General features: G+C 42.3%; 2 protein-coding genes and 1 non-coding gene across 8 annotated transcripts in view; 1 reads left to right on the top strand and 2 right to left on the bottom strand.

Moving 5' to 3' along the window:
* The window catches only part of Grid1 (glutamate ionotropic receptor delta type subunit 1), a 775,861-nt gene extending 760,546 nt beyond the window's left edge, over positions 1-15,315 (bottom strand). For 2 of the 3 annotated variants that reach the window (XM_057770778.1, XM_057770779.1), the window contains exons 1-2: positions 14,861-15,314; positions 12,501-12,656 (exon numbers count right to left, since the gene is read on the bottom strand). In XM_057770778.1, the coding sequence (XP_057626761.1) occupies positions 12,501-12,656; positions 14,861-14,939 (235 nt within the window). In that variant the 5' untranslated portion in view covers positions 14,940-15,314. Of the gene's footprint in view, positions 1-12,500; positions 12,657-14,860 lie in introns of all 3 variants that reach the window. The other variant, XM_057770780.1, reaches the window with a different exon arrangement.
* A 49,460-nt stretch (positions 15,316-64,775) lies between these two features.
* On the bottom strand, positions 64,776-137,898 carry Wapl (WAPL cohesin release factor). 4 transcript variants are annotated; one of them, XM_057769374.1, is made up of 19 exons: positions 137,420-137,898; positions 133,731-134,251; positions 117,174-118,217; positions 113,615-113,715; positions 93,193-93,288; positions 91,293-91,445; positions 90,879-91,015; positions 90,100-90,211; positions 87,676-87,903; positions 82,671-82,782; positions 81,915-82,012; positions 79,563-79,639; positions 76,512-76,687; positions 75,785-75,900; positions 74,695-74,859; positions 73,430-73,637; positions 71,721-71,809; positions 67,302-67,397; positions 64,776-67,104 (listed from the first exon to the last, which is right to left on the bottom strand). In XM_057769374.1, exons 2-19 carry the CDS (start codon positions 134,227-134,229, stop codon positions 67,039-67,041), a joined length of 3,573 nt encoding a protein of 1,190 aa, XP_057625357.1. In that variant the 5' UTR covers positions 134,230-134,251; positions 137,420-137,898; the 3' UTR covers positions 64,776-67,038. The 4 variants fall into 4 exon arrangements, with proteins under 4 accessions (XP_057625357.1, XP_057625356.1, XP_057625360.1 ...); XM_057769373.1 differs by having other exon boundaries at positions 113,615-113,733; positions 137,420-137,897; XM_057769377.1 differs by having other exon boundaries at positions 113,615-113,733; positions 133,956-134,251; positions 137,420-137,897.
* Positions 85,912-86,015, top strand: LOC130875272 (U6 spliceosomal RNA). Its single transcript, XR_009057203.1, has one exon. It is a non-coding gene; the product is annotated as a U6 spliceosomal RNA (small nuclear RNA).
* Positions 137,899-144,179: the final 6,281 nt, after the last annotated feature.

Genomic DNA, 144,179 nt, shown 5'->3' with positions numbered 1-144,179 from the left:
CCAAGAGGAGCCTCTTCAGAGAGATAAGAGTTAATGCATAGCTAAAGTCTGATGAAGTATCTGTCATTGAAGATGTTGTAATCACTGCATATGCAAAGATCCTGGATAGATGCATGCTTGGCCTGTTGGATGGACAGGAAAAGGTCAATGTGGTCACAGTCAAGAAGTGTGACAAGGGAGAAAACAGCAAAGTCAGCCTTGGCCAGGGTATTTAAAGGCACGCCGGCCCCAGGAAAGGGTCTGTATTTTATTCCTATGATAGTGAGAAACCCTTGAAAGGTTTCTGTGGGAGAGGTGAGCAGACTGATTTTTCAGATAGTGTAGCTGCTACATGGACACTGGGCTAAAGGGAAGGGCAGAGAGTGTGAGCACTGAGGAGATGAGCTCAGGAATCCAGGCTAGGGGGAAAACTGATGAGAGAGAGTGGGGCAAAAGCAGGGGCTGGGGAGGGACAGCGGGAGATGGGGAGGGACAGCAGAGATGGGGAGGGACAGTGGGAGATGGGGAGGGACAGCAGGAGATGGGGAGGGACAGTGGAGATGGGGAGGGACAGCAGGAGATAGGGAGGGACAGCAGGAGATGGGGAGGGACAGTGGGAGATAGGGAGGGACAGCAGGAGATGGGGAGGGACAGCAGAGATGGGGAGGGACAGCAGGAGATGGGGAGGGACAGTGGAGATGGGGAGGGACAGCAGGAGATGGGGAGGGACAGTGGAGATGGGGAGGGACAGCAGGAGATAGGGAGGGACAGCAGGAGATGGGGAGGGACAGTGGGAGATGGGGAGGGACAGCAGGAGATGGGGAGGGACAGTGGAGATGGGGAGGGACAGTGGGAGATGGGGAGGGACAGCAGGAGATGGGGAGGGACAGTGGAGATGGGGAGGGACAGCAGGAGATGGGGAGGGACAGTGGAGATGGGGAGGGACAGCAGGAGATAGGGAGGGACAGCAGGAGATGGGGAGGGACAGTGGGAGATGGGGAGGGACAGTGGGAGATGGGGAGGGACAGCAGGAGGACAGCGGGAGATGGGGAGGGACAGCGGGAGATGGGGAGGGACAACCCAGAAGGAGATGCTAACAGGGACAAGGCCTGCTAGGTCAGGCCATGGCTCCAAGCCTTTGTTCTCTTTGCAATGCTCTGTGCTACCTGCAGTTGTCCAGAGACATTCACTGCACATGCAGTTCTGAGCATGATATGTAAAAAGACAACTCCACCCTTCAATAGCACATTTCAAGAGCCCGTGGTAGAGCGAGTGCCACCCAGCTGTCTAAGTTGCTTTTCTACTGCTATGATAAATATCATGACCAAGGTGACTCAGGAAAAAAAAGACATTTAATTTGGGGCTCACAGCTCCAGAGGGTTAGAGTCCATGACCCATTGTGGCAGGCAGCAAGGCATCAGGCCAGGAAGTAGGGTGCTGAAGCTGTAGCTGAGAGCTTATATCTTGATCCAAAAGCAGGGGGCAGAGAGAGCTAAGTAGGAAGAGCATGTGCTTGGAAACCACAAAGTCCCTCTATCCCAGTGGCATGCCTCCTCCAACAACACCACACCTCCTAATCCTTCCCAAACAGTTCCACCAACTGGGGACCAAGTATTCAAATATATGAGCCTGTGGGTACCATTCCCATTCCAACCACACTAGTCCACTGCCCACCACATCCTTTTCCATGGTAAGATTTTGGATAAGTGCCAAGTGCTACTTGGAATTGCCCATGAGGTTCTGCAATGAAGAAAAGTGTTTGAAGTCCCAGGCTCTGCATAACTGTACCGTGTGATTCCATGGGATACACCTGAGAGCATAAAGGAACAGACACAGTGCACAGACTCCACTGGGTGCAACATCATTCCTGCTGTGTCTCAAACTCTTACTGGTGCAACCCTGTAGTCTATGGTGCTATGGTCAGTGGCCCAGTGTCAAACCACAGGGGCAGGGCCTGGACACAGCCTTCAGGGCATTCCCATTCCCTTGGCCAGTGAAGGCAACAGAGGCTCCCTTGTGGGGTGAGCTGGAAGTTGGAAGGAGAGCCAGTGCTCTGAAGGTAAGGGTGAGGTTGGCCAATGTTGAAACTAACTGGGCTCTAACACAGTCAGCGTACAATCCACACTTAGAGCTAAGGGAGCAACTGCAAACACCCCAGGTGGGGGTGTTCAGCACAACCCCCCTTTTTAAAAAGTCCCAGGACCTGAAAACTAGAGACTCAGCCACAGTTGCAGCAGGAGGTGGCAACGGGAACCAGCACCCATTTAGGCTTCATCATTGTCACTAGAGTGTCCCAAAAACCAGGGATCATCTCATCCCTCTGCAGAGGTCAGGTGACTTTAGGAGGACAGTAACTATGGCTGGTCATTCCTTGCTGACAGAAATAGACCAGTTCTCTGTTCATTTGGTTCTTAAGACAACCTATTGGCCAAGGTACCACCATCCCCATTTTTTTTAAAGATTTATTTATTTATTATGTATACAATATTCTGTCTGCATGTGTGCCTATACGCTAGAAGAGGGCACCAGATCTCATTACAGATGGTTGTGAGCCACCATGTGGTTGCTGGGAATTGAACTCAGGACCTCTGGAAGGAAAGTCAGTGCTCTTAACCTCTGAGCCATCTCTCCAGCCTCCACCATCCCCATTTCATAGGCAAAAGCTGCGGCTCAGCAAATTAAGTCCCTCAACGAGTCACTTCAGGACTACTGTGCTCTAAGAGGGACATTGACAAATAGCACGTCAGCAAAAGATACGCAGGTAGTACCTGCCAGGTTCCAGGGTCTGAGGCAGGAAAACCTGAAAAGATCATAGTGACAGCCATTAGATGCTCATAGTGACAGCCATTAAATGCTCAAAAGCTGTGGCAAAAAGACAACCTCAGCATAAACCTGGGTGGGAAATGAGCATTACCCATCCCTGGGGGCTACAGACCATCCACTCCAAAGACGTTCTGCGCCCAACGTCTCATTTGAGAGATTCAGGCACCAAGGCCCTGGGAGGGCAGGGATGGCTGTGGTGGCTGTCACGACATGCCACAGACTGCATGTTTCAAGCAGAGCAAATGTTCCCTCACAACTCTGGAGGCTCAAAGCCCAAGATCGTGCCAGCATAATGTGTTCTGAGAGGGCCCTTCTCCTGGGTGGTCAATAGGCACCTCTCACCAGATCCATACAAAACTCTTGTCTCAAGCGCCTCTTCTTGCAAGGCACCACGAGACACACCCAGCCCAGAGCCCAGGCCTGTCTCAGAGCTGGGCTCAGGGCTCAGAGAGGCACCAGCATACAACTTTGTTCAGCTAGACAGAAGAAAGTGTGTGACCCCAGGCCAAGAAGAGCCTAAGGGTCGGCCTCTGCAATGAGCAGGAGTCCACCACAGGAACCAGGCCAGGAAGAAAGAGCACTCTTCCCAGATGCTGACAGTGAAGCCCAGAGAGGGAAGTGGCCTTTACAAGGCCAGCAAGTTGACTGGTCCAAGTTGGTGTTTCGGGCTTATATTGCTCTGACAAAACACCTGGCATAGTGAGCTGAGAGAGGAAAGACTCTTTTTTTTCTTTTTTGGTCTATTATTTTCAAGATCTCAGTCTATGGTCACTTGGCTCTGTCTCTCCTGGGGCCATGCAGGAGAGACATGCTGAAAGCATGCTAGAAGGTACTGTGTGGAAGAGCTGAGTGGCTCATCTCTAAGCAGGCAGGAGGCAGAAAAACAGAGTTGGAACAAAACCTGCATCCGCAATGGCTCATCTCTCCTTCTCACCCCCTCCCATGGACACCATGCTACTGTGGCTTCATCCATACTTAATATCACAGTTCTTAGGATTCAGTCATTCCCAAAAGATCATACACTGACAACCAAGCACCACATATGAGCCTGACAGGGGTGGGGGAAGTTCAGATACAAGGTTTAACATTCAAGATTCAGATTCAGACCCACCAAAGCCCACCAAACAGACATGTATCTGCCTATAGTCAGCTGTTACGGAGCTGGGACAGCCAGGCCCACACCAGCCACTCTGCACTCTGAGCAAGCGTGGCTACAGTAAGATTAAAATATCAAGCAAAGATATCCCACAAGAGCCCAGAGCCCAGGCCTGCACAGATGGCTCCAAACTGCCTCTGTATGAACCCTGTTGTCAGCACCAACCTCCTTCCCTATTCTCCTGGGACACCCAAGCCACAAGCCTCAGCCACCAGATATGGGGCAGAGGCTACGGCCCACAAAGACAGCACAGTGTAAGGGCTAGAGCTGATCTGGGGACAGCTACAGCAGTCTTCCTTTCTCTACCCAGTGTCTGGCCCCTAGCATAGGTTTTGAGTACATTTCCTACCACCCTATAGCTGGCCTCTGCACCATCACCCCATCGGCCATGTGGAAAACACATAGCCATGGCTGAGCATGGATGCCAGCCCCAGTTCACCTGAAGGAGTGCTACCTGTCAGCTTCCAGGCTGCTATCTATTCTGGGATGACGTAGAAGAGCCAGGCAGAGCACAGATGTGAACAGGCACAGGGCAGGTGGCGCTGCCTCTGCAGGTGCTGGCTGCCAGGGTGGGCTCTGGCAAAGACAATATGAAGGCAGCACACTGGAAAGGCAGGATGGCCATGGCCAGTGTCCCTGATGCCAGAAACCATTTAGAGATGGAAGAGAGAGTCCCAGAGAATGGGACACTGACAAGCTGTCAGAGAGGCCAGCATCCCCAGAGAAAGGGCTGTCACGGGCAGCAGCAGGTTAATGTTAGAAGCCAACTTGACAGAATCTAGAATCACTTGGGAGATGGGCCTCTGGGCATGCCTGAGAGGGACTGATTTGATTTTGTTAATTGATGTGGGGAAATCCTTTTTAGTCATTGGTGGGACTGTGCTACATAAGCGAGCGAGCCAGCCAGCATGCATTTGCTGCTTTCTTCTGACACACAGCCACGGTGACTTCGCCACCATGACGGACTGTAAAGTGTAAGACAGAACAACCCTTTCCCCATACGCTGACTTTGTCAATATTATATCACAGCACAGGAAAAGAGGGGACAGGCCCAAAAGCTGAGATTGTAGAAAGTCCAGTACAGGCGTGTTACTGATGGTGGCCCCATCGGTGGCCAGGCCTGAAGCAGGATCGTTTTTTCGTGTGTGTTTTGTTTTGTTTTATTGTTATATAAAACTCTGCAGTTATCGTATTCATATGCCTTGAGGAATGATTCAATATAGCTAATCACAAAGGCATTACCCAAACATGTTTGTACGAGAACACTTAGCCTTCCGTGAGAATACAATGGGCCTCTGTTAACTATACTCCCTGCCCTGGACGCCAGAGCTCTTGAACCTACTCTTCTTATTCAGCTGGATTTATGTCTCTGCATCAGCATCTCTGCATCTCTTCCAACAACCTCTCACAAGCATGACCCTGGGTAGAAAATTCAAAAGAAGTAGCATCTAGGTATTGGATTAAATTGGACTAGAAATGTTTTAGAAGCAACGCAGACCCAACATTCTAACTTTTGAGTCAACTATTTTCTAGAGAGCTGAGTTGACCAGCTTTGTGATGTGACAAAGAGCCTGGTGTAAACATTCTAGAAGGAGTAGGGTTGGCTAGGGTCTGCAGTTGACATAAACAGTATAGAAGGAGTAGGATTTGCTAGGGTCCGCAGTTGGCCTGTTGCTTTCCGGGCTGGGGTGAGGCAGCGTCTCAGGCTAAGAGCACATGGTGAAGTTGCTCTGCTCACCTTCTGGACATAAAGTGAAAAAGGGAGAAAGAACGGAGAAACCAGTTTTCTCTTTGAGAGCACACTCTCAAGCACTGAAGATATCCCACTTGACCCCACTTCTTACAGGTTCCACGGGCCCCCAGAAGCACTGGGCCTATGGAGGGCATTTCCTACGCAAACTGTGAACTGGGTGAATGACTAAAAGGAAAGACAACAGCGCTGAAGGAACAAAGTCTGGGTCCTAACCTGGCAACTACAAGATATTAACTGTCTCTCTGCCCTTGCCTGCTCCTGCAGGATGTGGCTTCGAGTACCGAGGGACAGTCATAAAGGCCTCCAAGAAAATCCTGGAGAAATGGCCCCAGTGTCATGGTGTGAACCGGAGGATGTCCACGCACATGTGGACTCAACAGTTCAGAGGCATCATGGAGAGCCTCGCTAGACTGTGGCCTCCGACTCCATTCCGGCCATAACCCCCTCTGACTAGCTGTTGGGTAAGATCCATATGGCAATCTGGAGAGCAGGGCAGGGAAAGGGAGAAAACATGGGGAGATGGTTGGGGCACACACATAGCCTGTAAGATTAGAAAGGGTATGGACTCACGTGCATGCCCTTAGATATGCGTGCTCACATGTATGCTGGCATGTATGTATGTGCCCACGCAGTGAAATGTTCCCAGTGAACATCGGAGAATAACCCTAAAGCCTGGGAGAAAAGCCTTGGAGGAATCCAGGGAGGGGATTACACGGTTTCTGGTACCTAGCCAGACTCTAACGAGGAATCTTGTGCACCTGCCGTCTTGGCATACATTTTCAGGGTTGAAGCATCACTGGAAACACTGCTGAGGGGACAGAAAAAGCATCTCTCTCTCTCTCTCTCTCTCTCTCTCTCTCTCTCTCTCTCTCTCTCTCTCTCTCTCTCTCTCTCTCTCTCGGCCCAGGGCACCAAAGCAAGACTGAGCACAGCAAGGGCTTTAAGTAGGCATAGTGGAAGATGGGAGCTGGAGGGTGAGCCTCTGAGAAAGAGACTCCCTGGGTAGAAAGGGGGCGGGACCTACAGCATGGCTAGTCCAATAGAAGTTTCCCTTCATGCACTTCCTTAAGTACAAGCAGCTTCTTCAGGTCTGAAGGGGAGCCACATGTCATCCCAGAGCACGGGTGAGTACGGAGAGGCCCCATAGGCCCACACTGTGATAACTGCAGAACACCTCTGTGGAATGAAAATCCAGCCACACATCCCAAGCCAGGCGAGCCAGTCTGGGTGACGCTAGAGACAGGCAGCAAGCACTGCGGAAACCCGACGAGATGGAAAGAAAGCAGAGAGCCACAACACGCCCGGGACACAACAGGCACACAGAGACATCCGTGTCCTTGTCACCAGAACTGGAACTGTGCTGGCTATATGGCACAGGAGAATATAAACTACCGATAGAGTTAAGTTTTCAAATCAGCTAACCTTAAAATAGGGAGGTCACTCTTGATTGTCCCTGGAAGAGAGATGGGGTCAGACGATGTTACGTGAAAAGGATCTGGCTCACTATTGTGAGCTTTGGAGAAGGATCTTGGGGCCCAGAGCTAAGAATGAAACAGCACCTGGGACACGGAAAAGGCAGGAACACAATTCCACCCCAGGGTAACCAAAAGGTACCATCCTTGCCAACACCTGGTCCTTAGCCCGATGAGTTCATGTCAGTCTCGGGACCTGCAGAGTTATGAAATGATAAATGTGTGCTGTTTTAACCAACTAAACATGGGGTGAAAATGGGTTCTGCTCCAAGAGAAACGAATACAGCTGAGTAGTGCAATGGTGGCAGACGCCCTAGACACACCTCTCTGACGGCATGAATGTCACTCTCACTCAGAACCCCTGGCAAAGTCTTCAGTATTTTGAAGAAGATGCCCTCAGAGATGCCAGGATGTGGCCTCAGTGAAGCCTGCAATTCTGAGCAGAAGTAAGAGAGGAAGCAGCGGTCAGCGAAGAGACCCACTAGCAGAACACACCACCAGTGTGGCAAAGTGAGTGCCAGGGCACCCAGGAGGAAGGAGAAAGGGTAAGCATGCCAGACCTTCAGAAATGGCTGCCTACAAATTTCTGTATCTTTTTAAATCACATTCTCTCATTCTGTCAACAGTAATCTATACTTAGAACATTTTAGCTTTTTTGGTTTTCTTTAATGTGGTATTAAGCGTTGCGCTCAGGGCCTCACACGTAGGTGAACATCCCACCACATCCCCACTCTTACTTTGTCTTCCCCCACCACCCCCTCTTCTCTTTTGAAACAAGCAAGGTCTCATGTAGCCCAGGCTGGCATTAAAGTCGCTTTGTAGCTGAGAATAAACTTGAACTTCTGATCCTCCTGCCCCTACCTCCCAAGTGCTCGTAGTAAGGGTGTACATCACCATACCTGGTTTGTGTGGTGCTGAGGGTCAAACCCAGGGCTCTGGGCCTGCGCGACAAGCACTCTAGCAACTGGGCTGCGCCCCCACCCCTTTACCTTGTCTTTTTCTTGTGCTTCTGGTAACTAAGAATATTGTCTCACATAGTTTCCTCTACCTCTCCCTTAAACTGTTATCTTTCCTTGATGTGACAGATACAGCTACAGCGTATCCAACGTCTCGCATCTTTTCCTCACAGTAAAAGATAATTCTGTAGAAGAAGACTCGGGTGCAGCCCGTTCTTTTATGCATTTACATAATCTTCTGCTTGAGCAGGCACTGAAAAACAGTATGACTTTTTCAACAAATTAGTATCTTTTCTCCTATTTGTCTTGTAGAGCGGGTTAATGCAAACTTCAACAACCAAAGACGCAACATTTTAGAGCCTTAACTGCCCCACACTGATGTTTATTAATTTTAGAGCTTCATAAAGCACATATCCTACATGCTATCCTAAGACAGTGCTCGTAAGGGGTTTGTAGGATCATTCCGATGAGATCATAGGTATAAATCTTACGGTCAGCACATCCATCCAAGGAGAGTTTCTTGTTTTCTTCAGAAATACTTAAAGATGGATATCTTTGCATAAATAGTACCATTTCATTTTTTTTTTTAAAAAGTGCATGTCAGCACATGCAGGCACTAGAAGGAATGTTTACAATTAGTTCACGGAGGTTTCAGAAAAAGCCAATAGTATGGAGCATGAAACACAATGAGAGTCCTCATCATTCATAAATACAAAGGAAGAGAAAAGATAGAAGAAAATAATGCAGTGGGGTTCAGGAGGATTCCGCTCTGTTTCTTGCTGTTCTCCACACCTTCCACGTTTTATATAATGAGCATGCACTGGCCTCTTTCTTTCTCACGTTTTAAAAGTAATCCATGTTCATTGTGGCCATGCATTCCTTTTATAACTGGGGGGTTAGTAAAATCTGGAAATGGAAAGGTCATTCAGGGTCCTCTCTCAAGGAATTCGCTAGCTTAGAAAACTATGTAGTTGAAAATATCAACAGCCTGAAGAGATGCTGAGGAAAAGCCAGCCATAGCTGGGTCAGAGAACAGGAAGGGAATTAGTGTTTACTAAACACCAACCTCGGGCCTTATACAGGCAATTTATACATGTCTCATCTCATTTAATCCTCCCAATAATCCCAGGAGGCAGAGACTACAATTATTCCCTTTTAACAGATCTAGAAACAGAAGCTCGGCACAGGGCCAAGACTCCCCCAGGTCATGCGGTGAGCGAGGCAAGCTCTCATCTTTGGGCTCCAGCAATCAGGCCCCCATCTCTGGGTCGGAGTGCTGCCTCTCAAATTAAAACAAGGCAACATTGCTCCAATCCCAGATCCCTTGGGACACACTGGGCACCTGTACTCTCTGTGATAAAGTCTGAGACCCAGCATGCCCTTGTTCTCCTTGCAGTAAGTGTCCAAGCTATGGAGAAAAACTTGGAGCAAGATCCGGCAATTACCCCCATAGAAAAGCAAGAAAGGAGACCCAATGAACTGAATGCTTGCTCCACAAGCATTAGGCAAAGGGAAAAAGGCTGCTAAGCAATGCTCAGCTTTTCCCAAGGCCTCCACCGATAGCTCCTTCCTTTCCTTGTAGGTACCCAGGGGCTATCCAAGGCCATGAGATGGATAACAAGATAGATTTCAGCCCATGCCACTCCCAAGATTGAAAGTGCATGCCAGCTGTAACCAGCATGTACCAGCCCAGCAACAGCACCTGTCCAGTGTTTCTATACAGAGAAACCAGGGACCCTCATCATCTCACTCCCTCATTCCAGATGTGCAGAAATACTCCCATACCCTTCTGAGACTGCCAACTTGCCATCCTTGGAAACAGAGACATTCTTCCAATTACACAAAGTAAGTAACAACCATTAAAAGGGGGCGGTCTGAACCAGTAAAAGGCCCTGGCTAGAGCCTTTATTGACAGAACAAAGTTGTTTTGGGGGTTTGAAGGTCAAATGGCACATAGCTGTGTTTTGTTTATTCTTCAAATTGTTCCGTTGGTTAACAAGTTAAAAACCAAATGTGACAGTCAAGTGTGGTGATGGAGTAGGGCTCACCTATAGGCCCAGCATTCAAGAGGCTGAAACAGGAGGGCAGCCTGAGCTACACAGCAAAGCCCTGCCCCAAGAGCATCCAGTTCTACACTGAAGTGCAGACTGGAGGCTTCTCTTTACAAAATAGATACATGCAGAAATCTAGAACTTTTCCCGCCAACAGGGCACTAATCAACCAAAGCTGTGTTACAGCTGCTCCTTGACATGAAGATGACCTCTCCTGGGGGCGGTTCACCCATGTGTGTGCATCCTGCCTCAGGGTAGAACCCTATGTAAAACCAGCACCTTCACTAAGGGGCACAGTGAAAGAGCAAAGGATGCCTTACACTTTTGTTTACAGCAGACAGAGAGCTGTCAGAAGCAACAGCCTTAATAGGGGTACTCCTGTCCTATAAGGGCCACAGGCAGGGGCCCTGAGGAACCATGAGGACAGCACACAAAAAGAAGTCTGAGGTCAGAGGGCATCTGGAGACAGATGGTGGGATGAGGTCACACAAGAAGGACAGGGACTCCCCCATGCCTCTACTTCAGAGGACTTAAGACAACAGACATCTGCCAGTACCAGAAGCAGCAGCTCTCACTGTTACGTGTGTGCTGGTGTTTTGCTTGCACATATGTAAGTGCAGGAACCAGCAGAGGCCAGAAGGGGGCATCGGATGCCCCTGGAACTGAAGTTACAGGCAGTTGTGAGCTACTACATGGGTGTGGGGAATCAAATCAGGGTCCTCTTCAAGAGCAGGAAGTGTTACTGACCACGGAACCACGTCACCAGCCCCAGCAGTTTTCAGAATAAACAGCACCAGTCACCACCACCACCATGGATCAGCACTTAGGACTGGAGATGTGAACAATTAAAACGTCCTTCATCCTTTGAGCCTTACAGTCAGGCAGTCCCTCCCCAAGGGCTGGCCACCTTTCCATCCTTTGCTGCACCTACAGCCAGGAGGCCCTCAGAGCCCTCCATGCTACAGGAAGATCCCAGCACTAGCTATAGCCTTCATCCATCACCGACTCACCTCATTTTTAAAGGTACCTGGAGACTGGCAGACAGTATGCAACCCCAAGGTGACAGGAAGACCCTAGGCCCAGCAAGTCCAAGGAGAGACCAAAAGCAGAGTTCTCAGTCACCCCACCCTCTCCCTACCCCACAACCCTGCCAGTTCTGGGAAGAAGTCCCTGCATGCTGAGCTTCCAGCTGTACCCTTGTGTCCTCAGCACTTCAGGGCACTGGCGCCACAGCGGAGCCCTGCTTGTGGTAAACGAGACAAAGAGGAAGGGAAAAGAGCATGGCTGAGCAGCAGTAAGGTCCTTGACCAGGAATCGATAGCATGAGAGAAGGGGCACTTCCAGAGCAGCCAGCCAAGGAGGAGTGGAGGGGGTGCACAAGGAGGAAAAGGCAGAGGAAGCTGCTGCCACTAATGCACCCTAAGAAATCAGACAAGAGTCGCCTGCCAATGCTGAAAGCAGCGGCCCCCATTGATTTAGGTGTATGTGTGTTTTGCCTGCACGGAGCTAAGAACACTCCACGAGTGCAGGTACCAGAGAAAGCCGGCAAAGGGTGATGGTCTCACTGGCTGCCCACCTGTTGCCCCTGCCTCGGAGTCTCAGCAAGACGACTGCAGGGAAATACAGCTGCCGCGGCCAGCCTGCTAAGATTTTTCCTGTCATCAGACCTAGTCCAGCTCCTCTCTTTTCCTGAGCAAACAGCGCCCACCTCCGGTCCAGGCAGCAACGCCTCCCTAGGCCCGCAACGCGGCCCGGCAAAGAAACCGGCTGCTTCACACACAGTGGAGCAAGGCAGAGAGGAGGGAAGCCGAAGGCCCGCAGGGCAGAAGCTCCGAGGCCCCACAGGCTGTGCAGCCGCACCAGCCAGGCTGTTCGACTGACAGGGCTTACAGGACAAGCTCCGTGAGCCGAGCTCCTGTAGGCTGCAGGCCACAAGAGGCTTCTGGGGAGGTGCACGCGACACAGGCACGAAGACACACCCACCCACAAACACGCGAGAAACAAAGCTGACCCTGAGCCACCGCGCCTGATAAGCGGCTCACACACGCGCCCATGCACCCGCACAGTTCTGCCAGGAGACCCGCTTGCAGTAAGTACATAGAGGTTTTTCGCTTGCCCTGACAGTACGGAGCGGCCCTATCTTGCTAGGCCTGGGAGGACACGCCACCACGCCTGGCATAGCAGCAGGCAGGCCAGGCGCCTAGGAGATTCTGCACAACCGACTGGGTAGCAACTCTGCCTGGACCCGTTGCTACTCGGCCTCACTGGCTGCAGCCCAGTGACTAATGCATGGGCTCAGTGGCCACTCACCTTCCTGCACTGCCTGGAACGGGTTATTGGCCTCGATGACCTTGATGGAGTAAGTGATCTTCTCACTCTGCAGGATGTCATCATTGAGGCTCAGGTCTGATACAGCCAACTGGAACACCCTGTCGTCCTTGGCTGCATTCTCCTCGAAGATGGCACCTGAGGGAGAAGAGGGGTCAAGACCAAGCCTGGAGAGGAAGGAACCCTTCCCACCTTACTTCCGCCCTGAGATGGGGGTAATGCCTGGACCACTGGGTACCAAGTGGTGAGAGGATTGAGCTAGAATGTTTATAATGTTTTTTTGAGACAGGTTCTCCTTCCGTAGCCCTAACTGGACTTGAGTTCACGGTGATCCTCCTGCCTCAGCCTTCCCAAGTAGTGTGATTACAGTCATGCACCATCAGTCTCAGTTCAGGATTCTGTTTTGATTGGGTAATTTAAAGACCTCCCTATGTAACCCAAACAGGATATGCTCCCCTCCCCACATCGAACACGTGCACACAGTTAACATGAGTTACACCTGCATATCCTTCACGCTACCATCAGGTCACATGTGCTTCATAACCAAAGCATCACATGTCCCAGTCATGCCCCACACAAGATGTGGCATGCTGAGGTAGCCTCCCGCTCAAATGCACCTGACATGGTCCCATAAATCCCATCCCAGGAGCCAAAGTGAATTCTCCAAGAGGAAACATCCCCAGACCAATCCCAGTAATGAAGTGGTGCTCCTTTTTTCTTTGCATTCCCTGATGAATGCAGAAGTGAGACTGTGGTCCACAGTTTGCTCTCCTGCATCAAGGGTTTTTCCTTTAGGCATATACAAGGAATTGATAACCAGTATCTTGAACGATCGAGATGTTGCATGTGTCTCTGCTCTGGTCTCTCACTTCCACTTCCTGTATGTCTGGAGGGGTGGGGCTGTATCCTATACCCCTAAACCTTCTGATCTAGCAGTGTTGAGAGTCCCAGAAGAAACCACTCTTAAACAGTCGGTCATTCTAGAAGCAAGGACGCCTCCTTCAGAGATCCGGCTGACCTGACGCTTTCACTGACCCTGCCCTTACAATGGAGATCAGTTGGATCTGATCTGGGATCCCCACCCCAGCCCTTTTGCCAAGTGCCAAGGGTCGCCAAGGTCCTATTGCTTAGCTAATTGCTCTGGAGCTGAGAGCTGGGTAGAAGGGCTCAGCTCCTGGATTCCTCACTACACCGGAGCCGCAATGCTGACCGCAAGACCCACGCCGACTCCTGGGCGGGAAGCAGGTTTGGATCCTGGCCCGGCCCCGGAGGGAAGCGCTGCAGCCCTTGGAGTAGGGACTTGGTCCCTCATCACCTCTTTCTGCCCCGCGGGTAATATCAGCCACGCTTTCTCACACCTCCCAACCCCCAGTTTGTCCCTGTTCGCTGGTCTTTCCCAACTTCCGGAAAGGCGACTGCGGAGGGGCTCCCCCAAAGCGACCGCTGTCAGTCCCCCAACCGTGCCCAACTTCTCGAGACCCCAGTCATTCTGCTCCTAACTCCCACCACTACCCCTCCTCTGATCGCCCCTTCCTTTGCTTTTCATCTCCTTCCTCTCCATCTATCTCTTCTTGCTCAGCGCCCTCAACCCCACGGCCCACGCTCCTTCCCTCCACCCCATCACCCAGACTGTATGCTGGCCCCAAGACTTAAACCAGGCAGAAACTCTCTGAAACTGTCCAGGATTGAGCTGCAGTTGTCACAACCAGAAACACACACACACACACAACCCGAGAGCTACAACAGACACACACCGGGGAAACAGGCAAGCACGGTGTCCGCTCTAACAGGCTGGCAGAACGCGGTAGTCGCACTAACACACTCTCGGATGGCCCCACACACCCCAACGCCCTCTCACAGTGACACCAGCGACCGTGCCAGGTGCACACACACTGGCACGTTGACAGCACCCATCCACAGTCACACATGGTTCCGCTTTGGCCTCTTTGATCTTGCCCTGCCAACTTAGCTAGCCCCCAGCTCTGTCTGCCCCTGGTCCCAATGCTCAGGCTGTGCATCAGGGCCCAGCCTGCCGACGGTCCCGCTAGGGGCACGCATCTCAACAAGCGTCTATCCCCGGGTTCCCCGCTGCCGCGGCCCTAAGTGTCGGCGGAGGCCGCGGGGCCCCGCGCACTGGCAGGAGCCCCAGGGAACAGCGAGGTGCCCGCAGGAGCGCCGAGCGGCAGGAGCACAGCTCCTCCGCGGGGCGGCGCGGGCCTTCAGGGGACCACCGCCTGCCGATCCCTTCGGCCCGGGGAACAGACAAGTTTGGACGCCGCGCATCAACGTCTCTATTGGGGGGGTCTCCGCCCAGCCTCGGCCCGTCCGTCCTCCGAGCTCACCGATGTGGATGATGGAGTCGGCCCGCACCGTAACGCACTGGCATATCCAGGGAAGAAGCCACAGCGTCAGCGCTTCCATGTCCCCCGGGCGCGCGGCTCATCCGCCCGGGCCCGGGGCGAGGCCGAGGGCAGCGCGGAGCGGGGAGGCGCGGGTCCCGGTGCAGTCCCGGGCCGCTCCCCGGGAGAGCCGAGCCCGCCCGTGCGTCTTCCCCCGCGCTCCCGCCCCTGCGCCCTGCGCCCGCCCCAGCCCAGCCCAGCCCAGTGCTCTCGGGCTCCCGCGCCGGCTCCGGTTGCGGTTGCGGCGGCGCTCGCAGCCCGAGCCCAGGCCGGCGCGGCGGGGGCGGCCCGCGGCTGTGGCGGCGACGCTTCCAGAGGCTCGAGCGGCTCTGGGGGAGGCAGAGGCAGAGGCGGCGGCGGTGGCCCGGCCCGAGCGGCGGCTCCGGGCTGGCTGTGTGTCTGAGCCCAGGCAAGGAGCGAACTGCGGAGGACGCCCCCTCCCCTCCCCCTCCCCCTCGGCGGCGCTCCCCCTCCCCTCCCGCCCGCCTCTCTCCCCTCCGCCCTCCTCTCCACCACGTGACTGCGGAGCCTTAGCCTCGCCGCGCGCGGCTTGCTCGCTCGTTGCTTGGAGGGGGCGCCCGGTGCTCTGTGCTCTCCGCCGGGGGATGCTCCGAGGCCGGTACCGCGGTGGGGACCTGGCCCGTCTGCGGCGAGAAGAGGCTTGGCCGTGCGGGCCTGGTCTCAGGGTTCGCGGGAGAAACGGAGGAGGCACGGCCACTGATTGCCCTCGGGGAGGTGGGGGTCTCAGAGCTCTCTGGCGATGGGGGACTTCAGCCGAGTCTGCAGTGGCCGGAACAGACAGGCTCTCTCGGAAACGGACCCTCGACTTTGACAGCCTGCAGATAGACCACAAGGCCCGGGGCACTGAGCCAGGCACCAGGATGTTATGAGGCTGGTGGCGGGCTCGAACCCTAGCTGTCCGTGCAGACTTCGGCGGACATCCATCCCCCGCCCCCAGGGCGGTGCACTGCGCCGGGAGTCGGGCAGGAGGCTCGGACTCTGAAGCCCAATTCATGGCCGGAAACCGGCGCAGCCGTGACCGCGGCGCCTGGACGTGAGGAGCCTTCCAAACGGACGGCGCACTCAGACAAGCGACCCTGCACGGAGCCTTCTAGGGCGAGCCCGGGCGGAGAGCCCGCTGCCAGCCGCGGAAGCAAAGCCGGACTCCCGCCGCCTCTGGGTGCCCTGCCTCTGGGCTAACCTCCATATAAAGGGTGAAATTGCTGAGGGATCGAGCCAGGGAGGGGATCGAGCTAACCAGGATCAAAACCCTCTCCCCAAGTTCTAGTTGGACTGAGCTCCACTTAACATACCCAAGATTTCAGGGAGACAGTTGAGCCCTTCGGGATTCTGAGTCCCTCGGAAACTGGGTGCAGCCGAGCCTGGCAGAACTGGGCGCCAAGATAAGCGCTGGTTTCGAGGGACCAAAAGAGACTGGGCTGCAGCCTTGTCTAGAGCTCCCAGCACCATGGGAAAGATTGACACCCACATAGGCCATAAAAAGATTTGGAGAGGACTGTAGAGGAGCTTCAGGCCTGGGCCCTGACCTAGCTTAAAAGTAAAGGTAGCTGTGGCTTCCGGGAGGAGACGACAGTTCGGAAAGGCTACCAAGGGAGGAGAGGCTTGCAGGCATTCCGTGCTGCTAGTGAGCCAAAACAGGAAGAGAAGAAAGAATTGTGTGGGGAGTGTACATTTGTGTGAGTGTCGAGCTGCCAGCCACTGAGTTGTGCCGACAAATTCTGCTTTAAAGGGGTTGGGCATGGATGCTGTTCAGAAGGGCCAGGAGGGTGCTGGACGCTGGTAGGCAATACCTCCAGAACAGAGGGGAAATGGGGCTGCAGGAACAGCAAGGAACACTGTTCTGTGCTGAGGGGTCCTGGTGGGCAAGAAGAGAGAAATGACCACCACAGCTGCAGGTGGGAGTGTGGGATGCAGGGCCGAGTGTGGTTCCACATAACTGAGTTCTTCAGGCAACAAGCCTTAGGACCCTGAGGTGGGAGAGGGGATGCCCATTCCACTGGTCCAAAATCCCCTTGTCTCCAGTTTCCAGCCCTGCGAAGTATCAGCATTCCCTGGCTGAAGAGCTGTAGGAAAGTGGGGATTAAAGTCACATCGGCTTTAGTATTTAGCAGTTTAGTTCCTGTGGGGACCGACTCCATGGTGGTGAGTGTGGTATAGTCACCGCTTAGAGTCTTCAAAGGTCAAAAGCCACCAGGACAGGAATAGCCCCAGTCCTCTCCATGTTCCAGTCACGGCAGTGTGCAAGCAGGGTGAGCAGGTGTTATCTAGGTCTTCTTGAGTTATTCCTCACTACACAACGGTGTATTCATGGAAATCAAGAGTGAGTGGATCAGTCCTTCCTTGTAGCTCAGGACTTGCCTTCAGGAACATGTTCTTCAATGATGCTGATTCTAACTACATTTTTATAGCACGTGTCCCGTGAAGACCTGTGCTCAGCCCTCCTTTCCTTCCTAGGAGGTAGAATTTTACACACTTGGAGACTGAAGAAGATGGTAGCCATCAGGTCTGTCCACTAAAGTACTGCTGGGAGCCCCGCAGTTGGCCACCAGAGCTGCGGGTGAAATGCGCAGGCAAAGAGAGAGGCCACAGGTGTCTACTTGGAAGCCACAACCATTGTGATGGTCACTATAGAAACATAAATTTCTCCTTTGTCCTTTACCACTCTCATTCCAGCCCATAGCTGGACTAAGAAAAGGAAACCTGAAATCCTGGCCCTCCCTGTGGCCTGTCACCCTGGCATAGGCCTGAGGAGCAGCCTGCCCAAGTGGAGCCACCACTGACCAGACCCAGCCCAGGTGGCTTCCTAACCATGCTCTCTCTCAGGGAGCTGCCCAGGCTGCCAGTGATCCTGCATCTCTCTCCTAGCACAGCACAGCTGGCTGGAGCTTGCTGGAGCATGCCAGCCAGACTTGCTGGAAGGGTGCAGCTGGCAGAGACCCCTGCCAGCCCAAGGAACCTACCAATTTAGATATGGGCACCCAGCTCCCTTGTGTGTACAGGAAAGAGGCGAGGAAGAGCCCCAGGTCAAGCCATGTTGGGGTCAGCTGGCATCCAGGAAAGACTGCTACCCCACAGGCTCCAAGGAACCTGCTCACCCATAGGACCTGAGCCCAGGAGATCAAGTCCTCCATACCCAGTTTTCTACTGTTGCTTTGTTTTTGTTTATGTTTGTTTGTTTGTTTGTTTGTTGAGGCAAGGTTTCACCATTACAGCTTACACCACCCTTGAATTTGAGATCCTCCTGCTTCAGCCCCCAAGATGGGATTCTAGGTGTATGCAGGATACTGGGGTATACCCCAGACTTTTTTTTTTAAGACACTTATTGCTTATTTCCTCCATTGCCTCTGTGGCCGCCTGGCACATCTGTTGAATGACAATGATCCAACAATGCTTTGTCTCCTTTACCCTTCTTGCCAACCTCTTTCATCTCAATTTTAGTGCTTATGTTTATTGGATCTTCTTTTATAAGTCTGTAATTTTTTGTTTGTTTTCCCTCTCAGTCGTTCTCTTGAGTTTTTGCTTTCAAATTTCCCAGGCCAGCAATCTCTGGTCTTGCTTACTCCATGGTTCGAAGCTTCACTGATTTAGTCTTTGCCTTTATGGAGGAAAAGAATTTGGGTGAAGGAAGTGCAGCTGAGGATAACCTCCTCATCGCAGGATTCTGAGCCACCAGGGCTGGCTTCTGCCTGCACCTCTGATGCCCTTTAGGAGGCTCTGTCAATAATACAGGCTTCACCGCAGCTGGCAGACCAGGTGGGGAAGGGCTTCATCTTGTTGGAGTCACGTGCCATGGGCCAATGAGGAGAAAGAAGATCATACTATGTGTGAGCAAACCCAGACGGGAGCACCTCTTCTTTGTAAGGAAAATACCTCCCTCTGGCCCATTACACAGCCACCAACCTGGAGCACAGGACAAGAGACTGCGATTAGAACCAACCAGTCCAAAAGGTTACCTGGGGGTGGGAGGGAAAAGCAGGCTAGATCGCTAACCAGAAAGGGTGCACTGGACAGAAAGGTGGCAGGGTCACACCACCACTCAGGCTATCTAGGGTTCCCACAAAAACACTCTGGGGCCCCCTCATCCTCTGGACCCCAGGGAGATCCTTCCCTTCCTTGAGGCCTTCCAAAAGTTTGATGAAGAAAAGTGGAGTTTGCACAGTGCTGTGTCGAGTTAGAAGGAACAATTATAAGGCAGTAAGGCTTGGGCCCCCAGACATGCCCTTCCAAGCTGTCATCTCAGCCTGAGCACTCTGGAACAACAGCATTTGCTTCCTTCCAAATCAGAGGTTCTGCAGTCTATAGGCTTGGGTCATCTCCAGAGCAGGCTCAGGCTCCTGGGGTCTCCTGCTGCCATTCAGACCTTTGAGGTCACAGTCCCAGAGCCTAAACACTGGCGTATCCCCTCCCCTCCTAATTATTTTGCTGGCTCTCCAGCTTCCCAGTCACAATGCCTAACACAGCTTCCCTGCTCTTCCTTCAGCCCTGAATCTGAAACTCTGCCCTTTTGTAAACTTTGGGGCCACCTCCCACCCAGGTGGTTGGCAGAACTACCTGGCAAGGAACCTGAACCCTAGCCTGTCAGTCTACTTCAGATCTCAAGTCAGACCCCAACACCCGCATCAGGCATGGCCAGGCCAACCCAAAACAGAGAATGCCCCAGAACTCAGCCCTTCCCACTGCTGCCCAGGCCTCCTCTTTCGACTCTAAGGATCTGTAGACTCTAACCAGACCGTGACTCAAGTCCAGAATGTCAATGTGTGTTCTAGACAGGAAGGGAATGGAAGAGGGGTTAGGAAAAGAAGAGCAAGGGATGGAGTCCAAATTGGAGGGCAGTAGGATGGAAATTGCCAGAATGGTGGTGGTGGGAGATGGAGAAGCCAGACACACTCCCTCCTAGAAACACTTCTACAGAGCAGACACCCTGGGTGGCCTGGTAGCTGCAAAGACCCATAGCTTGGTATCTTCAGTGGGCATCTTAGGAAAGGCAAGGGCTACTGGTTGCCAAAAGAGTCCAAACAGGGTCCAGAGAGACGGCTCAGTGACAAGAATGCCCACTGTTCATCCCGAAGCCCCAAGGTCATGTTCAGCTGCTTACAACTAGGTAAACTGAACTCTAAGCCATCTGGTGCCCTCTTCTGACCTCCATGTGCATCTGCATACATGTAGTACACACACATTAAGTAAAAAATACAAACTTTTTTTCAAAAAGTCCTGGGGCAGAGGGAGGGGAGGGGGCCTTTATCACCCTGGCTACCAGGAATCTCATGATAATCCTGACTCTGTACAGGATGCTGTCTGTCAATCATATGCCCTCTTCTGTCCCCAGAGATGGGCTGCCTGTGTCCACACATGAAATAGGACCTTAGTCCGGTCACAGTGCAAATCCCAGATACAGCTAACAATTACAGGAGTGCACCTACCTCCCACAACCTGTCAGTTGTAGCCCAGCAAATGCCCCCAGCCTAAGCCTAAGATCTGTGCCACAGAGATTTATAGCTCGCCCCGCATATCATCAGGCCCTCCAGCTGGACGCAGCCCTCAACAAATCTGAGGCAATGATAGTGGACATACCCATTTCCAGGAGCAAGCTCTGTCCTATGAAACTGAGAACTGTGGTTGATTTTCTCTGTCTTGATATCAAGGTGCATTTAGTACTCTATAAACCCGAGGAGACGGGGATGAAGCCTCCAGGGATTACCCCTGGAGCCTCAGCTTGAAACAAGAGCTCCTTCAGATAAAGCATGAAGATAGCACCTGTGTTGAGCCACCACTCATGTCCTGGGCAACCTCAGGCAAAAATAGAAATGATCCCAGGGTTTGGGGGTGGGGTCAAGGAGAAGCGGTAAAGGGGTCTGGGTGGGGGCAGAGAATCTTCTATGTGCCTGCACTTGATAAGTCAGGCCTGCTCATTGAGGTCCTCATGCCTCTCAATGTAGGATGGAGGGAGGGTAGGGTCAGAGACCCTCAGGCTGCATACTTGGTGGCCAGCTTCTTGTTTTGTTTGTTTACTTTGAGAGACAGGCGTCTTCCTTTGTAGTCCTAGCTGACCCCAAACTCCCCAGCCTTGGGATCATAGTGAACACCATATGCCCCAGGCCCAGGGCCCATTAAACAGCTTCAGGGTCAGGATATGTTAGGATAAAGGGAAACAAGGAAAAGCATCCCTCAGAGGTTGGGTGTAGGGCTTACCACTAAAGGCACCCACAGCACAGATACTGGATCGATTCCTACCAGAGATCCACGTGAGACCTTGTCAGAACAGGGCTCCTGTGCCCACTCTACAGATGAGATCACTGTAGCTGACCGCAGTAAAGTTCCTGGATGGTGCAAGCTGAAATCTGCCTTACCCTAACCCTTGGGATGTGTGTCTACATCCTGATTTGGGGGAAAAGAAATGTTTGTGGGTTTAAGTTAAGTATCTCAACATAAGGAGATTGTCCTGGATTGTCCAAATGTCCCCTACACACAATCATAAGTGTCTTTTTAAGGCAGAGGGAGGATATGCAGACAGAAGCCAGTGTCACTATGGAGACAAATATCGGAATGATGCACCCACAAGCCAAAGAATTCTAGTAGCCACCAGAAGCAAGAACAAAACCTGATTGCCCAGGGCGTCTGCAGGGGAGGAGAGGTGATCCTGCTGACTTCGCCCAGCTTCCCAACCAACAAAGGGGAAAAAAAACGTCTCAAGTTTGGATATTTAACAACAAAATGAAGCTACTAAGGCCCAAACCTTGAGCAGCTTAGTGTGGTACATAGGGGCCAAGCCTGGGAACAAACGCTAGCTCCTGGGAAAGTTCACCCCATTAGTCCCGACTGCAGAAGCCACAAGTAACAACCACACGAACAGACTTACGGAGATCAGAAAACAGATCTCAAGGCAGGGAGCATCTCCTGACAGGTATTAGATCCCTGGTTGCTGGGTTCTCCCACCACTGCCAATGCAATAGACCAACTCAGACCGAATTGATAAATCCAGGTTTGATGATCTGAGCAAGGCAACTCAGGCAGGAGAGGAATCACAAGGCAAATATGGCTTCCAGGTCTTCTATAGCCTGTAGGCGTGGTCTGGAGCAGTCCCAGGGAGGGGCTGACTTTTGGCAGGCTTGCTCAGGGGTGGGGTTTGGAGTGGGAGGGGTGAAACCAGAGCGTGGAATGGAGCCCCTAGCTGGAGATCCCCAACATCCCAACCTTTTTAGGTGTATATGGACTATGGTAGGGCTTCCACCTAAACATCTCTCAGGGAGGAACCCCATTGGACCTACACCACTTGCCCTTAGCCTTGGGGGTGGGGGACAAGGACAAGAGAGACAGGAGTCAGAAGAAGAAACCCCTGGGCCTGGCCACCAGGTGACAAGTGTGTCTGAGATCAGCTATAGACCATTTACCCTGTTTCCCAAAGCCATGTAAGCAAGCCACCCCACCCTACTTCTCTCAAGACAGAAAAACCTTTTCATTTTCTATTCAGAAAAAGCCTGTTCCGGTGTTGGCTTTGGTTTAGAACATGTGGAAAAGAACACCCCTGTAGCCCATAACACCATAGCCAGGGTCTTATTTCATCCAGGGGTGGCCCTCTGGGTCTTTCTGAGCCAGGACTTTGATAGCCAATTCTCCACCCATGAGGGATGAATGTCTGTACATTGGTTTCTCTCTTCTCCCTACCTGGAATGTAGACAGGATCTTGGAAGGCATTGGTCAAGTCCAGACCTGAAGAAGCCACACATGGAGGACCCTGAGCTAGCCCAGCCGCTCGCTGCTACAGAGTCCCAGCTCCGGAGTCCCGTTGAGCTTCTGCATGCATTAGCTACCATGCAGGCATTTCAGCTGTAAATGACCACTGACCTTCACTGATGCCACCAACCGGTAACTTCATGATTCTTCTATCCTGATTTTGTTGTTGTAGTTGCTGTTGTTAGTGCTGTTTCATTGAGGGTTGGCTGGTTTAGATTTTGGGTTTTGTTTTTTGTTTGTTTGTTTGTTTGTTGGTTGGTTGGTTGGTTGGTTAGTTTGTTTTACTTTTATTATGTATCCCAAGATGGTTTCAATCTCAGGATCCTCCTGTCTCAGCCTTGCGTATGCTGGCCTTACAGGACTGCCCCACCATGGCAAGCGACCTGTCCTTTCTTGTGTTCATGGATAGAAACACTAGTGTTACGTCCTGAACTTCAGGATGCTTAACTTTTTCCCACTTTTTTATTGCTCAACCTCCCATTTACAGGAACTCCAAGGGCAGAGCACTCATCTAGCACAGACAAGACCCAGCACCACAACAGACAGTAAACCCTTCCCTTGTTTCTAGTACCCGGAGCAGTAGCTCCGTGGAATGTGCTAAATCAATCAATTAGCTTTTTAATACAGTTTTCCTGGAAGCACAGTTTTTAATAGCTGATCATATTATGTCCCATGGGATTGAGCATTCGTGATCCAATTGATCACTTGTCATTGAACATTTTTTTCACAATTTTCAGAATTATAAAGAACACAACTGTAAGATACTTATATATGTATATAAGTATTTTCTGCTCTTATGCAATTGTTTTCTTGGGATAAATGCCCGGAATTGGAATTATTAAATATATACATATTTAAACATTTATTATGAAATATTTAAATATTTTAACATATGATTTCAAAAGTGCCCTTCAAAGCTGTTTCTTAAGCCAATGTATACCCCCGCACACAGTTATGAAAGCAGCGTCTCCACACCGTCTCCACCCTGTCCCCAAACCTAGGTATTATTCTTTTTTTTTTTCATTCCGGCTAAGTGAACATGTATATCTCAGAAGTGACGTGAAGCACCTTTTCCGCTCAGTCGGAACACGAAGGATTCTGCCAGTCTGTGGGTCTGTGGCAGGTCCTCTTGAGGAAGTTCCCCGTGCCTGTCTTCTGCTACAGGAAGGGGTGTACCACAGGTGGCAATCGGGAAGTCCCTTGGCCAACGTTCTGTCCCCTCAGGAAGTCAGTTCCCCGCAGAAAAGACAGTGTGTGGGTCCAAGGCTGCCTAGGACAAGAACCCTGAGGGTCCAGAAGATTCAGAACACTAATCGCTAATAAAGGCATCCTTCAAGAAAGCTGCGCCCCCCCCCCAAAAAAAAAAAGAAAAAAGAAAGCTGCGCCATTCCCTGGTCACCTTGTAACAGTCGTACTGGGTGGAACAGATGCACATCTTAGTGTTAGGTCCAGAGCTTAGAGGTGGGAGGGACTTTGGGTAGGTACAACGCGAAAGAGGACCCTTGCTGGAAGCAGGCAGGGTGGAGGGCAGCTGATGCCAAACTCTAAGAGACCTAGAAGACTAAGACATACTTCTGGGATGCCCCAGCGGAGATGAATAAAAAGATCAGGGGAGACTTCCAGGAGAAAGACACCACACAAGCATAGGATGCGCCCTGCCGAGATGAGCTGTTCTTTAGGACTGCAAGCCAGACTTGACCTCAAATGGAAATGAGCATCCTATGCGGACAGCCTTAGCGGAGACTCGGTAGCCCGTAGGGGAGAACGTGGCGGAGCATCAGACACCGAAAAGGCCCAGTCAGAATGGAGACAGTGGTCTCCGGCTTCCAAGCCCTCCAGATCCTCCATGACCACAGTACAGGGAACACACTGAAGCAGTCGCCTGCTCGAGCCCAAGCTGGACCAACTGGGCCGCCCAGAGGCAGCCGTGATACAATGCTGCCCTCTGCTGTCCACTGCTGGAAATGCAGGCCTCTGAGGTACACGAGAAAGACGACTCATCTTGGCGACACTGGACCGTTGTTCTTAATGAAAATAATCCCACTAAGCTGTAAAACCTGAGAACTACAACAGTGGTGGGCAGCCACGATATCCCCAGTGATGAAATAGTGGCACTCAAAACCATCAACTGTAGTTGAAGGTCCTCTCTATAGGAAGCAACGCATGCTGTCAACGTGACCAAATAGCCACGGGTGGAGAAGTCATAGCCCTTGGAGGAGAAGCTACTACTGCCATTGTCCTAACTCAATATAGCTTTTAACTGTATTCTAAATATTTACCCTTACACCCACAGATAAGAGTAACTCTCCTCATCAAAGAGGCTAGCACAGAGATCCACGGCTTGTCCAAATGCAGGGAACTAAGCATGGTGGAGTACAGCTGTACCATGTTATGGCTCAGTACCATTCGTCACTGTGGGTTACCTAAAATGAGCTGGGCGCATTGGCCAATGTCTGTAACCCGAGCACTCAGGAGGCTGAAGCAGAAGAATCGTGAGTTCAAAGACGGTCCATAGATTAAAACTGTGTTGTATTTAGTGCCTGTGTTGCAGACTAGAAGTCAAACTATTCAGCGCATGCTCAAAGGCCATCATTCCTTTATGTGGCCCTAACCCAACCCACCTCCAGAGACCCATTAACTGTGGCCCTGGAACTCCTGGTCAGTGGGAAGTTCATAACTGGACACACCAAAGTGAAACCGACGAAAACCAAAGACTTGAAGAAAGAGCCTAAAATCAGATGAAGAAGAAAGGGTGTCTTGGAGAGACAGCTGACATCTGCAGCACGAACACACACAGAGGCAGGAGAGTGAAATGTCAGCTTCAGGAAACCAAACGAACTCCAGATGGAGGGGGAAATACCTTCCAAGAATGAGAAAGAAACAAAAGCTTGGAGAGTTGATTTAGAAGTAAATATTCACTAAGGGAAATGCTAAAGGAGGTATTTCAAGCAGAAAGAACGTGATCCCAGATGAAGGGACCAATGCACAAGGGAGCATCTGTGGAGGGAGAAAAAACTTGGAATGGAAAAGGAGGTAATACATATCGTTGGTCAGCAGTGTGGGGAGAACACTGGTTAACTGCAGAGGTTGGGGAACTGGGTGTGCAAAGGTTTATTGGGGAGAGGGGTTAAAATAGGATCTCAATATTGATGTGGCCTCAAACTTGAGATCATCCTGTACCTGTCTGTTGAATACAGGCACAGACTACCATGTCTGGCTAATATACAGATTCTAACTTTAAGGGAATTAAGACAGATACAAAGGATGGCAGAATAACTTCTGAGAGAGATTGTATGGTAAAACACTATATAGTTAAATCCAAGGAATTGAGACAAAAAGATACCTAGGCCAAACTGGAAAATGGACAAACAAAAATAGTATTTTTTTAATACAGGTGTGTGATTAGGGCTGGAGAGCTGGTTCTGCAGTTAAGGGCACTTGCTACTCTTACAGAGGACCCATGTTTGTTTCTCAGCCCCCACACAGTGGCTCACAACCAACTGCAACTCTGATTCCAGTCTATCTGATACACTCTTCTGACCTCCAGGGACAGCAGACACCCATGTGGTACACACACAAACATGTAGGCAAAACACTCATAAAATCGGGAGCTGGAAAGATGGCTCAGGGGTTAAGAGTACTTACTGATCTTACAGAGAACTAGGTTTAGATCTCAGCACTCACATGGTGGGTCACAACCACCTATAAGTCCAGTTTCACGGTATCGGATGCCCTCTTCTGACCTCTACAGGCTCCTATACACACATGGTGCCTATGCACACACTCAGATGCAATCACACTTGTACATAAAGTAAATAAATATTTAAAATCAATAAATCTAAAAAGGTTTTAGAATACCAGAGCATGAATGAGCATTTGAAATATCAGAGAAGTAAAAAAATGCTTAAGTGACCAGCAATAGTGATTAAGACAGTTTCTTAATACAACTACAGGTTGCTTTCCAAAACTAAATCTCTATTTAAGATAAAGATGGAAAGGCCCCCAGCCTGGTCTACAAGAGGTAGTTCCAGGACAGGAACTAAAAAAGCTACGGAGAAACCCTGTCTCGAAAAATAAAATAAAAAAAATAATAAATAAATAAATAAATAAAGATGGAAAGGCCCTTTCTGCTTCCTCAGACTTCCATGGTAGACTGTAATCTCTTCACACTCAATCTATAAATATGTCTTCCCACCTGGTGCTTCTTGTGAAGTTTTTGTTCACAATGACAAGGTAAGTCACCAAGACATAAGATAGGTAATGAGAAGCGGTGTCCTTCTGACGTCCTAGCCACGTGACCCCTCATGGCCCCTAATGGTGACTCACACCAGGAATGTAGAAGAATTGAAAGCTTCAGGTTAGAAAAATCCTTAAGACACCACGAGCCGGATGGACTGTCTGGTGGAAGCTTGGAAGACCAGAAGGCTGTCAAAACTATACAAGCAAAGACCATGATCATGAGGTTCAGGGGAGAGCAAGACTTCAATGGAAACAGACTGGAGTCCATCCATACTAATCTAGCTGTATTCTGTTCCTCTCCTGAGGACTGAGAGAGACTGAATAGTTTTAAATTTTAATTATGGATATGTATTCATATCTGAGTGCGGGTCCATGCCTACAGAGACCAGGTCCCTTGGAGCTGAAGTTAGCCACTCAACATGGGTCCTCTGCAAGAGAAGTTCATACTCTTTACTGTAGAATCCATCACTCTGGTCCCAAATTCTAAAGCAATGGAGTCATTTTTTTGTAAAAAAAAAAAAAAAAAATTCAGGACAGAATAACATTCATGTTATGTTGTGGTGTGGTTACTGTCTTTACCCAGATGTATAGTAAGAGAGAACAGAAAGTAGGGCAGAAAGTCATGAGAGTGTGCAGTTTGCTTAGATGCTGGAGGGTTTAAGACGACCATGGACCCTGAGGAGCAGGAGTGCAATGCTATGGTTTTAAAGTAATGTTTGCAAAACTCAAGTCCAAGTGTATCAAAGACTTCACTATAAAGCCAGATATACTGAATCTGATAGAAAAGAAAGTGGGAACAGCCTTGAAGGCATTGGCATAGGAGATGGTTTTCTGAACAGAACAATCAAGAGTGCAAGCACTAAGATCTACAATTAATAAACAGGTCCTCATGAAACTGAAAAGCTTCTATGAGGAAAAGGACATCATCAATAGGACAAAGTGGCAGCCTATAGAATGGGAAAATAATTTTACCAACTCCATATCTAAGAGATGGCTAATATCCAAAATATGATTTTTAAAAACTCTAAAAACTAGATACCAAAAAAAATACCTGATTTTAAAATGGAGACAGATCTAAACAGATAATTCTTAACAGAGGAATCTCAAATGGCTGAGAAACACTTAAAGAAATGTTCAACATCCTTAGCCATCGGGGAAATGCAAATTAAAACGACTCTGAGATTCCATCTTACACATGTCAGAATGGCTAAGATCAATAAAACAAATGACAGCTCATCCTGGTGAATGTGGAGTAAGGGGAACGCTCCTCCACTGCTTTTTGGGAGTGCAAACTTGTACAGACATTTGAAACTCATTGTGGTGTTTTCTCAGAAAATTGGGAATCGATCTCCCTCAAGACCCAACTATACAACACTTGGACATATGCCCAAAGGATGTTCCATCCTACCACAAGGACACTTGCTCAATTATGTTTATTGCAGCTTTATTAACAATAGCTAGAAACTGGAAGCAGCCTAGATGCCCCTCAACCAAAAAATGGATTAAGAAAACATGGTACATTTACACAATGGAGTACTACTCAAGTTTTTTAAAGTGATATCATGAAATTTGCAGATTAATTCAACTAGAAAAACTCATCCTGAGTGAGGTAACCTAGACCCAGAAAGACAAATATATATACATATATATATATATATATATTCACTTATAAGTGTATATTAGCTGTTAAGAAAATGATAACCAAGTTACAATCCACAGACCTGGAGAGGTTAGTTTAATGGAAGGCTCTAAGGGGGATGCATAGATCGCCTTGCCAAAGGGAAATAGAACAGCTTTTCTTAATATAATAAACGGTTAGTTATTTAGCAGTAGACTCACAAATCCCAGTCCTCTGCTCGAATGGGGAACAGTAACCAAATCCAGCAGCCAGGAGAGAGAGCAAGCACATGCTTACATCAGCATTTACAGTATAAGAGGCCAGACCCAATGGGCTGTTAACTTAAAGGCTACTGCCGGAAGGATTTCCCACAGCAGTGGCCTAAATGACATAAGCAAAAGAATGCCATTGCCTTTACAAGGACTATGCACAGTCATTCACTTAGGCTGGTTAGTGGAAAATGCTCACATTCTGTTTTCACAAAAAACACTGAGTATTTGATGGTACTGGATTATGTGAGTGGTCTGGACATCTCTTTGCAAAAATGATATACTTTATAAACAGATTGTGTATACAAAATGTCTATACCTCTTCTTGCTTTTTCTGTAGGCTCAGCGGTATGAAGCAGCATCTACAATTTATGGATCACACACTCTGTCTGCATACATCCAGCTCTCCAGTGACCTTACTAAAGCAATTGCTACATGTGTGTAGCAAATCATGTGTGTGTATGTGTGTTTGTATGAACAGAACAGCTTTTGCAGGCAGACTGAGGACAGGAACAGGAGGGATCGGCTGTGAAATGAAGGGATGAAGGGGAAGAGTGTAAGGAGAGATGGTTCAAATTGGGAGGCCTTTGGGGTGTGGTATGAAAACCTAGTGCAACAGAGACTTCCTGGAATGTATGAGGATGACCCTAGTGAGGGCTCCTAATAATGGAGGATATGGAGTCTGAACTGGCTGCCTTTTGTAGCCAGGCAAGTCCTCCTTGGTGGGACTGGACTGCATTCTGTTGAGTTGTTAGCCAAGGGGATTCCATGGAGATCCCTCAAACAACTCAGGCTGATGCTAGAACAGAAAGTTATTCTCCAAAAGCTGACATGGGGACCCATTGCTGAGGACAACATCCTCATTGAACATAAGGAAACCAAGCAGGTACCCCTACATTCCAGTCTCTTTGGTGTGGGAAGGTACTCTGCAGGCTAGTGAAAGAGAAACCTTTGACCTACTGTCTGTCCTGCTTGGGCAATGGTGATGCAGAACTTGGAGTGGCCAGTCAATGATTGTTTTAAATTGAGGCCCACTCCACAAGAGGGATCCCATACCTTACACTGGCTGCATGGCCAGGAACCAGAGACTGGATAGCCAAGAGATCCAGAGTAGAATCAAACATGACTGCTCAAAAAAAATCAATAAAATTATTTCTAATGATATTCTGCTAAACTCATAGATCGGTGCCCTGTCCGGTCATCATCAGAAAGGTGTCCTCTGGCAGCAGATGGGAGCGGGTACAGAGACCCACAGCCAGACACTATGCCAGAGAAAGAGTCTACATTGAAGCTCTCCATTGAGTCCTTCTCCTCAGAGATCTGGGAACTCTGACAAGAGGGTAGAAGTCAGAGGGGAGGGAGGACACCAGGAAAACCTGACCCACTGAATCAACTAAAAACAGGGTCACAAGGGCTTGCAGAGGTCTACACCAGGTCCGCTGCATATATGTGATTGCTGTTAGATTGTTGTTTTTGTGGAACTCCTAACAGTGAGAGCAGGTATATCTCTGACTCTTGCCTGCTCATGGGACTCTTTTCCTCTGACTGGGTTGCCTTGTCCAACCTCGCTATGAAGATGTCTCCATTGTCTTAGTGTATCCTGTTTTGTTCTGTTTGGCTGTCTCTTGGAGGCGTGCTGTCTTCTGAAGGGAAACAGAGGGAGAGTGGATCTGGGGGAGAGGGGTTGTCAGGAGAAGAGTGAAAGGAAGGGAAACTGTGGTTGGTATGTATTGTATGAGAGAATAATCTATTTTCATTTAAAAAAAAAGCGATGTGTTTTGGGATTGCAATGATGTAGTGGTCCAAATGAGAAATGTTTCCTACGGGCTAGCGTTTGTGATCACTTGGTGTCCTCTTATAGGTGTTATTTGGGTGGTTATGGAACATTTAAGACTTGCAGGAGGTTTGTCTTTGAGAGTCACATCCTTGAGCCACTTTCAGTTTGCTCTCTCTGCTCTCTAGATGTCCTTGAAGACATATTCTCTCAGCTTCCCGGCCACCACAGCAGAACACTATGCAGCCATGAAGTGAACAAGTTAAAACTGCAGAAAACACAGTGCTGAAATAAGACAGAAAACAGAACTTAGAATGTGGCTCAAAAGAAAGTTATTTTTTTTCTCTTGTACCCAGGGCTGGACTAAACCCATGGTTTGGAGTATGCTTGGTGTAACTGTAGACTAAGCTATTCCCCAGCCCTCGAGAACAGTTAAACAGCAGCCCAAACAGCTTAGGAATGGATTTAGGGGGTAAAACTGTATAATATGGGTTTTGCTGTGGTTATTGTTTGCGTTTGCTTTTTGAAACAGTCTGAAAAAACAAATCAGAGCCAGGCAATGGTGGCACATGCCTATAATCCCAGCACTCAGGAAACAGACAGGTGGATATCTGAGGTCAAGGCCAGTCTAGACTACAGAGAGAGTTCCAGGATAGCCAGAGCTGTATAGAGAGACCCTGACCCCAAGAAAACACAAGAAAAATACAACCATTCTCACTGTGTGCCCCAAATTGGTCTTGAATTGTCACACCCATGAGCTGGGACTCTAGGTACAGGCTGTCACAACAGAGTCTTATAAAATATGGATGGGTTTTGGTGCTGAGTGTGATAGTAGTAGAGCTTTGGTTTGGTTTGTGAGATAGTCTTGCTATGTAACCCAGGCAGTCCCTTAAACATTCTGTGTAGCTAAGGCTGGCCTCAGATTCCAAAATCTACTACTGCAGCCTGCCAAGTACTGAGAGCATAGGCACCACACCCTAGAGGCTAAAGTTCTTTTTATTTTTTTAATTAATTAATTTATTTATTTATTAAAGATTTCTACCTCCTCCCCGCCCCCGCCTCCCATTTCCCTCCCCCTCCCCCAATCAAGTCCTCCTCCCTCATCAGCCCGAAGAGCAGTCAGGGTTCCCTGCCCTATGGGAAGTCCAAGGACTTCCCACCTCCTTCCAGGTCTAGTAAGGTGAGCATCCAAACAGCCTAGGCTCCCACAAAGCCAGTACGTGCAGTAGGATCAAAACCCAGTGCCATTGTTCTTGACTTCTCAGCAGTCCTCATTGTCCGCTATGTTCAGCGAGTCCGGTTTTATCCCATGATTTTTCAGACCCAGACCAGCTGGCCTTGGTGACTTCCCGATAAATCATTCCCATTGTCTCAGTATGTGGGTGCACCCCTCGCGGTCCTGAGTTCCTTGCTCATGCTCTCTCTCCTTCTGCTCCTGATTTGGACCTTGGGATTTATGCTCAACTATGTTCATAGCAGCATTGTTTGTAATAGCCAGAACCTGGAAACAACCTAGATGCCCTTCAATGGAAGAATGGATGAAGAAAGTATGGAATATATACATATTAGAGTACTACTCATCAGTAAAAAAACAATGACTTCTTGAATTTTGCATGCAAATGGACGGAAATAGAAAACACTATCCTGAGTGAGGTAAGCCAGACCCAAAAAGAGGAACATGGGATGTACTCACTCATAATTGGTTTCTAGCCATAAATAAAGGACATTGAGCCTATAATTCGTGATCCTAGAGAAGCTAAATAAGAAGGTGAACCCAAAGAAAAACATATAGTTATCCTCCTGGATATTAACCTTCATCAGGCGATGAAAGGAGACAGAGACCCACATTGGAGCACCAGACTAAAGTTCTTTTTAAATGACGTCAAAGCAAGCTGGTACAACCGCTTTGGATGTCAGTGTGGTGATTTCTCAGAAAATTAGGAAACAACCTTCCTCAAAACCCAATAATACCACTTTTAGGTATATATCCAAAGGATGCTCAATCGTGTCACAAGGACATGTGCTCAACTATGTTCATAGCAGCTTTGTTTGTCATAGCCAGAACCTGGAAACAACCTAAATGCCCCTTGACCAAAGAATGGATAAGGAAAATTTGGTACACGTACACAATGGAGTACTACACAGCAGAGAAAAATAAAGACATTTTGAATTTTGCAGGAAAATGGATGGAGCTAGAAAACATTATTTTGAGTGAGGTAACCCAGTCACAGAAAGACAATTATCACATGTACTCACTCATAGGTAGTTTTTAAACATAAAGCAAAGAAAACCAGCCTACAAACCACAATCCCAGAGAATTTAGACAACAATGAGGACACTGAGAGAGACTTACATAGATCTAATCTACATAGGAAGTAGAAAAAGACAAGATCTCCTGAATTAATTGGGAACATGAGGACCTTGGAAAAGGGCTGAAGGGGGAGGGGAAAGGCAGGGAGGGGAACAGAGAAAAACGTAGAGCTCAATAAAAAATAAATAAATAAAAATAAATGTTGTCAAAGAAGTCAGAAGAGACATCCATCGCAGGCAGGCAGGCAGGCAGGCAGGCAAGATCGGGACTGAAGGGAGTGCTACGTTGGTACTGTCCTCTTTGAGGGTGAACCTGGGTGATGGCTGCAGAAGTACCTAGTATACATCTTCATAACATTGTATGTATGCTTCACATGGTCTTGACAAAAGCATGATAGTTCAAGAAAGGGAACCTTGCCAGGCAGTAGTGGCACACACCTTTAATCCCAGCACTTGAGACGCAGAGGCAGGCGGATCTCTGTAAATTCTAGGCTAACCTAGTCTACAAAGCGAGCTAGGATTGTTACACAGAGAAACCCTTGTAGTGGCATTTCATTTGTATTTTAATAAATAAAGCTTGCCTGAAGATCAGAGAGTAAAACAGCCACACTGGTCAGCCCTACAGCCCAGGCAGTGGTGACACACACCTTTAATCCCGGTAGTCACACTGGTGGCCATAGAAACTGGGCAGTACATGCTTTTAATCCCAGTCCTAGAGAAGATTATAAAATGGGAGGAGGCAGATCTCAGACTCTCATTCTGAAATTCCTGGAGGCAGGATCGCCCTTTTGGACTGTGGTAGAGGTAGGAGCCAGTGGTTGGCTGTTTTTGCTTTTCGGACCTTCAGGTTGAACCCCAGTTTCTACCTGTGAGTTTTTATTAACCGTGCTTCAAACCCTGTCTTGAAAAAAACTTTCTAAAAAAAGGAAAAAGGAAAAAAGAAGCACTTCCTTTAGCTCCTATCTCGATGCACCTGCATGCCCCCAGCCTGCCTCTACCTCGGTTTCCATGGGCAGCATACACATGCTCCTGGAAAGGGATGCTCCTCCCCATTGGACCCTCCTCCTGCAGTTCTCAGCTTCTGTATCAATTGAATCTGCACCCCCACCTCCCTCCAACTACTGCACATGCTCCCTCTCTGACGGGAGTGTCCAACCTGAGCCTGTCCAACCATGAATGTGGCCTAACACAGCAGTTGTAAACTTATGTAAGATGTGTATCTTTGTTTCTCTTTACACTCAGTTGTACAGTTCTCGAGGGTGACTTCCATAGATGACAAAGCTGTGACACAGCATCAAAAGGTTAGACATGCCTGCAAGTGTTTAGCAGCTAACGGTTTGTCCAGACCTACTACATACAAGCATTCCCTTTCTAGTGAGGAATTCATGCCCCCTTTATTGTTCTATCAGGGTCCCCAACAACCTCCACATGACTAAATCCAAGGCTATCTGTTCATCCTTCTCTGACCCTGGAGGGCAGCTGACCACCCACTCCTCTCTGCTAGCCTGGTGTGAAGTGCAGTCCCATAATGCCAGCACTGAGTAGACAGAGTCAGGAGGATCACAGTGGAATACAGCCTAGACTACAAAGAGACCCTACCTCAAAAACAAAGCAAAAACCCTCTGTGGTTGACTTTGGGGACGCAACCTAAACTGACCCCCTCTGACTGCCCAGGCTTAGTCCCCACCACACACACTTTCCCGAACACCACTCCTCTGCCAACTTCCGTCACAGTTAAGATGCCATCACAGCCTCCAGTCCTGACATCCAGCCCAGGCCTCAGCAAACATTGGTCTCCTGTGTTAAACAATGCCTGCCCAACATCACCAACAGGGAGGTCAGACAATTGCAAACCTGCTTCTCTGCCTTCTCCAATTCAGGCAACTGCATCCTTTCTGGGGTGTCAAACAGCTGAGAGCTGCACAGCTATACTGCCTGGTGGTCCATGCCCGTACCCTAGTAACACGTGCGTTTGTCTGACCCCCCCACACACACACCACCTTCCCTATTTGCAGTGTTCCACTCAGAGGAGACACCCCCGCCTGTCGCTGTCCCCTATGAAAGCTGCAGGTCTTGCTGAAGCTAGCATTGTGGTTGAGACTTCGGATTCCAGTTTGTACTCTCAGCTCTGCCGCCAGATATGGCCCCTTTCGACACACTTCCTCTTCTGTAAAATGGGAATACTACGACAGAATTATATGCCATCTTCAGCGATTCGTGATCTGACTAGGAAAAGCTGACAAGCACCCAAGGCTTATTTCATAAACTAGTTTTTATGATGTTTACTTTTTTAGGTGCTAGGCACTAACGTTTGGATATTCTAGACAAATACTCCACCGCGGAGCTACAAAGCCCGCCCTCGGATTTTGGAGACCACTTTGTAACCGGGCTGGTCTCCGCTTAGGATCCTCCTCCTGCCTTCGCCTGCCCCTTGAACCGCCCTAGTCTCTTTTAGAGTAGCTCCCTTTTCACACGCCAGGTGGAGCCATCGCACTGACGACAGAGGCGCATCTCTGTAGGAGGGAGATGCTCCTCTCTGACAGGCAAAGTCATCGCTTTGAGGTCTGGCTCAGTCAGATCGACTAAAACCACCGGGAACTTGCGAACCTACTATTGAGCCCCGGATACAGGACCTGATGGACCTCTGCACGCGCAGTTCCAGCTTCTCTAATGGTTCCGGATACAAACGGTTAGACTTTCTGGACCAGTAGAGAGCCGTGTAAGAGCTAGGCCATGGGGAAAAGGATAGGGTTGTAATTTTAGAGGTCAGGCTCAGGACGAGGAGGGCACAGAAACAGTGGAACCAAACACTAAGCGGGTCCCAAGCTGTGGAAAAAGGGCGATACCCGGTGAAACTACCGAGTCAGGGCCTGGGGTGCCTATTCGGGTCCCTGCTGGCCTCAGCGCACTGGACGCCAGGTGGAGAAGACCAAATCTACACTGTAAAGCCACCCAGCAAGATTAGAAGGACAGCTACAGCAGGTGACTTAGGCAGGAGGTGGTTTGGGGGCGGGGGGAGTTCGATTTTGTCCTCTTTGCGGGGACTAAGCTTCAAGGATATGTTGGGATCCTGGGAAAGCTTCGAGAAGAGGGAAAGGAGAGGCCCGGGAACAGGTCCCTGAGGATCGAGAATGCCCTGAACAGGAAGGAGAAGTGGCTTCCCGTGGCCTTGGGCCCTCCTTATACCAGTGTGGCGTGCAGGAGTCAGGGAGTCAGGGCCTCAAAGATGGGCATCATCTGGGAGGGGAAAAATAAATGCATCAAAGGGACAAACTCCACTGGCCATGGGCCCAGGTTGAGGGCAGAGGCAGAGGGAATGGCTCACTGAGGGCTGGAGAAGGGGACCAGACCCATGCCAGTGAATCAGCAGGGAGTGAATGAGCCAGACCTGATCTCTCTACTTTCTCTCTCCAATAGAAGATTTTTGGAACCGCATATCAAACCTGGTGTGAGGAATTTTTGCCTTAAAGCATCTCTACCTGGGGCTGAAGAGATGGCTTTGCAGTTAAGAGCCCTTGCCTGTTCCACCAGAGGACCCAGGTTCAATTCCTAACACCCACATGGCCGCTAACTCCAGGTCCAGGGAATCTGATGCCCTCTTCTGGCTTCCATGGACACAGCTTGCACATGGTACACAGACATGGTGCACATGAAGGCAAAACACCATCAAATAAAAATACACATAACAGGAAAATAAAGGCGCTTTACCCGAGTTTTACAAGAGAAGAGGTGGTTTGCTTAACTACCTTTACTAACCCGGAATAGCATTCACATCCATAATCAGCTGGTATTGCTCTTACCACATGTTGCTTTTGACATTCATCACAGGTGATAAGTGACTTTCAACTTAGCTGTTTTAGCCCACACACAGCCCACATGCACACATACACACACCCACACACAAACCCCACATATGCACACACATCTAACACAAACATTACTCTGGATTAGGGACATGAAAGGGTCATGAAGAAATAGGACAGCTGTTTAAACTTGTGTCTTGTAAAATGTCGACTACGTGGGGAACCCAAAGCATAATAAGATTGATTACTTTGTTTTCTTAAAGGCAAGTTAAATTTAAACGAGCTGCTGAGAACACAGTGTGTAAACAGATTGAACACATAGTTTCAAATGATCTCAAAGCATATAATTAACTTGGGTACAAGCTCGGGTAAAAGTTCAATGCTAAAGGCAGGTTCCAAGAGGCATTTACCAGAAGTCATTTCTACACACTTCCTGATATTTTCCTAATAAATATTTTACGGCTTTGCTTCCCATCTGGAAACTGCTCTTTAATCCTCCGGAAAATGTCCTCAGAGTCACTGCTCGGGCCACATGCTAAAGGCTTTGAGTTGGAGCATTACCCTCAAGTTTAGTGTTATGTACTTTTTGATACCCACCGGTATTTCTTTCTTGATGCCAATGTTAATTTGAAATATGCATTTTAGCTTTTATTAGCAGCTACATGGGTGCCACGCTACCAACTCTTTGGGTGGGGTTTGTTGTGTAGTTTGTGATGAATCTTTGTGTTTCATGTGACTTACAAATCACATTTCTATTTGTAAATCATACTTAAATTTTTAATATGCTCACTTAGCAAAATTAAATTTTAACCAGAATTTCTTCCTGCCACATGGTAGAAAGATTCAAGAGGAACTTAACTCCAGGCCCCATGGTCATCTCCCACACTTACACACTAGCGTGTTCCCTTCCCTTTACACCTCCCCAGTCCATTGCTGTCGTTTGTATCACAGCTCTTATTGTTTGGCAACAAGATGACTGTTTGGTCTTATCGGGATGCTTGCTCATTTCTGCCCATCTCACTTGCTTTTCCTTTCTGATTTTAACTGGCTTCTCTATCTTGAGTCTACCCTTCTGTGTTCTCAGGAAGACCCTTGGAGGAGCCAACTCTCAGCCATCATTCCTTAGGAGACAATATTTTCCCTTCATCTGTACTCCTGGGCAGTGGTTTAGGATGATGTTAAGCTGGGTCACTTCCAGGTTTAAGCCTAGGCACTCTGAAGGCATACCTGCCCTTCTCCATCTCTGTCTCCCAGAATAGCCTCTAACTCTCCTTCATTTGCTTCATTTGTCTGTCTGAGACAGAGGCTCAGGTAACTAGGCTGACCCCAAACTCCTGAGCTACTTCCTGAGAGGCTCCTGTTCGTCACAGGCCACCACAGAGGTACTTCCTGAGAGGTGCTCCAGAGACAGTGAATGGTTAAGCCAGGTTAGCTGCTAAACTCTCCCTGCTTCCTGTCTCACCCGTGACCTCTTCATGCACTGCTGCTACCGTGACACCGTCTGCCATGAGCCCTTCAGCAGAACCCAGCAGAGTGTAGAATATGACAGCGATCTCTTGAGCCTCCAGAACAGCGAACTAAGCAAACCCTTTCTCTTTAAATATCACTCAACCTTGGGTATTTTGTTATAGCTACACAGACTGAACTACATCATCTTTGTAACCCATTGAATATCCGTATGGGAACCAATTTTAAAGATTTCCTCTTGGCTATAACTTCAATTAGAATCTTTTTCTATTCTATATATAGGCTTCTCATTGATGTTATTCAATTTCTTATTTTCTATCTCTCTCTATGGGATCTAATTCACAAATGTTCTCTTCTCTCTTTGGAGGGAGGGGGCAGAGTGGGGCTTGAGACAGGGTCTCACTCTGGAACCTTAGTTGGCCTAGAACGTGCTATGTTGAGCAGGCTGGCCTGGAACTCACAGAGCTCTACCTCCCACATGTTGGTATTACAGGTATTACTGCTTGACTTTAAAAATACTATACTAATCAACTATGTAATCATATGTTGAAGTTCTAATTTCAATGGCATAATATTTTAGTTTCACTATTTTTTATTCTCTTGGTTTGTTTTCTAATTTTCCTGGGTTTGTTTTTGTTCTTGAGAGAGTCTTATATATCCAAGGCTGGCTTCAAAGTTGATATATAACCAAATGACCTTGTACTCCTGATCCATCTGCCTCCAGCTCCTAGGCGCTAAGATTACAGGCCTGGGCCATTCTCTTGGGTTTATCTGGTGCTGTTGCAAAGTAAGTCCACCAGAGAACACACGGATACTCTCAAAGCCAGTTAGAAAGTCTGCATTGCCAGCCAGCAGCTAAGGAAGCTTGGCCAAATCAAGCAGCCTCAAGTCTCACTGTTTCTGTCTTTTGTGTACAAAACCGTATCCTTTGGTCGGCTCACTTCAGTCAGCAAGAGCAGTTAGTGAGAAGCAAAACTACAGACGCTGAAACTCTTGGTTAGTGTGTTTAGGGACTTGCCCAGATCCTGCAGCTACGGACTACTCTTTGATGGGTTGGATCTGTTTCCATCTGGCTCATGTTGGAATTTAAGGTAAAAATGGTACCTCTAACATGGTGTCTGTTATGCTAAGGTCTCAGGGCCTGCTGCATTCCCCACTGGTTCAATGGATTTGAATCAAATCATGAACTCATCTTGCGATGAAGAATTATATTGTCCCCTCAGCACTAATAACTTAACAGAATTTTTTTTACATAATTAAGTACGCACTTGAGAAAGCAGGGCCTACAGTGAAGACGAGGAGCAACTACTTCTGTTTAGTTTATATGGAATCTGTCTTTCAAATCTTTAGTCTCTCCCTCCTCTCTCTCTCTCTCCTCTCTCTCTCCTCTCTCTCTCTCTCTCTCCCTCTCTCTCTCCCACCTCTCTCTCTTCTTCCCCCTTCTCCCCCTCCCCCTTTCCTTTTCCCTCCATAACTCACTAAATAAACTAATTTTCTCTGCACGACTTGCTCATCAGTCTCTCACCGTTGCCGCTCCCCGTGGGACCAGCTGCTCCGCCGACCCCACCTGCCTGGGACCTACAGAGGCCTCGGTAGTGGGACTGGCAGCCCCTCTGGGCCGCTGCTGCCCCTAGGGAATGACATAGCTTTTATCTAAACCCTTAAACCCACAATCCCAGGAGCATTATCGTTTGTGGCCTCTGGGTGTAATATTTTACAGAGTCCCCCTGGAAGGCAGGTTGAGTCTCAGTCGTTAGATTAACTCTTTAAGTTCCCCAGTTTCTGTTTTACATTTTTATATCCAGGGTCTTGGTTTATGGGGTTTATGGGCCTTTTCTGTGTGGAGACAAAGAAGGCAAAATAGGACAACCGTAGTCATAGGCCCATGTCAGTCAGTCCCAGCCTTAGAAGATGAGAGGGCCTGGTGGTGACCCATCTGTCTTGGTTTTCTGTAGTCTCCTTTAGCTGGACATGTGGGTTCATGGGGTGACACTGTGTAGGGGTGCTGGGGACCACAGGGTATGAGATTTTCCATAATGGCTCCAGGTCAGGATTCTCTTTACCCACAAAGGGTTGCAAGACTGGAACTTGTAGGCATGCTCATACATGGATAAGGGCACGGTGCCTTGGATCATCTGTTTTCTCGGGTGCAGGTTCCCTTGGGAACTTTTTCTTTCCCTTGGGGTTTACATGTGTGCAAGTAGCACATCTAGACACAATGTCTTTGGTGAGATTGGGGAATGTAACATCTGGGCCTGAGAAACAGCAGTGTGGATGTCCCCAGGTGAATAGTCTAATAGAGTTTGGGGACTGTTCATCTTCTGGACGTAGCAGGGAGTATGAATCTCTCATCTGGCAAGAGCCCCCCATTTGTGTCCTGCTTGGCATCTGCCATTTTGTCCATTGGTTTCTCTTTCGCCGTTTTGGCATTGGAGCAGTTCAGGTTTGGGCAAGATAACCAAGATCTGGAGAGGCCCCACAGTTCTAGGATTGCCTTCTGGCCAAGTCTGCTGCCCTCCTCTCTTGGGCCTCAGGGAAAACCCCTTTTGATGCCCTTTGCAATGGACAATGGCAGCCGTATGGCCCCTCGTCGGGCCAGGATTTGTGTTTTGCTTTTTTAATTTTCTTTTCAGCTGAGGTGAGGAGAGGGCCCTTTGGCTATGGACTGTGGCAAATGCATACTGACTGTGTACACAGCGATGGCTTTGTTCTTCCCCCAGTGAGGACCTGACTTAACACCAAGAGGTCAGCCCCCTTCATGCTGACATTCCTTGGCTGAGGGACTGGGATCACACTGTCCCATCCAAGGTGATAACTCTGGCCCCAGCATGCCTAATTCCATTCCCATCAGTCTACAGTACCTCTCCTGCTTCTCATAGCCAAACAGCCATTAGATCAGGTCTGATAGGTTGGATCTCAGCAGTCACCTCAGGCAATCATGGAGAGACTCTGTTGGGTAATCTTCTGGCGGCAGGCTGGCTGAGTCCATGACTGAAGTCTTACAAAATCAGATACAGAGATGGTTTAGGAGAAGTGTTTGATAATGGGTTATTTGAGCATTGAACATTTGCCTCTCTGGGGTCCCCCTCAGGAGGGCCTTTACAGAGAGCAAGGTGGCTAGGAACAGTTTTCTGACCCATAATCCATTTGTCAGCCTTTTTTTTTTTTTTAGTTTTTTTTTCAAGACAGGATTTCTCTGTAGCTTTGGAGCCTGTCTTGGAACTAGCTCTTATAGACCAGGCCAGCCTTGAACTCACAGAGATCTGCCTGCCTCTGCCTCCCGAGGGCTGGGATTAAAGGCGTGCACCATCACCGCCTGGCTTTGTCAGCTTTTTTTATTATTATTACTATCATGGCTATAGTGGCAACTGCCCAAAAACAAGGTAGCCAACCAGCAGAAAGAGGATTTGGTCTTTTGGATTAGTATGCCAGTGGCCTGTTTCAGGGTTCCAGTGTCTGAGCAAAGACCCAGCTGTGATACTGCAGACCTCACTCATGCATACAAGAAGAGACATCTGGGAGGGCTGGGGCTGAGGCAGAGATGGAGGCTCCTTCAAGGCCTCTAAGCTATCTGGAGTCAGTCTCCTGTAGTCCTCTGTAGTCCCCTGCGGTCCCTTGTGGTCCCCTGTGGTGGCTGGGTGCTGCCAGTACTAGTGTATAATGGCTTAGCCAGCTCCAGAAAAACCCATGTGTGCACAAGCAGCTATACCCAAATGCCTCCAGGAATTCTGTGTCTTTGTCTTGGACCTGGAGATCTATATAATGGCTGAGATTTGGCTCTGGAAAAGTGTTCATTTGCCTTCTTCCTCATTGTGCCCTAGGAAGGTGACACAGGATACACAGAGTTGGACCTTCATGGCTAAGACCCGTTATCCTAGGTCCCTAACAAGCCCTCAGTGGCCTTCTTCCACTCCTCCTCAGTTTCTGAAGCTATGGGAGGTTTTCCACATCCTGTAACAGGGTGCTTTCTGGATACTTTTGCCAGAAAGTCAGGAGGTCAACACCCAAGGCCTCATGAAGGAGTGTGAGAGAGTTTTTGAACCCTTGTGGCAACTTAATCCAAGTCAGGGGGGTCTTTAAATCCTTGCTCAAGATTCTCCATTCAAAGGCAAAACTGGGTTGACTTATTGGTGTTAATGGGAGGCAAACGAAGGCATCTTGCAAATCCAGAACTATATGTACTTGTTTCTCTGATGGCAGGAGACTCAGGAAGGTGTAGAAGTTAGACACTGTGGATTGAATAATATCAACCTTCTGCTGACCTCTCTGAGATCCTGCACCGGTCAGTAGCCCTGGGTGACCAATTTTTGGACCAGGAACAGGGATTGCTCCATGGGGAATGGCAAAGGATGAGGATCCCTGCCTCCAGTAGCCTGTTAATGTGCTAAGCAATCGCTGCTTGGTTTCCCGGCTCACAGGATACTGTCTGACATATTGGGATAGCAGTATTTAGTAACTGGCTGGCAGCGGGTGCTCAGTGAGTGGCCAATCCTGGTAGCTTGGTCTCAGCCACCGTTGAAAATCCTGCAGGTAGCTTGAAGTGTGAGTGCCATTTTCAGGGACTGGACTTGGTAGGAAGAATATTAGTCACATGTCACAGGAATTCTGGGTAGAGACTGGGTAGGATTCAAAGGCGACGGCCTCCTCAAAGGACATGGTTGTCTGTAGTTTTCATAATAGGTCTCTCCCAATTAGGAGGACAGAGGCAGTCTGGCATGACTAAGAAGGAGTGGGGGGCGGTCACAGTACCTTGTCCCAAGTCCTTCATCTAGGAGGTCATCCAGAGAAAAAGAGCCCCTTGGATGGTCATCTGATGAGGTACATGAACTGGTCTGAGGGGCTCTGTCAGAACTGAGTGGGCTGCTCTCATGTTGATCAAGAATTTAACAAATTTGCCTCCTACTTTTAATCTTACCCTGGACTCCTGGCGGCTCTGTGGAACAGAGCGTTGACCCTGACAGCTAAAAGAAGGACGGGTGTCCTCATCCCTCTTCCAATTTGGCATTCCTTTCTCTAGGGTCGTTTTTGCTTGCAAGAAGCGCCCTGGTTCTTCTCTGGCCTCTGTTTCCCAGCATTCCTGGCTTCTGCCTCTAAGATCTCTTGTGAGTCTCGTTGAGGGCTGATGCTCCTGCTCAGGTCAATCTTTCCTTTTGTTTTTCTTTTACGGAGTCACAATTATTATAAGCTTTTGATCAATCTCTAAAATTATTCACACCCTCAAACTATTTCAGTTTTTGAAGTTTTTTCTAGTATCTGGGGCTAACTGCATAGCAAAAGCAATGTCAGTTACTCACTGATTTTCTGATATGTTTGGGTCTGTGGGGGTGGTAAGGACCCAGTATGTCTCCCAGAGGCGCTTCAGGAACCCAGTGAGTGATTCTTGGGGCCCCAAGTAGAAGAAACTGCACCCCTCCCCCAGCACAGCAGTGAGAACTACTCCCCCTCCCCAGCCATGCTGAGCCATGAGGGAGAATGTCCTCTTCCTCCAGCAGGACAGAGAGAACAAACATTTGGATTCCTCTAGGCGAACTGGCCAACCAAACGGATTTGGTCCAGTAAGAGGACATAGGTCTTAAGTCAACGGGATGGGCCTTGCGCCAGAGAAAGTCACTGGTCAGTGTAAGAAAGTTGGTTGGGGTGGCCAGGGTCTGTAATCACCACACTGTAAATGGCCTGAGCTGCCTGACCCCAAAGAAGGACCAATCTAATTCACAGGGGTCAAGAGTTTCCCCAGAGAAATGGAGACCACACCAGTCCTCCTCCACAAAACCTTCCTTAAAATATTTTAGCAAATATGTCAATGGCGTCTTGGGACTGCTCACTCCTCTACCATGGCGGCTCCTGATGAACCAACCTGCCTCCATCATGGGCTGGAAAGCCATCTTAAAGACAAACTAGGTTCGTTCCTGTTTGTGATTAGGTCTGTTTCTCAAGGGCTGAGCTATGTCCCACCTGTACTGCCTGTTCCAGGAAACTGCAGCTGTGTCTTTGTTTCAAGAGGTTATTATGACCACTTATTGTTATGAATACTTTGTTATGATCACCTTGCAACCATGCCTTTGCTTCACAAAAGGTCATGATGATCAACTTGTCTGTACTTATGTTCTGTTTCTCCAAACATGCAAATTAAGATTAAAAACCTTATCTTCTCCATAGCTAATGCTGACCTCTTGAACCCTGTCTTAAAGGAAGGTAGCCAATGTACACAAATAAAAAAGCTCGGGTCCATGGTCTTTCTCCTCAAATCTTTGGGATTAATACTCCCTTTCCTCCAACCAACGTAACTGACAAACACACATGGAGAGGTACACAGACAACAATAAAAACAACCAGAGGTCGCTGTCGGGAGCTGTGACCCCCCCCCATCCTGAATTTCTGGTAAACAACTTGTAATGCTTGCAGCTGCTCTGAGCACGAGACCCTCAGACGTTCCTGATGGCAGGAGAGTGGTTTCTGGTGGGTTTGGCTGGGGCGTGGCTATCAGTTAAGGATCTCTATATAAGTGGCTCTGGTACACAGTAAGGGGGCATTCCTGCTTCAAGGGTGACCCGTGTCACTGTCTGTGTGTCTTTGTATGTTTCAATTTCCATCCCCTTGCCCGATTCACAGACTGTATGGTAGCACATAGAGCACAGACGGGCGTGATGCGCTACAGGTAGCCACCACACAGAGCTAAACCAGGGAGCCCAGTGAGCTCACATCTCTGTCACTATGGCCTCAGGTAGCAGCGCAGGCCACTCAGATCTGTATGACCCCAGTGGCAGCATGCCCCCCACCCGCCGCAATCCAGTATGGTCCAAGGAGGCGGACCAGACCATGGCCGTCCATATGGGACAGACCCAGCTATCGTAGAGCCGTGGACCAGACATGGTCCTGGCAGCGCAGGCCTGGACATCACACGACCTCAGGTGGCCGTGTAGGCCACGCACATCGGCCTCTCAGCTTCTCTCCACAGTCCCTGAACCACCCCCCTCCTCATTCTCTCCATTCTCCCCATAACGTTCTTCCTTGCCCATCGTAGAGGCACCCAGAGGCGGGCCAGGCCTGTGGCCTCCGGCTGGCTGTCTTCCTTGTTTTTGCTTTTAATCAGAAAAGAACATGAATGTCTTCACATGCATTTTCAGGCAGACCCCATAGAGGTAATCATACCAAATGCTCTTAAATATAATTTCTTTCATTTTCGCCAAGGTACAAAGACGACAATTATCACCTTAATTAAAATAAAATGCCTTGCTCCTCACCACACTTCCTGTTTTATTTCCCTCACTCACAGTTATAAGCATCTGATACTGATGAGAGTTCTCACGGTTTCTGGTTTGTTTAGTCCTGAGGTTTTTTTTTTTTTTTTTAACTACTGTATCCGTGATGACTAACGCATCCCTTATATTTTATTTAAACACTTTGGCACCCTTTCCGTAGGAGACCGGGTTACTGTCTTTGTTTTACCAGCTCTTCTCTGGAGCCTATAATAGTGGAGGGAGAAGGCCGTGTTCATAGTCGGCAAAGTGATTTCTAAGGCCTGGAGTTCTGTCTGTAAATTCTTTGAGCTTTTATACCCCTGTGAGAGTGAGCGCTAATTGTCAGCCGGACAGAATCTAGACTCATCTGGAAATGGGCCTCTGCACATGACTGTAGGAAGTGTCTTGCTTGCATTAACTAAGGCGAGAAGAACCGGCTGCTAAGAAAGGGAGCTAAGGCGCAAGCAAGCCTTTGTCTCACTCTGTTCCTGGATGCCCTGTGACCAGCTCCCTTGAGGTGCTGCTACTGTGACTTCCCCTCAGTGATAGACTGTAACCTGGAACTGTAAGTCCAAATAGATCCCTTCTCCCTCAACTTGCTTTTGTTAGGCAGCTTTTTTAAAGGTTTTATTTTTTATGTATATGGGTATTGTCACATCTGGGTGCAGTACCGGCAGAGGCCAGAAGAGGGCGTGTGGACCCTAGAACTGGTGTTGGACTGGGAACCACCACGGTGGTGGGATGGACTTGGGTACCCTACAGGAGCAGCTGGTGCTCTTAAGTGCCGAGTCATCTCGCCTGCCCCTTGTTAAGGCGTCAAATCACAGTAACAGGAAAAGAAATTAAGACACTCATCCATTCCTCAGAAAAGAAATAGACTTCAGGAGGAAACTGTTTCCCAAAATATCAAGTCTTCTGTCTCTACCGGATGGTGTCTCTCCGTGTAGTTTACTGTTGTTATTGTTGTTGTTTGGGAGGGGAGTCGTTTGTTCCGTTGTTCTGTATAGATCCTTGTATAACTTGAATTCTCTCCTTTCAGGAACACATCAGGAGGCGGTCAGGAGGAATCTGCGTATATTCTTTTTCCAGCTTTTCCAAAAGATTTTAGTTGCACGTTTTGGTAGAGTGTTGCTTAGCCAGCAGCATTCTCTTTCTCACTGAATGCCCACTTTCTTTGTCCATCCCCCACCAAGTTCCACAGTTCAGATCATTGCCTCCTTCCTCATCGAGTTATGAGTAGACTCTATGGGTTTTGTTCTCTTGTTGATCTTAGGAGATCTTGAGACTAGAGAGGGTTAATCTTATTCCTCCATAAGCCAGGAATACTCCACAGCTTTGTGGGATCCTTTACAGTCCCTCAAATGGAGCACTGTGAGACTCTGTCCACCCAGGTTCAACAGCAAGCGATTTGCTTCTGTGCCTGCACAGTATGGGCCCTTCTGTTACTGCAATAAAATGCCTGAGACAATCAACATGAAAAGAGAAATGGTTTATTTTGAGAGGTTTCAGTCTGCTGTCCGCCGGTCCCATTGTTTTGGGCTCTGGAGTGAGATAATACAAGAGGATGGGTGCTCCGGGAAGTGAACCGCAGAGCTCAAGGAACCCATGCAAGAGTTTATTAAGGAAAGGCGGGGATAAGGAGAAAGGAATGTGGTGGACAGCAGTCACAGAGACTCTACTCCTGCCCCGGGGCTGGGCATTGGCTAGGGTCACCTTCTGAGAGCATAGGCCTTCCGCTTAGATGCTTAGATGTGTGGGCAGATCCAGAGGGGCGGCGACAGTTCACCACCTGATCTACTCCAGGGACAGTGCACAGAGTTTCCTCCAGGGCACAGGGAGCAGCTGCAGAACTGGGTTGTCGGTGTATGTCTTCTGTGCCGCTGGTGTCCATCCTGTGCTACTGGTGTCCATCCTGTGCTGCTGGTGTGCATATGTGTCCCGCTGCACTATTGGTGTGCATCCTGTAGCACTGTTGGTGTGCATCCTGTAGCACTGTTGGTGTGCATCCTGTTGCACTGTCGGTGTGCATCCTGTTTCACTGTCGGTGTGCATCCCGCTGCTGTGCTTCCAGCCGTCATTAAAAAATGCTAGCTACTCTGAACACATCGCAGCCCAATGCGCAGCCTCAGTAGTGCACAAGGCAGCTCCGATGGAAGCGACAGGGGATAGAGGGTCCTAGCAGAGGCCACCAGGTGACCAGCTTCAATGCACAGAGACTGGGGGCGGAGGCAGGGAGGGGGCACTGCACAGGCCACCACTGTCAGCCAGAGTGGGAAGGGGGCAGTGCAATGCGGGAACCCTAACAATCTCTTCAACCTCGACTATATCAATGGAGATAACCGTTAGGAATATTTCCTAATGCAAGCTCTCTGCAAACGCAAACTCCCAATCAAGCCAAATCAAAACAAGCCAGATTAAAAGATATCCAGGTTTAATGGAGTTCTGCGCTCTGGGGTGGCCCCAAAGGGAAGCCTCGCAAACCTAATGCGACCACCTGGAGGAAGAACAGGAGACCATGTGTTCCTCTTTGGGGAGTTCATTTAAATACCCTGGGGGTCAGGACCTGGCCTGCTGGGATTTGGAGTCCAGAGTGCTAACTCTCAGGGTCAGGGGGCTAGGATAGATGCAAGGGGCTGGGGCCTAAGCTCCCAACTTAATGATAACCCCCCAGGAGATGGCTTCAGTGAGACAACTAGACTTTGTTCCAGAGCATATGTAGATATGGTTTGGGGGTGGTAACTGGGGAATCACCTAATTTGCATTAAAGTCTTAGCTACCACATGGGCAGCAGGGGGAAACTATGCCAAGGGTTGTGCTAGAGATAAATCATGCACCTAGGCCTAGAGACAGATTTCAGATAAGGTCAGTCCTCAGGGCCTAGAGACAGCCTCCAGATAAGGGCAGGTAGAGAGCAGGAAGTCCTGACTTGGGAGGGAGTCTCTTCCATTGCACAGCTTGGAGAAGGCTGCCGGGCCATGGTAAACAGCAATCTCTGACCAACAGGGCCTCCCCACGTTGCCCTGAAGCTTTGAGAGTTCTCTGAAAGTCTTCCAGTGACCAGGGACTACGGTTTTTCTTTTCTGGCTCTTTACATCCATCTATCAATCTTCAGCCTCAGTTCCGGATCCTTTCTTTGCCACCCCCCCATGCCACCCCCCACCCTCACCCCCACCCCCCGAACCCCGTGTTCCTGCCCTGGCCATTCTCTTAAACCGTTCAGCTACCTCTTCTTCAGCTTTCAAGCAGTGGCTGCCTTGCTGCTCTTGCGGCTTGGCTCCCCAACTGCTCAGCTGTTTCTGCTTCTGCTGTTTCACGGCCAACTCTGCACTGAGCCACGCTGCTCGTTCTTTCCTGTTACTGTCTCAGTCCACACTTCTGCAAGTGGGCAAGAAAGGACCACTCAAGAGAAGGCCTTTATTTTAGCCCTAAAGTCACACCACCAGGAAAGACTGCATTGCGGGAGGGAGACTCTCTCCCACGTGACTCACCAAGTAAACTCAAGAGCCTGTTTATTTACACAGTTAGAGAAGTGGTTGTTTTCACCAATCAGAACAATGTTCGCAAGCAAACAAGGTTATATTTGTACCAATCTGCTCAGCCCCTCCCTTGAGTAGCACTGTCAGCAGCGCCTCTGCTGGTCAACCAGGGAAAGTGCTTCACCTCTCGTGGTTTGGGGCTGGTTGTAGGGCCATTTAGAGCTCACTGAGGCTTGTCATTGCAAAAACGCAGCATAGAGGGAATCAGTAGTGACTGGGGCAGCATCTCCAGGAGCCAAAGCAATCAACTGCAACTGTTGCATATTTTTCTCCAAGGGATCTGTGAAGAATTCAGGATGACCAGCAGCTTTAGGGCAACTGGGCCAGCTGTTTGGCAGTTCTTTGACTCAGGGACAGCTAAGGTAACAAGAGAGATCCCAACAGCTGCAATTAGAGAGCTAAAGTAACCCATTCTCCAGTGTCTTTGCTTATTTCCAGGAAAATAAACATTAGGAATGCTTAAAATCTAAGCACGAAGAAATTACCATTGACATGGTGATTTGAGCAGATTTTACCAGTGTTCTAAGGGTGCTTAACACACAGAGGCGGGCCCACAGCTTCTCAACCCCACCTTCACAGTTTGCCCTGAGAAAGTCTCTTGACTCACAGCTAACAAACACAGCTTGACATGACTCACACAATAAGCAAGAAACCAGCAGGCAGAGGTGGGACGAATGGGTTTTGTGGATGGGAGAGAAGCAAAACAAAAAAACTGGCTGCCTCTTGAGTTGGTTTGTTTATGTGACAAGTGCTTTTTGAATTTGTGCCACGTGCAAACGACCCTTCAGCCACAAACTGACCCTCCGCTTCATATGGGCTCAGTTTCCTATTGCACTTGCCTCCGCCCCTCTCCTCTCCTCTGTGGGCTTCTTCTGACTCGGAAGTGTAGGAAAACACGTGGATTCAATCAATCATGTTGTCTGTAAATCTATCTAGCTTGGCATCTGTCTGGCTCATTTATAGCCGTGTGACAAAACCCACCAAGGCTTGGTGGTTTAAAAACAACAGGTCCTTTTGTCACTCGTGATTCTGTGGGTCAACGATCTGGGTGGGTGGGGCTCAGTGGGCATAGGTTGTCTTACATGTGAGCTGATCTAGATTATTGGCTCAATAAGGCCTGTTGGATTCAACAGGCCTCCCTCCCTCCCTATGTGGGCCCCATAACACATGTGGTCTACCCATTACACCTCAGTTTTCTGATGGAAGAGGAAAGATGATTCCAACCTGGTATGTGTGTTGTGTGTATACATACATGAATGTGTGTATACATATGTGTGTACATGTATGTGTGTTGTGTGTGTACTTGTATGTGTATATCTATATATGTGTATTGTGTGCATGTATGTGTATGTACATGTATGTATATATGTATATTGTGTGTATATGTGTGTATGTTGAAGGAGCAGAACAAACTCCATTTTGAGAAAGAGCTTTATTTTAGACAGGACCTAACTAAGGGAGGGAGGTGAATACAGCCCAGCAAAAGTCATAACATTCCCAAGAAACTGTACCAGCCTTGGTCAAAGTGACCCCACCAGGGCATCCAAGCAACATGTACTCGCTTCAAACGTCCTTGTAGGTATCTGATTAGCTGCTGTTTTGAATTTTTTATCTGCTGACAGTCACTGTTTTGAAATTCCCTTATACCCCAACCAACGAATTCAAAAGTTGTATACTTTCACCCAATCCCGAAACGCCAAGGCCTGTGCCACCCTGCTTGCAGTTTTCCCTTGAAAATCCCCTTACCCTGAAGCCTCGGGGTCGTTCTCCCACACCGTGTGTATCAGTGCAAGTTAGCTAACTTGTAGTCAATAACCCCCAGTGTGTTAGCATCGGGTGCCGACTCTGTGGTGGTCTTGTTTGTGGGTCCTGTGACGGACGTGGGCACAACAATGTGTGTATATGTATGTGAGTGTATGCATGTGTGTATGTATGTATATGTATTTACACTGGAGATAAAGCCCAGACTTTGGGCCTACCAAGCACATGCTCTGAGTTATGTCTGCAGCCTGGGACCTCATTAGAATACTGCCAGGTCACTAGGGTTGGTTTAGTACATTCTTTCTTTTCCCATTGAGTACTTTTAGATAGTGACTGCCTGTGCAGTGATATTTTGTTTGTGATCTAAAAAAGTTTGCCTGAAGATCAAAGTGCAGAACTAAGCCACTAGTTAGTCATAGAAGCCCAGCAGTGGTAGCACACACCTTTAATCCTAGAACTCGGGAGGTAGACGCAGACAATCTCTGTGAGTCCAAGGTCACCCTGGGCTACACTATATTGATCCAGTCTCAAAGAGAAAAACAGAGCCAGGTGGTGGTGGTTCACACCTTTAATCCCAGTACATGGGAGTCACAGGCCTTTACCTCCAGCTCTAAGGAGGTGGAGACAGGAAGGGAGTCTGAGATGCAGTCTGAGGATTCATAGAGACAGAATCGCCCCTTCAGTCTGAGAATTTGGCAGAGGTAAAAGGTCTCTCTAGTGGCTGCTTCTCTGACCTTCAACATTAACCACTATATCTGACTCTGGGTTTTTATTATTAAGACCATTAAGAATACGTGCTGCATGCCTGGGCCCCTCAAGCAACTCATTTGCTCACAAGGTGTGGGGCTTTGCACCAACATCAGGGTCCTCTTTGTCTGCAAAGTGATCCCTAAGAAAATGAAAGGGTGTTTTGTTCATGTTTTGGTCAGGGGACTAAATCGATCTAAAAACAGTTGATTTTTTTTTTTTCTAGTAAGAAAAAAGATTATGGCTCAGAAGTACAGTGTATGCTTAGAATTGTAAGGTTCAGGGTTCCGTCCCTGATAGAAGGGAAGGGTAAATGAGGGGACAGAGAGCAGGGGAAGATAGGTGAGAGGAGTTGGGAGTTCCGGAGTGGGAGGAGTACTTCACCTTGGGAAAACCCACAGAAGACAAATACATCAGTTGCTTTTCTTGACTCGTTCCTCCCCCTCTGCTAGCTTCTTCCTGGATTTTCTGTTCATCCGTTACCAGTCATCACCAGTCTAAGACTTCCACACAAACACAGGTGAAGCCAAACAGAAATGAAAGGGCGCCTGCAGGGCACGTCAATCTCTGCCTTGACTGGTTATCTTGAAAATACCCACAAGGCTCAGCAGGGCATCCTGTGTGCCTTAGAGTTGGCAGCTGACAGACACAAGGAGCAAGCATGGGGGTGTCTGGAGAAATGGCTCAGAGGTTAAGAGCATTGCCTGCTCTTCCAAAGGTCCTGAGTTCAATTCCCAGCAACCACATGGTGGCTCACAACCATCTGTAATGGGGTCTGGTGCCTTCTTCTGGCCTGCAGACATACACACAGACAGAATATTGTATACATAATAAATAAATATTTTTTTTAAAAAGGAGCAAGCATGGTTACAGCCCGGGCTTGGAGGACTGGGGATGGCAGTGAAGCCTCCATTAGCTATTGTTGGCTAGCTGTGACCCTTGACCTCTCTAGGTTTCCAGTCCTGCAGCTGCAGAAGAGGGACACACTCGCAGGTACCGGGCAGGGTGGGAGTGGCCTGGCCCCACAGATTGTCAATCGCAGCCCCCTTTTCATCAGCTGAACCAAGCTCTTCTGAACTGCCCTCTCCTAGAGTTGCCCTCGGGAGACCCCGCACCCCTGTCACTCACCTCAAGCCAGTGGCATCACTGATGAGTCATTTTGCCAGGGGCACAGAGAGCACCAGCATTAACGACATCACATGTATCTATTGTGCTGAGAGGCCAATGTGCCACAGTACAGCTCTAAGTTACACAGCGCGCGGCCCATAGCAAGCCTGTGTGTTTTCACTCCGCGTTGCCTTGAAAACGCAGGTAAGCAGTGGCTCGTTTGCACGTTATGGACTCTCAGGCGTAGGTCTGGATCCCTAGAACTGATGCTCAAGCACTTCTGGAAGGACCTAAATTCCAAACCCTGTACCAGGCTCGGTGGTATGGATCTGTAATCCCAGCGCTTGGGATATTCAGGCTGCAAGATCGTGGCTTCAAAGTCAGCCTGGTCTCCACAGAGAGTTCAAGGCCAACCTGGGCTGTAGTGAAGGCTGCGCCAGGTACATTACAAGAGCCAATGTAGTGTTAGCAATCTACTTGGAACTCTCCCCTGAAATGTGCGCCAAGGATGAGAGACAGCGTCACGTAGTAGTGAGGTTGGAAAATAGCCCGGGCTTTGCTGGGAGCCTTGTGCTCCTCCATTCTAGCTTTTCTTCTGCGCAGTTTCATTATGTCGCCCATAGCGCCTGAAAATAAACGGCTTTACTATGAATCTGGGTGTGCTATTTTTGTCTGGACATGCGGTAGCTCATGCTTGCCATTTGAGCGCTGTTCAGTGAGCCGAAGACTACGTGCAGGATGTGGTTTGACCAAGTTGTGTATATATAGCAAGTGATCAGGACAAGTGAGCTATTTTTATGAAAGCTGCTTGGGTTTTCATCCCAGATGACAGCCTTGTAAGAACAGAAGCTGGAGAAGTAGTGTGCTCTCCTGCAGGATGCAGCTCAAGCTGCTGCATTTTCTGCAGGATGCCACGCAACTATCTGCAAGGCTGACAGCTGTACCCTCGCAAGTTTATCTTCTGCTATCTCAGTTTAGTCACCAAATACTGTCTGAAGCCTCACGTGGCCAGTCATGCAAAAGTCCACGCTCAAATAGTTCAGAAACCCGCTCATGGTCTAAAGGTTCAACTCAGGATGTGGGTTCCACCCCAGAGACAATGTCTAAACCTAGCCTTCAGAGAGGGTTTTTTAACTGTGACTGTTCATTTACATGGTGATGCTACAATACCAGGATGGACCCCTGGTATTGTAAAAACCAAACCCTTGGACTTCACACATGTTAGGCAAACTTTCTACCACTGACATATAGTCCCATCTACGCTTTGACTTTCTTTCTTTCTTTTAGTTTTGAGACAGAGTCTTAATAAAACTTGCCTCGGTTGGTCTTGAACTGACTCTATAGTATAAACAAGCTCTGAGCTTGCCTCGGCCTGCTGGGGAGCTAGGGTCACAGTTTCACATCACCAGGCATGGCTATGAACTTCAGTTTTGTGTGTGTCAAAGCAACATATGTGTCAGGGCTGCTGCCACAGTGTAGAATGAGCCCCAGCACCAGAAGACTAAGGTGGGAAGATCACGAGTTTTAGGCCAGCCTGGACTACATAGCAAGACTGTCTCAAAAAACAATTGTTTACCTTCAAAAGCCAAACGTTTGACAAAGAGACAGGCACAATGGTGCACATTTGTAATCCCAGCACTTGGAAAGTAGAGGAAGGAGAATCAGGAGTTCTAAGTCAGGCTCTGCTATATAATAAGTTGGAGGCCAACACAACGCTCCTGATCCCTCTGTCAAGAAAAGAAGAAAAAAAAAAGGAAGAAGATTTTCAATGAAAAGAAAAGGTCCGCAGTAGTGCCCACCCGGGTCTTACAGCTCTCTCTTCTATATTTCTAAATACTATGCTTGCGCCCTGATTTTCCTAGGTTTTCCACCGTCCATCCTAGAAGATTATTTTCATCGCGCCATTGTTCGGCATTCACTCTTTCAGCTGCGTAAACATTGCCAGATAAGTCACATCGATTTTCTTGTGCAATTTTTTACCTGTAAGTTAATAATTTGCTTAGTTTTCTATCTCTAGCTCACCATGAAGGTCAGCCTGACTTGCAAATTGTTTCTCAGTCACTCACACCCGTGGGGTACCCTTTCTGATTTCATTTTCCTTGACTACAATATTGCTAGAGTGCTAGTGCTTTAAATTGCTGCTTCCTTGGGACTTCATTGTATGTATGTATGTATGTATGTATGTATGTATGTATGTATGTCAGGGTTTCACCGGTTTGTCCAGTCTGGCCTTAAATTCACAATCCTGCTGAATCAGTCTCCCAAGTGCTGACATTCTAGGTCTGCATCATTACACCCAGCTCCCTAGAACCTTCCAAGGGTTTTTCCTTGCTAAGATGAATTAGAATTTATTTTAGAATCTGGTCAAATAAAGAAAAAGCTATTTAGGATGTTGAGTATTGAACATGAACAAACCGGTTTCCTGCTTCGACAAACTCTGGAGGGGGCAACCCACGACACAAGAAGAAATTAATATTGTAAGAAGAGGATGTCTTGGAGTGCTGGAACCCCAGCTAGACTGGGCACCAGGCAGTTATGGATTTGATCCTGGTTCTTTCTGCCCCTGTGTGACTCTAACTGGGCTCACCCAATCTTGAATACAAAGATGGTAAGAGCAACCAAAAAAGGAAACTTACTTGAAGCAGCAGAGGACCACATAGGGCTCATTTCCAAGTCAGCATCTCCCCCAACAGATGGTGCAGAAGACCAGGTTGGGTGGAGAATTCACACTATTATGGTATTATAATGATCTAAATTTCCTAGGGCTTCTTAAGCTTTCTCTGATCATGACCTCTTTACACCTGAGAATCTTTTTTACTACCTTTATTTATTATGTATGTGCACATGTATGCACAGGGCATGGCATGCATGTCGAGGTCCCATGACAAGTTGAGGGTATCAGTCTCTCCTCCCACCTTAGGGTCAGAAATAGAAAATAGTTTATCAAGTCTGACCACAATCACTTTACCCACTGAACCATCTCACCAGCCCAACACATTTGAGTCTCAGTTTTACTTGATGTTGTTGGATGAACAGTCATATAAAAATGGTGTATGAATCATTTGCTGGTAATAGCTCATGTTTTTTTTTCTTTTAATTCCATGGTACATGTATAATTTTACTATTTAGTAAAGACAAAAGAGAATGTGTATCAAATGAGGTGCATGTGCTTATTTTTATATAAAGAATTTACACTGAAGGATGCGGATCATCTATTGACTCCAATTTTTATATTACAATCATCTGTGCTGATGTCACTTTGTATAAAATGGCAGGAGTGTGTTCACAGCCGTTTCAGAAATTGTTGGAAATTCTCTAATCACAAACCAAACTTCATTGCGTGGGGGAGTCGGGGTGACGGTACAGGTGTGCCTGAGAGGTCAGAAAGCAGCTTTTAGTAGTCAGTTCTCTGCTTCCACCTTTACTTGGGTTCCAAAAAGCAAACTCAAGCTGTCAAACTAGCTGTCTTACTGGCCTCCCCTTGAAAAAATGTTTAATGAAATTCAAATCAGCCACTCAAGAAGTAGGGAGTTTTTTGTTGTTTGGGTTTTGTTGTTGTTTTGGTTTCGTTGTTGTTTTGGTTGTTTTGAGACGGTAGGTATCTCCTAAAACCTAGACCAACCTTGAAGTTCTTTTTTTTTTTTAAAGATTTATTTATTTATTGTGTATACAACATTCTGCCTCCATGTATGCCCCCACACGCCAGAAGAGGGCGTGAGATCTCATTACAGATGGTTGTGAGCCACCATGTGGTTGCTGGGAATTAAACTCACGACCTCTGGAAGAGCAGTTAGTGCTCTTAACTACTGAGCCATCTCTCCAGCCCCCCAACCTTGAACTTTTTATCTTTCTACCTCTACCTCCCAAGTGCTAGCTAGCTAGGATTATAGGTGTAAATATATCACCATGCTCAATTTTGTGTGGTGCTGGGATTGAACCCAGGCCATTCTTGCTAGGCAAACACTCTCCTGAGCCACATCTTCAGCCCTCAAACTGCAATTTTTAAAACCGAGCATTCTGACATATCACAATCCAATGATATACTAATTTGATGATGTGCTGAAAATGATGGAAAATAGGAAAAGCATTTGTTTATGGATTGTTTTAATAAGAGTAGAAAACATTATATAATACAAGCACTGTGATTCATACCTTACAAAAACTCAAATATGAGCTGAGGTGTTTCAGGCAGATGTTTTGTTTTGTTTGGTTTTGTGGGGTTTTTTTTGTTTGTTTTTGTTTGTTTTTGGCATTGCATTCATGAAGTATGACCTATTTACAGTGTGCGTGTTGTGTAATCAGAACCAAGACTGCAGTAAAGTCAACAGATAAAACACTGGCTAGTCAGAAACACATAGAGTGGCAGGAACGGTCAGGTCCCAGTGTCCCGGGGAAACTCCCTTTGGAAGAATGTGTCCTCCCTTTCCTTACCACCATCCACCTGTAACTTTTGGTCCGTGTAGAAGAGGTGGGAAGACTATGTATGATACCAGCACAGACAGGAGCCTGTCTCTGAAACAACCATTCAGGGGAAATCCCCTATTTACCAACTTCTCTGCGTACATGATAGGTGTGCGCATGTGTAAAATTATGGAATGTATAACCCAAGCCAGAGCAGATCATCATAAGTGATGTAACAATCTAATTGTCAATCAGGGTAAGAATCCGCCCAGTTCCTGATCCTTGTATCAGCTCCACCCCCATACCTCAGCTCCCAAGAAACCCCCTGAAAGGATACCAGCAGTCATTAAAGCAGAAGGGCATCAGCTCCTTCCCCCGTGAGCACCCATGCTCAACCCTGAGGTCCTGCCGGCAACAAGCAGCCTCAAGCAGCATGCCCTGTCCCTCCTTCCCAGATGTTTGCTGGAGCAGAAGAGAGCACCAGGCACATTGTCAGGCACTTGGTGTCCCTCCAAATCCAACAGTTGAGTTCAAGTCAGGCATTTATGCTCGGGGATATTTACATTCATAAGTTCACCACATCCTAGAAGAAACCAGGAAGCAAACCAGTAAAATAATTTTTTTTTTTTTTTTTTTTTTTTTTTTTTAGTTTGACCAAAGTGAGGAGACATAGACTCCCTGGTTGTACCCACTTCCTTAGCAGGGTTACAGTCTCATGGACAGGCTGGGTTTACACGTGTGTTAAGTTGTCAGAACTGTGTGAAGCCCTTTCCCAAGAGGAAGGGCTCTTCTCTGGCTTCTCTGATGGGATTAACCTTTTTCTTCTAGTATGAGAACCGAGTCTCCTGTGTGGAAAGGCAATGTAGAGAATACTGAGCATGTCTTAAACATTCTACCAGGCTGATTGACTAGAATGCCCAGGATTGTGAAGGGTGGGATATTATAGGCTGGAGCCAAACTATCTTGAGATATCTTAATTCCCCGAATAGCCATTTAAATCCTACGAGTGTGCTTGTGTGTGCATGTGTGTGACCTAATGTCCTTATGACCATTAGGTAAATTCTTGTGCAATGTAAGACCCCTAGCTTCCACCAACTCAAACGATAAGAATATCTTAACACCTGAGACCTCCAGACTTCCCCCATTTTGCTGTACCTGCCTCCCTCATGTGAAACACCAGTCTATTTTTACCATGTCTTGATGGCCAACAAGATGGCTCAGGGAGTAAAGGTGCCTGCCACTCAAGCCATACAACTGACGTTAGATGCCTAGAGCCCATGTAAAGAAGTCAGATGCACACATCTGTAACCCAGCACTCCTGTGATATGGGAGGCAAAAACAGGAGACTCACAGCTAGCCCAAAGCTCAGTGCAGCAAAACAAATGGAGGGGCACTTAGCATGAAATGATCTTATGTTCTAATTTTGAAATAAATTTTTGTTAGATATGAGAGCATATGCTTAGAATATCTTTGTCTATCTTTTTATTCTGAAGTTACAGCTGTCTCTGAAGGTCAGGTGCATTTCTTGGGGCTAAAAACAGATGAGTCCTGTTTAATTCAATCTAGCATTCGATCTTTTGTCATTGTTAATTTTTTACCACTCAGTATCTTCATATTCTCATTTGCTTAACTATTGTTCATGTATTTTACTTTTTTTCCTCAATGATATGTTTATCTTTCTCTTCAGTCTGAAGGATTACTGCAAGTATTACTTCTGCTTAGTGATCATGAATTCCTTCGGTCTAATTTTATCAGAAAAAGCTTTTCTTCTTCAGTTATGATAGTTTTGCTGGATATAGCAGTGTGGGTTGCCAGATACATGCTTGAAACACACCATTCCAAGCCCTCCTAGCTTTCAGATTTTCTCTTGAGAGGTCAGGTGTTATTCTCATGGGTCTATCTTTACATTTGACTTGGTGCTTTTCTAAGGTTTCAATACTTTGTGTACTTAGTGTTTTCACTACGACATGGAAGGATGGTGTTATAAATGCTTCCTATACATTAACAGGCATCTCTTTTAGACTTGAAAAAACTTCAATAAAATTATATTATTGAAAATGTTTTCCATGCCTTTAGCATGAAATTCTCATTTTTCTAGGTCCAGAATTTTTAGATTTGGTCTTTTTATAGTGTCCTATATATCTTATTGCACTTTACGTTAGTCTGAACATTTCATCTACCTTGAAATCTATCCCCAGCATCCGGTCCTACTTTTGGTCCATTTTATTGATGACTTTCTGAAACCTTTCAACTTAGCACTTTCCAGTTCCAGTGGGTTTTTTAGTCTTGCTAGCTCTACATTGACTTACTTTGTAATGCCTATCAACTTATTTCAGTCAATTGTATTCTTCCAGTTATTTGTTGTAGAATATTATTTTAAGGTGTGTTACTTTTGTTTATACTGCATCTGTTTAACTCAGTGAAGCTGTGTTACTCTGCCTGTCTAAAACACCTGATGGTCGTCTAATAAAGAGCAGAATAAGCAATATTGAGATAGGAGAGAGGAATAGGAGGGGCTGGAAGGCAGAGAGAATAAATATGAGAGGGTTGGAGAGATGGCTCAGAGGATAAGAACACTGGCTGCTCTCCCAGAGGTCATGAGTTCAGTTCCCAGCAACCACATGGTGGCTCACAACCATCTGTAATGAGATCTGGTGCCCTCTTCTAGCATGCGGGCATACATGGAGGTAGAATGGTGAATAAAAAAAAAAACATACTAAAAAAAAAGAGTAAATATGAGAAATCTGGGAGAAAAGACAGGGAAACCAGAAAGGAAAGGGGAGGGCCTGCTCCAAGGGCCTGCCACCCAGCTACACAGCCAGACATTGAGTAAGAAGGAAAGTAAAAGTATACAGAAACAGAGACAGATAAGTCCCAAGGTCACAGATTCAACGCAATGCCCATTAAAATCCCAGAAAAACTCTTCACAGACTTCAAAAGAACAGTACTGAACTCCATATGGAAAAACAAAAAACCCAGGATAGCCAAAACAATCCTGTTATTGTAAAGAACTTCTGGAGGCATCACAATCCCTGACTTCAAATTCTACTACAGAGCTACAGTACTGAAAATAGTCTGGTATTGGCATAAGAACAGAAAGGGGGACCAATGGAAATGAATAGAAGACCCAGATATCAATCCACACATCTTTGAACACCCGATTTTTGAAAAAGAAACAAAAAATATCAAGTGGAAAAAAGAAAGCATATTTAACATATTTAACAAGTGGTGCTAGCATAACTGGATATCAACATGTAGAGGAATGAAAATAAACCCTTATCTCTCACCATGCACAAAACTCAGGTCCAAATGGATCAAAGACCTCATCAAAGCCAGTCACACTGAACCTGAAAGTGAGAAGTACACTTGAACGCATTGGCACAGGGAACCACTTCCTAAATATAACCCCAGCAGCACAGACACTGAGAGAAACAATTAATAAATGGGACCTTCTGGAACTGAAAAGCTTCTGTAAAGCAAAGGACACGGTCAACAAGATAAAACGACAGCCTACAGAATGGGAAAAGATCTTCACTAACCCCACATCAGACAGAGGTCTCATCTCCAAAATATACAAAGAACTCAAGAAATTGGTCACCAAAAGAACAAATAATCCAATTTAAAAAATGGAGTACAGACCTAACAGAGAACTCTCAACAGAGGAATCTAAAATGGCTGAAAGACACTTAAGGAAATGTTCAACATCCTTAGTCATCAGAGAAATGCAAATCAAAACAACTCTGAGATTCCATCTTACACCTGTAAGAATGGCCAAAATCAAAAACACCGATGACAACTTATGCTGGAGAGGATGTGGGGTAAAGGGACACTTCTGCATTGCTGGTGGGAATGCAAGCTGGTACAGCCCCTTTGGATGTCAGTGTGGTGATTTCTCAGAAAATTAGGAAACAACCTTCCTCAAGACCCAGTAGTACCACTTTTGGGTACATATCCAAAGGATGCTCAATCATACCTAACAAGGACATGTGCTCAACTATGTTCACAGCAGCATTGTCTGTCACAGCCAGAACCTGGAAACAACCTAAATGCCCCTTGACCAAAGAACGGATAAGGAAAATGTGGTCCATTTACACAATGGAGTACTACACAGCAGAGAAAAATAACGACGGCTTGAATTTTGCAGGAAAATGGATGGAGCTAGAAAACATTATTTTGAGTGAGGTAACCCAGACACAGAAAGACAATTATCACATGTACTTACTCATAGGTGGTTTTTAAATATAAAGCAAAGAAAACCAGCCTACAAACCACAATCCCAGAGAATTTAGACAATAATGCAGACACTAAGAGAGACTTACATAGATCTAATCTACATGGAAAGTAGGAAAAGACAAGATCTACTAAGTAAATTGGGAGCATGGGAACCTTGGGGGAGGGTTGAAGGGGGGAGTGAAGAGGCAGGGAGGGGAGCAGAAAAAAAATGTAGAGCTCAATAAAAATCAATTTATAAAAAAGTCCCAAAGCAAAAGATAGATGGGATAATTTAAGAAAATTTGACAAGAAACTAGCCAAGTTGAGGCTGGGTGTTTATAAGCAGTAATAAACTATGTGATTTGGGAGGCAGGTGGTGCACATCCCCCAAAAAAGTCTAGAGTAATCAACAAATTTGCGCACCATCTTTTGACTTCATTAAATATACTTATAATCACTCTTGATTCTTTGTCTAGGATTTCTTCTCTCACTGGATGACATTTCTGTGGGACTAGTAACTTTTGGGTTATGTTGCCTTGGTGTTTTCATGTTTGCTTCTGTCATAATGCTTACAAACGCACCTTTTTATTTGACAGGGTCACATATAGCCATCTTGCTAAACACCTCTGACACTTGTCTTTTCTGCCTCAACCTCTCAAATGCCGTGGTTATACATGTATACCATGAACCCTGGCCTCATCTTGTCAGTTTTAAATTTAAAGCTTATCGCTATTTTAACATTTTACTCTTTTGAATATCCGTAGACCCTATGTTTCGTCTTCCATTCCTGATATATGGTAGGTTTTTGTTTAGTCCTGAGAGCTTAACTTCAAGACAAAACAAAAAACTGGGTTTAAAAAATTTTATATTTTTATTATACCGACTTCTGATTTTTTTCTTAAAACTTACTTTGTGTTTTAATTATTTCATTTCTTTCATTTCAGGTTTATTACATGATAGCCTTTAACCACTGCTTTAAATGTGGGGGGAAAGATCTCTGATATTTTTACTGGCCAGATCTTTTCTTACTATGATTTTTCACTGTCTGACCCATGTCACACTGAAGTGTATCGATATCTGAATATTGGTTTTAAGTTTTTGACTACTGATTTACAGGTATATTTTCTAAGATTTCAGTCATCTGAAATACATCAAAACCTGTTTCATGAGCCCTCAGACTATCTTGGCGAAATCTCATGTGCAATAGAAAAATCATGTCCAATGTAGTGTTGCATGAATATTAGAATAAGGTAATTCATCCACTCAGACTTCCTGTAGCTTCATACTTACATACTTATTGAGACATGTAATTGTCCAAGCAGGCCTTTTAATATCCACAGCCTGAATATCTAGGATTCTAATTATGTATCGCAGCAACCAGCTTATATTTAAAAGCAAACAAAGTAAAAACAATCTGGCTAGAGAGATGGCTCAGCAGTTAAGAGCTCTAGCTGCTCTTTCAGTGGTCCTGGGTTCCATTCCCAGCAATCACATGGTGAGTCACAGCCATCTGAAACAGGATCTAATACACTTCTGGCATGCAGCAAATGTATATAAAATACATAATCTAAAAATCTATTAATTGCTGAAGCTGTATCAGAATTTGAAACTATGGTTGTGACCTCATCTACCCATGTTTTCATTAACATACTTATAAAGGTTCTGTAGTATTAGAGGTACATTGTTTTCTTTTGATTAGGTACCATGTCTCATGATTATATTTGCTCTTGGAGAAATAAAACACCATCTGCCTTAAAGTATACCTTATATCCATACTTCATTAACATTTCACAGTTTAAAATCCACGTTGTATTTAAATTCAGTCTCTTGGTTGTTCAGTTTCACCGTCTCTACCTTGAACTAGAGTTTTGTATACCTTCAGTTAATACAATTAATGATAAACGTTTATTGGACATCACTGGCATATTCCTCTTGTACAGAAGAACCATTTGCTATTTGTTTTTGTTATTGTATGTCTTATTTTTCATTTACTTGTGAGCCAGAGGGTAACTGACTAGCCAATTCACTTCTTCCACCAAGTGTGTCCTAAAGACTGAACTCTCTAAAGCACCTTTACCCATTGAGCCACCTCATGGTCTTTGTTTTGTATTTCTTGCTGTTTTTCCTTCTCTGCTTTCTGTTGTACCACTCTGATTACACTACAAACTCAAACTGTACCTGCAGGTTTGCTGGTTGCTATAAGGATTGTGATGAGCATCTTCACCAGACTACTTTAGCATCCTAAACCAACAAACCCTGCAGTGCTGTTCCATCTACCATCTCTTTGTTGTTCAAATCTCGGCCTTTAACTGTGTTTAGACTGTCTACACTTAATTCTCATTACCACTAGATTTTGTGGACATCTTTGACATATTAATTCTCTGTATTATGATTTTAGTCAGCAAGCTGATTCTTAAGAGAATGTAGTATCTAGGTAGAATAAAAATGTTGTTTTTCTATTTCTGCTCCTTAAACCAGTACACAGCATTCTGAGTATTCAAACTGCACATAATACAGAGGTTAAGACGAGAAATAGAGTTTTGACCAAAATATTCAAGAGAATTTATTCAATTTCTGTGTTCAATGGCATCCTACAAGAAGTTACTTAGCTATCTATCTACCAGAAAGCCACCAACAGTGAGTTGTTCAAACCTCTTTGGATCATTCTAATTTAAGAAGATTTTAGTGAGCCCTAAAGTCTGTTCAATTTCCCCCTGCTTTATGACACTTAGTAGAGGTGAAAAAAAGCAAGTTTGGAAATAGTAATGTGGAAAGTCTGGTGTTAAAAACAAAACCCACCTACTCCAGTGACGTAAGGCCCCAGCGCACAAGTGTCCTTATAGACACAAGTGTTCAAGTTCACCTCCAGAACATTTTTACTTTCCGACAGTGAACACAGTGAAGTGGGGAAAAAACAAAACAAAACAAAAAAAACCCTGCCACTTACTAAACATTAACTTTGGAACAGAAAAGTAATGTTTCCTGTACATCTCACCTTCACAACCAGGAGGCAGGTACTTCCACTTTTCAATTACAGAGACTGAATAAATGACAGCTTTAAATACTTGCTCAAAGTTAGCAGCAAGTACCAGAGTTGGGAATCAAATTTCACGTGTGTGATTTAGGTCTTTACAAGTCCAGAACCTGCAGAGACCACGCTTATACATGGTTGTATGTGTGTGTTTTTGTGTGTGTAAATGGGGAGAGTGCATGGGAAATTCAGGATAAATCTTGAAATCTTTTGTAACTGAAACAAGCAAGGAAATGTTGAGGAATCTAGTTTTACACATGAAAATATTAAGGGATGAAAAGAAAAATTAAAAAGCTAAAATATGATTATAAAATCTCAAAAGCAAAGAAATTTGCAGTCATGCTAAAAAAAAAAAGATTTAAAGCAATATAATAGGTAAGCTAAGGATCTAACTATACACTCAGAAACCCACCACCCGTAACCAGCCCAAAGTACTAAGTGTTTTACATCCATTCATATCAGTGCTTAGAAGTATGTAATAAAATATCTAAGAAAGACTGGATGCTATGTTCATCTGACAGTGTAGGCCTTGTCAAGTTTCTGCGACTTCTTTCTCCAGAACAGGTCAATAGACTTATGTTAAAGACAACATGTGTATTTAAAGTAGCAATTTTATTTGAGTTAAAATTATTTACAAAAACCCAAAGACATACTTCATGAAACTGGTACAAACTATTTTTTTCCTGCCGTTGGCTTTTGCTCCAAAGATCACAGCTGAGAAATACTGTATAAAATAAAAATAGGATTGGATTCAGAAAAGTATCCTACTGTTCTAATATCCAACTGGTAGTATTTACAGAAATATTTACAATGGAAAAAAGGTTACCTTAAAACTTTAGTTAATTTGCAAGTCAGCCTCAAGTACCCTAAAATGAGAGTTCTCCGAGGGTTAAAGACACACAAATGCACTGCAGGTAAAGGTGGTATCTTCCTCACAACCCACCCCACCAGGACCTGCATCTCTATCAGTGCTTGACAATTAGTTAATATTCTTAAAACAAAACAAACAAACAAAAAAACCTGTTAAACACTGAGGTAAATCAATTATCAAATGATTACCAGTGTAACAGAAAAAAAATGTAATTCGCCCTGATTGATCTCACCCAAGTGTTTACTGTTCCTTACCATCTGCCACAATCAAAAATCTGTTCCCCAAATCCAATGATTAATAAATATCAATGTATTTTAAAATAATCAAAAAAATATCTAATAAATTTGTGGACATCATTTAGCAGTATGCTTCTTTTAAAAAACGTTTGCTAAATTAGTTTGGTATTCAGGGCAAATACAGTCTCAATCTTTCCCACATTATTACACTGGCATACTGTGTTCTTAAACGGTGATGGGTAGGGGTTCGGGTGGGTAGGAGGAAAACAATTTGCCTAGAGTCAGTTACTTCCTTATAGATTTCCCAACAATCTGCATTATCAAAAATAGGAAGACAATAGAAGGCAGCCACTGCATTTAAAAAACATTACAGCTGGCACTGATACAAGAGCCCCAGTTTGTTACTTTATACAAGGAAATAACAAAGTCTAAAATGAGTCAAAATTAGACTTTTAGCTATTTTCCCCAATACACACCAAACTAATATTTTTATGGCTTCAAGTTTTACAAATCCAATGAAGAAACATGATGTAACTATATGAAAGGTAATTAAAAGTATTAATGAAACATCTCTGGAAAGCCTGTGCTCAGGCCAATCAATGAAAAAGGGGAAAAAACCACAACCAGTGGTCTGAACAAAACAAAACAAAACCCTATGAAGTTAAACCTATAAACCATGTTCTGTGTGTTCCACAACTGTTTTTAAACAACTGTTCTATGAACAAAGAATCTGAATAAAAAAGGGTCTTCTCTACACCAGCAATTTTAAGGCTTTGCGCTTATGCAATTGATCCTGTCACTCTATAGAAGAATATACACGCTATCTGGAAAAACGAATTCCACATTGGTGTTTTAGCTTCCTTATATTTACTGTACTGAATATTAGAAAATATATCTAGAGAACTTCCCTCAAAACGTAACAATGTTTCAAGAGTCTCTCTAGCATTAAGTGTAAACTACCCTGGGTTTGTCTATTTTTGCTTAATCCTGTAACAGGGTACATTATCTTATATAATATAATATTCCCTCAAACTGCTACTTGTTTTCTTGTGCCTATAGCTATGACACATTATGGTATGATATTGAATATGGTCATGGTCTCAGAAGTGAAAAATAGTTCAACACCCAAACCTAATCAAGAATAAAAAAATATACTATTAATCCCTTGTGTCTTTGGATTCCATCTAATTTTAAATATAGACAGTAGTTCAGGGAACAACAACAAAAAAAATTCACAAAATTATTAAAAGCTTTATTTACGATTGGAATCATTCAACAAAAAGCAAAAGCAAATGAGCCTGAAAAAGGAACTAAGCTGTTGTCTAGAATGTCCTCAGAACATTCAATACCTCAGTAGCTAAGCTGCCTTTGCACCTGACTGGCATGACAACAGTGGCTCAACATACACAGCAGTTGCACTAACAGCAGCACAAATTTCCCCCTTTAAACCTTGCCCAAAATAAAGCAAGGCAACTAGGGGAGGGTATAGACTCTGCCAAGTAAGTGTATTTAAATACTGCATGGGACTGTTAACAGCCTGAACCTTTTCCCTCATTTTTGATAGCTGCAGATTGATGTAGTAACTGTCATTTAGCAAATGCAGATGAAGAAATCGGGTGGTCATAAAAATCCAAACACGAATGATACTGATGAATGTTCTTGGTTTATCTTCAAGGACTTCTTTCATGACTTTTCTTTGTCTAAGGATAGCTCCAGCATTACCAAGCACCTGAAGCAAAGGTAAAGCAGCTAGCAATGTTCCAAATACTCGATCACTCTAGAGATAGACTTCTGGCCTGTTGTTCCAACAGCACACTAAAGGGGAAGGAAGAAAATGGTGGTTATAATAACATACATTAGATTAGCCAGGTCCCACTATTAACACCTATTAATTTTAGTACTTGAAAGGCTGAAGCAGGAGGATTGCCAGCTGGAGATAACAGTGTGAGATTTTGTCTGAAAAATAATAATAAAACTCATATAAACTGCAATATGCAATAAAAGTTACTTACAGTAAGATTCATGAAGCTTAAGAATTTTTTAAGCATCTCTGTCATTATGGAGAAATCTCCGTCAGGAAGGTATTCCCTCACTGTAGTTACATTGATCTAAGGAAACAGATAAAAAACAGTCAGTCAGTTGGCAGAAAAAGATACTATAACCCACTCAATGCTGTTGGCCTGCTATATATCTTGTGGTAAACATCTACAAGAACCTGAGAACTCCTGGGTTACTCCCATTCCACACTCAATTAACTATGTGCAAGAACACTCGGGTTCATCTCCCCACTCTATACCACCCTACCCACACGAAGAAAGGGTAAAGGGCAAACTAACAAAAGCTACAAAGGAATATCTGTGAATATTTATTTTTGGAAATGCAAAGAGAAATATCTGAAATAAACTGAACTGTAAAATGTGTAAACAGACTACAGCCACAGAGCTGTTTATAAAACAGATCAAAAAATTCTCCATGCTACAAAGGTAAATTAGAAGAATTAACTATTCTTATATACATAGTTTGTGATAAATTATGGGCCAGCTCCAAGAGAGGTGTTTCCCTTATTAGCAAAAAGCTTAAAAAATATGAACAATCCTGTAAGTGGAAACTATTACATATTCTAATTTAAAACTTCCATCTCATTATGTTTAAAAATGCTTGATTTAGCTCAGCAGTGGCGGTGCACGCCTTTAACCTCAGTACTCAGAAGGCAGAGGCAGGCAGATCTCTGAACTTAAACTCTTGAACAGGGACTACAGAGAAGGCTCAGCAGTTAAAAACACTGTCTTGTTTTTTCCAGAAAACCTGGGCTTCACTCCCAGCACCCATACAATGTCTCATAATTGTCTGTAACTCCAGTTCCACTGATCTGGCCTCCAAGCAACAGACACATATATGATGCATAGGCATATATGTAGACTGTGCTGGTTAGTTTTCCATCAACTTGCCACAAACTAGAGTCATCTTGGAAGAGAACACAGGAACTGAGAACTGCTCCCAGCAGACTGGCCCATAGACAAGTCTATGGGGTATTTTCTTGACTGATGACTTATAGGGCAGGGCCCAACCCAAGCATGGGTAGCATCACCCCTAGTCAGGTGGTCTTGAGTTGTGTAAGAAAGAAAACTGAGCAAGCCAGTAAGCAGCATTCCTTTATGGCCTCTGCCGACTTCCCTTCATGGAGAACTGTAAGCTGTAAGATGAAATAAACCCTTTCATCCCCAAGTTATTTTGGTCATGGTGTTTTACAATAGAAATAAAACTACAATACAGGTGAAATATTCATCCACATAAAAAATATTTTAAAGTAAAAAACACAAATAGTATCAATCACTACATTTAAACAGCCTCCAAAATGGTTGTAACTCTGAAGGATTGTTAAATAAAAAGTATACTTCTAAAATAATAAATAGCTCCCGTGATGGGGATGAAAGCCCTTCAATAGTTCAAATCCTTCTTTACCAACACAGTACAGAACTAAACATTTATAGTGGCTATGGGAAGGATAGTTACAACATTTTTTTTTATTATTATTATTTTTTGGATTTTTCGAGACAGGGTTTCTCTATAGCTTTGGTGCCTGTCCCGGAACTAGCTCTTGTAGACCAGGCTGGCCTCAAACTCCCAGAGATCCGCCTGCCTCTGCCTCCCGAGTGCTGGGATTAAAGGCGTGCGCCACCACTGCCCGGCCTCTAGTTACAATATTTATAGTACTAGAAGTACAAAAGGAACATAGCATGGACTATTTGAAAAACTTAATAGCTGGGGGTTGGAGAGGTGGCTCAGAGCCTAAGAGCACTGGCAGCTCTTCCAGAGGTCCTGAATTCAATTCCCAGGAACCAAGTAGTGGCTCACAACCATCTGTCATGAGATCTGGTGCCCTCTTCTGGCAAGGAGGTGTACGCGCAGGAGGAGCATTATATGCTTAAGAAATATATATATATATATAAAACTTAATAGCTATCCAGGATGGAGGCGGGGTTTGGTAACCGAAGAGCCAGGTTTAAAAAGTAGTGGGCTTTTAAAGTAGTAAGTAAATCCATCATTCCATTGCTGTTGACAAGCCAAAGAGAGAGAAGATACACGATTAGCAAGAGCTCTGAAAAAAGCTACATCTTGTGGCACTGTGCAAGAGTCAAAGAATGGAAAGGGGCAAGAACCTCCAAGAGCAGTCAGGAGACTCACCGCTGCCAAATACCAGGTGCAAACGGGTAGAGTGGTCAACAGAAAATGAGACCAGACTTTATTGGGCTTCCTAAGCATGGGGCCACAGAACACAGGCAGTTCTTACTGTACATGACTACATGCTTGCTTTATCTCTTCTACTTCCACAATGGGAAAAGCCAATTCACTTTAGATTTGTGGTAGCATCTTGTTTTCTAATTATAAAGATCACCAAGGAAACATATATACATATACAATCACATTTGTGGTTCTAAGAATCCACAATATTGTCCACAAATTCAGAACCTTCTTTTTAGGAACAAGAAAGCTATTGACACCCATAATGATGGTCACATATCAGACTAACAGAACTTCAAGATCTACTCATACAATACTGTCCTAATATATTTTATCATGGCAACTGGGAAAGAAATTAAGGTAACTATGAGCTTTCACTTTATCCACCTGTGCCACATATTTCAAAGGGAACACTCACAATGACTCCAAGATCCAACTGACAAGGTATTTTTTACTGTTCATATTTCTTTTTCCAATGGCAACAAACTATCCTATAACTATAACTTCCACTTCTGTGAAACAGTCTAATTATATAGACACTTGTATTTCTCATAGATCCACTAATCGTAATCCCTTTTCCTAGCCTGAAACTGGTGCAGAGGAAAGCATGTCCAATGTTCAACCAGACAGATGCTATGAAGTCTAAGATGCTCTCTTAAAAAGAAAATGAGGAGGAGGAGGAGGGGGTTTTGTTAGACATTATTACACTAAATGGGACCTTTGGTATGGTCATCTTCCCATCCTCCACCCCCCAAAATAGGGTTTCTCTGTAACTTTGGAACCTGTTCTGGAACTTGCTCTATAGACCAGGCTAGCCTTGAACTCAGAGAGATCCGCCTGCTTCTGCCTCCCAAGTGTTGGGATTAATGGTGTGTGTCACCACTGTCCAGCTAGGAATGGTCATCTTATAGCCATGGCAAGTGCTTTCTACACACTTAAAAATATTTTATTTTAGCCAGGCAGTGGTGGCTGGCATACACCTTTAATTACAGTACCCAAGTTGCAGAAGTAGATGGATCTCTGTGAGGCCAGTCTGGTCTACAGAGAGAGTAAGTACCAGGACAGCTAAGGCTGTTTCACTGAAAAACCCTGTTTCAAAAAATAAAACAAAATTTATTTTGATGATTTTTAATTAGGTATATATGTGTTCATGCGGGTTTGTGCATAGAATACAGGTGCTAGAGGAGGTCAAAGGCATTAGAGACCTTGGAGCTGGACTGTTGAGACACCTGACATGGGCGCCAAGAACTAAGTTTCCAGTCCTCAGAAAAGCAGCAAGTGCTCTTAACACCCGAGCTTCTCTTTTAACTAAGGAAAAGGACAACAAAACATGTGTGGGAGAAGTTACCCCTCCTGAGTCACTAAAATGGTCCAAATCTGACTTGGCCAGCTGAGCCCAGTTTTACACTAGTTCTTCTTTTACTTCAACTACAGCAGGGACTCATTTCCATACCCAGAACTCTGTTATATCTAATACATTCTTAGTTTAGAATGTAAGCTTCAACAAATATCTTAAAGGCTTTAACAGCCCACATAATTTTAACTTCTAGTATGTAAACTTCCTTTTTTATGACATTAAGAGCATTCCCATTAGGTTTTTTTTTTTTTTGGTCTGTTTTGAGGTTCTAAGCCCAGGCTGGCCTCAAACTCACTAGTTAGGATGACCTTTACCTTCTTGATCCTCCTGCCTTCATCTCCGAAGTACTGGGATTCTAAGCATACACTGCCATGACCAGTTTAGGCAGCACTAGGGACTACATCAGGGCTTCATGTATACTAAGCAAGCACTTTAGTAACTGAGCTTTATCTTGAGTGCACTAGCTTGCTTTTTAATGTCTTAAAGAGTTTCACTCTGATAGGAATATATCAGTTTTTAAAAAAGCAAGAAGACCCCATCTCAAATCTTACTATGAAAGTCTGTATTAGAAAGAAAATAAAGATGTTCATTGTATTAAAAATAATTTAAGGAAAACCACTAGAAAGTTAGACATATCCTTGGCATTTTCTTTCACAGGGAATTAAATAAAATTGTTTAAATAAACTTATGATCAGCCAAAAGATCTTCTGAAATTAAAAGTATGTATGAATGGGAAATTTTTTTAAAGTAAATAAACGTATCAGTAATGGCATGACGCTGTTAAAAATAATCTTTCAGAGATACATAAAACATTTCTGAACTATTTACTTACAGGACTTTCCTGGCAGAGACACCCAAGAAGCAGGGCTGTGTAGGAGGCCACGATGCAATCCTCCATGTGTTTGCCAGCATGTTGAAGGGCTGAGAACAGTTGAACAAGGAGTTTTAACCACTGTACCAACTTTCAACTATTGTTATCATCTTAAAAGCTACTATATGAACAACTCGGTACCCCAAATTAATAAAAACTAACTCAAAATGAATAGGGACCCAAATACAAGAACTAAATTCTAACAAACTTAAGGACACCACTAACAAAGTGGAAGTACGCAATCATTTATCTCATAAGATGTTCAGGATATATAAAGAATTCTTTCAATTTTATAGCAACAAGACCTGACTAAAAACTAGGCAAGAGAACTAATACACTATTTCTTCAAAGACACAAAAAGACCATAAACATTCCAAATTTCTTTAGAGAGCTGCAAATGAATCAAAAACTTTTCCATCAATCAAAATAGCTAAGAACACCTTCAAGGTAATCTTGAAGGTATAAATAACCTTGAACCCTCATAAAATGCCCCCATACATCTAATTGAAATAAGTTTCTTAAAGTAAAAAAAAAAAATTGTCTGATTCTTTTTACATGAAATGCCTGAAATAGTTAAATCATTGGAGAAACTAAGTAGATCGACTGTTGCCAGTGGCTAGGGGAGGAGGAAATGGAGAAGCTAACTGCCAATTGATATACAGTTACTTTAGGGCTAAAGAAAACATGTTCAACATTACATAATTGGAATGAATATACAATTCCGTGAACATACTAAGCTATTGCATTACTCACTTTAAAAAGGTAATATTATAGTACATGAATTATATCTCAATAAGCAGTTCTTTTTTAACAAGACCCTAAAACAAAACTACTATCATAATATGCACAAAACTATCAAGACTTATGTGGATTGACCCGCAGGCCTCCAAGTAAGAGACAAATCCTAGTAGCTAAGTTTCTTGGAAGCAAAATTTTCTTAAGAGTATCAGAACTTAGGGGAGGAGCAGCCTAACAGAAAGAGAAGAGGCTCAGCATAAGTCTCCTAAGTAGAAAAGGTTGGACATACTACATCTCAAAACCTTAGCTGGGAGGTAGTGGTGCACGCCTTTAATCCCAGCATGCAGAAGGCAGGGGAAGGGTAATCTCTAAGGTCATCCTGGTCTACAGATAGTCCCAGGACAGCCAGGGTTACACAGAGAAACCCTGTCTGGAAAAACAAAACAACAACAAAAAACAAAACCTTAGGGGCACAGTTACAAATAGCTATTTTGCATAATTTGTATATAAAGCAAGTATCATAATTCCTGGAAATAGTAGATAGTCAATAAATAATTCATTAGTAAAAACAGTGCCTCTAGCTTGGTGTATATTCCTCTTCTTTACCTAGTAAGTTCTGAGAACTTTGTAAATTTCAACAAAATACCTCAGTTTAAGGTGAGGCTGAAAAGAGAAATCTGAGAAATCCATCCCCTCCCTCTTAGTTATATGGTCTCAAATAACCAATGCTGGTCTGCAACTCATGTTCCTTTGGCCTCAGCCTATTAAGGGCTGGAATTACAGATGTGCACTATCATAGCCAGTTCGGCTGCTACTCTTTCAAGAGTGAAGGATCAAGAAAGGTGACCAACCTCCCAATGACAACACCATGCTCACTGACAGGAAGAACAACGTTCTCACTGTGAAAATACTACTACTCAAGATAAACATGCCTTTATTGAGGTCAAGTTCTTCGTCATCCTCCTCCTTCTTATGTTTCTCCTCTGTACCATCTGTCTTTTCAGTTGACACCCACTGTATTTCTCCACTTGTTTCTTGCCATTCTCCACTCTTATCATGCTGAGTGGTGGGAGCATCTTTGATCAACTCATCTGTTTTACTCTCTGCCAACTGGGCTGCTCGCTCTCGTTCAAGAAATAGCTGATAAAAGTTAGTTTTGAAAATCATTAAAAAGACATCAGTAAGTTAAGTCAACCCTAAAGTCAGCACTAAATACATATGAGCAATACTAAATGATTTCAAATGATTGTATTTATAATCACACACACACCAATTATAAAGAAGTGGGAAGGACCTGGAAGGCTCTGGAGGAAGAAGAGGGATGGAAATTCTAAAAAAAATTAATCAAGTATCAACAGGTACATATTCTAATATTTTGCTCTAAATAAGAATATCTTATTTTTTAAAAAAAGCTTGTTCTATATTTTACCAAAAGACAAAACTAAAGTATAAATGCTGCTGAAATTTAAGTAATCTAGTTTATGTACTGTTTCCAATAATGAAAGACTCAATAATTGTCCTTAACCCAGGGAATTCTACCTAAAAAGTTTTTTAAAAACTACCATTTTTTAAAATTAAAAGAAAAATCAACAAACCTATGCATATTGGATAAATAAGCCAGTAGGAAAGACAATAATTAAATACACTAGGAAAAGCAACATGACTTCTTTAAAAGAAATTAAAGACATAAACAATTAGAAAATATAAACGGTCCCAGGAAGAACTAGATCTTAAACATTATTGGCATTTTTATTATTGAAAGTATGTAAGGGAGACTATTAGTAGAGTTTACTATTTATTATGTATCCCATACAGTCAAGAGAAGCCACCAAATTCCTTGTCTTTAATTAGTTTACTTTCCTTTTGTTGTTATTGCATGAAACACAAAAAGCACTTAATATACCCATTCACACCATTTGAGAAATGCAGCAAGTTACTAATGAGAATTACCTAAATATCAAATACACAACAGACCTTAAAAGATGTGTTAAATAAACAGACTCTGAATACAGCATGTGTAAGATAATAACCTAGAAAAACCAAAGAGCAATTCTCAAAACCAGTCCAAGAATCCCAGAGGCCCTAGGGACCATGCCAAGGAATCTGGAAGCTGAAGACTGAAGAAGTCAGTTGACTTTTCATTTTATGAGTGGACAGCATTTACCTAATATGCAATTGTGCTGTCATTGCTTCTCACCTGTACTAATGCCTGAACAGCATGAACTTGTCCAGCTAGCCTTAAACTCTGATCTCCTTCTCCACTAGAGAAGGAGGAATCGAAAGAACATGATGTTTCCATGTTGACAAGGCAGTGTCGATTCCGGGCACTATACTCCACCAAATTTATCAGTAGACCCAATCCCTATAATATATTAAAAAATAAAATTATTACAAACAAGAACTTAATGAATTATATATATGAACTTTTATTGTCAAATAAAATGTTAAACAGAATTCTTCCATTTGCAAACCTGTTAAAAAACACCGTGTAAGACACTGCTCTTTTCAAAGAAAGATTCTTTCATCTGTTTGGGTGGGCAGCAGAGGAACTGTTTAATGCCTTCTATAGCCTAGGCTGGCCCTGACTCATAGCCATCCTCTTACTCCACCATCCAAAGTGCTAGGGTTATGGACACAAGCCACACTTAGCTCCTCAGTTATTAACCACTACCTTCGGTTTAAACCTCTATTTTTATGAAGGAGATTTCATTTATTTATTAAGAATACAGTATTCTGCCTGCATGTACACCTACAGGCCAGAAGAAGACACCAAATCTCATCATATGTTGTGAGCAATCATGTGATTGATGGGAATTGAACTCAGGACCTCTGGAAGAGAAGTCAGTATATTCTTAACCTATAAGCCATCTCTCTCCAGCCCTATGAAGGAGGTTTTGTAAGACAGAAATATATGGAGAAGTATGTTCATACGTTCATGAGGACCCATAAAAAAACAGAATCTAAGACCCTCTGGAAGAGTAGTCAGTGCTCTGAGTCATCTCTCTAACCCAGCCCAGAATATATTAAACAACTGATTTCCATTTTTTTTTTTTTTTTTTTTTTGAGACAAGGTTTCCCTGTAGCTTTGGAGCCTGTCCTGGAACTAGCTCTTGTAGACCAAGCTGTTTTCGAACTCACATAGATCCACCTACCTCTGCCTCCTGAGTGCTGGAATTAAAGGTGTGTACTAACACCGCCCGGCTAAACAAATGATTCTTAAATCCAAACTAAAACAAAGGTTCATCATCTAAAGATAAGATAAAATACCAAGTGGCACTTCAACTCACCAGCACCCGAATGTCAAATCTCTGCTCCTGAGGTAGGTACTTTGGAACCTGAAGGACACAGTTCATTGCTGTGCCTATGAGTCCATCTTGTTCTCCTGTCTTCGTGCTGCCCCACTCTGAAATCAATATAGAAACAAAAATCTTCCTTATGACACCAATAACCACATTTAAAATGATTTTCTTTGTTGGTTTTTGTTTTCTTTTCCCGAGTCCTGGTTTTACTCTGTAATACTGACTGAACTGCTAAGCAGCCCAAGCTGGACTCTATCTCAGGGCACACCTCTTGCCTTAGTCTCCCCAAAAGCTAGGATTATAGGTATGCACACCATATCCAGTTATTAAAATAAGTATTAATTTTTGCCGGGCAGTGGTGACGCATACCTTTAATCCCAGCACTGGGAGGCAAAGGCAGGCGGATCTCTGTGAGTTTGAGGCCAGCCTGGTCTACAGGACAGACTCTAAAAATAGAGCGAAACCCTGTCTCAAAAAATTTTAAAAACAAAGTATTAATTTTAAATTGTATTTCACTCCTTTACTGAAATATGTGGTTTTGATATTTCAAGTCTTATTTACTAGGCAGTTCTAAAAGAAACAATTCCTAAAAGTAGCTTATGACTATGGAAGTCAGTCAATTATGTAATGGAATATTGTAAATTATTACATCAAATATAGAATAGCTTATTTCTATGTGCAATATATAATTTTTCAATAAGAAAACATTACTTACCATTATCATTAGTTAAATTGAGCAATACCCCAATGATAGCCCTCATGCAGTCCTCCACTGCTTTGCCCACATGGTTAGTTACATTCTGGTAAGGCAGAGGTTTACTATCTGCTATGCATATGCTGTTCTCGGCGCGGTTATACTGCTGGATCAGTTCTTCACAATGCTGTAATGCTCTTAAGAGAAAATAAAATGCATACTATAAACAGTCAAGGTTCTTGGTTTTGTTGTTTTTCTATTTTGGAAGTTATGTTTAATGTCTAATAATGTACCATAAGCCTGATAATCTCACTAGTTGTTAAATTTTGATAAACTCTTTCTAAAGAAAATTCAAAGTTCATTCCATGATGAGCATGATGGTTCAGGTCTATAGTCCCCATACAGAGGAGGCTGACGCAGAAGGACTGCTTTAGCCCAGGAGTGAGATCCCATTTCAAATCAAACAACTACCACCACCACCACAACAAAATCTCACAAGAAAAAACTCCTGTTACTTGCAGGAGCTGTCGTATTTATTCCTACCTCAAACACAAAAAACATCACAAGGCATGCCCACCCCACCCCCACAAAAGCCTTTAAGGAACAATGACAGGTCTGTCTCAGTTTTACTTAGCTATTTTTCACCTAGCAAATAAGGAAAATAATGTTTTAGCAGTAAAGATGAGTATTATTAAATGTTTGGTATACATTAAGGCAAATCATTAGTTTTAACTGTAGATGATTCAAATTAACAGGTCGCCTGGCAGTTATACCCAGTAAGTCCCAAGACTGGACACATACTAACAAGGACTCATAGTATATATACAGTCTATTTCTAAAGACTATCTGTAGTTTGTATTTGTTTATTATTATTATGTGTGTATGATGTGTATGACGGTGAAGGTACCACATCACTCATGTGGGGGTCAACTTTGTGGAGTCAATGTGCTCCTTCCACCTCTGCATGGGTTCTGCGCATTAAACAAAGGTCAAGTCTATACTCCCAAGTACCTTTACCTGCTGAGTCATCCACTCCAGCCCCCCAAGGCCTCTTTAAACCATCAAATCCCATTAGCTGTTTCCCTCCAAGTCTGACATGTACCAAGTAAGCTGATTTTGTCAACTTAATTTTTCAAGAATTGCATACCATACAAAACCCTTAAAGAAAAATGTAGCATATTTAATCTATTCCTGGTTTCTTCTTAATACATGATGAGGAAATTCTATATATAAAATTTCTAATATTCTACAATTCTTGGTCAGGAAGATGTTCTTATAAGGCCAAACCCAAATAACTTGTTCTTCTGATGTTTGAGGATATTGACAGAATATCCCTGTTGTCATTAGTAGCTAAACTGTCTGTCTTAATATTACTGAGTATCTATGATGGTTTCCAGTTGAGTGCTACTTCCCATTCAATTCTGACTTTTATCATCACTTTTAAAGACGAAAATCCTACACAAGAGATGAAATCTGTCATACTAAACATTTCTTTACAAAGGCAATTCTCAGAGATTAATCCCTTTTTGGGGGGGTGGGGAGTTCGAGACAGGGTTTCTCTGTAGCTTTGGAGTCTGTCCTGGAACTCCCTCTGTAGACTAGGCGGGCCTCACAGTCACAGAGATCTCTGCCTGCCTCTGCCTCCCAAGTGCTGGGATTAAAGGCATGTACCACTACTATCCAGCAGAAAGGACTTTTAAAATCAGAAATATAATTTTTGTTAATCAAAATAATAAAAAAATAATAACAAAACAGCAACTTGGACTGAATGATAAGAGTATTTGCCTGGTATATGTGAAAGTATAGGTTCAATCCCTGCTATTACACAACAATAAACCCATCAACCACCCACAACAAAAGCACAACTACTACCCACCAAATAAAATGGAATCAGAAAAAGATTTAACTTTCAAGAAAAGTCCTTGGTAAGAAAGAATTACATGCATTAAGGATAATAATGTCCTATAAAACTCACAAAAGGAACACAAAAACAGGATATGGAAATGATACAAGATAGTATTCAAACTAAGGTTACCACACCATTCTGTCTACATTTCTTTCCAATTAAGAGGTTAAACAGTTAAACTGGACCACTCGCATTGAAACATTTGTTTCTTTCATAAGGAAATTTACAAAGAAAATAGAGGGTCATATAGAATTGCAATTTAAGATTAATTTTTTAAAGCAGAGACCCAGAGAAAGTTAAATCCCAGTGGCATAATGCTTGCTAAGATCAAGGCCAGAGAACTAGGGCAGAGATAGCAAAAACTAGGACAGCGATACCAAGAAGCTGCTTTAATAAGACAGAACCAGGACTGGAGACACAGAAGCACTGAGGTGACAAGCACTAGCCTAATTGTGATGAAGGCTAGACAAGGAGAGATGATGCACAAAGATCTGGAAAATGAAATATAAATAAAAGGCAGAAATGGAGTTACAACCCACTTCGAACAAAAGGACTAATATATTTAATTATCATTCACTATATGCTAAGCAATGTTCTAGAAGGCCTTACAAATAGAAAAACTTGACTCATTAACATATATTGTACATACACCTTTAAATGTCTTATCAAACATTTGTTACCTAGACATATATTATATACCTTGGGAAAATATATCTATGATATATGTTAAGATATATTTACCTGATTGTGAAAACTACACTAGTAGCTAGGTACAATTCTTTTTTTTTTTTGGTTTTTCGAGACAGGGTTTCTCTGTGGTTTTGGAGCCTTTCCTGGAACTAGCTCTTGTAGACCAGGCTGGTCTCGAACTCACAGAGATCCGCCTGCCTCTGCCTCCCAAGTGCTGGGATTAAAGGCGTGCGCCACCAGCCCGGCTGCTAGGTACAATTCTTCCTTCCACATAAGAACTTGCAACAACACAGTGACTTGTCCAGGATTATAGCTAACATGAAGGAGCTGAAATTCTCACCAAAACTCAAGAATCTGTACTCTTAACTTTTGCTCAACAATGTATCTATTCACAAACCTAACAGACAACACATTTTAAGGAGGAATAGAATACAACTTTAAGTCCTTTGTTAATAAGAACGTTTATAAAAACTTACTTAGCTGATGAAATAATGAGCTGTGAATCTTTATATGCGATCAAGTAGCTTTGATTCTCTGGATTATGCACTGTTACCTAAAAGGAAAGGATATAAAATGACTGTGACAATCCACAATTTTCATTTACATAAATAATACCACACTTTACCTGATACCTTAAAATATATAAAGATGAAACCTATTTTTCCATCTAAGCATGCAACTACTCTAGTTGTGACCCACAGAGTTGTAATTAAAGGTGGGGCTGCAAAACCAACATAGAAATTTCTCAATGTACCAACAACCAAAAACTAATTAAAGTCAAATGCAGAATAAATCCAAAGTGTTTCTAGAAATGCTCACCCATGGCTCATTTCATGAATTCACTTGGCTTTAACACAGAACATGAGCATTTTGCATCATGCCTATTGTCAAGCCACAAACCAACAAATGTTTCTCAAACAGTTAAGAAACAATTATGTTTTATGCTACAAGGTACAATATACACAAAAATTTCTGGCCTTATACAGAGTCATTTGCTTAAACATAACAAAAATTTTTAAACTGGTATACCTTTGAATTGTATATTTGTTAGAATGACTGACTTTAAAAACTGCTATGTAATTGCTGGGCATAGTGATACACACCTTTAATCCTAGTATTCCTGAAGCAGAGGCAGGAGGATCTCTGTAAATTTGAGGCCAGCCCGGTCTATGACACAGTTCTAGGGCAGTCTCAAGAAAACAAAGCAAAAATAAACTGTTGTTTAAGATTGTGTCTTCATTTTAATTTTAAAACCTTTTGCACTATGCACCTATCTAATATTGCAAATATATTGGGGGTCACATTAAAATTTACTGGGCAAAACGGGTGCTGAGTGGCAAAGTTTATGACGCCCTAACAGGGAGTTATCTCTACAACCTGTGGGTGCAACCTGTAAGTTCAGTATTTAAAATAAGAAAACTGCTACCCATAATAGAGCACACATCTTTAATTTCAGCATTCAGGAGACAGAGGAAGGCTTGTCTTTGAGTACAAGACCATCCTGGTCTACACAGTGATCATCCAGGTCAACTAAAGTTACATAGTGAGATCCCAACTAAAAACATTGATTTATCATAAAATTAAGACACCACTGTCATAATTACTAATAATTAATGTAGTCATCACAATTCATTTGCTACAATTAACTGCCAAATACTTTGAAATGAAGACAGAAAAATCTCCTACAAACCTGATACTTCAAAACTCCATTTTAAATATACTTTTAAATTTCATGTCCTTATTTGTTTAGTATATATGTATATATGCTTACAGTTATATATTTATGTGTGTGTGTGAGAGAGGGAGGGAGGGAGGGAGGGAGGGAGGGAGGGAGGGAGGGAGGGAGGGAGGGAGGGAGGGAGGGAGGGAGGGAGGGAGGGAGGGAAAGGAAGAGGGAGAGAGAGAGGGAGAGGGAGAGGGAAAGCGAGAGGCAGACAGAGTCTCTACACTGCCCTGGCCATCCTAGAACTCACTATGAAGCTCAGACTGGCCTTGAACTCATAGAAATCTGCCTGTCTCTGCCCAAGTGCTGGGATTAAAGGTATACACCACCATACTCAGTAATTTAAAAAATTTTAAATAAAGAAATAACATGTTATCTAGTAAGCAACACCCTAGAAGAAGGAACAATTTCAATTTTATGAATGCCAAAAGCTCCTCCGTGTTTTTGAAAGTGCCTAGTCAATCCACTTCATCAGCACTTTATACATCCTAAAATTTACTAGCAGTAAAACTGTAGCCTACACTGAACTAGGTTAAGTCATTCATAACCAAAGAAAAAAATATAGTAACTATCGCCCAGCAGTATTATTTTCCAAAGTCAAATGTTTAGCTATGTTTACTGACTCATAATCTAAACAAACAAAAGCATACTAACTAAAGAAAGAAAGAAAAAAAGACTATATCTGCTGTTTTCTACAAGTGAGTATTTTTACCAGAAATAGAATTCTGTAATAAGAAAACTATAGTTAGTTTATATACATATAAACAAACCTGTATACACCTTTCATTTGAAGCAATAATACACAAATAGCGGCTTTTTGTTTTGAGACAGGTTTTTATGTAGCTCATGCTAGGCTCTAACTCATAACCATTCCTCCTTAGTCTCCCAAAATTTTAGGATCCCAGCATCTATCATCATGTCCAGCAACCCAACACATTCTTAAAATATAAGATGCTCACTTACTGACAACTGGTTGTGAAAAGAGCCCTTGCAACTTTAATTCAGAGAAACAGGTACAACTCCAGGGTATATAAAGTATCAGGTGGTTATAAGTACATATAATCACAATTAGAAATAATTCCCTCATGCAGTTGTCCATACTTACACTTTCTAAAACTCGTAAACATCTCTCTGCTCCCCATAAAGAGGCTACTAGTTTCTCTTCATCCTCATCTCTACTTAAATGATCCACACACTCTTTTACTAGGCAAAAAGAAATGGACAAGTTAGTATATAAAACTTCAATAATTATTCCTCTGCTAACATCAAAATTCACCCACACACATGCAATGAATATGCTGGAATGTGAACATCATTTATGCTTGATACTAAATGTAGTGGTTTGAATGACAATAGCTCTCATAGACTACAATATTTGGATGTTTGGTCTTTAGGAAGAATTAGGAGATCTGGGCTTGTCAGAGAAGGCCTATGCTAAGGATGGGCTTTGAGGTTTCACAAAACCTCAGGTCACTCCCAATTAGTTTCTCTCTCCCTCCCCTTCTCTACTCAGTACTTAGATATATCAAGATGTGAACTCTAGCTACTGCTCCAGCCCCACATCTGTCTGGCTTCACGTTCCCTGCCACGATGGTCATGGACTTACCCTCTTAAACTATAAGCCCTCAATAAACTCCTTCTTTTATAAGCTGCCTTGGTTACGGTGCCTTCTCTTTGTTGTTTTCGTGAGATTTAGATTTCTCCTGTGTAGCCCTGGCTATCCTAGAACTGGCTCTATAGAACAGACTAGTCTTAAACTCAGAGATCCACCTGCCTCTGCCACCCAAATGTTGGTACTTAACACGTGTGCCACTGTGTGTGTGTGTATGTGTGTGTGTGTGTCTGTGTATTGCATACACACCTTTATCTACAATATGATCTAGACCACCCAGAAGCCGGAGCTCTTCTTTAAACCAATCTCCTGCTCGCTTGGAAGTGAGGGACAGCAAAGTCTCCATAGCTAAATGACCAGTCTTTAAAAAAAAAAAAAAAAATCAAGAATACTTAATTAATGAATACTGAGGTAATGAATATTTTCTTTTTTCTTTTTCTCTTAAAACAGGGCTTCAGCCAAGCAGTGGTGGTGCACACCTTTAATCTCAGTACTCGGGAGGCAGAGGCAGGCGGATCTCTGTGAGTTCAAGACTAGTCTGGTCTACAAGAACTAGTTTCAGGATAGACTCCAAAGCTACAGAAAAACCCTGTCTCGAAAAACCAAAACAGGGGGCTGGAGAGATGGCTCAGTGGTTAAGAGCATTGCCTGTTCTTCCAAAGGTTCTGAGTTCGATTCCCAGCAATCACATGGTGGCCCACAACCATCTGTAATGAGGTCTGGTGCCCTCTTCTGGCCTGCAGACATACACACAGACAGAATATTGCATACATAATACATACATACATACATACATACATACATACATACATACATACATACGGAAAAAAACAAAACAGGGTTTCTTCTCTGTGTAACTCTGGATGTCCCAGAACTCAGAAAGATCCACCTGACTCTGCCTTCTCAGTGCTAGGATTAAAGAAAGGTGTGTGCTGCTACCTCCCAGCTAGAATAATTCTCAAGGAATAATTTTAGAAATATTTTTATTAAAAATGTATTTAAGTCAAAAACAGTACAATAAATGTTTTCATAGGTGAATTAACTTCCAATTTTATCAGAATAGCCCACACTGAAGAATCTGTGCCAACTATATTGCCTGCTTTTAAGAAAAAAATTAAAAAGTAATCTAGTTCTTGTTAGTTTTAATAATATACAATGTCAGAATAGAGGCTCAAATGTGGTATTTTGAATCAAATCATCTATTCTTTACTATAAATAAATATATTGGATTAACCAAAAAGGATGTAGTTACATACATTTCAAGAAAGCAAGTATGGGAATGTCGGTGACCCTAAATGTTCAAATTCAACGGTCACTAATTTCAACAGTCTGAAGGTACAAAGGGGTAACAAACAATTTTGGTTTATACTTTTTCTAATTACAGTAAACATGAGCATTTTTCCATGTATTTATCAGTGAACCATTGTATTCTTCAAGTTCTCTGCTCACCATTTTTTTTATTTTCCTACAAAGTCTTACCATACTATGTTTTTAACTGTATTCTTTAGGACTATTTGGCAGCTAGAAAATTCCATGTAGTCACAACGTTATATATTCAAAACCACCACTATATGGTACACAAATAAGAATCACATTTACAACTAGGTTAGCATTTTTCTTTGGGAATCTATGGTTTTAAAGCCTAAAGTTACCTTCCAACAGAGTAGTCTAGTTCTTGGTGTAATAAAGGAAGTTTAGCCTAAAAGAAGAAGTAATCAGCAGGATGGGAGGCAGCGATCTAGTTACTGTTCAGCATGCTAACGCCTGGTAACATACCAATGAACTACTCATTTTAAAAAAAAATAAAGAGTGTGGGAACAATTAGCAAAGACCAGAAAGACTTTTTTGTACAGACACCAACCTGAACCTGAACTTACATTCTTCAAAAGGGAAAACTTTTCACCTTGGCATGTATTATATTTAAAACTGAATATATACATTATGTACAAAATAAAACAAGACTCACCAATGAGAATCTTAGTATTACCAATTTAGAGGGAGCTAAATACTTTTTAAAATTTCTTCAGAAAGAAAATTTATGCTAGGGTAAGTACAGAATTAGAATCCAATACAACAGAGCCGGGCGATGGTGGCGCCCGCCTTTAATCCCAGCACTCGGGAGGCAGAGGCAGGTGGATCTCTGTGAGTTTGAGACCACCCTGGTCTACAGAGCTAGTTCCAGGACAGGCTCCAAAGCCACAGAGAAACCCTGTCTCGAAAAACCAAAAAAAAAAAAAAAAAAAAAAAAAAAAAGAATCCAATACAACAAAAGCATTGAATTGGGTTCATTTCTCATTCTAGGTTCTCCAAGAAATAATTTAATGACCAAATTTATTAGTTCATGAGTCTTAACAATGATGCTAAGACCTAATGCTACAATCTTTAAGTAGAGTATAAAAAAATTTGTATTAGTAAAAACTATATATTTTAGGTTATTATGTAGTACATGACAAGCGCCATTCAAAAATAGCCTATAATTTTAAGCATTTTTATTTGAAAACTAAAATAATCATCTAAAGCAAAATTACTAATAAGACTTCTGTTAACTATTAGCACTCAGTTATCTGTTTAAATCTCTATTACTACTGTTATCTTACGCCTTATCAACAAAACAAATATATATAAAAAAAGATAAATTTTATGACCTCTTTTTCTTTGGGGGAGAGAAGACAGGGCTTCAAACTGGCTTTGAACTCAGAGATCCACCTGCCTCTGCCTCCCAGGTGCCGGGATTAAAAGTGTGCATCATCATACCTGTCTATAAATTATATTATTTAAAAAAATTAATAAAAAAACTTTAAAATTAGTCAAGCAATGGTGGTGCATGCCATTAATCCCAGCACTCGGGAGGCAGAGGCAGGTGGATCTCTGTGAGTTCGAGGCCAGTCTGGTCTACAGAGGGAGTTCCAGGACAGGGTGGTGGTTACACACAGAAATCCTGTCTCAAAACAGAAACAAAAAAACAAACCCCATTTTAAAATATACAAAAACATCACACTAGAAAATTAATCCAGACCCAATTAATATAACAAAACCAGTGTGAGCAACTATTGTTTAAATAATTAAAGCAACTTTTTTGTTTTGGTTTGGTTTTTCAAGACAGTTTCTCTGTAGCTTTGGGGGCTGTCCTGGAACTAGCTCTTGTAGACTAGGCTGGCCTCGAACTCAGAGATCCACCTGTGAGTGCTGGAATTAAAGGTGTGCACCACCACTGCCCGGCTTTAAACAAAGCAACTTTTAAGCCTACTGTACAATTTAAAAACAACTACATTTAAGAACAGTTGACACTGAGTTGAAAGAGCAAAGGCACCCTAACATAGTCCTGCTTTCTGGTTTCAACTATGTAAATTATTTAAAATATTCTGAGCATTTTTCATGCTGATACTTACTTACCCTAACAAACGAAAAATTTCAAACTAAAATGCTGAATGGATGACAAAAAAGATCAGCGAACAAAAATTATAGGTTCAATTTAAATTAATTTTTCCTCGCTTGCTCCGGCAGCACACACACTAAACTGGAACGATACAGAGAAGATTAGCATGGCCCTTGTGCAAGGATGACATGCAGATCTGTGAAGCCTTCCATATTTTTTATTCAAACAATTAAAATGAGAATAATAAAAAAAATTTTCTTTTATGGATAAGTAAAATTCCACATCTATATATAGCCCAGATTTTTATTTATTCGTCTGTTCTTGGAGATCTAGTCTATTTCTTGGCTATCAACACTGCAGCAGTAAACAGACACGCAAGTATTTCTTTTTTTTTTTTGGTTTTTCGAGACAGAGTTTCTCTGTAGCTTTGGAGCCTGTCCTGGAACTCCCTTTGTAGACCAGGCTGGCCTCGAACTCACAGAGATCCGCCTGCCTCTGCCTCCCAAGTGCACACGCAAGTATTTCTGTGGTTGACTGAGAGTTGTAACTCTCAGTGTTGAGAACACTGGGAAAGATGTTCCATTAAAACAAAAAATGGAAGAAAATACCATGATGAAGCCTATACTTTGAATGTAAATTTAATAATTATTCTAAAAAATGGATGTAAAATTGTGGAGTGAGTAAAAATTACTGGTTTCAAATGTATAATACTGTCCTACCTCCAAACCAAACTATAGGCAATACACAAACTGCAATGATTTTCCACTTCTAGAAAGTACAGAACACATCTGAGTTTTGAACCTAACCTGTGTTTAAAATTGGCTGGCTTTCCTATTTTCTATCTTTTTCAGAACCCATGAATCCCTTAGTGAGTCTAGTATAATTAAATGGACTGACAGTCTTCGGTTACTGAGACTAGCATAAGAGTCTAAATTTTTGTGGCAAATGTTGCAGTCCTTTTAATTAAGTACGCAATAGAAAAAAGAAGTTTTATCTTATAAAATCAAGTTATACAACAATTATCTTTTCTCCTCTCTTCAAAACCATAGGTCAATTATCTTACTGGTCTTGTACCCATTAGACTATCATCATCTATTGAGGAATTGTGCTCAGAATAAAAACTGTCCATAATCCTACAGTGAGTAGGGACATTGATCCATAAAGGGCACGTGACTAGGGAATTTCCCCTATAACCTTCTAGAAACCCTGAGATAGTCTAGCATAAGCAAATGTTTGCTTACAAGTACTTTACAAATCCTCCTAATTCTGATTTCGGAAATGGAGAAAATAAAAATTCCAGTTGCAAATTAACAGCTTAAATGCAGAGGGAAGGAAAAGAAAAAGATTAGGCAAAATGTAACAAGAGAAACAGTTACAATTTACTAGCAAAATCAAAACCAAGAAAGGCTCAAATATAGATAAGCTAGTTTAGTGAGTCCAGGAGCATGCTGGCTAATATAATATCAACTTGACACAAGCTACAGCTATCTGAGAGGGAACTTCAATTAAGAAAATTGCCTCCATAAGATCTGGCTGTAGGACATTTTCTTAATTAGTGACTGATGGGAGGAGGCCCAATCCACTGTGACAGTCCTGGGCTCTATAAGAAAGCAGGCCTAGGAAGCCAGTAAGCAGGATCCCTCCATGGCCTCTGCAGCAGCTCCTACCTCCAGGTTCCTGCTGTGACTTCCCTCAGTGATGCACCTGTAAGTGTAAACTGAAATAAACCTTTTCTCCCCAATTTGCTTTGGTGTTTCATCACAGCAATAACCCTAATTAGGACACGAAATGATGTTCAGAGTTAAACCTAAATAGCCACTGTGACTAATCAGACTTTCTGAGCATAATCTTTATTTGTTATAGAAAGAAACAACCTACCGTTATATTTTCTAGATCAAGATGCTTATTGTGCACAGTTTCACAGAGTCTTCGGATTTTTTCTTTGATCTTGTTCATGTCTTTTTCATTCAGTAGCTTAGCTGAAGAAGCATCTTGTTCCAGTTCCAAGAGTCGAATCATGAGATCTAGACTGGCCCTATCAAGATCCATGTTCAAACGATCTCTACTCAATATGTACATGAGAGCAGCTGTACAGAGGGACAAATTCTTCAACAGATCCCAAAAGAGAAATAATCGTGAAAGCAATTACTAACAATTTTAGAAACCAAGGATATTACTAACATTTATAAGTTAAAATGCCTAAAATTCCTACTCTTTGATTCAGTGTTCTTCCAAAATATCCTAGGAAAATAAATCTATTTGATAAATAGAATCCTGATTAAAAACTGTTTTCTCCAGCCGGGCAGTGGTGTTGGCAGATACCTTTAATTCTAGCACTCGGGAAGCAGAGGCACATGGATCTCTGGGAGTTCAAGGCCAGCCTGGTCTACAGATTGAATTCTAGGACAGTTAGGACTGGAACATAGAGAAACCCTGTCTCAGCCCCCCCCCACTAAAAGTGTGGAGGGATGGTGTTTTATTTTTCTCTCTCCATCATCCTTTTCTAATGAATGTTCAACTAGAATATAAAGTCAACTACCCATTTCTTTGAGGAGCTTATAGAACATTTTTATGCATTATACAACATATAAATATTTCCTTTTACAATATACATTTAATGTTCTTTGCAACATAGACATGCCAATTTTTGGTTCAAATATAGTAACAAATGTGTTTATAATTCGTATCAAAACACATTTTCCCTCTGTAGAATACAGCCAACTGAGCTTACAACAATATACAGAGGACTGAAATAAATTTAATTAGGGGGGCTGAAGAGATGACTCAACAGTTAAGGGCAAGCACTAACTGTTCTCCCAGGGTACCTGAGCTCTATTCCCAGCACACATACGGTAGTGGTAGCTCATCTACTATGGCCTGTAACTTTAATTCTAGGAAATCCAATGCTATCTTCTGGCTTCTGCAAGCACCAGGCATACACATAAAAGCAAGGAAATAATTTTTTTTTTTTTTTTTTTTTTCCGAGACAGGGTTTCTCCGTAGCTTTTGGTTCCTGTCCTGGAACTAGCTCTTGTAGACCAGGCTGGCCTCTGCCTCCCGAGTGCTGGGATTAAAGGCATGCACCACCACCGTCCGGCTAAGGAAATAATTTTTTAAAGGAAACAAATGTAACTGGACTAATTTCTTTCCTAAATATTTTATTCCAGTAACTTACTTTTTAGATACGGTCTTATTATATAGTTCTAACTGGTCTGGAACTCACTATAGACACTGGAGATCCACTTGCCTTTGTTGCCTGAGTACCTGGTTTATGCAGTGCTAGGGGTCAAACCCAGGGCCTCAGGTTTCCTAAGCAAGCAACTGAGCTACATACCTAGCACCTAGTAACTGTTTCTAATAAAGCATCAACAAAATGTGTTCTTCAAATATTCAAGGTGGTATGTTTTAGATTAACGTTAATAAAGTCGGTCTTTGGTAGACAAATGCCCTAAGAATACATGGATAGAAACCAAATTCAGGTCCTTTACTGCTGAACCATCTCTTCAGGACCCTTGATTAAATGTTTACGAAGCATTTTTTGAAATTTGGATGCCAGAGTAAAGACCTGAGGGACTCATGAAGGAAAGAATGTCTATGGCTATGCCTAACTGGATAATAAAGCAAACTATGCATTTCTTGTCTTTCTGTCCTCATTATTCTGTGTCCAGTACAACCTGGGTACAGAGGAATGTTCACACACTTTAATTATATTACTTTTGGTTTTAGAAAAACCACTATTAATTTTGTATCACTCAATTTGTATTTATAAAGTAATTTTCTTTCATACAAGGCCACCTCAATATATCACTGTTAAGTTTGGTAATGACGATTTTGATGACACTGGAACTAACTTTGGTTAGGTAACCTTTATTATTTATTCCTTTTCACAACACAGCTATTCTCCAGATCCAACAATAAGCCAAATATTTTTAAAATCATGGCCATATTTCAAAACCCCTTTTCATATCATTAATATCAAACAGTATTAAAAGATTCTTCTGAATAGAGGAAACAGGTTTTATAGCATAAAATATACAGCATAGTATGTTAACTAATAGATGAGTGAGATTTTAATAATATAAACCATTATATTACAAATATAACAAAAACTTTTTTAAGAAAAATATCTCCAGAAAATGTGATTTATGAAGCAAAAACATATGGCTATCATCTCTACTTATCAAGCAAATAAATTCAATTTTTAATTCACTTATATGGATATCCAGTGAAGGTATTTTCTGATATATTGAAAGACTATAATTTTTTACATATATCTCTCAACCTCAAACACTTAAAAAATACCTGATGGTGCTGGGAATCATCCAAGGTTTTAAAGACCATCGCAACCATCCCATGTGCTCTCAAGTGCATTCGGAAACTGGGCATGGCACATTTAGTAGCTAAGCTAATAACACTAGAAGGAAACAGACTATGTTAGAACAGCTAAAAATTGCTAGGAGATTAGCTATAGTTTGCATAATTCCAAACAAGCAAATGAAAAGGAAGCAGGTTTAAAGTACAGACACCACAAAATATAAAAAAACATGAAAAACCAAAATTTTAAAATATGTTCCAAGGTTTAGAGTGTGATTGAGCATACTAGCTTTATAAAAATGAACAGCGTGATATCTGTAGTGTATTCCTCAAGTCACTACAACCATTAAAATTGTAAAATTCTAGTTATCTTTCATAATACCACTGTTATAAGAAAACTAGAAGTGGTTACATTTGATTGGATATATTCCAACTGACTATAGAAATTCAAACCAAGTCAAGGTGTACAATCTATTATCATACATAAAAGATGACCCAAATCCCTGCTCAAATCAATCTATCACTTGAAGTCTGAAACTCTGAGATAATTTTAAAAAACAAAACCTCAGATTTCTTAGTATACTTTTATTCTTTTAGCATCTGGAAACTGAAGCCTATACTATATTTAAAAAGGGAACATTTAACACATCACTGATTATCAACACACAATTTTTTAATGCCTAGCTTTACTAACAAATTTAAAGCCACGTAGGTGAAAAATATTAATGACATAGCATACACAACATTATGTAAAATTAAGATCTTACCTAAGGCAACGTGTGTTTAGAGGCTGAGTACTCTTTAAGCCACTTAACAAGTATTCAATGTCATCAGTGAACTCTTGATTTTCACCAAATTCCACCACATCATTGAAGTGCTTCACGTGCTGAACAACAGTATATAACTGCCAAGAAAAAAATAAGTCCACCTCTTTTTTAACTATAAACTAGAATATTTAAATCTATAGGCTTACTGTACTTAATAAAAAAAAAAGCCTATACAATCATTCATTCATTTGATGTCCACAAAAATGTTTTTAAATCACCAGTACTAGTAGGTCAAGGTACGTTTGTGGTTCAAAACTCTGACTATCAGTGTAGTGATATTTGTTTAAGACAAAAGGCTATATGTTACACATAGAAATCTATCCACGTGCAGTAAAACTGTATACGGCCGCTTACTTCTTTGTCTTCTTTTCTGCATTTCAGTGCAGTAACTATATCTTGGTAGGGCTGAGTAGGTATTGTCACAGTTTTTATCACTTTGAGTGGTGGTGCAGGAGCCTTAAAAACTCCATCATCTTTTTGATTTGGTTCCTTTGAAGACAGCCTCACCTATTGATAAAGGTATTAAATTAGTTGTTCTAAGCAAATATTTTAAAAGGTAACATCTTGTCTATGTGACAAATTTAGCTTTTAAAAAGTAAATGAAATTTTTTTTCTTTTTTTTTCCAAAGGGAGAAGAGGGAGGCTGCTGAAAGGCCCTAAAAGGTAATTTAAATTCCATGCAATACTAAGACCTAAATTCTTCACACACAAAAGAACCACTTGACAAATACTTCTAGCTTTTTTAAACTTCGCATTTCACATCACCTGTTGCTTCCAGAACTGTTAAAAAAAAATAAAGAACCACAATTGCATGCATAAGTAGCATTGATAAGCAGTTAGAGCTTCAGAAAAACTATGGCAAAAGAATCATAAAAGCAAAGGAAACTAAAAGCAATATAAATCAAAAATACTGTTTGATGGTGACATCATAATCAATTTAAGGAAAAGAATATTTCTATTCTTGGAACTGAGAATGAATATTTGTGTATGCATAAGGGCCTTATTTAAAACTCTATCCCCAAATTTTTGTTAATGTTGTAATTCATTCCTTTGATAACTCCAGATGATGAAGGCTTCACTATTAAGCTAAGAGTTTTAATGTATAATACTACAAATCCCTTTATTGAAAATACATTTTTTTTCAAGGAGTGAGGGGTCCTCACTATGTATATGTAGACCTTCAATTTGAGATCTGAGCCTCCTGGTTGCCTTTTGGGTATGTCACTATACCTATGCAAGAATATTTTACAAAAATTTTGATTTGGAAAGTATTAATGCAATGTAATATCATCTCTATGAAAAGCAAACTAAGAAATGAAAGTCACTTAAAGATATAGAAAGATTCAGGTAAAACACAAAGATAAAATAATTATTTAAAAAAACAGAGGCACCAAACTTTTTTTTAAAAATCCACTTTTTGTAGAATATAACTTTTGGGAAAGGAGTTAGACTGGGTCTTGCTATGTAGCTCTCGTTGGCAATGAACTGGTGACGATTCTACCTTCTTTCAACTGCTGGGATTACAGGTCTGGACTATCATGCCTAGCTTTAAGTTCTGAGGATCAAGAGGCTGGGGACAATGCTTATTTGGTAAAGTGCCTGCCATGCATAAAGAGCTGAGTTTGGATCCTCGGTATATATGCATAAAAATAAATAAACAAACAAACAAACAAACAAAACAAAACAGCAGCAAAGCAGAAACACCACCGCATCAGTTTAGGGTGAAGATCAGTGGATCCTTGAAGCTCACTAGTCTAGTGGTACTAGTCAAATTCAATGAGACCCTTTCTCAAAAAATTAGGGAGAGGGCCAGTGAGATTACTTAGCAGGTTAAAGGTATTTAACAAGCAAGCCTGACAACCTGAGCTTGATTCCCAGAACCCACATGACAGAGGACTCTTACAAGTTGTACAACATACCTGTACACACATCCACACAAATACATGCATAATACCACACATACAAAGGATCAATACTAATACTTCATATAAGGAATAATTTTTCTTAAACCCTAAAAACTATAAATTCTATGAAACATCAGTCATGATTAAATGCTTTGCTTTAGTTTTTTCTTGTTGTTTGGTTTCTGAAATAGGGTTTCAGTATGATGCCTAGCTTGGCCCTGAACTCTTCCTACAAAGTTTTAATTTGTAAGGCTTTTCAATTATAACCTTGAGAACAAAAATTAAGACAGTAACTATCTAGATTAACTTATAAATTGTTTTAAGAGAGAAAAATAAAAAGCTTTACTTACTGTGACACTCTGAGGTTTTACTACCGGTGGTCCAGGCAGTTCTTCTGAGTCTGGATGATTCCAATGCCTGGCATTATATACAGCTTTTGTAGGTGACTAGTGAAATGAGAAAAAGATCAACTGCTTCCATCTCACTTTGTATCCCTTACAAAAAGGTGTCAATTTATACAGAATAACTGAAATGCGTAAACAAACATCTTAGACCAAAAAAGATGTTTTTGTCAGTCTATGTCAGACATAATCACTTTGGTATTTAGCATAGAATTGGCAATTGCTCTTCTGTGCAACCAATCAACCATAAGAAGAAAGCATGTGAAACTCTAACAAACACATAGATTATACAGTGGTTGTCTAAGAAGACTATAAAGCACAGAGAGCTAGTTTGTGCTTCATCTACTCTGTGTACATGGATCAGGTCATTGGGTGAGTTCATAAATTACTTAGAAATAATAAGAAATGAGTTATCACTTAATGCAAATTGACTTCCTAAAAGTAATAGGAATAGGAAATATTGGCAACGTACTCTATTAGGGATGAAGAAATAGCTCACTGAGTACAAGTTCTAGCAGTGCCAGAATGACAGCTGGAGCTAAGTCTATGGAACCCACATAAAAAGCTGCATGTGGGAAGCATGCATCTGGAGTCCTAGCACTTTTACGATGAGACAGAACTGCCCAGAAGCTTTGGAATCAGCTAGCCCAGAACATGTGGCATTGCAGTATCAGGAAGAAGACCTGTTTCAAAAAGGTAGAAGGCAAGAACCAATTCATAAAAGTTGTCCCCATGACATCCACAAATGCACCTTGGTATATATGTGCCTACACTCTCACACATATTAACACACAGGAAAGATAGGTAAATGAATGTTTTTTAAAGTAAATGTTTTGAAAGTCTAGTATTTAATATATTTAACACAGGAGAAGCCAAGGACAGTGGCACTGGGTTTTGATCCTACTGCATGTACTGGCTTTGTGGGAGCCTAACCAGTCTGGATGCTCACCTTCCTAGACCTGGATGGAGGGGGGAGGACCTTGGACTTCCCACAGGGCAGAGAACCCTGAGAGCTCTTTGGACTGGAGTGGGAGGGGGAGAAGAATGAGGGCAGGGGGAGAGGAGTTGGGGGAGGGGAGGGAATTTTTTTCAATAAAAAATAATAAGGGCTGGAGAGATGGCTCAGAGGTTAAGAGCATTGCTTGCTCTTCCAAAGGTCCTGAGTTCAATTCCTAGCAACCACATGGTGGCTCACAACCATCTGTAATGGGGTCTGGTGCCCTCTTCTGGCCTGCAGGCATACACACAGACAGACTATTTAAATATTTAATAAATAAATAAATAAATAAATAAGAAAAATATATATTTAACTCAACATGATTATTAGCAAAACTTTATTCCTCATACTAGTCATTCTTGCTTCATAATTTCCTAACAATAGACATGAGCAGTTTGTGACAGGCAGAAAGAAGTTCCATACTCATTTCAGTGAAACCACTAGAGCCACATGTACACCATAACATTGAAAACTGATCAGATTTTATAAAGGGAGCTGTGTACTACCTCAAAGATACAATAGAGTCTAAAGAAGTTCAGGGAACTAACAATTGTGAATTCTGTAGCAAAAAATATACAAAATATTGAATGTTTCATAAAGATATGAACTGTCCTGAACACAGGCCACTGTGCTGCTCTATCAATTTATTTAAAATGAGAAGTCTCTCAGTTTTAACAGTCTGAATTTCAGAACCATGAATAACGAAACCAGTAAATGCAAACCCATAAGATTAAATCTGTATTCGTACAGAAGAAACAAAACCTTTACTTACAATGGAAAAGCTGATTAAACAAAGAATGACAAGACAGAACATACAATTTTACCTTCAATCTGACACCAATTTTTGTCATTTCAAACCTCAAATTTCTGATCTGACTAGTGATTTTATGACTGTAATCTTTCTATGTTTTAGTGTAATACACACAAAATTTGTATTTGTACAAAAACCTACTTCAAGAATGGCCAAATATTCCTGTTCCCATTACTCTTATGAACTGGATTTTCATAAAGTAATGATTCATAATGATATCTAAAGAAGTTATGAACTCATGCAATGACTTGATCAGGTTTTCTGGGTCACATGTGCAAAAAGTGGATTTAATATCAATTCTAAAAACTAGTCCTCTGTTCATGTTCATCTTAGACAACCACTGTACAATCTGTGTACCTGTTAATTATTAAATAGTTGATTTGAGCAACCTCTAAAGTACCTCAAGAACACTCAAGACCTAAGCTATGATTACAGGCTTTGGTGTAAGCCTGTGTCCTGGGTTGGAAGGGTGGCTGGCAGAGCACCTGCCCAGCATACACAAGGCCCCTTGTTCCGTATCTAGCATTGTAATAAAGTTAGAAACCTAGAAAAGCGTTTCAAAACACATTCTACTGATTTTGATTTGTTTTTAAATTCTTTTGTTTATTTTATGAGTATTGGTGTTTTGCCTGCTTATAGTACCACAATTATGAGTTACAGAGAGTTGTGAGCTGCCTTCTGGGTGCTGGGAATTGAACCCGGGTTTTTTGAGGAGCAATTAGTGTTCTTAACCACTAAGCCATCTTTCCAGGCCCGAATTCTATTTCTTTTAAAAATGCACTGACTCTAGCTAATAATCTTAGGGGTAAGAAAAGGGCTAATTCTCCACAGAACAAAACAGGGCAATACAAGGTTCTTAACTAAAACACTGTAAGAGCAGGCAAAATACTAATTACTGTGTTAAGTACTAAATATTATCGATAGATATTTAATGTTGGCCTATACCAGCTCCTTCAAATAAACAAACAAACAAATAGAAGAAGGGAGAAGAAGGGAGGGAAGGGGAGAGTAGTTTATCAACTATACAGGGACTCAACCAACAAACAAAAGCTGGCATTGAAACATTCTATAGTAACAGTTTGGAGGAATGAGACAGTGGTAGCACACACCTTTAATTCCAGCACTAGAGGCAGGCAGATGGCTGAGTTTGAGACCAGCCTGGTCTACAGAGTCAGTTCCAGAGCAGCCAAAGTTGTTATACAGAGAAACCCTGTCTTGAGAAACCAGATTGTTTATATATAGATAAATGTGATTGCTGCTATTATCAACTTGGAAAGATCTCGGATCAGCAAGGAAACAAGCCTCTATGCATGTCTATCTATGGGGGATTATCCAATTAGAGGTGAAAAGACCCACCTTGAATATGAGCAGCACAATTCCAAGGGTCGAGGATTGCATAAAAAGGAGAGGGTGAGCTAAGCACTGGCACCTAATCATCTCTGCTTCCTGAATGGGTATGCAGTGTAGCCAGCTGCCTGCTGCTAGGACTTCCCCATCATGATGGATTGATTGATTATACCTTCAAAGTTGCTTCTTGTTGGGGATTTTCTCACAATAAGAAAAGTCACTCATACACTATATTTAGCATGCAATTTGATGAGTCTATAATTTTAAAAATTTTGATGTTTACCATTTTAATGTAAAGTACTGTAAAGAAAAATTTTATCAGAACTTCCCCTGACATTTACAAATCTTACAGTTATAAGGCTGTACAATTTTTAGATTTATGTGTGTGTATTAATGTTTTGCCTAGTGCCCAAGGAGGGCAGAAGAGGGCAACAAATGTCCTGAAATTGGATGGCTGTGAGCCACCATGAAACTACTAAGCCATCATCTCTCTGACCAGTTACAGGGCTCATTACAGGGGAAGACAGTTACTAAAATTACATCTACTTAAATAACATATAGGTGATAAGGAAGGAGAAAGGAAAGAACACTAAATTGATCCTGAGCTGAAAAGGGCATTCTAAAAATGATACAAGAAAAGCCGGGTGGTAATGGCACACGCCTTTAATCCCAGCACTCGGGAGGCAGAGGCAGATGGATCTCTGTGAGTTTGAGGTCAGCCTGGACTACAAGAGCTAGTTCCAGGACAGGCTCCAAAAGCTACAGAGAAACCCTGTCTCAAAAACGGAAAGAAAAAAAAAAGATACAAGAATTCTACTTGCTCAAATGTGAATGATGTATATAAACAACATATCATCAATGTCACATTCTAATTTTACATAATAGTGACTTGCAGAATAACTAAAAATGGGTTTTAAAAAGAACAGCTACAGAGCAATCAGCTTTTCATGAAAAATAAAAATCACGAATATCACGTAAAAATATAGCTAAGTCTTAATTAATTAGACCATTCATACTGTACAACCAGGGTTATTGTTAATCTCTTTTCTTTTTTTCAAATTCTAAAAGCAGATACATAGCACATTTATCAAATTTATTTTTTTTAAATTACTGTTTTTATTAAGCTATATTTTTCCTTTACTGCCTTCTCTCATGATCACCACGCTCCAAATTTACTCAGGAGATATTGTTATTTTCTACTTCCCATGTAGATTAGAATAGATCCATGTATGTCTCTTTTAGGGTCCTCTTTGTTATCTAAATTCTCTGGGATTGTGAATTGTAGGCTGGTTTTTTCTTGCTTTATGTCTAAAAGCCACTTATGAGTGAGAACACATTATTAGATTTCATAACTTTACTCTTTTTTTAATATTTATTTATTTATTATGTATACAATATTCTGTGTGTGTGCCTGCAGGTCAGAAGAGGGCACCAGACCCCAATACAAATGGTTGTGAGCCACCATGTGGTTGCTAGGAATTGAACTCAGGACCTTTGGAAGAGCAGGCAATGCTCTTAACCTCTGAGCCGTCTCTCCAGCCCCCATAACTTTACTCTTTGTCAGACAAGTTATGGCTTCTGTTAGATTGCTCTGCAATCTAAAGAGAAGAAAACTTAGAACAAACAGCGAAGAGTTTTCATGAATATGCTAACATTCTAAAGATTTGGAACCATGTTTCAGACAGTCATCTTACAACATCCTATATTCGTTCTTATTTAGTTCTCCAGGAGTATATGTAACCAAAGTTTTACAAGTAATAATTAACTACACTTAAGGAAAAACTAACCCATTTATTTATACATTAGTGACAGTTTCAATGAAAACATAAATAAAACTTTTTTATGATGAAAATGTCAAGAGTGTGATTTAACACACGGTTTCACTGAGTTACAATTATAAATTACAAGAAAGTAAAGTTGAGGGGTTGGAGAGATGCCTCAGCAGTTAAGAGAATTGGCTGTTCTTCCAAAGGACCTGAGTTTAATTCCCAACACCCACATGGCAGCCCACAACTGTATGTTATTCCAGTTCCAGGGGATCCAACACACAATTACACACATGAAGGCAAAACATCAATGCACATAAAATCAAATCGTTTACAAAAGAAGAAAGTAAAGTTCCTTCCTGAAGAGCAAAGAATAAGAGTATTTTGCTATTTTCTATTGAGTTGACTTCTAAAAGTGTTGGAGGGGGGGGTCACAGTTTTTATAGCATGATTTTTATTTTAACAAGACTAAATTCATGAGTTCTAAATAATTCTATAGTAAAGACAAAAGCAGAAGCCAAACTTCACCCAGACTTATCCACAAAGATTTTATGAACACAGCAATATATTCCCACCAGTAATTCAATCAGCATGAGTCCATTTAATAATGTTCAAAGTGCTGAAATATATAACTGTGTCTGTCTGGGTATAATGCCTTAGTAGCAAAGAAAAGAGAAAGAAAAAAGAAGAAGAAAAAGAAAGACAACACATTAGGGGATGTCTACATAAACAGAAACTAGGGAATCAAAGAAAAACTTGTGGGAGGCGGACTGAAGAGATGGCTCAAGGGTAAATAAAGATCTTACTGGCTTCTCTTCCTAAAAACCCAGGTTTGATTCCTAGCACCCACACAGCAGCTCCCAGCAGTCTGCCAACTCCAATTCTAGGAGATCCAAGGCCCTCTTCTAGCCTCAATAGGAACTAGGCTTGCACACAGTGCACAGACTTACATACAGGCAAAACAACCATATACATAAAATACAAATTTTAAAAAATGTTTTTAAAGTAGTTTAAATATAAACACTTGGCATATGAAAGAATGCAACTAAAGTGAAAAAGCAATCTAAAGCCAAGTTCTTACATTATTACTATTTGGAAGAATTAGCAAGTGCTACATGATTTCCAAGAGAGTTTACTAAGCAAAATAAGCAAAGTACAAAAGAATCTCTCTTATAACCCAGGCATGGTGACACCCACCCTTTACCTAGCACTCTGAGGCCGAGGCTGGCAGATCTCCAATGTGAGATGCTGTGAATATGTCTTATTGCCATTGGTAAATAAAGAAGCTGATTTGGCTAACAGCCAGGCAGGAAATCCAAGGAAAAAAAGGGAGAAAGAAAGCAGAGTTAGGGAGATGCCAGCAGTTGCTGGGGAAGCAAGATGTGAGGTAACAAGCCATGACCCTTGCAGTAAAATATGGAATAGAAATAGGTTTAATTTAAGTTCTAAGAGCTAGTTAATAATAAGCATGAGCTAGTAGGCTAAACAGTTTGTAATAAATATTAAGCCTTGGAGCAGTTATTCAGGAACTAGCAGGCAAGAGAGGAGAAACCTTCAGTTAGTTACAAATGGCACCCAATGCAAGGCTCTCAAATTTCCATAGGGCCAGAGAAAGTTTAAAAACAAAAAGTTCTGAATGCACAGAAATGGAGCTTCACTGAGCTTCCTATTCTCACAGTCTCACATCAACAACAGTACAGAGATGCATCTCCCAACGGCTGACTGCAAGATGGAGCTGAATGCCAGCCACCATGAGCTAAACAGTGTGACAGGTTTCCACAGTCTCACACAGGCCTCTGGTTAGAGAGGCACACTGTGTGGCAGATTTAGCTGCTGCTACCAGGGATGCTACACAGAGAAACCCATCTCGAAAAACAAAAATACTTCTCCACAGACAGCAGGAAGCAGTTTGGAGAAAACAATGTCCACATTCCCAAGAGTTTTAGATGCTTTTTGGTAGGTTATGAATGTTTATTATATTTAGGGGAATAAAGAATAAAAAGACAACTATTAATCGCAGATATTTAGCTTTGATACAGATTTTGGTGTAGTGATACAAAACTTAAGGTTAATTTTGTTACACTATATATTTTTCTATTCTTTTCTTTCTCTCTCTCTCTCTTTTTTTTTTTTTTTTTGATTTTTCGAGACAGGGTTTCCCTGTGTAACAGTCCTAGCTGTCCTGGAACTAGCTGTTATAGACCAGGCTGGCCTTGAATTCACAGGGATTCACCTGCCTCTGCCTCCCGTGCTGGGATCAAATGAATGTGCCACCACCACCCGGCATTTTTCTATTCTTGTTTAAAGGATTTTTGTATACTGATACAAATTTAAGGTCAATTTTATGATGCTACATGTATATTTCTAGTCTTGCTTAAGGTATAATGTTTATATAGCTCATTTAAAAATATAATGTATTGTTAAATACAAATTAATAGTCATCTATAATAGTCAAACTTATAGTCATGTTAGTTTTCTAGATATGCAGGCATATTTCAGATGGATAGGTCATCTTCAAACACTTCAAAGACCTACAGAATATGGCATCTAAAATGTTTTGGAACTTAGACTTTTCTCGACAGAGAGACACGTCTGCTTCTGGAAACACTAATTATTTCAAAAGGACGATGGGCATTGAAGAAGCTCCTTATGAAGTTTACTTTCAATGTGGGAAGGCTAGTCATTTGGGTAAGAAACTGTTCTGCCTGGACTGCTTGACTGCATGCTGTATGAAATGGACATGCATGACCCACATCAGGGTTCCTGCTTCATGAGTCTGCCAGACATTCTGCACACAGAGGAAAGTGACAGACAAAATAAGCAGGATAGTCCTTCAAATTTTCTGCTTCACTGAGAAATCTGCCAGATACTCTAGGCCTGCAGGCTGAATATGGATGCCCCAAGATTACAGAAGAATTTTGGGTGACTGTCCAGGCAGCCAGATGTCTCTGTCATTTCTAGCTTTGAAAGTAACTTACAAAATACTTCCTATTTAATATTATATCCTTCTGGGATCTTTGATGGAGTTGAAGATTAGTTATGATTATAGTTTCCCTTAGTTATAATAAAAGATAAATTAGATATAAAACTTTAGACTCACAAAGATAGGTGAGACTATTTTAATTTTGCCAAATACAAGCAGACAAAATATTATAACTGCGATTCTTGCTTGATACCTGTTTTGTTATATGTAATTTTACTATATTCAAGTTAAAACCTTTCTTTTTAATTAGACAGAAAAGGGGAGATGATGTGGGATACCTCTCTGTATTCTGTGAATGTTTTATCATTGTTGGTTAATAAAGAAGCTTCTTTGGCCTATGGCAAGGTAGAATATAGCTAGGCAGGAAATCCAAGCAGAGACAGAGGGAGAAAGAAGGCAGAGTCAGAGAGATGCCAGCAGCTGCCAGGGAAACAAGATGTAAGATAACAAGCCACAAGCCTTGTGGTAAAATATAGAATAAAAATAAGTTAATTTAAGTTATAAGAGTTAGTTAATAATAAGCCGGAGGTAATAGGTCAAACAGTTTGTAATTAATATTAAGCCTCTGATTGGTTATTCAAGTACTGACAGGTGGGAGAGAAACCTCTGCTTAGAGAACTCCATGAGCTCAAAACCAGTATGGTCTAGATACCAAGCTCTGGGGTAATCAAGGCTACCTAGTAAGACCCTGTCTCAAAAACAAACCACCACCAATAAAAAGCTCATATAAGTAGAGTGTGGTAGCATGAGCTCTTGGGAGACTGAGGTAGGAGGATTTAGGGGATATACAAGGTTTCAGTTCAACCTAGGACACAATCAGTAAGACCCTTTCTTAAAACAAATACAAACAAAAAAACGAAACAAAAACTAAAACAAAAACTTTTACTTTTTAGTAAAAAGTTAGTAAGAAAGCATATGGTTGTTTTTATAAAAAGGAAAACAGAAAATAAAACAGGGTCCCTACAAGTGCTGAGGAGGGTGGAACAAATCTCAAATGAAGTGACATGTTATAGAATATTGTTTTAAGGTGTGTTGCTTTTGTTTATTCTCCATTTGTTTAACTTGTGAAGCTGTGATTCTTTGCCTGTCTAAAACACTGATGGTCTAACAAACAGCTGAACAACCAAGAGCAAAGCAAGAGAAAGGATAGGCGGGGCTGGCAGGCAGAGGGTTTAAACAGGAGAAATTTGAAGAAAGGAAGGAGCAAGATAGAACAAGGAAGGGAGTAATCAGGGGCCAGCCACTCATGGAGTAAGAGTGAAAGCAAGAATTACAAAAGAGAAAGGTAAAAGCCCAGAGGCAAAGGGTAGATAAGATAATTTAAGATAAGAAAAGCTGGCTAGAAAGGAGCCAAGCTAAGGGCTGGCATTTATAAGATAAGCCACAGTGTGTGATTTATTCGGGAGCTCATCAGCAGCCCCCCCCCAAAAGCCAAAAGAATGAAACAACCAACTGCAGTGACTCTTAACTAAACTTATTATACATATATGTACATATTTATATATTTATTTTACTTTTGGAAAAATGTTAATGTTCTACATACCATTCAATAAGAATGGAAAGAGTGTGTAAAAGACTAAAATTTAAAGAAAACCAGAACCAAGAATCCTACTCATATTTCAAATAAATGAGGAAAGAAAGATAGACCAAGTGCCAAAGAGGCAAGTAGACAGAACTAACCTCAAGTAATATGTGAAAATAGCAATCGACTTTACACCTTTGATCTTAGTGGGCAAGGTAAACAAATTCTGAACAACTTGTGTCTGTAAGCCTGCAGAGAACACAAACCAATGTTACTTTTTGAGACAGGGTCTCAAAATTGACTAGACTGGATGGTAAATGTATTCCTGGGATCCACCCAACTCCTAACTCCACAATGCTAGGGTTATAGGCACTACCATGAATGTTTTTTTTTTTTTTTAACATGAGTCCTGGGAATCTAAAACCCCATTCTTATAGTTGCCCAGAATGTATTTACCCACTGAGCCATCACCTCAATCCCAAACCCTGAGTATCTTAATGGCTTTACTGCGGTAAAATAAGCAAATAGCTTTTTTACAACTGTTGTTACAAGTTGCTTATGCCAGATGATTTATTTTACAAGGTGCTAATGCTTGATGACAACAAAAGGCATGAAAAAATCGTGGGGATGGGTTGATACTGAAGATATCTGTGTGAACTCAAGACATGTATGAATCTACGTGAGCGTCTATATGTTATTGTATATAAGCATGTTTCCTACCTATGTCAAAAGAGCCAAAAATTAATGATAGCATACGTAGTGCACAAAATTTAGTCTCTGGGGGTCTCTTGAACTAATTTCTAGTACCAAACCTTAGCAGATATTACAAGATGAAACTGTATTATTCAGAAAGTGAGAAATTTCTCTAGAAAGACAGAAACATGTCACAAGGACCAAACAACCAGCAGCTGGTACCCTAGCAGCCCTAAGAGGGTCATAGAACTGGAGTCACAGGTAGCTGTGAGCTTCCATGTGGGTGTTGCAAAAGAAAACCAGGTCTTGGGCCGGAGAGATGGCTCAGTGGTTAAGAGCATTGCCTGCTCTTCCAAAGGTCCTGAGTCCAATTCCCGGCAACCACATGGTGGCTCACAACCATCTGTAATGAGGTCTGGTGCCCTCTTGTGGCCTACAGACACACGGACAGACAGAATATTGTATAAATAATAGATAGATAGATAGATAGATAGATAGATAGATAGATAGATAGATAGATAGATAGATAGATAGATAGAAAACCAGGTCTTTTGAAAGAGCAGCCAGTGTTCTTCACTGCTGAGCCATCACTCTGGAGAGGCCTCATTTTTTTTTTAATTTTAAAAGAACCTGAACTAGGGCTGGAGAGATGCCCTAGCAGCTGAAGTCACTGGCTGCAATTTCAAAAGACTTGTATTCCATTCCTAGCACCCACGTGGTGGCTCACAGCCATCTGTAACTCCAATTCCACAGGCTCTAGCACTCTCTTTGGCCTCTGTAGGTATCAGGCATATACAAAATGCCTTTATATGATGTAGGCAAAACACTCATATACACTTTTCTAAAACAGCACCCAAACGAAGGAAAACTAAGAGTAGTAGTACTTTAGTAGCATTTAAAATAAAACATTAGAGCAGTGGCGGAGGATGGGTTGGAAAGTGGAGCAGCAGTAGACATGCAGGGAGCACAAAGAGAGTTAGGCCACACTGCACGTGGCGCGGATTCGCTGACTAGCTGCTGCTGTCCTGGCAAGGCAGGCACAGTGGCAGTTATTCCCAGTGGAGCTCACCCTGTTGCATGAGCACCGGAAGTCTCCGGTTCGAGCAAAAGCACCATGCCTTTAACCCAAAGGCCGGGGATCCGACATCACAGATTTGCTCTTACAGTGCCTTTCCCGACCTCTTTGGAGGCAGAAATCGCCTGTGGGTCCCTAGCTCCTGATGCCGAACCGCACCAAGGACTGTTGGGGAAGGAGCTTAAAGTGAGCGGCTGCGTGCTGGAAGTACACTGGATCTCAGAAGACTCTCGCCTCTTCCGAATTTCCATCATGAACTTTCTTGACCAGCTTTCCCTAGTGGTGAACACCATACAGCGCTTTGGGCCCCCAGTTTCTCATTAAGCCTGGCTAGGAGAAGGCGCTCAGGTTTGACCTTATGTCCGGTCCCTCCTAAGCAGTACAAGCAAGAGATTCCAAAACCAGTAGCTGCTACTTAAATGTGAGGCCTAATATTTTTTGCCTGACTTGGTCTTCAGGTACTTAGGGGCCACTTGTTTAGTCTGATGCTTAAATGTTTGTTGCTGAAGAAAATAAAGCTGCGCTTCTAAAAAAAAAAAAAAAATTAAAAAAATTAAAAAATAAAAATAAAAAAATAAAATAAAAACATTAAAGAAAAACAGGCTTATATAGAAAAAAATTTTCTCCATTATTTACATATTTTTACTTCATTATTTACATATTTTTACTTCATTATTTACATAGATCAACAACTAAGAATGATTAGTTTGATATTCAAATGGTATTTCTATAAGAGAAAGATAATGATAAAACTATTTAAAATTCCAGTCTGGAAAAAACATTCCAGCAAACATTAAAAGACATCCTTTTTATTTCTTCTGGCATCCCTGATCAGCTAGCACTGAGATCATACATTGAATAAAGAAACAAGGAAGAAAAGCCAAAAGAACTGACCTTCTTCCATGCTCAGAGTCAACCAGAACCCACTTGACTCTTATTAAACTACTCTGCACTGTCAAGCTACCAATTATAAATAGATGGCCATGACTATTTTTTTTTTTTTTTTGAGACAGGGTTTCTCTGTATAGTTCTGGCAGTCCTGGAACTCATTCTATGGACTGGCCAGTCTTGAATTCATAACTCTGCCTCCTGAGTGCAGGGATTAAAGGCATGTGCCTCCATACCTGGATGGCCTGTAACTTTATACTCTGCAAGCATTTCCCACCATCACACCAGTTCCAGTCTATCTTTAATTCAGGCTTCATATGCATTAATATCTCAGGTTTCTAATTTTTAGAAATCACCACCACCTACGTGTCTGAATCCTAAAATGGTAGGTAAATCCTAAATACAGGATAAAAGCAACACTCAGTAAATACACTGGACCAAAAAAAAAAAAAAGGAAGGAAGGAAGGAAGGAAAGCTGTTTTGGGAAAGTGAGTTCTAACTGTTAAAACCAGCATTGTGTGAAGAAACATTTGTTCTTGGGTGGGGTGTGGGAGGCGTTGTCCTTTAAAATCTCTTCAGTTAACAATATTCTGTTTTTAAATTGAAAAGTGATATAAATTAATTTCAGCAAACAAAAAAGAACCTATAAAATATAAAGCTATATATAACTCTAAAATTGCAGGCTCATACAATTACAATTTTCTAATACAAATTAGTATGTACTCATGATTTATAATGAGAAGTAAATTTTAATCCAATTGCCCAGAAGCTTACTATCTAGTGTCATATTGAATGACAGAAGGAAAGAAAAATTTAAGTCCAAAATGTTCCTTAGAAAGTCAGACCAAAGATAGGGCCAGATGGGCCTGGTATTAAACTACAGAGAAACACTGAAAAGTAATGGTAGAAATATTTTAAAATTGAAACAACTGATCTTATATTAGTTTTAAAAATGCAGAAGCAGTCTTAATTGTAAACAAGATGACCTCAACATCGCAGGAAAAATGCAACCTTCCAAGCACAAGGTGATTCTGGCTAATTATAAAAACACTTCCCTAAAAGCGGACAAGAGTAAGGAAGAGTTTAATTTAAGTGGGCAGAGCAAGCAGAAGAAATGATCTCTGTGACAGCTGCAAGTAAGGGAGTTGGGGAAATGGTAGCCAGAAATCAGAAACTAGTTAACATTTCATGAACAAAAAGGACCTAACCAAGGTTAAATACAGTTATGTTCAAATTCAATTTCTAAAGCCCCTTTATTTTTCTAACTACAAATGACTGTTTTCTTTTTTGGTTTATTTTTTAACATGCGTATAAATGTTTTGCATCCATGTATGTATATATATCACACACATGTATGGAGCCTACAGAGGTCAAGAGTTTCAGATGCTGAACTAATGGTATGAACTATCATGTGGGTGCTGGAGATCAAACCTGGGTCCTCTGGAAGAGCAAGAACGCTCTTAACCACCAAGCCAATTCTCAAGTCCAGCAAATGACTTTTTAAAGCCATTACTTCAACCAGTTTTTTAACCAGTTTTCTTTACCCTTCTTGTTTTTCTGTAGCATGTAACCTCCCAAGCAACCCTCAATCCTAATATAACAAGTCCTTCCTACACTCCTGGTAAGGCGAAAACTGCAATAATGATGAACTTAATAAAATTAATGTGGAGCTGGAGAAGACAGGTCAACAGTTGAGAGTGATTGCAGAGGACCTAGGTTTGGTTCCCAGCAACCACATGGTGGTTCATAGTCATCTATAACTCCAATACCAAGGAATCTGACAAATTCCTCTGACCTTAGAGAACCAGGCATACACATCGGTGCACATACATGCAGCACACATATTTAAACATAAAATACTAAGTATCTAAAAATGGTTCATTTTGTAAAGAAAGTTATTGTTTCTAATATGAGAAGGTGGAGAAAAGGAAAATCTTGGCTAGCTTATGTCTGTTTCACTAAGGTGAGGTGACTTGTGTGTACTGCTGACAAATATTAGGACTGAATATATGGTTAAGCATACTAACAATCAGATCTCTCACTGTAAACAAAGAGAAGTAAAATACATAAGCATGAAGGGCAGAATAAACCTGGTGTTGGACCAGAAGCGAAAGTATCAGCATGAACTCTAGGTTCTACAAAACTAGGTATGCAATCATATGTAAAAGCACAGCATGAGGGGTAGAGATACATAAGTCACAAGTAAAGATGGATTGTCTGGGATGTGCAAGGCCCTACATACAAGGCATTAGGTTTAAGACCATAGTCTTTTTTTTTTTTTTAAATATTTATTTATTTATTTATTTATTTATTTATTTATTTATTTATTTATTATGTATACAATATTCTGTCTGTGTGTATGCCTGCATGCCAGAAGAGGGCACCAGACCTCGTTACAGATGGTTGTGAGCCACCATGTGGTTGCTGGGAATTGAACTCAGGACCTTTGGAAGAGCAGGCAATGCTCTTAACCTCTGAGCCATCTCTCCAGCCCCAAGACCATAGTCTTTAACAACAAAAAGTGTACATTTTTTACATGTTTCATAGCTCTGTGTACTTAACAGGGTTTCAAAGCAATGAGAATACAGTATCTTCTCTGGCATTCCTACCAAATACATGGCAACTAAATTGAATCAGAGGAAGCACTAGACAAATGCAAGTTGAAGCCATTCTACAACTGCCGAGAACATTTCCCACATCCACTCACACCCCCTTCTCTCTATGGTATCTGAAAGATAATCTACATAAAATTTACTTGAAAAATTTAGTTTTCTATTAATCCTAATTACTCATACAAAAGGAGGAAGTATTTCTTTAAAATTCTTCAGGAAATAAAATATTAGAAATACTATGTTACAACAAGGTTTTCTTTCAAGTGTGATGAATCACATACTCTTTCTTTCTTTCTTTTTATTTTTGTAGACCACACTGGCCTTGAACTCACAGAGATCCACCTACCTCTGCCTCCCAAGTGCTGGGATTAAGGGCTTCCATCAACAACACACACCTTTCAATCCCATAGCTTCTTAAATTTAAAAAAAAAAAAAAAGGCAGTAATTTCCTTAATTTTTCTGACACTATAATATCGTGTCCATATAGCTGCAAATAGGTCTGCTACCGACTTGTTTTCCATGACCTGATTTACTTTAGGCCAAATAAATTACTCCAAAATCAGGTCAAGTGCATGTACACTATTAACTTTTTAAGTTGTGTGAATAGCAAAGCAAAATCTCTCAATATTAAATTTAAAACTAAATTTAAAAACTGAACACAAGGATGCAGTGTATAGTGCTTGCCTAAAATGTATGAAGCCTTGAGTTAGATCACTAACAAAAGCAAAACAATACCAAAAATTAAATATAAATAAGAAAGAAAAAAAAGGAGAGGGAAATTCCAATTATATGGTCCCGACTGGCCTAGAACTCTCTTTGGAGACCAAGTGGCCTAGAGCAAACAAATTCTCTGCTGGAATTAAAGGTCTGTGGCACTCTGCCTGGCTTTTAAAAAGATTTCAGACAGGGTCTCTGCTATGTAGCCCTGGCTGGCTTCAAACTCCCCACAAGTTTCCTGTCTCGGCTCCCCGAGTATTAATTATTACAGGTGTGTGCTGCCACACCCAGTTTCTGACCAGTCACCCTCAGTAAAATACTAAGGGCAAAAAGAACTGCAAAGTTTAAAAATCACTACTTACTGTTCCCAGTAATTATCATTAGTAACAGTTTAATATGGTCATTATGTGTACACAGGATGCTATAGCAAGCCAAATACAAAATTCTGTCATATCAGGGTTCCCAAGTGACTCAGTGGGTAAAAGCATTTACTATGCACATTTGATAACCTGAGTTCAATCCCTAGATCACATAATAGGAGAACTGACTCTAGAGGTTTGCTCTCTGACCTCCATACAAGTACTATGGCATGTAAGTGGCCTCTCCCTCAACCCACTAATAATAATAAAAACTAATTCTTAAATTATGTTTTGCTAAATTTAAAGTAAAGTTATCCATATAAACTTATAAATTATTTTCCTTGCTGTCCAATGACACTGCCCATCAGCAATGAACATAGTTAACACTCAGATAATCTAAGTATTTATGTTGTATTAAAAAAAACTAAGAGTCCTATGAGAAATGAGAGAAATGAATTATTTAACTTAATTTAGTTTAATTCTTTAAAGTACACAATGAATCTCAGTCACTTTCCTGTGCAGAAAAAAAAAGTGCTCAAAGATGTTGGGTTTACATAAGAGGAACAAAAGAGCTAGAAACAGTTCCCAATAGCCAAATCTAAAATAACTAGGGCATACAAAGAAAAGTCAAAACCTATCATACTACATTTAACAAGTTTTTTAAAAAGTTTATTATACATATTTAAGGAATACAAAATGTTTTGATAAACAAATTAATTTATCCATACCTTCCATAATTATTTTTTGCAGTGTGGTTAAGAGGGCCTAAAATCTACTCATTTAGCAAATTTCCAATATACAATATTAACTATATTTGTTATATATTGACTTAAGATTTACTAATTCTACTTCACTGTAACTTTTACACCAACATCTCCATTTCCTTTGCCTCTGTGCCATTACCTATTTCTTGACATTTTGCTTCTTTTAGATTTGCCAGAAAAGTGGTCATGCATGACTTACTTTACTATAAACAATACTAGTAAGTAATATTTAATGCATCAATGAGGAGAGACTATTATACTATTCCATTTACTAAGTGTAGATGAAACAATTCGAAAATTTTCTCCAGTCAGCAACTGTTAGTGTAACAAAAGATGGCAATAGGGTTTGTGATGGTTTAAGAATGGTATCAACAGCTTCATATACTTGGACATGTGAGTCACCAGGAACAGAACGTAGGAAGAATTAGGAAGAATGGCCTTGTTGGAGTAGGTATGACCTTAGAAAACGTGTATGACTGGGAGTGAGCTTTGAAGATTCAAGTTTGTGTGTGTCTCCCTCTCTTCCCCTCCCCCTTTTTTAAGCCTGCAACTTGTGGATCAGATATGAGATCTTAGCTTCGATACATCATTCCCACCCACCTGCTGCCACCCTCCCAGTCACAATGATAAGGAACTAACCCTTGAAACTGTAAGCAAGTTCTCAGTTCAATACTTCCTTCTGTAAGTTGTCTTAATCAAGGTATCTCTTCACAGCAATAAACCGTAACTAAGACAACATTCAATACTAGATGCAAACGAGTTAAAAAATACAAAGCACAATAAGATATTCACAGTGTCAGAAAAGACCTAATTAGATTATAAAAGGAAAAAAATGTGTTTTTGTTTTGAACAAAGCTCATAATCCCAACTTTTGTTAGTTGTTTAAACAATATTAAAGGCCAAGAATGCATATACAGGGCCCTAGATTCAATCCCCCATACTGTGGAAAAGTAGGTGGAGGTATAAATGAAAATACATTAAAAGTGGAATAACCAGAAAATATACAGCTTCAAATGCAAACAAAGACAATTATCATCAAGCAAGGTCTGCAAAATGAAAAAAAACAGTTTAACCTAAATCTAATCCAGAATATAGATTTATTAATTTACAGACTCCTAAGCCAATAGTGAAGCAAATTAAATATAAAGGAGATTATAGAAAACTTCTAAATGTAGAACAGCCCTAAAGACAAATATCACAGTCACCTAATAAGTGAAAGGGATTATTTTAAATAAGAATCTATTTAAATAAGGTATACTTAAGAACTAAATATACCAAGTTGATAAAAGGCTGTAGTTGGAAGGTGTGGGGAAAGGAATTAAGACATTCTGAGAACTTCTGATAAAAACAGAGTATGAATTAGACATTTACATGAGATTGTATGACCTCAGCTAATATTATTACACATTCTAATCTAAGTCCATCCATTTTCCTGCAAATTTTTATTACGTTTTTCTTTATAGCTGAATAGTATTCCACTTCACACACACACACACACACACACACACACACACACACACCAAACATCCATTCATCTTTTGATGGACAACCAGGCTTATTCCAAATCCTTTGCTACAGTAAATAAAGCAGGCTATGGGGTACAAATATCTGCATAGCAGGGAGTACTTTGTGTATGTGCAAGAGTGAGACAAGTAGGGCCGGGCGGTGGTGGCGCACACCTTTAATCCCAGCACTCGGGAGGCAGAGGCAGGCGGATCTCTGTGAGTTCGAGGCCAGCCTGGTCTACAAGAGCTAGTTCCAGGACAGGAACCAAAAGCTACGGAGAAACCCTGTCTCAAAAATCAAAAAAAAAAAAAAAAGAGAGAGACAAGTAGGTCATACTTCTACTTTTAATTTTTTGAGAAATCTACTGAACTACAACTAAACATTAAAAAAAATTACCCTCAATTTTTTTTCTTTTTTTTTTTTTTTCTAACGAGGATCCCTCAATTTTAAAAAGGACAAAAGACTCAATTAGACATTTCTCAAAACACAGACAAGTGGAGCTAGAGAAATAGCCATATGAGTGTAACCACCTAAGATCAATTCCAGCATCTACATAAAAGTTGACAGGCAATAAATACATGCTTGTAATCCTAGCACTGGAAAAGTAGAGAAAGGAGGATTCCTGGGCCTTGTTGGCCAGTAGAAGTATAGCAAGATCTGAGAACTCCAGTTTGAGTGAGCTACAGTCTATACAGCCTCAAAAAAAAAAAAAAACAAAAAAAACAAGCAAACAAACAAACAAAAAACCACCAAGGTAGGGAACAACAGAGAAGATACCTAATACAATCTTCAGGCATCCATAGGTACATGCATATACACCCACATGAAAACAAACACATGATACATACATACACACACACACACACACACTCACAACTAGTAAGCATATGCAGAGAGTTTTCTAATTCAGTAGTCATTATAGAAATGAAGATTAAAGCATAACTATTCCATAGCTATTACGGTAACTTTTTTTTTTAAATAGAATCTCACTATGTATCCTTGACTGGCCTTCAACTCACTATGTAGACCAGGCTGGCCTCAAATTCACAGAGATTTGCCAGCCTCTGCCTCTCAGCTGCTGGGATTAAAAGTATGCGCCAACACACCTAGCCTACAGAAGCTTCTGTCTAATCAGTAAATGGGGGAAATTGATACAGCCTGCACTGCTGCTAAGAATCTAAAATGGAATGCAAAATAGTTTGCTATTACTGAAAAAGCTGGACAATGGTCTGACTCTAAGTAAGAACTGGGGAAAAAAGAGAAAGAGATTCAAAAAGACAGGCTCACAGAAGAATCCCTGACTTTAAAATGTTCAATCTGAGGATGCCATGAAAGCAACTGGAACTTAGTATTTTGCATGTTGGTCTTTATCTGGGCTAGCAATATGTGGCAGAAAACTAGTATAAGGCAGAATGGCAACAAGTCTCAGCTCGCAAACAACCTCTCGATTGTAAGTTTGAACAACCAATATTCTAGAGCATAGAAAAGTGATTTTTAATTATAGATATAGATATATAGATAGCTATACATACTTTTCTTAAGATGGTAAATTAAAAAAAAAAAGATTTACAGGTATCATGTGAGAAACACTGCCACGATGGCTTGCTGATAACTTCTCAATAAAAAATTAAAGATTGCCGGGCGGTGGTGGCGCATGCCTTTAATCCCAGCACTTGGGAGGCAGAGGCAGGCGGATCTCTGTGAGTTCGAGGCCAGCCTGGTCTACAAGAGCTAGTTCCAGGACAGGAACCAAAAAGCTACGGAGAAACCTTGTCTCGAATAAATCCAAAAAAAAAAAAAAAAAAAAAAAAAAAAAAATTAAAGATTGAGTGGTGATTTGAAAGGAAAAAAAAAAGGGTCCCAAAAGTGGCTCCCTTCCACACACTGCTCCGTGACTACATTTCTTTGTATGTAGCCCTGGCTGTCCTAAAACTTGCTCCATAGACCAGGGCTGGTCTTAAACTCAGAGATCCACCTGCCTCTGCCTCTGTGCCCCACTACCACTTTAGGCTTTAGGAGGTGTGGCTTTGCTGAAGCAGGTATGGCCCAGCTGATTGAAGTGTGTCACTGTGGGGGTGGGTTTTGAGGTCTCATATATGTTCAAGCCAAGTGCAGTGTCTTAGACCACTTCTTGTTACCTCAGCAGCACCATTTCTGCCTGTACACTACCATGACTCTCTATGATGACAATTGACTGAACCTCTGAACTGTAAGTTAGCCCCAATTAAATGTTGTCATGGTGTCTCTTCATAGCAACAGAAACCCTAAGACATGAGCCCTCTAATGATAAATGAATGATAAAATAATCACCAATAGTAGAGCTTTACTTACCCGTTTGGGGCCACTAAAAATCTTTCTGGTATTTTCCTTGGATTTATCTCCTTGTTTACTTATGGGCTTCTTCACACTCTCAGGCACACCAGGCAAGTCCTCTGTAAAATCCAAGTTTTCTGAAATAGTAATCAAAACTAGCTAGCTTTCCAGTATTTCAAGTTATCAGAAAACTTAAGGCCATTTTTTAAACATAATATTGGGGGTAGGGGTGGGAATGAAAGATTAAAAGGAATAATGGCTGGAAAAGTACTCTAACCCTCACCCTCTACTTCAAAACCTGTTACACATGCATTCTAGTTTTATTTTGTGTTAAAAGAAAAGTCAAATATTTTCTCTTTTACTAAGAATGGTCCTTTGTAGCTAGCCCAGGCTGGTCTGGAATTCACTATACATCCCAAACTGGCCTCAAACTCATGGCAATACCCCTGCTTCATTCAGACTCCCAAATACTGAAATTACAGTCATGCAACACCATGCCTGGCTTAAAATTTTTTCCAAAATAAAATTTGAACTTCACAGATCACAACTGCATGATATATACAGATGCTAGATATATAATTTATACAAACTCATATAAATATCAAATATTATCTAAGTTTTACATTTTTCTATATTTTAAGTTCATGAAATTATGTTGCCTTAAAACAATACTTGCTGGAAGCCAATTAGGTGGATGTAAAAGAGCCAGAATCCAAATCCAGGTGGTCTGCCCTCATCGCTGCTTGCTTCCAATACCCACGGTAATAGTTCCAGTGGCCATTTGTAATAGTTGGGGGTATAGAGTGCTTTGATGCAAGATAAGTAACTTTTGGTGTGGCTCTCAAAAGTCAAAGACATTGTTCAAGCTGTGTAAGAGGCTGCTGACTTCTACAAAGATAACCATTTTTTAAATTTTTTAGATTAATTTTATGCATTTCAGTCTTTTACGTACATGCATGGATGTGAACCACATGCTTGCCTGGGAGCCTGCAGAAATGAAAAGGCATCAGATTCCCCTGTGAACCACAAAATGGGTGCTGGAAATTGAAACCAGGCCCTCTGCAAGAACAAACAAACTTAACTATTAAGCCATCTCTCTAGTCCCATACAGGAATAAATTTTAAAATGCAAAATCTCTGGGTGTGGTGCAACAGGTGCAACAGGCCTATAATCCCAGCACTTGGAGGGTTGAGTCAGGAGGAAAACAAAAAAACAAAGATCCCTGGCTAGTACAATGCAATTCAATGACTTATGAGTCTTCACATGAAACTACTAAAGAATTAGATTACTTCCTAAAAGGTTATAAACATTTTCTTCTAACATAGAAGATTTCTCCACCTCAACTTTCTTTTTTAAAGATTTATTAATCATGTATACAGCATTCTGTCTGCATGTACGCTGCAGGCCAGAAGAGGGCACCAGATCTCATTATAGATGGTTGTGAGCCACCATGTGGTTACTGGGAATTGAACTCAGGACCTCAGGAACGGCAGTCAGTGTTCTTAACCTCTGAGCTATCTCTCTCTCCAGCCCCTCCACCTCAACTTTTAAAATTGATTACTGGTTCACACATTACGTCAAGATTCAATTGCAGCTTGGTATTTCTCATCTAAGTGGTCTCTAGTTTTAAAACATTCAATGCCAACTTCATTTCTCAAAGTAAGCCATTTTCCACATTTAAGAATTAAAGTTGTCGCCGGGCGGTGGTGGCGCACGCCTTTAATCCCAGCACTCGGGAGGTAGTGGCAGGTGGATCTCTGGGAGTTCGAGGCCACCCTGGTGTACAAGAGCTAGTTCCGGGACAGGAACCAAAGCTACAGAGAAACCCTGTCTCGAAAAACAAAAAAAAAACAAACAAAAGAATTAAAGTTGTATTATTCCAAGATGTAAAAACAGATTCTAAACTGCAAATAAGAAAAATTACTTCCTATACAACTGAGCCTAAATGTCAAATAAACTGCAGCAGGACATGAGTGCAGGTACTGCACAGCATTATGTCTCGGATCTGGTAAAGCTGCTGCAAACTGTGATCTTCTCAAGAGGCTGATGACAACACTGGATAAATGTTGACTATACTTCTTTGGAGAGTAAAGAGGCTCTAGAAGCCCCTGCTTTAATTCCAGTTTAAAACAAAGGGTGAATCTCATCTGGGCTGAGGGCGTAACTCAGTGGTAGAGCCTATGCCTCCTGTACAAATCACCCCCAACAACAGAAATAGTAATTCTAATCAAGCAAACTATTTCTAGGTCGAAAAAGAGCTAAGTAGCAGGTAATGTCAAATATAATATACTGTATTTAAGAATCTAAACTCACAAATACAATGGAAATTCTAATTCACCACAATTACAAACTTAGAGGACAAAGATTTTTTTTAAACAATTGGACCAATATAGAAAAGATTTATTTGATTGAAAAGACCAGTAGCTTTCACAAGTTCTTCCTCACTAAACAGTGAATTCTCTACACACAGCCCTTGTCAAATAAAGGCTTAATTAATAGCAGAGCTACCTAGTGTATTTGTATCTATCGCTCACTAGAGATTCAACTCCTCAGAGAACCTTATCATTGGGCCTACAATCTATAGAGACAAATTTTCATTATTAAAAGAGAATATTTACCTTGTACTTTTCAATCTTCTGTTTTATTTTTCCCAGACAAGATTCCTATGTAGCCCTAGCTGTCCTGGAACTCACTCTGTACACCAGGCTGGCCTCCAACACACAGAGAGTCACCTGCCCAGCGTACTTCTCAATCTTATGAAATCACAATTTAAGAGTGTTTGAGAATGTTTGTGCTACTTACAAAGGGTTTAATTAATTTCTTTTGAGTACTTCCCTTATTAAAACCATCTGTTACCACTACAGTTCTAAATGTCCAAAATCTATCCGTATGCCTCCACTACATTTGGATTTTCAAACCTAAACCAAGATGTTTGATATCTCTGTCCCAAAGACTGAACAGTTTAAAATTCTCACATAAATTTTCAGGTGCAGGCCCAGGGTCATATTTCAGTGGGAGAACTTGCCTATTATGTGTGAGGCCCTAGTTTGGAAACCAATCTGAAATCAAAAACCTTAAATACTAGTCACTGATGTAAAACATCTAAGACTCCCAGTCTACCATAACTTAAGATCTAAAAATTTACATGTAAAATACTATAGCTTTGCATAATGCAATGTACAGGTTCTAAAAAGATGTTTCTACTAAAGTGTAATATAACACTAAGGCTAGAGAGATGGCTCAGTGGTAAGAGAATTTGCAGCGCTCCCAAAGGATCTGAGTTCAGTTTTTGGCACCAAGGTCAGACAGCTTACATCCCTAACTCCAGCTCTAGGGTACCCATGTCTCTCTGGTCTCAGAGGGTATTTGCATTCACATGCATATACACATGTAGGCATATACCTATAATTAAAAATAAATCAAATATATATATATGATATGAGATATATATATATATATATATATATCAAACTAATACTAAGAATCTAGGGAAGAATTAGACTTTGATTAAAGCCTGAAAAGAAATCATCTATTAAATACATATTATCCTATTATATACACATCTTATAGTTCTTACCTGCATTATTAGTACTAGGCTGACTATTCTGGGAATTGTCGCTGCTTTCAGGAGGAGGCTGAAGGGAAAGTGATGGAGTTGTTTTAGTTCTTTTTTTGTCTTTCTTTCTTTCCATTTGACAGTCGTCATCATCATCTTCTTCACTTTCACTGAGATCGTCAAAGCCAAAATATTTAATTTTGTAATTAGAACTTCCAGAACCACCTTCATCACCTCCTGTCTCATCATGATCTTCAAAACCAAAAAATTCAAGTTTAACATCCTTTTTGGATTTAGTATTACTAGGTCGAAATCTAGTAGTGGTCTTGGAAGTCGCAATGTCTGCCTTTTTCCTGAGCCGGCCAGCCTCTCCTAAGTCTGCAGGAGTGGATGTTGTGAACTCATCCATACTCCGTTCCATTGTATCCTGGATGGTAACATTACAAACTGACAAGCAAGATGGATGTAAAACAGTGTAATCTCTAGTCCGTCCGACTGTTCCTCTAAAACTGGTCCCACAACTTACACCGCCTTTCTTTGCCTGATTCAGGCCATCTTTACTTGATTCACTGTTTGCTTTGGCTAAGGCCTGACTGGTGCCATCCATTAGCTTATCAAAATTTGATGCTCCCTGTGAGGATTTAGCTTTATTGGCCCTACAGTACGTCCTACAGTTGCTTGGCCTAAGAACACTTTGTATGATATCTTCTTCAATGGCTTCATTTATATTTTCCAATCGGTTTTTTAAATCCTCATCCTTCACCTCCAAAAGAGAATCACTTTCCAAATTCATAATACAGTCTTCTGATCTGGTATCTTCAAAATCATTATCCCACTCATATAAACCAGTTCTTACAGGTCCTTTGACTGGGCAACTTTCAGTCGGAGACTCTGATCTTTTCCCAGACTGGACATTCCAAGTATCATTTGTTTCCTTAATTTCATCAGCTTTATATTCAGAAGCCACTGCCGTTTCTGTGTTGGGTTTCTTAGTACTATCTTCAGCATTTTTATGAAAATGGTGACTATTTTTTTCATGTTCTTCACTAAAATTCTCCACTTTATCTATAAAAATAAAAAATATGTCAGGTTAAAAACATAAATGTCATCAGTTATGCAAATTAACAAGGCTCTCTGAACAATCTTGAAATAGCTGCAACAGTTTCAAATAGTTAAAAAAAAGAAAAAAATGTTTACACACATGACATTTGCTCTCCTACTGTCAATATATTAGCCTGTCCCAAAACACCCAAGCCACTTAAAACGGTCATGCTGAATTCAGAAGAAATCCTAGCATTATTAAGAAGCTGAATCAAGGCCAAGTAGTGGTGGCACAAGCTGTCTTGGGAAGCAGAGGCAGGCAGATCTTGCAGTTCAAGGTCAGTCTGGTTTACAGAATTCCAGGAAAGCCAATGCTACACTGAGAAACCCTGTCACAAGAAAAAGAAGGGAGAGAGAGAGAGAAGGAAAAATAAACTAAATCATGTGAGGATGACATAAGAAGGCATTTAAGCTTTCAAGTAACCATGTTTAACTTAGAAAGTGTTTAGTAGAACCTAAAATTCATGTAACAATAAATGAAGACCTTTCAGGGGCATTTGCTTACCTGGAGTAGGATTATATATATACAGTACAGTATTTTTGCCTAGAAACCTGCTTGCAGGAAGCTTCTCTGTTTCTTTATTTCTTCTAATCCTAAAAGTCACATAACAATATGTCTATTTTTAACAGGGGCTCTGGTATTTATGACCCTATAGTGCCTATTTATGCATATCAGCCAGCACTGAAAACTCAACATGACTATTTTTTAAGGTTTACTTACTTATTTTATGTATATGAGTACTCTATCTGCATGTAAACCTGCACACCAGAAGATGGCATCAGATCCCACTAGAGTCGGCTATGAGTGACCTTTTGGGTGCTGGGAATTGAATTCAGGACCTCTGGAAGAGCAGCCAGTGCTCTTAACTGCTTAGCCTTTAACATCACTATTTTATATGTGGGAATTAATTTTTATCAGAACTATTTTTTAAGCTTCCAAGTAAAAGATGGCAATGTGATTCAAATTAATATGATGATTCCCTAAGCATTTATCAACAAGTAAACATTGGCAAATATTTACTCTATGCCAAACAATAAAACTACCGCATTAAAAATACATCTACATTTAAGAAAAACTATTTACAAATCTTTTGTTTTGTTTTGTTTTGCTTCACCAAGGTCTCACTATGTAGCTCTGACTATCCTGGAACTCATGAGATAGACAAAGCAGTTCTCAAACCCAGAGCACAGAGCACCGCCTCTGCCTCACAAGTACAGAGATTAAAGGCATGCATCAGGATTTTTACATTGTATTTACAAATTTTAGTAAATATACTTTCAAAAACAGTCAAAAGGAATGTTTTACATGGATGAATTCACTATGTATTTTTGATGCTACTTAATGAATTTAAATATAATTTAACTGTGTCACAGGCCTTTAATCCTACCAAGAGTATTCCAAGTTCATGGCAAGCCTGGGAAACTTAAGACACTGGTTCAAAAATATAGAGTACTGATTTAACTCAGTGATAGAGTACCTGCCTAACATGCATGAGGCCCTAAGTTCAAACACTAACAATCAATTAATCATTTAGCTAAGATCTGTATTTGCTTACCTTTAGGACACATCTAATAAATAAGGTACTTGTTTTATTTTTATATACTTTCCTCACTAGGGACAATAAACTATAGTTTTCTTACAATTCCAAAATAACAATCAGTAGTCCTAAAAAAAAAAAAAAAAGAAAAGAAAAAAGCTAAAAACCAAAAGCTGGTAGCACTTTGGGAGATCATTATAACTAAAGTCAAGCCTAAGGTAACTTGAAAAGAGCACTGGTAACTGAGTCTAGGGGAGTGACACCAAGATTAAGCTGATCCGACAGATCTCCTGCAGAAGTCCTATCTTCTCAAGTTTTCCTGAGAGCTTCAACTTCCTCTTGTGTTCAACAGAGAACCATTTGGCTTATTTATTTCAGAGTACCCAAATGAATTATTAGGATAATGTTTCTGTTCAGTAAATTTCTGATAAGATCAAACTACAAATATATATAAGATGTAACTAAGTTAAACCACCTCATTTTTACTGATTTGTGGGGGGGGGGTGTAACACATGTGCCATAATGCAGTGAGCCATCCCTCCAGGCCTCACCTCATTTTGATAGTTGTATAGTATTCCACTATGGAAACTTTTTGTGGGGATTGATGTGGGATGTCCGCCTGTATGTGCTGCTTTTATTGGTTGATGATTAAAGCTGTATTGGCCAATGGCTTAGCAAAGTAAACCTAGGTAGGAAGTTCAAACAAAGATGCAGAGAGAGCAGGCAGAGTTGAGGAGATGCCATGTAGCTGCTGAACGAGTAACATGCTGCACTGGTAAACCACAGCCTCGTGGCAATCCACAGATTAATAGAAATCGGTGAGTTTAATAGTTAGAACTAGCCAGGAAGAAGCCTAAGACATTGGCCAAACAAATGTAACTGGTAATAAGCCTCAAAGTGGTTATTTCATAAGCACCTTTGGGAACAGGTAGGTGGAGAAAAACCAGTCCAGGGGACCAGTGGGACAGAGACTACTTCTAGCTACTTGGGGTGGTTAATGGGGCTGTATTATGTTTTGGTTTTGAGGCAAGCTCTTACTGTGTAGCACTGGCTGGCCTAGAATGTAGATCAGATTAGGCTGGCCTTAAAATCTCATAGATCTTCCTGTCTCTACTGGGATTAAAGACATGTGCTATCACACTCAACTTGCTTTTGTTTTTGAGAAAGAGTCTCCCCTTTGGAGCCCAAGATAGCCTCAAACTAGTGATCTACCTGGCTTCTTCTATCTTAATACCTGAAAAATTAAAACTTTGTTTTAGGTGTAAACATCCTTTGACTTAAAGAGAGATATGAAAATAAAACGTATTAGTTTTTAAAACATTACTATTTTAAGTTTACTGCCCTCATTTCTCTAGTAAAGAGCACTCCTCCATGGCCTCTGCCTCCAGGTTCCTGCTCTGACTTACTGATGGACTAAGATGAAAAAGTGCAATCAAAATAAATCCTTTCCTTCCCAAGTTGCTTATGGTCACTGTGTTTCAACATAGCAGTAAAAGCCCTAACAAGCAGATATGCCCACTTGTAAACCCAGCACCCCTGAGACTAAAGCTGGAAAAAGATCAAAAGTTTAGGGGCTCAGAAGTTAAGTGCACTGCCTGATCTTCCTACGGTCCTGAGTTCAATTCCCAGCATACACATGGCAGCTCACAACCATCTGTAATGAGATCTGGTGCCCTCTTCTGGCCTGCAGACATACATGCAAGCAAAACACTGTATACACAATAAGTAAAATAAATAATTTAAAAAAAAAAGATCCAAAGTTTGAGTTCAGTTTGAAATACAAAGTCAGACCCTCTGCCAAAGGAAGACAAAAGGGGGCAGGTGGAGACTGAGAAAGAGGACAGTCATCCTCCTGCTGTCAAACTTTGTACCTAGGTGAAAGGTAGAAAAATAGTGGCTTATTTTTTATGTTGGTGGATTGTTTGCACTTTAGAATCTGTAGTATCTTGTTGACAGAGGTTTCTGTCCTGCTCAGTCCTGCAGCTGTTCAGTCACAAAGAAATACACAGAGGTCTACATTAATTATAAACTGGTTGGCCTGTTAGCTTAGGCTTCTTATAACTCCTTTAACTTATATCAGCTCATAATACTTGTCTGTGTTAGCCACGTGGCTTGGTACCTTTTTCAGCAAGGCTTTCACATCTTGCTTGCTCTGTGTCTGGCTTCCTCTGTGTCTGGGTGACAACTGCAGGCTACTGACTTTTTCTCTTCCCAGAATTCTCCTGTTCTCATTGTCCCACCACTACTTCCTGCCTGACTACTGGCCAATCAGCATTTATTTAAAATACAAGTGACAGGTACAGACCATTGTCCCACAGCAGTTATCTTTAATAAAAATTTTTTTGGGAAAGGGGGGGTGCAACCTATTATCAAGAAATCTGACACTAATAATTTAAATTTAGTATGTATATACCCAGGGCTGGAGAAATGGCCCCACATAAGAGCACTCAAGTGGCTCACAAGCATCTGTAACTTCAGCTTTAAGAGATTGACACTTTTGGCCTCCTCAGCACCTGCACTCACATGCCCATTCCCAAATGCAGGCACATACCTACACATAATTTAAAACAAGATAGACAGACATACATAAAAAAATATGTATGTGCCCTTTCAAAACCACTTTTAGAAATAACTCCCACCACTATACTAACACAGGTAACATGATGCTCAAAATCTTTACAGAGAACCACGTTCAATTTAACATTTACTTGCAAAAGAGCAAAAACAGAAAAGGCAGCTGAACTACACATACACAATGGGAAAGTGCGAGGCTGCTAACAAAACAAGGTATATCTACAAATACTGATGGATAAACATCTTAAAAGTCACCACTTAAATGTACTGAAGACACAATATGCCATATGTACACATACACCCCAATATTCTATATCTCACTCTGTATGTACATGCTGAAACAAGACCTCACTGTGCCAAGACTGGTCTGGAACTATGCAACCTGGGCTACTTTTTTACTTTTTTAGAGATTACCCTACCTTACTGTCCTAAATACTGGGATTATAATCATGCTACTACACTCCAAGTGTGTGGATTTTTAGGGTCACATATAGTACATAAATTGATTAGAGGAAAGGCAAGTTGGGGGATAGTTCAATGATGGAATTAGGTTCTAGCATCCAAAAAAGAAATAGAGTATTCATGAAATCTGACTCAGTGAAAGAAGGGCAACTTTACACTATCAAGAGAGCATGTGTATATTAATCACTTAAAAAAAAAACACAGATTGAAGCATTATTAATAAACAAGGAGCTGTGGAGAAAGCTTGGTTGTCAGACAGATTGCGTAGCATGTACTGTAATAGGCCCTGCCCTGGGTTCAGTTTCAAACACTGAATAAAATCAGAGTGGTGCATAGTGTATTTCTAGCACTTGGAGGGGGAAGAGAGAAGCATCAGAAATTCAAGATGATTTTCTGTTACAGAAAGAATTTGAGGCCAGTCTGGATTAGACCATCCAAAAAAAAAAAAAAGGAGGGGGTAAGAGCTCTCGCTACTCTTCCATTCGTCATAAGCGCAATTCCCAGCAACGACATGGTAGCTCACAACTATCTATGTAGTGGGATCTGATGCCCTCTTTTGGAATAAAGGCATACATGTAGATAGAGCACTCATATATACATTAAATTTTTAAAAATAAAATTAAAACTAAAGCTTCCTCAGTGAATCAATTTTACATCAAGACTTGAAAGGTCAAGAATATTCTTTTAACCTCTATAATAAAATATTCTAATAAAAACAAGATTACAAGTTATTTTAAAGATAATAAATAATGAGGATTGGGGGAATAGTTCAATGTATAGTGCTTACTTAATAGGCTCTAGGTTCAATACTTAGCATCAAAAGAAGAAAAAATAACAAAACAGTAAACTAAAAACCATTTCAGCTGGGCGGTGGTGGTGCACACCTTTAATCCCAGCACTCGGGAGGCAGAGGCAGAAGGATCTCTGTGAGTTCGAGACCAGCCTGGTCTACAAGAGCTAGTTCCAGGACTGGCTCCAAAGCTGCTGGGGAAAAAAAAGAAAAAGGAAAAAAAAAAAAAAAAAAAACACTGGGCATAGTGGCATATCTACAATCCCAGCACTGGGAGCCTGAACTGATCAGTAAGATCTTGTATAACAATGAGAAGCAGCAGCACCACAACCACCACTTAGCAAGCTCATGACACAAACAGCCAAAATTAAATCAACTTCCTATCATTTCCATCAACAAAAAAGCCTTATCCTTAGGCTTACACATGGTTCTACCCACAAGGAGCTGCTGCCCCCAGCAGGACAATAGAATTCTGTTAAAGCTGGGCTTCCTTTGTCCATGCCCTCTACTGCTGCTCTTATAGTAGGCCTCTTCTGCATGGCTCAGGTAACTCCTAATCCATTTGGGTCAGGGTGATAATAGCTTCACTGTAAAGAACCAAGGTTGGGGCCCCAGCCCATGACTTTCCTACACCCCTCCTATCTCTTTGTAAATAATTCCTCCTCATATTACCTAATTTGGGCATGGCATCTGTCTGTTTCCAGCTGTCCTAGGTCTTCTCTTTAAAACATATATGAATCTTCTCACTCTTCAGGCCACTACAACCACTCTATGAAACCCTCATTTAGTTAACTATTGCATTAGCAATCCATTTTGATTCAGTTGACAAACCTTTCATGAAGCCTTCTGCAGCACGTCACCAGCTGCTATATTTCCTTTATAGCTCAGACTGTTTTATATTAGCTTTCTTTTTCAGTCTCTTCCTTTTTCTCTCCACACTTTAAGTATAGGAATTTCTTCACAGCTCAATTCCAATACTTAATGACTTCATATAATTCTGCATTTTCAAATATTTATATACTTAATCTCACATTTATTATTTCTAATCAAGGTTACTTATTTAAGCTCAATCCTACATCTCCCTCTCAAAAGTGATGACTCATGCTTTCAAACTGACTCTACATTCTACGAGTAGAGAATACATAAGGGAGAAAAATGTTCTGTGAAGTACTATAAATATTTATCTTAGGGATGAAGAGATGGTTTAGAGGTTAAACACTGGCTGCCCTTCCAGAGGGCCCAACTTCAATTCCCAGCATCCATATGACAGCTCACAACTGTCTATAACTCCATGCTAGGGGATTTGGCTCCTTCACATGGACATACCTGCAGGCAAAACACCAATGCACATAAAAGAAAATAATTATTCTAAAACTAAAATGTATATATGCATGTATCATTGTGTTGAAAGCAATAATTCATCATAACCAGCACAAGTTAATGGCACACCTCCTGAAGAGCATCCAGGACAGTAGGTTTACAGTTTTTATTTATTACCACACAGCTGGTAGGCTCCTGTATCTGATGGGAAACTTGCTAGTGGCCTATTGCACTCTTGCTAACTCTTAATTTTGAGAATACTGAGTTTAGGGGGGGGAGGTAAAATTGTGATTGCACACACTGTAACCCTTGCACTTGGGAGGTGGAGGCAGGGAGGAATGAATCATCAGCTATATCTTGAATGGGAGGACAGCCTGTGCTAATCTCCAGACAGAAATAGACTGAGACAAGATCAAAATCTACCTAATAAACGAAGGCTGGGGATGTGGTAGGATGTACAAGGTCCTGCGGTACAATTGCCAGCAACTACAACAACAAAAACAGCACTTAAAAATCTGTCTCAAAATTTGCACATTGCTGAGTTTTTGTTTATATACAACACAAAAAATTAAAATTTATTACCTACAAAAATAAGAGCTACTTTATTCAGTATGTATTAAAAACTTATTATTTTTGCCAAAAAGGAAATTATTTAAATAGAAACAAAGGGGAATTTGTAATTTGCTTCAACATCAAGATAAAACTGATCTTATGACAGTTTTAACTTTAAGATCATATATCAATTATTTATTAAGTTCATTCCTACCAGAATACAACAATATCACATAAAAAGAACACTTTGGATGTTTCATAGCTATTCCATCTAATTCAAGTTATCCAACTTAGCTAGCCTGGAACTTGCTCTGTAGACTACACTGGCCTCAAACTCACAGAGATATGCCTGCCTCTGCCTTCAGATTGTAGGACTAAAGGTGTGTGCCATCACCACCCGGCTGTTATCCAACTCCTGAATGATGCTTTATCCTTTATATAATGGGAATTAAGACAGTTTTACAAGGTTATGACTGCTATATAAGGCTTCGCACAAAACTGGAACTGAAAAAAATAACAGATTTCTTACCCACTTTTCTTGAAGCTTGAGATGTCATGTTTTATACAAAAAAAAAATTACTATCTAAAGGCAAATAACTTCCCTATACTAATTAGGTTAGAATTATCTAACAATCCTCACTAATTTATTCTTTATCCAATAAACAGACAATATCTCAGATAAGTTTCTAGATCACTTTTTTAAAAAGTATTTTAAGTATGTTCATGTATGTACCTGCCTGCACGTAGGTATATGCACAAGAATGTAGGTGCACTTGGAGGTCAGAGCTGTTGAACCCCTGCAACTGTAGTTACTGGTGAGTATTGGAAAGTCGGACTTCTCCAAGAGTCATATGCATTCTTAACCACTGAACCATCTCTCCAGCCCCATCTGTAGCCCACTTTAAACTATCAAGAGTAGAACTATGCCCTTCCCTTTCTGAAAATCACCTTTGGTTCTAAAATCAAAGTTCATGTCCTGATAATACCCCTCAACAAGCTCACACATTGACTACAGCTTTAAGCAAATGGGAAAAAATGTATTGGCTATGAAACCAGCCATGCAAATTAAGAGCCCATGCTATAGTTATCTCAATATTTGGCAGAATATGTAGACTGAATCCCAGCTGGCTGGCAAGGAAAATGTGCCAAACAGAAATTAAGTCTCTACATACTTTTTTTTCAAGAGTCCAGACTAACAAAGAGGAAAAATGGAAGTAACCCCACAAAAAAAGCAAAAGCAACCTTTTTCAAAAGTCCTGGGGGGTGCCGGGGGGGCTGAAAATATGGCTCTGTTAAGAGCACTAGCTACTCTTCCAAAGAATCTGAGTTCAATTCCCAGGACCCACAAGCCAGTTTCTAATTCCAGTTCCAGAGGGTCCACACTCTTACACATATATGCAGGCAAACCACTAATGCATGTTTTAAAAAAAATGGAAGGAGAGAACACACTTCATAAAGGTGTACTCTGCCTTCTACATGTACACCCTATCATGTGATGTACAAGGAAGGAACTCAGTAAGTCAATCAGTCAGTACTGGGGCTTCCAGAGGACCCAACTCCCACCTGGTGGCTTATAACTGAAGAATTCCAGTCCCAGGAGATCTAACTAACTCCCTATTCTGGTCTCTACAGACACTGCACACATATGGTTCATAGGTTACACGTGCAGGTTAAAACACCCATACAAAGATAAATGGTTTTTTGTTTGTTTGTTTGAAGGGGGTTGTTTTGAGACAGAGTTTCTTTGCAGAGCACTTGATGTCCTGGGGACTAGCTATGTAGACCAAGTTGGCCTCAAACTCAGAGATCCGCCTTCCTCTGCTTCTGAAATGCCGGCATTAAAGACGTGGGTCACCTCTTGTATGCATAGTCCTGGATTCCAAATTTTAAAGACTACCGGTTATTGATAGAATGCTTGCCTGCCATGCAAAAAGTCCTGGATTCCATCTCTGACACCATGTAAGCCAGGTATGGTGTCAAATGCCTAATATCCTTGCATTCAGGAAGTGGAGGCTGGAGAATCTGAAGTTCAAGGTCATCTTTGCCCACATAGTAACCTCAAAACCAGCCCAGGATACACAAGATGATGTTTCAACAAAACAAAAACTCCACAGGGTGGGTGAGATGAGTTAGTTGGTAAAAAGTGCTTGTCAAGCAAGCTTGACAGTGATTTGCTGGAACCCAAGGTAAGACAGAACTGATTCCAAAATATTGTCCAATATATGTCCAGTCATGCTCATACACACCAATTTCTTTAATTAACAACCATGAAAAAGAGTATGGAGACGTGGCTCACTGGTTAAGAGTAAAGAATAAATAAAATAAATAAAGAAAGAATAAATACTACTCCCACAGAAGATCTGACAGAGTTCAGTTCCCAGTATCCATGTTAGATAGTTAGATAGTTCACAACAGCTTCTAATGCCTCTGGCACCTGCACTCATGTACACACAACAACACACACATATACACATATTAAATCTCTCTCTCTCTCTCCTCCCTCCCTCCCTCCCTCTCTTTCTGAGAGGTTTCTCTGTATAGCCCTGGCTGGACTCAAACTTGGAGATGCACCTGCTTCTGCCTCCTGAGTGCTGGGATTAAAGACAAATGCCACCACCGACCAGCTTAAAGATAAATCTTAAACCGAACATGGAGATGCATGTGTTTAACTCCAACACTCACAAGGCAGGGGCCATCTTTGGTCTACACAGCTAGTTCTAGGACAGCCAAGGCTACTGGTCAAAGTCAAGTAAAATGATTCTTTTTTTTTTTTTTTGGTTTTTTCGAGACAGGGTTTCTCTGTGGCTTTGGAGCCTGTCCTGGAACTAGCTCTGTAGACCAGGCTGGTCTCGAACTCACAGAGATCCGCCTGCCTCTGCCTCCCAAGTGCTGGGATTAAAGGCGTGCGCCACCACCGCCCGGCAAGTAAAATGATTAATAGACTATTATAGATGTCTTACTTAGAAAGATGAACTCTAGCTCCTGCTCAAAGTCATTGTAGTGCCACACCTAAGAATTGACTAGTTTTAAAAGTCAAATAAAATCAGAATGTTTTGTTTATAAAATTAAAGATACAGAAGAATTTGCAAATGAAAACAGAACTACTGAATTTATTTGAAAATAAATACACAGTGGAAGGTAGAGAAGAGTACTATGTAGGTAAAAATGACACACGTCATACATGCACTAAGGTAAACTCAGTGGTGGATGACAACCCAGCATGTGCAGAGTTCACAAGAGGAAAAAGATGCCTTGCAAATAAACTGACTAGTTGAGTACCTAAAATGCTTTCACTATTCTATTTTTGTGTAACTGAAAATTCTGTGATGTCTTCTTTGTGTTCTTTTCAATTAAAGGCTAGAGTATTTTATGAACTCAAAACTTTTCCTGGAGTTCTTAGGTAGTTTCTTTAGCAGAAAGAAGTCTGTAATTCTTTCTGCTCTTTTCCTTATCTATTAGGCATCTGTTTAGAAAATGGCAACCATTTTTTAAAATTATTAATGTACTCACTTTTACTTAGTGCATGAGTATGTGCACATGAGTGTATAAAGGTCAGAAGACAACTTTGAGTTTGTTCTCTCCTTCCACTACGTGGTTCCCAGAGATCAAACTCAAGTTTTTAGGCATTTCCCACTAGGCTATCTCTCTAGCCCAACCACCATTCTGTTTTATCATGACTTCATCTTGAAGTTCCTCTTTAAATTAAAGAGGTGTGGGGCAATCGTCTATATTCTGTCACTTATATTTTAAATAAATGCTAATTGGTCAGTAGCCAGGCAGGAAGTATAGGCGGGACAACCAGACAGGAAGTAGAGGCAGGTCAATGAGAACAGGAGAATTCTGGGAAAGAGGAAGCCCATTCCTTTGCAGTCCTGCCCAGACACAGAAGAATGAAGATGTGACTGTCTCACCAAAAAAGGTACCAAGTCATGTGGCTAACAGATAAAAATAATGGGTTAATATAAGTTATAAGAGTTAGTAAGAAGTCTGAGCTAATGGGCCAATCAGTTTATGATTAATGTAGACAACTATGTGTTTTTTTTAAATATTTATTTATTATGTATACAATATTCTGTCTGCGTGTATGCCTGAAGGCCAGAAGAAGGCACCAGACCTCATTACAGATGGTTGTGAGCCACCATGTGGTTGCTGGGAACTGAACTCAGGACATTTAGAAGAGTAGGCAATGCTCTTAACCGCTGAGCCATCTCTCCAGCCCCAACTGTGTGATTTCTTTTGGGACTAAACGGCTGGGGAACCAAGCGGGACAGAAACTCAGTCAACACATAATTTTCAAAAGTACTACTCATTAAAAAATATTTAAAACAAAGAATTATAATATCAAAAATTTAATCACATAGTTTTGTACAGACAAAAAGATGCACTTAATATTACTATTAGAAAAAAATAATAAAACCCTAAGAATGCATAAGCTTTTCTCACTAGTGTGATATAATTCCACAGCAGAAATTGGTGATTGAACAGCCATCTCACTGAAAGATAGTACAGAACTTGAACTTTTGCACTTTGAACAAACTGTTGATAAAACATTTAATTGCTTTCTGAGTGAAAGTAAAGGCACTGACAATAAGACAAGCCCAAAAAAAAAAAAAAAAAAACACACAGAAAATCCTAAAAGTTTAGACAAAGAAGCAACGAAAAGAAAATCTGTAAAGCTCAGTATATTAACTTCTACATGGTTTGTAAAAATAATTTATCTACACATGTAGGATAGGTTAAGACCACCAAAAAAAATTAAAAGACTTCCTCAAAGTTTGCTTCCTACCCTATAGGAGCTGCCAGAGTTTACAGATCCAGAAAGTCAATAAAAAGAAAAAAAAAACCGGGCTGGAGAGATGGCTCAGAGGTTAAGAGCGCTCACTACTCTTCCAGAGGTCCCGAATTCAATTCCCAGCAACCGCATGGTAGCTCACAACCATCTATGATGAAATCTGGTGCCCTCTTCTGGTGTGCAGGCATACATGCAGGCAGAATGCTGTATAAATAATAAATAAATAAATAAATAAGTCTTAAGAAAAAAGAAAAGAAAAAAATCATACTGCTATATTTTTCCCTTCACACTGTGTTTTTGCTTTTTTGTTGTTGGTTTTTTGGTTTTGTTTTTTGAGAGAGGGATTCTCTGTAACAGTCCTGCACAGAAATCAACATGCCCCTGCCTCCTAACTGGTGGGATTAAAGAGTATACCACCACCAACACCTGGGTAGGTGTGCCTTTGTAACAAGAAAAACAAAGTAAGATTTTTTTTTTGAATATCTGTTTATCTGTATTTTAGTATATATTTTCTCCTCAAAATTCATTAAAATGGAATGTGGATACAGGGTCAATACAGGCACTACAACTTAGCAACACTGGAATGGGAAGCTTTATCAACCCACAGAAAACTGCACTAGCTAGTTTCTAGCAACTTCCAACAGTAATATGGACACATGTAAAGACACATAAGCAAAAGCCGGGCGGTGGTGGCGCACGCCTTTAATCCCAGCACTCGAGAGGCAGAGGCAGGCAGATCTCTGTGAGTTCGAGACCAGCCTGGTCTACAAGAGTTAGTTCCAGGACAGGCTCCAAAACCACAGAGAAACCCTGTCTCGGAAAAAAAAAAAAAAAAAAAAAAAAAGAAAGAAAAAGAAAAAAAGACACATAAGCAATTAATTCCTATAAATGCTCCTACCCCCTTATTAAACATTTATTTTTTTCTCAACCCTCTACCACCAAGGCCTTTTCCACCACTGGGTGCCTCATATTCCAAAGCTGTATCCTTAGGTGTTCCATAACAACTTTAACAACTTGCCATTTTCCTCTTCCATCTCCAGGCTACCTGCCTCATATGTAAAACAACTATCAGAAATCCACAAGAAGAGCTGGAGAAATGGCTCAGCAGTTAAGAGCACTGACTGCTCTTCCAGAGAACCCGGGTTCAATTCCCAGCACCCACATGGCAGCTCACAACTGCCTGAAAATCCAGTTCCAGGACATCTCACACCTTCACACCAATGCACATAAAAATAAATAAATCATAAAAACTTAAAAAAAAAAAAAGCCGGGTGGTGGCGCACGCCTTTAATCCCAGCACTTGGGAGGCAGAGGCAGGCGGATCTCTGTGAGTTCGAGACCAGCCTGGTCTACAAGAGCTAGTTCCAGGACAGGCTCCAAAACCACAGAGAAACCCTGTCTCGAAAAACCAAAAAAAAACAAACAAAAAAAAAAAAACAAATCCACAAGAAATGACAGTAAGAATACCACACACTTCAAAATGAACAGTATTCTCAGGGTCCAGGCCAAATCTGAACAAATAGTAGGGTCAACAACATATTAATAAATCTCATTTGGTGGTTAAGAGCACTGGCTGCTCTTGAAGAGGACCTGGGATCTATTTCCAGCACACACATGGTGGCTCCCAGCTGTCTGTAACTCCCAATTCTAGGGGTTCAGATGCCCTCTTCTGACTTTGGTGGGCAGCAGGAATGCATGTGGCATGCATACATAAATGCTGGCAAAACCATCTAAAAAAATTTTAAAAAATAAATATTTTAAAAATCTCATTCTGATTTTGCCACTAGCTTATCTTTTAAAAATTTTAAAAGCTAATCTGGAAAGTTTGAGGCTGCTTTTGTCTTGCTTATTTTATCTTTTTAATAATAATCTAAGCTTAAGAACAATGCTTCAGGAGAAATATGAAGAAAGCAACAACCAAATGGGTGTTAACCCAGAGATCAAGGGAATGACAACAGCTGGCTCACCAAAGGTGAGAAAAAGTGGGGAAAATGTTAAGCATTTTCAGCATAACTATGCAAGTCACCCTCCATTATACTACTTGATGTGCCTTACAGTAAGTCTACCAAATTCATTGTGGGTCACAGTACCAGCATTTCTATTTATTTCCTTCAAAATAGGACAGTTATGTGGCCATCACCAAAATTTGTGAAAACGATAGAGACCTAAAGACAATTTTCAACTGTAATAGCCATCCTTAACCTACTGTTGACAGGATGCCTGCATGATTCAAATCATATCACTTTCACCACATTTTAAATATTCATTTAGTTAACTCCATCTATATCATTCACTAAGTCTCAAACATCTCACAGAAGACTGATGTAATACTGGCCCAAATACTTAAAGTTAATCTCAATTTATGTAACACTCCATGTCTCTATTCAATAATTTTGGAACTACTTTTAAGAGAAAACTCTAATTATCCTCAATGTAAATTACCATCTTGTCATTATCAGTAGCCAACCAATCTACAATACAAAACACTATCTAACAAATACAAGGTAAGAAAGACTTCTGAAAATACACCAGGTAACAAGTTTCTAAGAAGTTATTTGAATGAAAAACTCAACCCAATTGAGTTCTTCAAAATTTTAAAAATCTTTATAAGGGGAACTGGAGAGATGGTTCAATAGTTAAGAGCACTGGCTGCTCTTCCAGAGGACCCAGGTTCAGTTCCTGGTACATGGCAACTCACAACTGTCTCTAACTCCAGTTCCCTGGAATCTCACACCTTCACACCAATGCACATAAAATAAAGTTAAAATAAATTCTTTTTAAAAAAATCTTTTAACAGCCGTGCGGTGGCGCATGCCTTTAATCCCAACACTCAGGAGGCAGAGACAGGTGGATCTCTGTGAGTTCAAGACTAGCCTGGTATACAAAAGCTAGTTCAAAGACAAGCACCAAAGCTACAGAGAAACCAAAAAAAAAAAAAAAAACACAAAACACAAAACCAAACAACTTTTAAGGGGACTGGAGAGAGGGACAGCACAGCTGCTCTTCCAGAGGACCTAGATCCAGCACCACGTGACAGCTAACTCCAGCAGCTCCCCTCTAGCCTGAGGGCACCAAGCATGCACAGTAAAGATATTTATGCAGGCAAAACATCCATACATATGAAATAAAAATAAATTAAAAAAAAAAAAACCTTACCAATAGCCCCTACTGATCATAAATGAAGGGGAGAAAGCAAGTAATAACACACGAGTGTGCATGCATACACATCTTGTAAGGTGCCAGTAACATGTCTCAGCAGGGGTGCTTACCATGCAAGCCTGGCAACCTGAGTTTGATCTCTGGAACCCACGGAAACAAGGAAAGAAATAACTATACAAACTGTCCTCTAATTTTCAAACACATGCATACACACACAAATGATAAAATTTTACTATCACATAATGGTTTATAAAAAGCTCTCTTGGCTTATAAAGAACATCAAAACTTACCTGAAGTTATTAATTTAGAACAACTACTTTTGTTTGCATGGTCTTCTGAGACTCTATTTGTGCTCTTTTCTTTCCCAATCAAAGTATCCTCCATAAGTAAGCATCTATCAGAAGCAAAACTGTCTTCACCCACCACATGACTAAATTTGCTATTAGCTTCAAGTACAGAAGTGACTTCTTCGAGCTGAGCAGCGTCACTAGATTCTGAGTAAGAGGAGCCCTTACCCTGGGGTAAATTTTTGGAAGAAACAGGTAGAGACTCGTCATCACTATCAAAACCAAAAGGATCTCCAGTATCTTCTTCTTCTACTTTAGGTTTCTTCGGAATTTCTTGGATATCTGGTTTAAAATTGGGCCTCTTCTGCCCTAATTTAGCCATAAATGTGGTCTCTCCCCATTTTGTACTAAGAGTAGTCCGTTTGTTGGAAAAAACTTCATCAAATTTTGAACTGCCATTTCCTCCTTTCCTACTGTAAGTTTTTCCAAATCTGGATGTCATTTTGACACCTGTTTCATATTCCCTGTGGAAAGAAATTTAAGAAAATATAATCAACAATCTCTTAACAAATTTTAAGCATTTTATAAAACGAAGATCCTAGGACTTGCTTTTAAACTAGTTTAAACGAGTAAGTTAAAGAGGCTTGTTTTCCATCCTATACTTCCATCCATCAGGCTTGGTGGTGTTTTGGTTTGTTTTATAATAAATACATACTCGTATGAAACTTACAGAGTAAAAAAGTTTACTAACCAACTTGTAATGCAGTATCTACAAATCTAACTTAAGACATTTCTCAAGTTCCAAATGAACTATTCTTTTTTTAATATTTATTTATTTATTATGTATACAATATTCTGTCTGTGTGTATGCCTGAAGGCCAGAAGAGGGCGCCAGACCTCTTTACAGATGGTTGTGAGCCACCATGTGGTTGCTGGGAATTGAACTCAGGACCTTTGGAAGAGCAGGCAATGCTCTTAACCACTGAGCCATCTCTCCAGCCCCCAAAATGAACTATTCTTAATACACAATTTAACCAGAAAAAAAATCTCAATAGAGTACCCAAATAGAAAATCATTAACCACAATATATTAAGTTTTCCAAGATCTAAACGATGTCAAATGACTAATTTTAGTCCTTTGAAATTTTACTGCTCTTCATATAAAGGGTCAGAAAACTGCTATTTTCTAATATAGTACAATCTATAACTTCTACCTCACCTTAAAGACTCTGATTTTTGGACTAAAGTCATTTGAACTGACTTTTAAAAAAGTTCCTTTAGCTGGGCGGTGGTGGCGCACGCCTTTATCCCAGCACTTGGGAGGCAGAGGCAGGCGGATCTCTGTGAGTTCGAGGCCAGCCTGGTTTACAAGAGCTATTTCCAGGACAGGCTCCAAAGCTACAGAGAAACCCTGTCTCAAAAAACCAAAAAAAAAAAAAAAAATGCATAATAAATAAATATTTCAAAAAAAAAAAAAGTTCCTTTAGTGGTCATTTCCCTAAATATAAGAATTCATTTATCTCATCTTCCTTATCACTATAGTATTGTGCTCATTTGCCGAGTGACAATTTTCTGAAGTTGATTAACTCCATTTTACAAAGGTACACGATTTATTATTATAAAAATAGTGGTGGCATACTCCTTTAATCCCAGCACTTGGGAGGCTGGCGGATCTCTGAATCTGAGGTCGGCCTGGTCTACAAAGTGAGTTCCAGGATAGCTAGAGCTACACAAAGGAACCTTGTCTCAAAAAAACCAAAATAAATAAAAAGAATAAAAAATAAAAAGATAGAAACACATAGCCTTTATTTTCCTATTCAATTTACAAACAAATCAATCTACTTGATTTACCTAAAAATATACCAGAAAAAAAATTTCCAAGTGAAGTCAAAGGTCAAACATTTTAAAACTACAAGTTATGGTACTTTTACAGCACAATCAATCCTTATCCATTTCTTAACACTTTGACCTGCAGTTTAAATATCAATTTATCAATTCTGGGGGGTGGTAAGCAATGCTTAAGTCTTGAAAAATCTTCATTACTTTGAAACTTACAATGGGAATATTTAACTTATGCTTTCAAATGTTTTCCACCTACACCTTTAATATTTTTATTAAGTTCTTACAACTTAATGAATCACTATTCAATTTAGTTCAGCAACTATTCATAAAGACTCACCCCCACCGCACAACTAATGTTTGAAACCAATTCTGATTGGACAAAATAACAATTTAGTCATCATACACATCTGGGCTAAGAGAAAATTTAGCTTTCCTCAGAGAGTTTCCATTTTGTAGTTTGGAACACTAACAAGCTTTATTGTCTTTCTTGTTAAGTATAGTCTATTAAACAAAACAAAGTATAATAATTGGGCAGCTACCAAAGACAAGAAAATAAAGTCATTTCTTTAAGCTGTGATCTGCAGTCCTACATTTATATATTCCAACAAAACTGGAATGTTTTGGACACACATACATGGCAATCATCTAAAAATGCTGACTAAAGGTCAAACCAAAAATCTAGACTTGATCTCCTCTATGGCAACATCTGAAAACTCTCCCTAAAAAACAGTCAAAACCACAAAGCATTCATTCACTGTTCAAAGTTTAAGGTCTGCAAATGAATATTTGATACTGAGTCAAGTGATAAGACAACTGAACTTTTTAAGAGATCGTGTCTCACAAATACACACTGATGTATTATAACATCATTAAATACTGAAGAAATAATATCAGTGGCCTTTTAATATTAAGCACTGGGAAACGTGTAGATGAGGCAAATATGGTTGAGTTACTGTCTACTGAATCCAATAGAGATAAATACAAGAGAGTTCATTGTATGATTGTTTTTATTGTTTTCTATAACGCCCGTTTTAAAAAAAAAAAAAAAGTCAGACTCCTGTGATGGCAGTATCTAAGCATAGCACATGTACAAATTCCGGAGTGGACATATATCTGGCATGACATTTTACACACATTTCAGACACACTATCTTGTTCAGGCTCCAAACTCCACCAACAGTCCTAACTAAATAGCAAAGGAGGGGTCACAACTAAGTGTTTTCCGATCTTTGGGCCTCTGCCCAAAGCCCAGTCGACTTCTGAGGGAAGGGTGCAGGGATTTAAATTAGGGAAGGGGGGGGGGAGTCCTCACACTTAAACTGCATAGAAACCTAGCCTCTCCCACGCCCCCAAAGTGCATTAGGGGCTTCCATCAAGGGAGGAACGTGGAAGGGGGAAATAGACGGAAGCAGGAATTGTCACCTGGGGCGGCGAGTGCGCCCGGAGGCTAGAACCCAGACACCCCTCCGGCTGGACGCTCCCGCAACTTTTCTCCTCCCAACCCCCACCGCCCAGGAAAGGGATGTCGCTTCGGACGCCCCGGAAGCTTCTGCTACCGAGTCCCCGAAGCAAGGCCTCGGTGACGGCTAGAGGCGGTGGAAAACTACGGGGCAAAGAATTCGGCACTGAAACCAACCGGACCGCGTTCGGAAGAGAGAAGTGAACCAGTCGGCCGCCCGGAAAAAGAACTTAAACGGGAAATTAAGAGGTGGAGGGGGAAAAGAGTTCTTCAGATCGGTCAGTGCCCAACTTCCTTAGAAGCCAGGTGAGCAACGAGACTCGCACCGCCCCTGCCTCCTCCACCCAGCCCGGCTCACTCCGGGCCTAGGCAGCCGCCCGAGACCTCACTTACCCTCGGCGCCTGGCGGGTGCTTTGGCCTCGGGCCGCCTCCGCCTCCCCCGCTCCCAACGGCCCACGGGCGGGCGCGGGAGCCCCGCGCGGGAGAACAGTGCCGACCGGTGCGCCCAGAGAGGCGAGGGGGCTCTGCTGCCGTCACAGCCAGTGGCTCCGCTTCGGTAAATAGGAAGCCCGGTCGAGGAGGGGGGGGAGGAGCGGCGGCTCCGCAACTTCCCTCCCCAGCTTAGGCGCGCCGGCCGGGCAGAGCCTAGGCCTCCCTGACGGCCGCCGCCGGTGCCGAGCCTGCTACGTGCTCCCGCTGGGCCGCCGCCGCCTCCTGCGCCGCCGCCTCCGCCGGTGAATGGTCAGCGCTGGAGTTTGAACAGGGCCCTGAACCATCTCAACGCCATTTGCGCTCCCGGCCCCCACCTCCTTCCTCCAACAGCCGCTCGCTCCGTCACTCCGCTTCCCACAGGCCCCGCGCGGCCACCCGACCCCGCAGCCAATCGTACGGCCGCTTACTCAAACCGCCGCGCAGGCGCCGCGCCCCGCACGCGCCGGCTACCACCATTGGTCGCGTCGCGAAGCCCGACGGGAGTTGTAGTTCCCTCCCGCGAGGTCCTGGTGTCTGAAGCCGGGTTCCTGGAGCAGAGTTCTGGCTGCGGGCCTGAGTTTTGGCTGCGGGCCTGCTGGACCTCACCGGCTCGGGAGCCAGTTCTAGTTCCTGGCCACGCGACAAGACGCAGGTGCGGCGCGGGAAGGCACGGGGCACAGTGCAGGCAGCTGTGTCAATCGTTTCCCCTCCAGGGACCCTCGGGTGTCTGGGGACTGTGAATTGTGCAGCTGCGCCGAGCCTGCTGGGCCACCGCCCGGACCTTGGAGGCGGGGAGCTTGGGGCCGCCCTTGACCCAGTCTGACGGTGCGAGCGGACCTACGCAGGTAACAAGGACCGAAACCAGGAGGAGCCGGTGGCCGGTCTCTTCACGGCCACTATCCGCTTCAGCCCGGCCGTTCATCCTCTTCCCCCCCTACTCGTCCCCACTCCGAAGTCTGTCTCCTGTCCCCCACCTGTTAGCAGTGACACCACACACACACACACACACGGGGTGTTGTATGTTACTAAGGAATTATTGTCATCTTTATTGAATGTGCTTACGGTGATGTGATTTAAATAAAAAGGCATACTGAAGTGTGGACGGGTAAAATGATCCGATGTTTATTTTGCTTTAGACTATGCCTGTGAAAACTGGAATAGGGGAATAAGTAAACCGAGAATGTTCTTCGTTGTTAGAGCTGCGAGATGTGTACACACATACTGTCCTACCAGTGTTTATATCTAAAATTGTTCATAATAAAGTTGTTCATTTGTTTGGTTGATTTGGAGGGGTTGCTTGTTGTTTTTAACTGACTAGTCGGGGCAGGAAGGTAGTGGATGATGGACGGAAGTATTATTTTAAATTTTCCAGTCTACCGAGACTTTTTTCCGTGACAGTGTATTACCTAATTGAGAAATTTGGAGAAGCTTCATTTTAAGCCTTCCATGGGGAAATAGCTTTCTAAAACTTAGCACAATCAGTTTCCCCTATGAGAAATGTGTGCGTGAGTCATCAGGCTTGGTGTTTGATAGGCAACTAATGGACACTCTCCTGAGAAGTTAGAAAACTACTAAATATGTTTAGCGAGAAGGGCACTTCTTCTGCCAGATTTACTTTTAAAGTTCTCTCAAGTTGCAAGACCCCTCCGATGTAGTCAGGAAAATCATAGAGGAAAAATAAAAACTTGAGGCTGGGCGGATGAGTAAGTGGCAGAGTGCTTCTCCAGCATGGCCTTGGTCAGATCCCTGGCACTCCCTTCTGCCAACCAGGGGTGGGGAGGTAAATGTGCCCCAGTAGGAATTTAGGTGGATTTTAAACACACTTGAATTGTTTTCATTTTGATGCCAAGTCCCATAATTTACATTCTTGCGTCTGCAATTTCCCTGATACTGTGTATTTACATTCTCATCCTGGTTTCAGAGTAAGCCACCTGTTCCGTAACTGCCTCGAAGGAACCTGTTAGCAGGGCTTGCACTATATATGGTATACATACATGACTTATTTGGGTCAATTTTGTCCTTTTTTTTTTAATCAGCAGCCTGGGATCTTGTTTTGTCATTTGTTTGAAGATGACTGGCAGTGGTGCAGACTGCATTTAGTTTAATTATTTAGATGACATGGTGGTGGGTGCTAATTAAAGGGTAATCATCATCAGAGGCAAAAGGTAAGATCAAACAACCAGAAGAGGTAGCGAGAGGCAGTTGCAAGATCTTCCTGGAGGAGCTTCGGAGACCAAGGGAAATATCTTTCTGGCCTAACCCTGCTGGTGATGGGCATTTGGCAGGCCTTGATGCTAAATGAAACTAAAGTGGGAAGGTTAGCTATTTAAAGAAATGGTCTTCAGCACCCTTCTATGGATTTTATGTCCTTGCATTAAATGATGGAACTCAGTTGTGTTGAATTCCTGATACTGAAAGAAGGACCCATAGTCAGCATTTAGGCATAATCCTTGACCTTGTTGGGAAGGGATAATTCCTGTCCCCACCCCAACTCCAGCCATCAGAATCTGCAGGTTAGTGGGATTCCCTCAGGCAACTGGTTCACACATCAAAGTTTGACAAGCACTGGTTTATAATATAGCCACAGCATTTGGCAACAATATAATCCACCGAGTTTGTGTGAGGAAGGGGGAGAGCAAGGATGGGCACCTATAATGCCAGTCCTGAGGCTGAAGCAGGAGCGTTGGGCATGCCAGGTCAGTCTGGACTGAGATATGAAAGGAGAATGGGGTTTGACGTATATAACTTGGTGATAGATCACTCGCATGTCATAGGCAAGCCCTGGGTTCTATTCCCAGCTCAAAAGAGCAGAGAACCTAATACATATGAGGAATGAGGCTAGGGATTTTAGAGAACTCGTTTATACCCTAGACTCTTCTCCCTAATGTCCAGAAAAGGAAACAGGAAGGCTGGCACTTGCTTAAGATACTGCAACTAACTTTATTGGATTGCCTGGATAGTCCTAAATGTAGCAGAGTTACACATGAAACCAGGTATGGTTGCAAACACCTATGGCCCCTGTGCTAAGGAGGCTGAAGAAGAGGGTTTCAAATCAGCCTGGGGTTGGGGAAGTGGGGAAAGAAGTTGTACATGGTTTGGTTTGGTTTTTTGCGACAGGGTCTTGCCGTGTAGCTCTTGACTGTCCTGGAACTCACTCTGTAGACCAGGCTGGCCTCAAACTCAGAGATCAGCCTGCCTCTGCCTCCCAAGTGGTGTGATTAAAGACATGCACCACTACTGCCCAGCAGTTGTACGTAAATTTTGAAGGGAAATAGCGAGCCTGGGTCTGAGGAGGTTAGACGCATGAATACCCAGCTGTGGTGAGCGAGGGCTCTCCACCTTCCTAGCCCTGTATCAGGACTGATAGAGATTGTGCCACATCCAGGGCTTATCTTGAGGAGAGTTGAGACTCTTCTAGCCCCCAAAGACTGTACAACCTTAACCTCTTTAGCTCTGTGGAAGGCAAATGCTTTGTAAAGACCCTTGCCATGGTCCTGAGTGCCACACCAGAAGGGGATAATGACTGGATGACATACAGGCCAGAAGCTGCCTGTTGTATTCACTTGAGTCCTGACCTATTTTTTGATTCATTTGTTTGGTTGCTTTTGAGACAATGCTGCAGTACTCAGTATGACCTTGAACTCTTTAACCTTCTGCCTTACTCCCAAGTCCTGAAGTTACAGATGTGTACTGCTATACCCTGCTAATGTTTATCTCAGAAACAGTCCTTTTCTCTTCCACAGTTCTCACCCCCGATGTCACATGATATTCACCTGATCAAAAACCCAGGCAACTCCTTCATCTGATGCTCTTTCCCCTCCTTATGTCTAAAGGTTTCCCAACACTGTCCTAGTTACATGGCTATAATCCTGGATCCGAACCCAGTCTGTGCCCCTTGATGCTACAGGCTGCCCTTCTGTGTGCTGTCTAGGGAAGGCAAGACCCCCACTACTTGGAACTCCCCCTGAGTGGGCTTATACTTTCTCCTGTAAAGAAAATTAGCAGGGTGCATTTCTTCTGCTGTTCCTGTTCCCTAGTTAGAACTCAGGCATGGGCTGTGGCAGAACTAGCTTTTCTAAATAGACCCTCAGTTCTTTTCTGGAAAATGTGTCATAAAATATAACTTAAAATTCAGTTCAAGCACTCAGGAAGCAGAGGCAGGAAGGTCTCTGTGAGTTTAAGGCCAGCTTGGTCTACAGGGTGAGTTCCAGGACAGTCAGAACTGTTACACAGAGAAACCCTGTCTTGGAAGAAAAAAAAAAAAAGAGCCCAGTACCATAAAACCAGAAGTGAACAACATTTTTTTTTCCTTTGTACTAGGATGTGGGGAATAAATTATAGACTGTACATTTGCATATTATAGTGGTTGGTTACAAAGCACTACAAGATGTGTGCTAGACCCTGCCCTTTCCTGCTGACAAAGCAGCCCCTCCTCTTTCCTGTCTGCACCCCACTGCTGCTGTTCTCCCTTCTCCCTCCCCCTGTGTGCCTCCTCTCAGAGGCCAGGCTGTTTCCATCCATTTAGATGGAATGAATGCTAGGTGTTTAATGAATCTCTCCCAGAGAGAGAGGAGAAAGAGCTGCTTGGGACTGAGTCAAGGTCCAGCAAATGCCAGGCACGTTCCCTGTCTGCGAGCTTGTATCCCCAGCCCTGAGTAGCCTATTTTAAACTGTTATAGTACCTCACTCCCAAATATCACTGCCCCATTTTATTTTATTTCTCAAGGATGTCTCTCTCCACATCTAGCATACCCTATTTCACATATCTTGCATGTTTGTCTTCTCTGGGAAGAGAGGGCAGGAATCTTGTCTTAGCTCTTGTTAGACTTGGTTTTAGAACCTGTTTTCTGCTCTGTACCTTTAGAAGAGGGCCCACACATAGTAGGTACTCATTAAATAACTGTCGACTGAAGCTGCTCCTTATTTCCGTCTCTTGTGTAGGACTATGCCTTGAAAAGAAAGTGGCAAGACACTAACGGTAGTTTCAGATAACTTAGTGACTCCATAAATTAAGGTTCCCCCTGGAAGGGAGACTGAGCTATCTAGCATTACCTTCGGTCCTTGTGGTTTTTCATCGTGAGAACTGAGAAGATGAAGCCGGGCGGTGGTGGCGCACGCCTTTAATCCCAGCACTCGGGAGGCAGAGGCAGGCGGATCTCTGTGAGTTCGAGACCAGCCTGGTCTACAAGAGCTAGTTCCAGGACAGGCTCCAAAACCACAGAGAAACCCTGTCTCGAAAAACCAAAAAAAAAAGAAAAAAAAAAAAAAAAAGAAAAAAAAAAAAAGAACTGAGAAGATGAGTACAATCACAGTTCCAATTACCTTGTTTTCCAGGATAATTGGAATATGTTCTCTGGAGATGCTGATATCCCTTGGGGAATAAACTACCCTCTAGGTAGTTAAAAAAAAAAAAAAGCAAGGGGGATTGCCTGGACTGTGCTGTCTAACAAGACTTGGTACCCAGCAACCTCTAAGAGGTCTTGATTTCTTACTTTTGCCTCTGGAAACGACCTTTCCCTGAGGTCCTCACCACTAAAGCTGCATGATACCTTGTCAAAAAAAAAAAAAAAAACTAAAAACCATTTCAGCTGGGCGGTGGTGGTGCACACCTTTAATCCCAGCACTCGGGAGGCAGAGGCAGGCGGATCTCTGTGAGTTCAAGATCAGCCTGGTCTACAAGAGCTAGTTCCAGGACAGGCTCCAAAACCACAGAGAAACCCTGTCTCGAAAAACCAAAAAAAAAAAAAAAAAAAAATAGATGCTTCCCCATCACTAAGACAACCTCCCAAATCCTTATCATGGCCCAGAGACCTTCATGATGGACCCATGACAACCACCAATCCCTCCACTTTGCCAAGCCTGCCTTCTGTCTGCTAGCTTTGAGCGGGCTTTTGCTTCAGGCCTTCGTGCTGACTGTAGCCTCTGCAGCTCTCCAGACCCGTATGACTCGCTCCTTCACCTCTGCTGGCCCTTCTGCCAGCGTTCTCTAATTCCTGTCGTTTGTCTCCATAATTATTGTTTTTCTTACATATTAACTTAGCATGTTTTCTTCCACTACAGCATAAGGAGGGAAGAGACACACAGACAGTGCCACACGCACAGATATAAACATAAATATTTGCTAACCAAGCACTAACATTAAATTACTTCTAATTCTGTTCAGCTTCTATAGCTTGACTAACTTGTTTGTCTGTTTGGTCAATCAATAATTGCAAAAGATACATTAAAATCTTTGGCTTGGAATTTTTTTTCAGACCATCCTGTTAGTTTCGGGTTTGCCTTTATTTTCTGAGGTTATCTAGTTGGACACAGAAGTTTAGCGGTTTATGTGTGGCGCTAGAACTCCACCCTTCCATGTGCCAGGCAAGCACTCCACCACTGAGCTGACAGGCCCAGCCCTGGATTAAGATTTTCACAGCTAGTGGAGGTGAAAGCTTTTCTCGTAATTGAAGTCATTGGTAACAAATAGTGCCAGGATTTGTTGCCCATTTCTGTTGCCACACTTTTTGTAAGGTGACTGCCTCTACAGTTCCTCTGAGAATCAAGGCAGGCCCTGTAAGTCCCCGTAGTCAAAAGAAAGGGGCAGAAGTGATACATTTTACATTGGAGGCTTAAGAAACCTGAAACTTTCCCTTTGCCGATCTGCTGCCTGTGCCCAGAGAACAGGTCCAGGCTCGCTTG

The sequence above is a fragment of the Chionomys nivalis genome, chromosome 5 (assembly GCF_950005125.1).
Source record: "Chionomys nivalis chromosome 5, mChiNiv1.1, whole genome shotgun sequence".
In the NCBI taxonomy this organism is placed as follows: domain Eukaryota; kingdom Metazoa; phylum Chordata; class Mammalia; order Rodentia; family Cricetidae; genus Chionomys; species Chionomys nivalis.
The sequence above is the reverse complement of the archived record's forward strand: the minus strand, read 5'-3'. Positions and strand labels throughout refer to the sequence as shown.

Coding starts and splice junctions, on each gene's coding strand:
- Wapl (XM_057769373.1), bottom strand. CDS start 134,229: ATGACATCCAGATTTGGAAAAACTTACAGTAGGAAAGGAGGAAATGGC. Junction 79,640..81,914: donor GTTTACGAGTTTTAGAAAGT/GTAAGTATGGAC, acceptor CTTTCCTTTTAG/GTAACAGTGCATAATCCAGA. Junction 73,638..74,694: donor CTGTTCAGGCATTAGTACAG/GTGAGAAGCAAT, acceptor AACTTTTATCAG/CTATTTCTTGAACGAGAGCG.